Below are 143386 nucleotides of genomic sequence, written 5' to 3' on the forward strand. Positions count from 1 at the left end.
AATCGCTTCATCTTTCTGTGCCTCAGTTTCCCCTCCTGTACATTTGAGAGATCTCTGGAGGAAAAGGATTATTATTTCCCATGTCCAGTAGATCCTCCTCTAACACTTTCCCTTTGTTTTTATCTGCTCGTTTGCTTTTGGTTGTTACTAGTTCCAGAGATTGTGGCCTAACCTCCCACACAAATTGCAACCTAAATTGATACCTGCTGAGTTAAGAGGGCCCACCTAATGGAGTGGCACCAGTTTAACTAAATCAATTTAGCAACAGATCAATGCAATTCTTGTGCGCAGAGCAGGCCTATGAGTCACAGAGGGAGAGAGACAGCCAGGATCCAGCCATTTGGGGCTTCACAGGTTGAAATCAACACCATAAACTTCTAGGGCGTGATTCTAGGTCGGTTATATTAAGGCCCCTTTGCATCATCCTGGCAGCACAAAGGGGCCTTAAAGTGACTATAAAGTTGGCAGCGTAAAGGCTCCTTAAAGCATGTAACTGAGAATCAGGCTCCTTGAGTTGCCAGAGCTTCAGTTTTTACTCCAGTTTAATCACAGTGCTAAAGCATCTGAGCAACGGTGATCTATTGCGCTTATGTTTTTAAAGAGTTCTATAGCTGTGCATGGTACCTTAGAGGCAAAGAGAAGAACAGGTCCCATGCAGGCTGCCTTTTGGAAGCAATATGCAAGGACATAACCGTGTGACTCTCACTGATGCCAAGTGGAGTAGGGTCCAATTTCAAGCACATTAGGAGGAACAGCAGAATAAGGCAGAAAATCTGGGCTACAGTTTTATCCTCAGTCTCTATATTGCAGGCAGGCATTGCTTGGATTTGCCTCCGTCACACAGAAGCTCCTGGCTTTTGAGAATGGAAGGCTCTGGGTGAAATTCTGGCCCTAGTGAAGTTTTGCCAAGATCTTTCATGGGGCAACCACAGAGTATTTAATAATGTCTCCATGGCTTGATTGGCTGGCTGACGTCGCACTGGGTGGGAGGCCTAAGCTTAGATTTAACCTTGAGTTTCTTAATTCTTAGGCTGGTGGAGATTTGAAGTCTTGTACGAGGGAGGGTGCAGGATTTTCATCTTTGTATAGCATCTTACTGCAAATAGTTCAACTTTTTGCACGGGAGTGAGGGGGGCAGAATCTCCTCCTCTTTCTCTCTCCCAGGGTTTCCTATCGCGCCCCTCACCATAGTGTCTGAGTCTTATGGCAGGCTCCTTTAAAGTGGTGGAAGTAACTTCAAATCACGTTCTATCTAGTGGAGCTCAGTGACCTTTGGATATTTATACATTCCTCCCTGTTAATATGTCTCATACCAAATGCTGCTGGAGCAAACCATTACCTCCCGCAAACACAGCACACATGTGGCCATGTGGGTCACCTCTCAGATTCCTCCGGCCAATTCATCAGTGTCCGTCTCTCACATCCTCCCCCATGCCACCCTTCTAGTCTACAAAAGAGCATGTGTGCACACACATTAACAGATCTCTTCGCTCCCATGCTCAAGCAGATAGGTGCACACACCCAGAGATTGCTTCTACACAAGCAAACAGCTGTAATTCCCCAGTTGTGTAGCGCCATGGGTGCTAACTACAGCGTAAGTGCTGGTGTGGCTAGGACACAGGCTTTTGTAATCACCACGTTGACTCTGCCTCGTTACCGCTCCCACCTCTGAATATGGCCCTGCCTCGGCCAAAAGAGGTTCAATCAGAACTCAGGAAAAAGTCCATGGGTTGGGAATATTTGCAAAGCCAGGCTCATATCCAAGGTCCCAGGCTCGGGAGGGCTACAGCATTTTGATGTTCGAGTACTGAACGACATAGCAGATCCACCCACGGGGAGCACTTTTCCTGCTGTGGCTGGATGTCTCCAGTTACAGTAGTGGGGTCTCACATCATTACTGCCATATTGGCCTGGGGCTAGCTGCTTGTGTGGGGCACTCAAGCTGAGACTGGGGGCTCAGTGACACTGACGAAAACAAACACAAGCTAGCTTATCATGGTCCAGTGGGTCAGACACCAGGAGACTTGGGATCTATTCATGGCTTGGCTGTGGGTTCTTGAGATGATATTTAGCATCTCTGTACCTCACTTTCCCCACCTGTAAAAGACAGATACGAATACCAGCTACTGCCATTATAGTACAAACATATGAAATCTGCACTCAGTGGCACAAAAAATGGTATATAAATGCTATGCATGATCATCACTGAGTTGTGACACGAGCTTGCATGGCGACGTACCGACACCATCACGGTGAGGGAGCTCTCATTCAGATAGGCTGGGTTTAAAAAGCAGAGTCACTAGTAGCCATGGCCATTTAGACCCTTACAACTCTGCAGGGTGTTCTGTCCCACGGTTTCAAACTCATTCCTTATCCTACAGGAAGAGCACACCAGAACCCTGAGAGCTCCATTCTACTCTGAAAAGTGACAATGTACAAACAGCATCTTGAGGTCTATGTTCATTGCGTCTCAATGGCTTCCATGGGAAATGTGCTCGCTTTGCAAGCAGAACAAAGTTTTCTTCTAACTACTAGCCCTGCAAACTCCCCCCAACACATGAAAGTCAAGCTGGGTTGTTGTAGCTTGTGCACCAACACCAGTAATGTTCTCCTTCCAAAGAGAGTGGACTCCTCTGTTGATGATGATGCACAAGCCAAAATAGAATCCAGCTCATTCTCTGCAAGACTAACAGGTGTGAAAACCAGCAGAAACCTATTTTCATAAGGAAGGGCAGCAGCCGGGACTATGAATTAGAAGCAGGTCTAAAGTTTCCCAGAGTTCAGGGTGGTTGGCTCCAAGGGGTTGGATTGGATCATTTCAAAGTACAGCAGCCAGCTGCAAAGTTCAGGTTTGGAACCAATCTTACCCCAAGTGCAAAGGGGGTTTGAACCTGATTCTCCTTGGACTCCACACTGGGCCTGATTCTTCACTGCTTTGTACCTTGCGTGGCCATGTACACTGTTGTAGGTGCCTACTCAAGGTGCACGTCAGTGGAGTAGCAGGGCCACAGGAAGTAGATCCTGCAGGATTGCCAACTCTTGTGGTAGCTGATGTTTTTCTTAAAGGCCCAGCTCCTGGAGAAAAGTAACTACATGAGAATCACAGCTTTCACTTTTTAAAAGTTAAGCTCCTAGCCCTCATGGCTGCAGAGAAAAGCTTGAAAATGTGGTCCCCTAAAGGCTCAAACCCCAGAAGTAAAATCAGAAGAATCACAGATTTATTGTTTAAAAAAAAAGTCATGATTTTTAAGAAAGTCTTGTGATTTTGGGGGGCCTGCTCCTGATGTTTGAACGCTAGAGGTTGTCAGTACTGGATCTGTTTCATAAGGAGGTACCAGGGGCACTTCTCTGACCTGAGCTGCTCTTTCAATCGATTCCCCCTCGCCCAGCTATTGAATGGATACGCAAGGCAAAGTGACTTATTCAGGACGCACATGCACAGCATCAGCTGTGAGGGGTTAAACCCCCTTTCTTGGTACCGAAAGCCCTAACACTGGCTGGCTTTGCAGGGTCATTGGTGGCATTTTCTCCTCTGCAAGGCCTCTTCCCTCCTCCACCTCCCCGCATCCACATCAGGCCTCTTAGCCCGCGCGCAGCTCCCCACCTTCCTGAGTTTGTGGTTTGCAGGAAGAATGCAAACTACCTGGGCCTGGGTCAGGGGGCTGGAGGAGGGGGGTTGGAATTCACAGCAATCTTCTCCTGACATCCTTTACACATTGTCCAAAGCAGAGCTGAAAGGGGCTGGCTGCACCTGTTGGTTCCGGTCAATGCTGGCCTAATTCTCCAAGCTCCTTTCTCTTTTCACGGGCATGCCCCGACCTGCCGGCCCATTGTCTCACATTCCCCGCTGCAGCTGAGAGGAACGTCAGCCTGTAACGGCTGGGTGCCATGGATGTTGTTTATATTTGTTTACCTCTCTGTCCTCTCCAGGGAGGGAGAGGAGGGAAAGGTAATAACAGCCGTGGAGCGGATGGGTTCCCTGGGGCTCCATGCTTGGTAGGATACACACATACGCTGCAGCTAGCAGAGGTGCCATCATGGGACAAAGATGGGGAAGAGCCTCCTCGTCTGCCCATCTCAAACCATCGTTGCAGGCAGCGATGGCTGGAAACACAGCCAGGCTCAGCGAAAAAGCCAGAGCCCCCAAAATGGTCCCTGGAGGGAGACAGTGGGTGATGCTGGAAAATATATTCACAATTAGGGGACTGGAAGACAGGACACGAGCAGATTAGCAGGGAGGGGCTGCAGCTAGAAAAAAGAAGTGCATGGGGGAGAGGGGGGGAATCAGTGGGGGCTGCACCTTAATCTGTCACTACATTTTAAATGTATACATTTCGAGAGCTCTGGGTCCATTCCAGACCTTGGGCAAGTCACTGCCCTTCGTTGTGCCTCGATTTCCCCAGCTTTTTTGTGGGGATGACGACACTCACCTCACCTAGCTCACTGGGGCATTGTGAGGCTTCACTGATGTTTGTACTTGGATCTGAACATCATTAGGGCACAATCTTCTGACGAGGAGTTCCGGACGCCGGGGCCCACCGGAGAGAACGCTTTGTCCCAAGTTCGAACCTGGGCCTCTCACCCCAGAGGAGTGCAGTTGTCTTGGGTGATTTTGGGGGGTAGAATGGTCCTGCAAAGTAGCTGGGATCCAAGTGAAGTGCCTTTGGGCTTACTTTTCCTTTATGCTATTCTGGTCATGTAAAGGGCTCTAGGCTTCAACTGTCTTCCCTGCTTCTTCCCCCACCTCTGGTCCTACATTGCACGCAGGTTAGGCTTAACGAATAATCCGGCCCCAGGCCTATGAAGCAAACAGAGAGCCACTAGCATTTGCAAAGCCTAGCTGTGAGGTGTTTATAGCACTCTTTGCTGTAAACAAGGGTGGCTGTTACCCGCTGGACCCCTTCAGCCTTTCTCTAGCAGCTGCATCCAACCTCAGATTGAGCAAGTCACAGTAGTCTGACCTGGAGGTGACAGAACCATGGACAACTATGGCATCTGATGCATCCGATGAAGTGAGCTGTAGCTCACGAAAGCTTATGCTCAAATAAATTGGTTAGTCTCTAAGGTGCCACAAGTACTCCTTTTCTTTTTGCAACTATGGCCAAGTCTCCATCTGAGAAAAGGTGGCAAAACCCTCCTGTGGAGACAGAGTAGCTAGGACTGAAGTGTCATCTTGAGATGCCTGATCCAATGCCCTCAATGACCGGGGAGGGTAAACTACTGGCAGCTCCTCAGGGTGCTTCCTCCCTCATACCTAGACTGAAAGACTAAGGCCAGAGGGACGGTGATCTAGTTTAACCTCCAAAGATCAGCATCACTTCTGTCTTTCATGGGTTGAACTTGGGACAACTGCCCTTCGTCCAAGCCTTGGGTGAGTTTCTCTCTTCCAGTATGTGTCCTGTACCCAGATGCTCTCAAACTTCGGAGCAGTTCACATCTCAGCCCTAGACCTGAACTCTTACCTGTGGGACTTGCCACTCAAAGCGGCAATGCCAGAAACTTCACCAGAAATCTTCCCATGAAATTTCTTGGCCAGTTCTGCAGACACAGGGAGGTTTGGATAAAGCATTTGCACTTCTGGATGCTTATTTGGGAACCTGAATTCCTAAACTTTGGAGGTTCGTTCATTGCTATGCAAAGCGTGTTCATTCCCTTCCCTCCCTTTATATCCTGCCCCCCCTCCCCTCCCAGTCTAGTATGTTAAAACTGGCTGAATTTTCATGATGAGAAAAAATAAGGGGATGCCCCCCCCCCCATCAGCTGTGACCTCCTCAGAACACAAGGCATCAAATCCACACAAGGAAAACAAAAGCTGGGTAGATTAGCATTTCCAAACAGACCAGAGACAGCCCCAATCTCTGAGCTGTTTATTCTGGGCGTTGATTTTCAATATTTAGAATGATTAGCAAGTGAAAGCAGGTTGTTGCCAGGTTGGCTCTGTGCCAGCCCCCCCGCTCAATGGAAGCCAAAGAAAGAGAAGGCAAGAAAAGGAGAGAAAAGAAGGGCTTATGTGTATATGTTCCCTCTGTGAACGGGAGATTGGTTTGAGGTGTTGTTGTTTGCCCATTAAGAAAGGATGATAGATGAAGGGACATCTGGAGGAATATGGGAAATAAATAATAAAGGAATGATTGTGATGATCCTAATGACTGGCATTGATGCCTGGATCCTTTCATCCCTAGACACTCCACAAACTTTGCATAAACTCTGAGGCAATCCCTGAAGCTCCTTACCCAGCCAAGGCATCCACTGATTCCTGCAGGGGCCACAGGTGCTTATCACCTGGATTTGGCTCCGTGGTTTCAGAAAAGTTTGGCCAGAATAGAGGTTTACCGGATTTGCCCAGCTTCTCTTCTGCACACTTACAAAGAAGGATCGCTTCCTGCATCCCTGAAATGCAGCCACCTCTAGGATGGAGCGTGGCAGTTCTTTCTGGCCTCAGTCTAGCAAAACTCTTCAGCTCAGGAGTCACTTTAAGCACAATCCCAAATGGCTGTTCGTGGGCTTAAAGTGAGGCACGTGTTTAAGTGTTTTTTCTGGATCAGGGCCTGAAAGTCCAAGCAATGCTACATGATAGGAGGAAATGCACCATCTCCAATTGAAGTGCAGTGGGGATTTAGCTAGGAGCATGACAACCCAGGAATCCAGCTAATCCCCCATCTCTTACAGAGCAGGCAGGAGCTTTCTTTCAAATCTTTTCAGCAAAACCATAGGAACCATGGAGGATGGTTCAGTGGACTGAAATAATTCCACCCAACAACCATGGCTATGTCTGGACTCCACAGTTCTTACATTTTCTGCTGTTGCTATTGCTGATGAGATCCACCAGTGACAGCCAGGGACTCAGGCAGAGATCCTCTGCCCGGGTTCTAACCATGGATCTGTCTAACCCTGCCCTGACGACGAAGTGGCTCAAACGCCAGTGGCCACGGCTGACCTGGCCTATTTATATTAGTGGCTTTCCCTGAGCAGGGAATAATTGGCAGTAATAGGACATGTTACGGAGAGACAGTGCAGTGGAAGCAAAGCCTAAGGGTCTGGTTCTCTTTTGTGGCCAACTTCTCTTGGACAAAGCGAGTGAACACAGGATGTAATTAATACACTTCCCCCATCGGAAGGATTGCATTTCACACCCACTTTGCACTGGTGAAATTTATGATACCCAGTTCAGGGCACAGAATCAGGCCCTGGGGCCCACATCTGTTGATACATGCACTGATCCTATTGACTTCAGCTGAAGCTACACAGCTGCATGTGGGTTCAGTATACTAATCTAGCAAGCCGGTCGATTATATTTGTAGTAATATCATAATACCCAAGATGGAAGGAGACCAGGTCACCCCAACCTGTATATGTACTCCTCAGTCACTGATATTTGTAACCATTGAAGTCCTTATTGTACTAACACACTTCTAATGCTGCCTTCATTAATCCTTAATTACCTCTGCATAAAGAGGTTTTTCTAGTTCCCATAGAGAGGGGGCCCATGTTCCTCCACACAAGACCAACCCATGCAGGAGGATGGGAACTCCCTGACCCTGCAGACTCTCCCCTTAATTCTCCCATTGCACGTGTGGGGTTTTTCCCCATTGAAGAGGCAGGGGGTTTGCCCCCCAAAACCCTTGGATCTCAGGGGGTGTCATGGAAGCACAGAAGTCCTTGTCTCTACCCTGCCACCTGGCGAGAGGGGTAAAAGGAAGGTGAAGAGAAGAGAAGAGAAACACAAGAAAGATAGTCAGGGAGAGACATAAGGAGAGAGGGAGGAGGTGAAAAGGCAGATGACCAGATACTAGGAGGCTGTAACAGTTTAAGAAGAGAGAGATAGAACAGTAGAAGAGTCATTGAGCCAACATGGTGTAACACCATTGATTTCCGCAGGACTCTGGGCAGAGAAGGCTGGGGGGTGGGAGTCCAGGTCTGGCCCTGTTCCGGGCAGCACCTATAGGATATGCTAGATGGTGTTGCTGCCATCAGGACATGTGTTGCAGTTTTCTATGCAAGTGTATTGGCATGGGCAGCAGCTCGTCAAACTGGCAAACAGCCTTTTAGCCCCTACAGAGATGTCCCAAGCTTCACTGGGAGCCTACCTGGCTAAATAAACAAATCACTCCCCCACTTTCCCATTTGGCTAGTTAGTTTTGCAATTCATTGTAGCATGTGTGTGTGAGTGGGGGTGGAAAGGAGTGGGGGGCAAACGCACCACATCCCCGGGGAACAGATTGAAGCAATGGGATCTATGGGAGAGAAAGAGGCCAGGCTGCAAGCTGCAGTGTTTGAAAATCATGCTCTCCCAGGCAAGTCTGGGCAGGCCAGGCTCTGAAGGGGCCTTGACCTTCCTTTCTCTCCCTCTCCCTTTCTCACTGAGTACACACTGCGCTTTGTAAAAAGCAGCCCAGTCTCTTTAGCCTGCATTGGAGGGCAAAGTTTACAACCCAGGGAGAAAGTTTATTGTCTTGCATTCTTTCTCTCAATCTCCTTGGCTGGAAGAAAGCTCCAAGCTTTGATGGAAGAAAAGACCTCCAAGCCCTCCCCTCTCCCTGGTTACTACAGTATTGTCCCTGTCTGCCGAGGCCTCCCCCTACACACACATTAGTCATACATCTTCTGGCTGCTGTTAAAAAAAACAAAACAAAAAAAACCACACCATTGAAAAATTTTTGCTTGGAAGTTTGTTTTGTTGGTTTCACAGCTGAACTAAATGTGGTTGTTTCAGATCTTGCCGGGTGCTCCCCGTATCTCCGCCCCCTCCCCCACACACACTTTAAAGGCCCACATCTCCTATTGGGGCATTATGTTTGTCATCCCTTTAAATTTTCCACGTCCATGCAAAATGCTCATCTGTTTCAAGGGGGTTTGAACAAAAGCAAGCAGCTTGCCTCTTGCAAAGCTAAAAAGGGCTGCTTCACATGGCCCCACTTCTGACAGCATGGCTGCCCCTGAGCAGTCAAAAAATCAGAAGTCAGTCGCCTCCCCCAAACTCATGAGATGTTAAGAAACAGTCAAAGCTGGGATCTTTTTATTTGCCTTCTGGGTTTTAACCCTTTGTGAGTCATGCTTTCAACCTTTTCTCCACAACGAGAAGAACTAGAAACTCACTGTGAAAAATAAAACAACAAAAAAGAAAGCTAAGATTCTTACACAATAACAGGACTCTAGCAGTTTGGGGCTTTAAGAAAACCCCCCACCACCAAATCTCACTTGCGATCAAATCAAGAGAGTTATAAACCAAGCTTCTATCTGCTCTGCATGAGCATTATAATCCTCATTGCTCTTTTCTTAAGAATATGGCCATGGCTTGGCCAAACTCCCCCCTTTTGCCCCTGTGTTCTAGTTAGCAGCTTCCCCCACCTCCCAGAGGTGGCTGCATTTCAGTGGGATTCCCATGTGTGCAGTTACCTATCAGGCCTGGTCTAGGTTTATGTGGTCCTGCCTTAGCACAAAGGGCTGGACTTGATGACTTCTCAAGATCCCTTCCAGCCCTACAGTTCTATGATCCATGGTTCAGGACCATTTGAGATGAACAGAGGGGTGGGCTATGGTGGTTTAAGTCATCTGGTGTGTGAGCCATTGCCTTGCGCTCCCTCCAGGCTGGGTTAAAGACCCTCTGTGCCGTCTCTCCTTGAGTGACCTCTTACCAGTGTCCAACACATGCACAGCCTTTATCTCCCCCACCAGGACACCTACCTTAGATGCTAGTTTTGATCCGGCTGCATGGGGGACCAGCTGCTGCCAATGGTGAGGAGGCTCTGCCCTTCCCACTAGGAGGAGTGCAGGGATTGGTGGTGCTGGGAGAGTAGCTGGTGCAAGTGCATTATGGGTAGCATCAATGTGCTGGCTCTGCAGAGAGAGTTAGTGCCGAAGATCAAGGGAGTGGTAGCGGAAGGAGCTAATCCTCAGCTTTCTGGTCAATGACCTTTACCCTGCATCTATGCACCCAACAGACTTCCCCCTCCCCCCCCCAAGAACTGGGAACCTTTTTAAAGGCAGGTTTAAAGGCTGTTTATTACACAGGCCAGGCTGTGCTTGCCATCCCAGGCTGTTTGGAAAACATTCTGGGATCCTTAGATGTTAAAGTACAAAGAACATGGCATTTGCCCTTGACCTTGGACTTTCCGTGTATTCTGGGAGGTGGGGAAGGTCCCCCATCTCTGTCAGGGCACAGAGGCGCCCTTTCATGTCCCCTCGACCTGCTTTTATATCCCTGTTCTCGAGGCCCCTCTGTAACAAACACCTGCCTTCTGCTCAAGACATACGGCACAGGCTCCCTTTGGAACCCCTCCAGACTGCAGGGCCAGGCTGAGCAACTGGAAGAGCCTCCAGTGCTCCCAGGCCTCACCAGCCCAAGACTAGAGACCGAGGCTTGGGCTACCTGCACGGCAGTGCTGAGCAGCTGGGCCTCATCTTTCCCTCTTCACCTTCTCTGCTGCTTTTTGTTCCTCTCCTCTGGGCTGAGGCAGCTGATCAGCATTGTTTTGAATGAAGGCACTCATTCTCTGCAAGCAGGGCTTGTGTCACCCTCCTCCTGGCTCTAATTCCCACTGCTCTTCAGGGACGCATTAGCCAGGGCGGAGACTAAAAGAGTTGCCCTCAATTGACCCAACCTAGAGGGCAGCTAGTAAAAAAAAAAATAAAATAAAAAAATATCTTACCTTGAGCCAAGCGATCAGACAGCAACCCCTGGGGCCTTCGGGCCTTGGGGATCAGGCAGCAGCCAACGGGGCCAGGTCAAATTGAAATGATACTGAAAACATTCTATGCAAAATCATCCATGTCCCTTTGCTCTCTGTGGCTGGCTGTGCTCCCACCCCCACATTGTCCCATTCCTCTGCCCCCTAGGTAAAGATAGCCTCACCATCCCCACCATGGGCTGGGCTGAGCTCCCCAAACAACCTTCCTCTGCACACCTCCGAGGTCATGAAGAGTTCACCCTCCCCAGCCTTTCAAGTCCCCCCCCCCCCCCCCAACATCCTTGTGGAGCCAATTGCTTCTCAGCGTAATTAACCTCAAGTGGTTTCATCTGTTACTGTCTCTTTTGTGCGGTTCCCCCACCCTCCCCAGCTCACGGCCTCCTTCCCTGGGTTGCTGGGGCTTCTCTTCTGCTCTGAAGAGCTGGCTGGCTTTGAGCGACAGGAAGCGTTTTCCCCCACAACCGCTCTTAAAATGGGCTTCTGTGGATCCAGTTGCTTTTGAGGGGACCAGTGCCTCACCCCTGAATCGCACTTTCATCCAGTTAATTTGTGAGGATGTGGGGCGCTAAATGCTTCTTTCTCTGCTCTGGCAAAACAACCTGGGATCAGGGCAAAACTCAGAGACAGCCCCTAGTATCAAGTTGAATGGCTCCTCCCCGGGGGCAGCTATGGGACCTAGAGGAGACAGTTTGAACTCAATAAGGACATATAATATCTTATGGTCTGAACTATTGTTTGTTAGACGTGTTTTTAGTCATATTACTCCCAAGCGTCTTACAATTCCCCTGCCAATAAACAGCCGCACATCTCTGTGCTGTAAGAAGTCTAGATGGAAAAACATCATTACAGCAACCAAAACTGGGCCATCCCACTGCTCCACATCTTCAACATATTTCTGGTGGTCCAGATCTCCTGGCTACCATCTCTGGTCCTTCCTCTCCATTAGCGTATTAAAAGAAAAAGGTGTATATGGTATTTCCAGCCAGCTCTCAATCAACTGACCATTGAGAGATTAGTTTCCAGTGCTGGGCATCATGGGTATCTCAAAAATATGTGTGCGCAAAATGTGGGCCAAATCAGTCAGGTGAAAGTCTCTTTGAGGTCAGTGGATGTTCCAACAGAGAAAGGACCGAGTTAAAAGACCTCAGGATTTGGCCCAATGGAAGTTTGCTTGTGTAAAGACTTTGGACTCTAGCTGTTTGTGTTTGGAAAGCTGCCTCTTCTGCTCTCCCCTGGAGTGAAAGTTCCCAGACTGGAGTGGGTGAAAATGTTTCCCTTTGGAGCAATGAAACCCAGACATCTCATAGGTGGGTTTGCAGAACCTCTAATTACAGGCAACCCTGATGGCCTTGGACATCAACAGGAGCACGGGTCCTATCAGGAGAAGAGGAATGGGTGGGGTGGAAGGGTGCTCTTGGGGCTAAGACTAGGACTTAGCGACTAGGAGATTTGGGTTCAGATGCTAGCTCTGCCACAGACTCCCTTTATGATCTTGGGCATGTCACTTCACCTCTCTGTTCCTCAGTTCCCCAGCTGTAAATTGGGGAGAGTAATCCTTCTTTTGTCTAGTAGTTAGATGGTAACATCTTCAGCACTGATTCTTACTATGTGTTGATACTGTATAGACAGATTAAGGCAATACGGGGGCCTAGACCCACCAAGACACAAGACCTCTTTTGGCTCCACCCCATGCTGTGGCTCCATCTCTTCACTTTGAATGACATGGGGGCCCCTCTCCCATACCAGAGAGGTTGGAGCAGTGGCATGGGGCCCCACTTTCCCTCCCAGGAGTTTCTGCTCCCTGCAGGGGTCCCCTCTCAGACAGGTGGAGTAACAGGGGCATCTCCCAGGACTTACCCCAGTAACTGAGGCATACCTGGTTGGGTGGGCTGAGCCTGCGGCACTTTTGGTGCCCCTTGCACACACACTGTTCTGCTGGGGTTAGCGTGGGCTAGGCCTCCCGGCCCAATGAGGCTTGGTGTTAACACCTCATTAAGATGAATGAGGCAGTTCACACTCCACAGAGCTACTACTGCAGGGTCTCTGAAGATTCAGGCACACTTAGGTCATTTTTCCAAGCTTTTCTTCTCAACCCATGAGAGCCTTTAGGCGTTAAGAACATAAGAACGGCCATACTGGGTCAGACCAAAGGTCCATCTAGCCCAGTATCCTGTCTTCTGACAGTGGCCAGTGCCAGGTGCCCCAGAGGGAATGAACAGAACAGATCAAGTGATCCAGCCTGTCGCCCATTCCCAGCTTCTGGCAAAGAGAGGCTAGGGACACCATCCCTGCCCATCCTGGCTAATAACCATTGATGGACCTATCCTCCATGAACTTATATAGTTCTTTTTTGACCCCTGTTATGGTTTTGGCCTTCACAACATCCTCTGGCAAGGAGTTCCACAAGTTGACCGTGCGTTGTGTGAAAAATACTACCTTTTGTTTGTTTTAAACTTGCTGCCTGTTAATTTCATTGGGTGACCCCTACTTCCATGACCCCTAGTTACTGTAGTAGAAATAAATAATAATAATATTGCATTTTACATCTTGACCCCTCAGATTGGTGTACTTCTCCCATCCCTAAAAATCTTATGCCTCCATGAAAAGAGAAGAAAAATGATCCAGCGGTTAGGGCACTTTCTGGACTTGGGAAACCAGAGTTGAAGTCCCTACTCCACCACAGACATTCGGTCTTACCTTGGGCAAGTTACTTAGCCTCTCTATGCCACCATTCCCCATCTATACAATGAAGACAACCACTGACCAACCTTACAGGAGTGCTGTGAGGGTAAATGCATTAAAAATATTGTGAGGGGTTCGGCTGCCATGGTAAATGGGGGCCATATAAGTAGTGGACAGAAAGAGACTCAAGGTCAGTGCTTTAGGGAAACAAGGAGGCAAAACCAGTTTTTCATTGGACATGTTTTTTAATTGTAAATAGCTTTCCATGAAAAAGGTTAAATTGCACACTTATCTTTGCAGTTCTTCCAGCATCTGTATGAAACAGGCCCCGAAACAGGAGAAAGAAACAAAAAAAAATGAAGCATTACAAAAAAGAAACAAAACACTGGACTAGGCCCAGTCTGATCACCAGTAGCCTTGGAATGGAGATGGAAGCCATGCAGCTATGTCTCACTGGGTGGAAATGCAGCCAGCTCTCGAAACAGTGCAGGCTGGTGGAGGACACCCCCATTAGTTTTTGCTGAGGTTTTTTGGAGGTTGTTCACTGAGTATGTGAGATGGTTAAAATTCCAACCCTACTTCCTCATTTTATGGAGGACTAGTGGGACCAACCCTCTGGAGCCATTTGGCAGTCATTGCAGCTTGTATCTTTTGATTGTCCGCCAGACCCAGGGGAGCATTGTCTAAACCATGGACCCTAAGGATACATCTACACTGCAAGAAAAATCTCATGCCAATGAGTCTCAGAGCCCAGGTTAATTGACTTGGGCTTGCAGGGCTCTTGCTGTGGGGCTAAAAATTGCAGTGTGGATGTTCAGGCTTGGGCTGGAGCCCAGGCTCTGAGCCCCATCCGCCCCATGGGGTTTCAGAGTCTGGGCTCCTGCTGCAATATTTAGCCCCACAACCTGAGCCCAAGCCAGTGGACCTGGGCCAGCCACGGTTGTGCCACAGGTCTCTTATTGAAGTGTAGACACATCCTAAGAGTTCCACCCCACTCCAGCAGCCACCTGTATGGAGATCAATGGGTGAACATCCTCTGCTGCGGTAAGCGTGAGTCGCTCCATTGACCTCAATGGAGCTAGGCCAATTTGCACCAGCTGAGGATCTAGCCCTATGTACCTGAAAACCCATATGCAATGCATTGCATTTCCGACCTCTGTGACCTTGAATGCAAGTTAATTCATTAGTTAATACAAGGGTTGTCTTTTCCAGCATTAAATCAGGCTGTTTTTTTAAAACGACAACTAGACTCCAGCTAAGTTAGTTTGCTCACATCAAGGTTCCTAAATTCTTACTATAGTTTCTAAACAAACAAACAAAAAAAAGTTTATAGTTTTATGTTTTTCAACAAGTCTAACACACTCCAAAGTAACTTCTTCTTTCTGCGAACTAGCAGCTACGTTACGTTAACTATATTTGCCTGTACCAACAGAGAGGCTTAGAATCTGATTCTCTAGAGCTTGAATTCAAGTTTGAGCAAGATTTTTTATTTTTAACTACCATAATATTTCTTTGCTGCCTATGCATATTTCACAGGCACCTGTCCACACTCCCATTAGCAAACCAATTAGGGGGTAGATCTTCGGCAGGTAAATCAGCGTAGCTCTGTTGAAGTCAGTAGAGCTACGGCAATTTTCACCAGCTGAGGCTCTGTTCCCAAGTTGTTAAGTCTTGAGAAAGGAGTCAGGTACTTTGCTTCTCCTTGCTCTGCCTTTCCAGGCACTGAAAAACACCAGGATATTTTCTACCTGCTTTGGAGAAACCTTTAGCCTGCCGGCATCCCCTTCACACCTTTAAGAGGCAGTATGGTCACAGGACTGGGAGCGAGGCTGTGCTGTTAGGCCTTGGGCAAATCAGTTAATTGATCCCTGCCTTGTCACCCCCATCTGTAAAAGGGGGTAATAATACTTACCTTGCAGGGGTGCTGTGAGAATTAACTGGTTAACCTTTGTGCAGCGGGTTGGAGATGGTAAGTGCTCAGACTGATTATTGCTTTAGGAGACAAGCAGAGTAAAGGGGACACATTCGGTAAGGCAGAGAAGGGATTCTAAACTCTGCTTTTGTTCATAACTAATGTTTGTTGCATACACAGTCTTTGGCCTCTTACTCCCTGACCGAGCCCCGGATCCAGATTTCATTTTTCATTAGTCCCATACAAGAACATTCGTTTAAATAAAATACAAAATCACCAAGAGCTGGGGAGCATCCCCCTGCATGGGAAACCCCAACATAACAATTCCAAAAGAAAGCAATGTTTGATCACAGCTGTCTCACTGAGGGAGAAGGCTTGGTCCTTAATCACCCATCACTTGATTTGTCTCCTGGATCATCACAAAGGCTGTTCAGAGCCTGACATACAGGCTGATGAAGGGGATGCTTTCGGTTCACAGTTTCTGATCAGAAAATAGTACATTGTTTTGTAAATCATTCAGAAATGTAGCAGGTTCACAGTGACACCATTCTAGGCCTTACAGCAAATACAATCGCTCGTGACTCGAGGCAAGGAGTTCAAGATACAAAAATAAGTAAGAGCACAATCTGGAGAAAGTCAAGTCTCTTCTCCTTCTCTCCTGTCTTGATCCTTTTCTTGATCCTTAAAGAAATTCATTGCTTCTGATGTAGGAATTTTCCTTTGCATATTTTGTTACAATAAACATCTGACACGCTTCATTTTTAATTTGCAGAAAAATTAACATTAGTCTTTATACAACACAGAAAAAACCCCGTTTCCACTGCCATCCCATCAAAAAGGTACTCTACTGATTGTGCTAAAAATATAAGTTTCTTTGAATAGATATATATTTATATATAATAGACTATACAAAAACATCTGAAGAGGGCGACTTGCTGATTTGCATCTGATTTTACAGATCTCGTCTTCTTCCCTAGCCCCAATTCTGGAGGAAGGTTGAATTTATAGAACCCAGAAGGAACTTTTATTTACCTGCTACTTAATTATCTCATGCTATATCTGGGAATATCCCTGGACAGAGAAAAAAAAAAGAGAGAGAGAGAGAGAGTCAAATGGAGAAGAAGGAGAAGGAAATTGCACATGGTCTACAATGTCCAAAGTCATCAGGAAATCTCAGCTCTTGCATGTAACTCAGCAACTGTTCTCCTTTGTCCTAGAGGGAACATATGTTCCTTTCATTTCCACAAAACATAGGATAATCTACATTTCTTTAAAAAAACAGAGTCCCAAAATAAGTAATTATTTCTTCTCTTAGGGAAACCCAAGAGGCAGAGACTTCTCCTGATGTGTCGCTAACAGATATATCCAGCCAAATCTTCTGAGTTTCTTTTGGAGTTTCTGTGAATAACCATACTTTGCAGCTGATAAAAGTCAACGTGGATGTCCCTGTTTTTAGAGATCTTGTCCCTTGTAATCTCCAGCAGCAATGGGAGTATCTTGCTAATAGATAAAGTCTACCTGGGTTTAACTTGATCCTTCTAACCGGCAGCGGCCTCTTATAAAAAAGATCCCATACTGCTCCAGTCACTCATGTCTGTTGGCAAAGAAGAATCGTTGAGTTCAAACAACTGGTCCATGTTGACCGAATTTGAGAGATAATCGTTTCTCTCTTCATCCCAGGGATGCTGAAGGAAAGAAGTGGCCATGAAGGTTTCATCAAAGTCTAAGTTGTTCTGGTTGGATTCTGTTAGGACCTGATCCTGCCCAACTGGGCACCATTCCTGTGGACAGTCAATGTGTCTTCCATGCACTGTCAAGTCCACATCTCTGGTTATTGGGCTAATTGGAGGTGTGAGCTCCAGATCCTCGAAAGTGGAGAAGTCACCATTCAAGGTGGTATCAAAGATAGCTTCCCAGTCAAAGTCACCTTTCAATGAGCCAAGCTCTGTCTGTTCTTCCTGGGTGAGCAAGGGGGAGCTAGAGAGGCGAGCTGTCTTGTGCATCCGTTTGGGCAATGGCTGCTTACGTTTGTGGCCCATTTTCCCATCTGCTGGGTTCCAATTCTGATCACTCGTGACTTCCTCAAACTCTTTGAGCAGCTGCTGTGACTCCATGTTGACATTCAAGACACTGTCATTGGACCAAGAGGATGCTGCCTGGTTGGCAGCAGTCCCGGCTTCTTGTTGGACTCTGCTGGTGAAGGCCGGGTGGATCTGCACAGGGGGCATCCTGCGTTTCTTGAAGGCTCCATTCATGAGCCTGTCTGCGTACTGAGGGTCGATCTTCCAGAACCCACCTTTCCCCGGCTCGTCCTTCTCTCGCGGCACCTTGATGAAGCACTTGTTCAAGGATAGGTTGTGGCGGATGGAATTCTAAACCCAAAAGAAAACAGCGAGGTTGGACATGTGCAACTTTGTAAATGATCCATTACAAAACATAAACCCCTCCAGTGGGGTGAAGATACATAGGACCATCAGGGAGCTTCTAACAATCAGAAAACAGAGATGGCTGCAACAGGAAAACACATCCCAGGCCAAATCCTGAGTTGTGTGGCAGAACAGAAACCTCCTTGGCCAGCCATGTAAGTATCAAAGTGGAGGCAGCCACCTCCATTCCAAACCGATCCAAAATAGCCAGAGCCAAGGGGCCTGATCCAGAGCCCACTGAATTCAACAGGAGTCTTTTCGCTTGAATTTGGATCATTCCCATGGAAAGGCGGGATGGGGTGTGTGCTGCGCCAGTGTTAGCAACAGTGAGAAATGATTTGGCAAAATTAGCCAAGTGTAGATACCCTTCTACCTCTGGTGTCATCACGGTACCTAGATCCCACCTAGGCATGTGTGCTCCCTTCTTCAGAAATGCCCTCAATGCACAGGCCCACGTGCTGGTTACTCCTACTCTGACTAGGAACCGATTGCACATGGGGCTGGCCTTGGCCACGGACACCCATTTACATTGGATTTGCACCCCCCATTAATTGCTCCCATTTCGAGCACCATTGCTGAATTTGTCCGTAAGGCTTAGGAAAGCTTGGTATGAAATCACTGTCTGTATCTTCCTAAACACAAACCAAAACAGCTGCAAAAAAGGAAAAAGAAAAGGAACTTTCTGCTTCCCGTCGAGCTGCTCTGAAAAACATGAATGTCGAGAGTGATGTGCATAATCAGAAAGGAAACTCAGTTATTGGGTAAATAACGCTGTGTTACACTATACAAAGCCATGAGGGTGTAAAGAGATTGGATATGGTGAAGGGCTTTTTTTTTTTTAATGTTGCCTGGATATCTTTATGCTTATTCATCCATAATCCGTATTGCCGGATAGCAAAAACAAAGCTTGAATGCCTGGAGCCCTTACAAAAAAAAAAAAAAAAAAAAAGAAAACTACAGAAAACCAACACCCCTCCTCCAGGCTGAAACTCCCTGGGCAAGTTGGCTCCTCTCCAAAGCATGCAGCTCCCACAGGAATCTATCCATCTCCCCCAGCATATGGGTGGCATGACCTTTTGAGTCTGTCTCCACTTACAGAAATTGGGGTAGAGGGATGAGAACACAGCTACAGTGGGAGAATAGGAAAGAAAGGGGGGGAAAAATCCAGCAAACATTCCAGACTCCAGGGATTCAGAATTTACTGTTTAATGAAATTTTACAAAGGTCAGAGAATTCCAAGCCAAATCCTCCACCCCCACCCCCAAATTTCACTCAGCCTGGCTTGCCTGCAGTTGATTATTACCCAGCCAGTTTGCATATTTATCATTCCTCCCTACAACAAGCAATCTAACCACCTGCATCTTTGCAGAGAGGGATTGAGAACTTTTTTTTTTATAAACGCATTTAATTGAAAATATGGTAACTATCCAGAATTCAGAGGAGAAGTCAAAATATTACCTACCACTTGCCTCCTACTTGCCTGCTCTTGTGTATTCCCCAGTGCCCAAGAACATTGACATGCTAATTCTAGGTGATGTAAACCGACAAGAACTCTCATCTGTGGCGGTTCTTTATCTAGGTGAGTTTCCCTCAATCGCTGGCACTCACAGCCTTTGTGCCTGTTCTCTGCCAGCACTCATACCATGAGTTGACCCTGCCGGCTCCAGTGGAACTGCTCCCAATTTACAGAATAAGTAAACCAGTTACTGCTGCCCCCTCCAATTTCGCAGTGCATGTGCCAACCTGGTATGGAGATTGGGGAGCTATCACAAGCATAAGGTGGGGGTTGGAGATGCCCAGGATTCACCTGGGTTTAGAGCGGGTGAGGTTGAAGGGGAGACAGTGGGCACTAGTTGATCTAGTCATGGTCCCATGGCTGCTGCCAGGCTGAGCTAACCTCCACCTGGGTGCAACTCCTTGTTTTGTCAGACTGATTTTGTTTAAACCCAGAACAATTTTGGAGTCATGTCCTGAGCAGGGCAGGTCTGGTCTCCTTGTTCTCAAAGTTCTTAAAAGGACGGTCGACAGCCGGAAGGAGCTGGCACGTTAACGAGGTAAGCAGGCAGCTGAACCGTGGAAACTGGATTTTGCAGCCATTTCATCTGTGGCTGGCCAGTGCCCACTGCCATGGGAACCCGTGTTTGATGGACCTGATTCACCCCTGTGCTGCTGCAGAGCTTGACCCTCTCCTATCCTGGGGTTGCCAGGGCCGGCTCAGTCTCTAGCGTAGGTGAGACTCAATTGGCACCCTGCCTGCCATGGCCAATATGGCCCATGCAGCAGCCTGGGATTAACCAGGGGTGGGAGCACCCTGGCCACGCCTCCTCCTACCCATGACGCATCGTTGGAACACCTCCTGTGCCAGGAGTTCCAGGGAGGGGAGAGCATGGAGCCAGTGTATGTGGGGAAGGTCCTTGTGTTGAATACGTTCCCTAGGGGGCCTAAGGTGGCTTTGTGACCAGAGATGAACCTGGTCCAGGGATTACCCCCACCAGCTTGGGGAACATCTTCAGGTTAACTCCCAGGCTGCAGCCAGTTTAGGGTTCAGTCTTGAAAGGAGCGCAGGGTGTTACTTAGCATTATCTTTGTTATGATGATCTCCAGCAATCTAGGGAAGTTGTTCGTCCTTTGAACAGAAGGCAAAGGAAGCTGGCCCTGGACACGTTTTTCCATTGGCAGAAGAAAGGCAAGACAAAGGAACACTGAGGCTCAGAGCTCTCATCACAATGATGAAATTTTCCCTCTCACTCCACAAGCCCCTGTAGGGTACACGGCTCTGTACTGAAAGGGGGCACAGCTTTCCATTGTACTATACGTTGGAAAGGAACAGTGTTTGCTGATCTAAACACTGCTGATCAGGGATTTTTTACATTAAGGTATTAACCCTTCCCCTAGATCTTTTCCTTTGTGGCTGTAGAAATTGCTGGCTCAGAGATCTGATGAATTCACTAATCCACCAGGGGATTGAAGAAATGAGTCCTCAGTTTTAGGGCTGCCAGCTCCTATGTCTGAAGAGAACAAGGAGGTGGTGCTCAGGGATGGAGATGCCTCCCAACGGGAGCGCCGGCAAGCAGGACTAGATGACCTCCTGAGGTCCCTTCCAACCCTAACCTTCTATGATTTCCATCAGGGAGGAGTTTCAACTCCTTACTGCAGAATTTGTACCTTTCAGTATCATCAAAATGGCAGTGGCCTATCGCAGGATAATGGCCATCTCACTGTAGCCAATAGCTCGCCTGATCAAAGCCACCCTTCAAGGCACTGTTGGGTTTCTAATCTCTGGAATAGGGGAGCCTCCCGTGGGTCTCTGATCCTGATACAGAAGTTAAACACATCAGATACAATCTCCCTTCCCCTCTCCCTTCAGCTCGTTCTCCCTGTTTTTCCATCCTCTCTTTGTCATTGTTCCCCAGACTCATCCCCTCTCCTCCACTGTTTTTTTCTTTCCCCCGTCCCTCTTCTCCTTTCTGTGCTCTCCGAGCCAAATTCTCTTCTCCATTACACTGGTGCAGCACCACTGAATTGTGCTGATGTAACAGAGGAGAATTTGTCCTTTTGTCGCCAATCTCAGCCTCTGTCCAGCACTGGAGGAGTGATAGATAATCGCTAACTTTGACAAGGGTAAATTCCTGTTTATACTGGGCTATGGTCCCGTTTACAGCAGCTTCTGTGTGCTAGAGAATGTTCACTCAAGGCAAAAGACCTGGGCAGGAAACACACCAAAAGTCATTAACTGGATCCTGAAGAAAAGAAAAGAAAAGAAAAGAAAAGAAAAGAAAAGAAAAGAAAAGAACTGCTGCCATGAGTGCCACCATTAGAAGGTCTGCTGCCAATGTTAATATATCAACAGAAAGACTCCCACTTCTGCAGAACCATTTAGAATTGGCAGCACAGCTCCTGATGCTCCTGTAAACACATGCAATGGATGCTAGACGCACAATGTTGGAACACGGTGTCCATTGCTCCTTCTTGTACTGCTCTGGGCCAATTTGGAGCGGGACCACCAGCAGCTCTTGAGGAATACCTGTTTCCCCAAGTTCTTCTACTGGCACCATTACTGCAGTGTCTGATCAGCTAGGGCAAGTCCGCCCCAACCCAACCAGCATACTGCACATGCCTATCTTTAGGGACAGATGCAGAGAGGGAGGAACGGTGGCTCTTTGGGATCCCTACCTGCCAGGTGGGGTCAGCGTGTCTGAAGTAGCAGAAGTTGTCTGTAATCCATTTGTAGATGGCCGAAAGGGTGATTTTGGTTTTCTTGCTGGCTTCCATGGCCATGCAGATGAGCGTCGCATAGGAGTAAGGGGGCTTCACATGGGGGTTGGTCTTGTAATCTATGTCTTCCAAGGGCTGGGCCTGCATGCCCATCCCCAGGTGAGTAGTCCTGGAGGTGGAAGATGATATGGGCTTGCCGGGGGTGTGGGGCATCCCAATACAAGCTGGGTCAGCAGCCAAGGGGGAGCAAGGAGCAGCAGAGCCAGGGATCTTATGGTAGCCGTGAGGGTCCGAGCTGCTGGGAGAAGAGGAAGACTTGCCCACGTTGGCATTGATGATGGAAAACTCTTGCAGCCACTGTAGGCTGGTCAGACTGTCGTCCAGGTTCGCAGAGTCCCCCATGCTGTTTTCCTGCCCTCTTTCTTCCTCTGACTGCAGGTTCAACCAGCTGTCAGCCATGTCTGGGGAGGCCAGAATGGGCAGGTCCAACATTCAGGAGGTGTGGGGTGAACCAAGGTGGGGGAAGGAAGGGGGAAAGGGACGATCCTGCAAGAACAACATGAAGAGATTCAAGATCCCTGACAAACAGGCAACTCACAATAGTCAACAGGTTTCAGAGTAACAGCCGTGTTAGTCTGTATTCGCAAAAAGAAAAGGAGTACTTGTGGGTTTTCAACCTAATGCTCACAAAGACCCTGGCTCCGTTTATGCCTGGTGTGCCTCTGCAGATGACATCGAAGTCACACCAAGGATGGCTGAGTCTCCCTTCTCCATCCAGCCTCCCACACAAGGCAGATGGAGTTCACTTGTGCCATTTACAGCAGCTATCTTCTGAATCACCAGAATCCAAGCAGCTCTGATGCTATTGACACTATATTCGAATTACCATGGGAGCATTACACCAAACCAGAGACTTGTACCTCCTTCTGGGTGCTAACACTTTTCTTGGTGGACTTTAATTCCATGGGCGACAAACCAAAATAATAGCCTCCTGCATTTGTCAAAGTGCCCTGAGTATTTCTTAGATTACTAACTTCCATTTCCTTGTTGCATTTCATTTTTCTCTTTATGCAGGGCCCTGCCATCTTTGAAAAACAACAGGTGTATAAAGATATTTATAGCAACCCAGGGGATTTAGAGGTATAGCATCTATTAATTTTAATGGAAGATGCATCTAAATCCCTTTGACTGCTTTGGCAACCATAACTGTGTATTTCTTCCAAAGAGAAATGCAGTCACGATTAGAATACAAATGTTATTTCAGGCCAAAGAGGTGTGTAGCATCTCCTCTGTACCAAGCTAACAGCCAGACGTAATTGTAAATTCTGCTGGTGTCTTATTTGGATAATGTAGCTGTTAAATAGCTCAGATAAAATGCTGGAGATTCTAAATTAACAAACAAATGTAACAATCCAGGAACTCCCAGCAAGTGAAGGTTTGCAACAGAGGTCACCCTCTCTTTAAACACACAAAAAGGTGCAAAACTAAACAAAAATATGAGGTGTTACTGCACCAAACCATTAAAATTGTAGAATACTGTCGTGCGTTGTGAAAAAAGGAATATTCTGTCTAAATACACCTGCAAGTAAAAAACCCCGCAAAACTATGGCATAGTTACCCATTAACTTTCAAATAAATGCTCTTACTTACGGCCTTGATTAGCGTAGCCGGTATGACACCTTCAGCAGCAGAAAAAATATCTGCACTTTCCAATGTTCTGGGCTGCAGAAATAAAGCTAAATGCATTTGCCACAAAACCGAACTCACTCAATATTTCTGGGGTCCTTACCTGATCCTTATCAAAGTCCCAAGGCTCCCAAAGTTCACAGCTCAGCAGGAATGTTCTGGAAAAAAGGGAATTTCTACTTTTCCCCCCTTGGATAAATTATTACCCAAAGCTCTGCCAGCGCTCCTTTATTGCAGAGCTGCAGTGATTTGTAAGCAGCAGAATGACTGTCATTAAGTAGCTGCTCAAAAAGGCTTCGCTGGATGCTATGGAGACACTCCGCCCCTATAAACAGCTTCCATCCTTGTCATTGGCCCACTGATCTCCATGGAGAGCGCAGTCACTTGCCAGTTTCATCTGCAATTCGGCTGGCCGTTTGGACAAACTTTTTCTTTTCTTCTTCCCCCTCTTTCCTCTCCCCCTTTCCCTAGTAAGTTGTTGTTCGCAGACCTGAATGTTTCACATCTGGAGGCGAGGAAAGAACACCCATCTAAATCCCCAGCTAAGACTGGGCCCGGTTTGTTTTCTAAAGGGATGGAGCTGGTATGTGGGGGGTCGCCGTCCACTGATTTAGGTGTGGTAGCCGCAAAAGAGGGGCCAGGTGGGATTACTGCTCTGAGTTTCCTTAGGACAAATTAAAGTCCAGTTGAAATAGCTCACAGGTGCCTATTATTCATTGGGAGGCTAAAGAAACAGCTGCCAAAACCTCCCCAACTTGACAACCAGAATGATCGATGCCCTGAAAAGAAGGGGATGGTTTAAACCCTCGACTCTCTGTTCGCTTGGGACAAATTTCGGGATCCTCTCTGCCCAGTTAAACTCCATTTACCAGCCTCTTCTTGCTGCCCAGGGAAGAGGGCTCCTTTCCAATTGCCTACCCTCTCTGCTGCTGGGAGAGGATGAAGCGCCAGGGGGAGCATCCCTGTGCAGGGGTCCCTGCCATTCCCGGGGCTCTCTCCTGGCTCTAGGAGGAATTAAGAGCAAGCCTTTCATGCTGCTGCTAAGCATTTGGAGGCCCAGTTCACCCCTGCGGCAGCCCGGTTGCAGTCAGTGGAGTTGGCATCTGGGAGGAAACGGGCCCCTTTTCCACTTACCTGCCTGGGCTCTATGAAGCTGTGACCTCTGTGTGTAACCTGAAGTCATTAGCTCAGGGGGAAAGCTGAATGGGAGCGAGGGGCTGACAGACCCCTCAGTCAAAGGGACTGCTGGGTTCTTCGGTGCTTTAATTAAGACGGTTACAGTCACATTCCTCTATAATGACTCCCTGCCCCCACATGCCAGTTATTCTAAGAGTCCTTAATGAAAAATAACTCCCGCTCAAGAGAGGAAAGCATAGTGCCCTCCACAGCACATTCCCCTGGTACAGCCAACATGGGTCAGTGGGAGACGCCTCCCTGAGGAGGAAAAGTGCCCCAAAGCCCAGCACTGCCCCAGGTTAGCGGGAGCTCTGAGGTGGAGTTTAGCATGCAAGGGTTGTTCGCTCTCAGCTCTGTGTCTGGGCCCAGCCTCCAATGGGATGGCAATATGGCCACACACTCCTGGCAGCCCAAATCCCTGTTAAGCAGTCATCTCAGCGCTGCAACTGGACCGCACCAAGGGGGAAGCGAAAGGGGTAAACAAAACTCCCCTCCAGCCCAGCCCAGTGAAGGACTGGAAGGGGAGGGAAGAGCTGAGACTGTGTAGCCCTGGTTTTCCTTCAGCTCCTGAGCTGTGTCAAGGAAGTTTACTGAATCACTGCAGAGATGCCGGCCGGTCAGTGCTGATATTTGCCGGCCACCCCTTGCCACGTGATAGTGATCAGCAGCTTCTGCTCTCTTCCTGAAACCAGAGAACCACCACCCCAACACTGTACCACTGGGGTTTGCATAGCGACTTCCATGCAACGGCATCGTACAATGCGTCCTCGCCAGCTATGTGCCACGGAGTCACACCAGGGATGGGTTGGGCCCAACACATACAGATGTGACGGCTCCTATCTTGGCTGACGCACAGAGAGCCTGCAGAGCTAAAAGCACGTGCTGCTGCTCTGCTGGGGCTGTAACTGCCTCACACCATCTGCAGGTCTGGCACAGGGGGGTCTTGACCCACCCTGCCCATTACGTTACACAAGCCCACTGGGCAGGTTGCAAAATACCAGGCAGACAGTTGGGGGTTTGCCCCAGGACACCTAGGGTGCTGCCCCAGTGTGAAAAATAAAGCAGGAAAATCAGGGTAACGTAAATTTACTTTCATCCTTTGATTCTCCAAATAAAGTATTCCTGTGGGATAACAGCTCTGGTGCCCCAAGCCTCCAAAGCAGCCCATGAACAACCCGGGAGCAGCAGCCAAGGGTGTGTCTTCACTACTGACTTTTGAAAGAGCACCTTGCGATAGCCTAGGACCATCCCCTCCAGATTCATGCCCAGGACTCTGGACCAGCAACGGGGAGGTGACCCAGCAGAGAATCCAGCTCAGGTTTTCCAGTGAGCACAACACGTGCATTGCTGGGGCGGGGCTTTGGGTGTTATGCCAATGCTGGTAGAATCACAGCATGTGTCCAGTCCCCTGCACTCATGGCAGGACGGAGTATTATCTAGACCATTCCTGACAGGTGTTTGTCGAACCTGCTCTTAAAAACTTCCAATGATGGAGATTCCACCACCTCATGTGGATGCTCTTAGATCTTTTCTGTTTTCTCCATCCCCGCATTCCCTAAAATTTTCCACCTTTGCACCTGTTGATCCAGCTCTACCAATGCTAGCAAAAGGGGGTGCTCCAGTGTGAACAAAGCACTAGCAGCTGTGGGTGTTCTAACCTCTGTGTCACCTTAGAGCTGCTCCGAGTAGGGTTAGACAAGACAGGGGTTAGAACCTGCAGCCCTGTCTACACTAACGCTCCTACTGTGCCGTCACTGGTGGGTGTGTGTGGGAGGAAAGTGAACACAGACACAGGCAGGCAGTGCAGAAGTGATCAATAAAGTGCTTTGTTTATGCACCTCACTACTGAGTCGATTTTGGGAGCTCCCACAAACCCTCAGTCCTTTCTCGTGGCATCTAGGCAGTTACCAAGCACATGGACAGCCAAGACACTCTGCTAAACATTTTCAAGTTTGTACACAATTTGGAACGGAGGTTTGTGTGCTTAAGCAAAATCTCTCTCTGGGGTTTTAATAATAACCAGCTGAAGTGTCCTGTGCCACACAGGGAATGTATCTCTGACAGCAGAGTGGGCATCACATGGACTGGAAGAGAGCCTGCGAGTGGCTGCTTTATACTTAATGCAAATCCTACAGAAAATGATTTTCCTCCCTGGATCCATCAGAGACAACCCAAGAGCTTCACCACAGCAACTGCCTCCTGGTCAGCAAGCAGGGAGTCGGGGCGCGGTAGAGCTTGCAGAACCACCCAGGATAGGGTATGATATGGGGCCTTCCTTAAATAAGATGTCGCTTTTCTCCTTGCTCCTTTGTGCTTCCAGCACAACACCCCTGGGTGCCACTCAGGATGTACCTGATCCCCCATAAAGAACCCTAATTCCTTGTGCTTCTTCACTAGGAATCAGGGAGGCCCTTAAACTTCCAGAGATCAGGTGGGTTTGTTAGGCCTGGTCTACACTACAAACTTACATCAGTATCATTATGTCCCTCAGGGGTGTGAAAAATCCACACACCCCCCCGAGCAATGTAGTTATACCCACCCAATGCCCCCGCAGACAGCGCTAGGTTGACTGGAGAGCTCTCCTCTCGGGGAGGTGGACTATGCCAAGCATAGTAGCATCTCTATTAAAGCGCTGCAGCTGTGCCCCGGCAGCGCCGTATGTGAAGATGAGCCCTGAGTAAGGGGCAGCCTTGCCTCCTGGGGATTCCCAGCCAGTCATTACAGGGGAAATCCTGTCGCCCTTACCCTGCATCAGCTCCATCCGTACGGAGGGGAAACTTCCACTGAAGTTAACGGGAACTCACCTGAGTCAAAGAAAGTTAAATCATGAGCCAGCCTCTCCAGATTCGGCCCTGATGTGATTGTTCCCCAGTCTCCGAGATCTACAGAGAGGAAATCCATTCCTGTGGGGCATGATAATCAGCATTTCCCTTTTAACATAATATGCCCAGCTTTAAAAGGAGACGCAATGTTGATGCCAGACTGATTAGCTCACTCTCTCCCCCCGCCCCGTGATATGGCATTCAAGCAACAGGGCAAGACTGGGAATTGAAGGGATCTAGTCTCTAGTCTTTCATCTACCACAGGCTTTCTGGGTGACCCTTGAGCGAGTCACTTACTCACTCCTAGCCTCAGTTTCCCCAGGCGTGGGATAATAATACAGACCTACTTCACAGGGATATCGTGATGATCAGTATTTGTTTATTTGTATTGCAGTAATCTCTAGACATCCCAGTTATGGACCAGGACCCCTTTGTGCTAGGCACTGTACAAAAACCCCCGCCCCGGGGAGGTCGCTGCCCCGAAGAGCTTACAATCTAAGTAACATCCATCAGTTCCTTTACAGTGCTTTGCAATCCATGGATGGAAGGTGCTATAGACATGCAAAGTATGGTTTATTAATTACTCATCGGCATCAAACTACCCGTCCTACACTCACAGAATCATTCCATTTGTTTTCTTTCATCAGTTGTACTTTACTTAGAGTTGATCACAGCCTTCGTTGTGGGCTCTCCACCTCTTTTTTGCTCTTCCCCCACCATTTATAAAACTCCTTTTTTTGCATCCCCTCTCTCCGCTGGGTCAGTGAGAAATGAATAATGTAGAATAATTTCAACCCCTTGTGCAAGAATGTGGGGCCATTTGTCCTGACTAATCCTCAGCCATGTTTCTGACTAATGCATGCCACCTGCTGATTGTAACCGATCACTACATTCTCTCAGGTTTCAGAGTAACAGCCGTGTTAGTCTGTATTCGCAAAAAGAAAAGGAGTACTTGTGGCACCTTAGAGACTAACCAATTTATTTGAGCATGAGCTTTCGTGAGCTACAGCTCACTTCATCGGATGCATCCGATGAAGTGAGCTGTAGCTCACGAAAGCTCATGCTCAAATAAATTGGTTAGTCTCTAAGGTGCCACAAGTACTCCTTTTCTTTTTACATTCTCTCAGTGACCCAGACCTGTAGGCAGACCCAGCAGCTGAGTCATCACGGATCAGCTGCATTCTGCCTTGCTGAACAGCATTGTACCAGATGCTCCAACCAAAATAGGGTGACCAGATGTCCCGATTTTATAGGAACAGCCCCGATTTTTGGGTCCTTTTCTCACATAGGCACCTATTACCCCCCAACTCCTGTCCTGATTTTTGACACTTGCTGTCTGGTCAGCCTAAACCAAAACCTCTAGATCCATTTCATCGCTAGGAAGAGAAACCATTCAGAGCTTACAGGGGAAGGAGCTTCTTCCTTATCTGAGCTTTCTGATCGTCACAGCTAAGAAAAGGGCGAGCAAAACATCCCTATTCATGCTCCCTGTGTCTTTATAATGCCAAACGTCTTTGCCCACACACAGAAAGGTGCTTGAAAAACTGGCTTGTGCGGGTCCTGGCTGGCTGGCGACCTGGCTGAGATACAAGGGCCCAAGCCTGCTTTCAACTACACCCTGTAAATCTGGAGAACTCAGCTGAAGTCAGTAAAGTTATTCTGAATTTCCTTCAGTGTCACTGAGAGAAGATTTTTGGCCCTTAATAGATGTGCAATACCTTTCATTAAACATACTTTTAAGCACCAAGAACATGCTTGAAGCAAGATTTGGAACTGGTTTCCTTTCTTTGCAAGTTTATGACAGATGAAGATCTAGGTTAATTAGGCTGAGCAGTGAGTGAAGAGGGCCGGCAAGTGCATCTGTGAATGGATGGTAGCACTAGGACCCTGCTCCTGGAGACATAAGCACGATCAAGACAGTGCTGCACATCCTGAGGAGTTGAGCTAAGGGCTAGTGAGGACGTTCTTCAACTTTCCCCATTTAAGTATCCTAACAGTTAGATCCCCCACCCCCAGGGAACCAGGTCTCCTCCAAACCTCTCGGTCACCCATTGTTGGCAGCTCAAAATGTTTTGTTCTTTGACCCCTCAAGAAGGACTTTCCCTATCCCTGGTGGGTCATGGCCCAAAACTGGAGAACCACTCCATTAGAAATGGCTAGGATGAGCATCTCTTCACTTGTGGTAAGGGGTCATGTAAACTTCCCCTGGAAAGCTCTGCCGGCCTGCCTGGCACTTGCCTGCAAACCACCCTGCTAGTGTAATGCTGGCCACCCAAATGGCTCTTCCAAAGGATCTCACCTGGGCTTCTCCTGAGCACCAAATGCCCATCAGGTGGGCAGAGTTCCCCAGTAGGAATTACTATAATGCTGCCAAAGTGAATGTGAACCCACGTCTCTCCTGGGGGAAGGTTGCTACAATACATTAGCCCATCTGGCCACCCAGATTCATTCACATATTCAGTTTATAGCAATAAGCTAAAGGTAAAGTCAGGAATCACCCTATACTACCAGCTTAAGCAGTCACTTCATGTGAGTACCTTAGGCGGTGCTCCATTTCCCTGTTTCTTTGCTGCTGTTCTGCAGCTCCCTGGGTGGCTCAGACAGGCTCAGCTGGTTTAAAGGTCTCTGTTAAACTTAATGGACACTCTCTTCCAGAACTGGGTTGTCAGAAAAGGCAAAGAGCAAAGACACCTTCATTCCTTCCTAGTCCAGGAGAACTTCCCCTGCAATGCACCAGGACTCCCACTCTCCATGCTCCTGGTAAAACAGGCCCCAAGAGTTCTTTATCTCCCCTTTTTAGCCAGGAGAGAGAAAGCCTTGGTAAGCGTGTAACGTAGCCATCATAGGTTTGCACATAACGTACATTGTTGTCCTTCCGCTTACCCCGGTGCCAGCGTGTAATGCAGGGATGCTGGGAAGCAGAAACCCTCAGGTTCCCCTGAACGGGCTAGCTTTTCCTTCCAGCAATAAAAAGTTTCATTATCCAGTGGGCCATACAACAGGGCAAATCTGGAGTTACTCCACCAACTGAAGTGGAATTACTCCACTGGTGTAAGCAAGTGTGGAATATGACCCAACCATCTAAGTGGTGCATTTGGGGAACATGTAGCAGAACTAGGGAGAGCCTGCCTTCTCTCTCTTGCTTTCCTTTCTGACTGACCTGAGGACCCAGACCCTCCTGCCCTCCCCTTATTAGCCTGTAATTACTATATGGCACTTCAGTTCTGACCTGCAGAGCAGAATAAACAATGGCTGCAAAATTGGCTCCCTGCACTCCATAGAGAGAATGTTGCAGCCAAGGAATCTGGCCCGGTAACCTCTCCCCAGTCTCTCTGGACATACACTAGCAGCGGAAGGCAGGAGACCTGAGCATCCTAGAGCAGATAAGGTGGAAAACCCCTGACTAGGTCACCTTGTCTATGTTACAACTGAGCCAGGCCTGGCCTTTACCATCTGCTCAATGATAAGACTCTTGATTTCCAGCCAGCACCCAGCCCTGGTATGGCTGCTCAGACTGGGCTCCAGTGAGTCTCCACCAAGGAAAGGTGGAAGTGTTGTCTCACTGGTTAGAACAGGAAATCTGCCCTAGAGCCTGATGGAAAGGGTGGAGAGCATGGGGCAGGGCAAAAATTGACCAGGTGAGAGAGGGCTACCATGGCAACTTGCCAGGAGCCCCAGGACGGCCCTCAACAGACCTAGAGATCCACTTGATTTTAAGATTCAAACTCAAAGCCATAGTTCCCACACTGGGATCCTTCCTGAGAGAGGAACAGAAACTGAGTTTACCACATTACCCTGCAGCTGGTCAGCGTTAGCCTTAACCTGCACCGATGGGACAGGCTGCCCAGCACTACAAGTTACAATTTGTGTGCTTTGGGGTGCCCCCGTCTGGCAGAATCTTTAGCTTTTGGAGAGACTGCAGATCCCCTCCCCAGCCCCCTTAGCTGGTCGCTCAGGACAAGGAGAAATTCTGCCAGAGAAGTGCAACATGGAAGCTGTATCTTAAGGGCCAGATTCCAAACACCTGCAGCTCCCATTGGCTTGGGTGGAACTTGCAGCTGTTCAGCACATTTCCAGAGCCTAAAGGGATAAGAGCTCTTTGCACAGAGGACGCATCAGTAGCACTGGCTGAGCCCTGGCCTGGCACCTTAGAAAAGGTAAAAATGGACCAGAAAACTGTCAAGGAAATGGACCCCTTCCCTGTGCAAACACAACCCACGATTCCTCCCATGTAAACAAGTTTATTCACTGTTAGAATCATGCAGCAATAAGTACATAGTGCACCACGGCCTTTGCCAAGTGCCCCGGTGCGTATATAGGGATGTACATCCCCCCCACCCTGGGGCATGCACCTGCAGGAATAGAATCACTCTGCAGTTGCAGGTGGGGATCGTGCCACCCGGGTTCCGCTCCAAGGATCATTCTGGGCTCTGCACAGTGAGAAGCTCAGACATGCAGCTCATCGGGTCTTTCTCCTTTCTCCTCCTGCGGGAAAGAGCCGAGGCCCCAGAAAGGTGGGGTCCACCACGCTCAGCCCACACCTGACACACAGCTGTTGCACAGAGAAAACAGAGCGAGGGGAAGAAAAGCGGGGAGGGTTCTGTCTGCTATTGGTTCAGCTGTCTGTCGTATTCTACAGCAATGGGCCAAAAGGCTCCAACTCCCCAAAAGCTTCTACGACTACTACTGTCGATTGCTGCAGTGGTTTTTATTGAGGGCTATTTCAGGTAGGGACTATAACAAAGACTCAAATGATTCCTGGCATCCCCTGTCTGCACGTGCCCTCGGGCTTCTCAGTGGGCCCCTTGGGAACTGCGGGAGAAGCCCAGGCCTTCCCTCTGTCCCAAGGGCAAGCTGAATGGTTGCCGGCTGATCAGTCCACGGCCCGCTGGGGGTCTGCTACGCGTTGCCCCGCCTTGTCCTGCATTCTTAAAGGGCCCACCTCTCTGAGCTCAATCCGTGCCCTTCGCCATGCTGATCCAAGACTAGCAGGTCAGGCCAGTACCCCCACCTCCCCCAGAAATTGAAAGGAGTGAAAAGTGGGGGTGGAGTGGGAGGAACGGTACCAGCAGTGGGAGATCAGAGGGCACGCGTCGTTGTTTGCCGATGCTCTCGGCAAGGTACTTTCGAGCAGGGGCGGGCAAAGTTTTTGGCCTGAGGGCTGCATCGGGTTTCTGAAATTGTACAGAGGGCCGGTTAGGGGAGGCTGAACCTCCACAAACAGCCAGGCGTGGCCTGGCCCCCTGCCCCCTATCCGACCCCCCCAGGACTCCTGCCCCATCCAACCACCCCTTCTCCCTGTCCCTGACTGCCCAGGAACCCCTGCCCCTGACTGCCCCCCACCGCCCCATCCAACCCCCCTGTTCCCCGCCCCCTTACCGCGCTGCCTGGAGCACCGGTGGCAGTTTGGAAGACTATGTGGAAAAGGCTGGCTGCAGGTCCCTTGCTGTGGCTTTCATTGTAGGGAACTAGGCTACCATTTCCCTGCCCCAGATCCTCTAGTTAGATACCAGGCAGAAGCAAGGGCTGAAGATGAAGAAGTGAGCCCCCACCTCCAGGCCGATAATTGCCCTTCCTCTGATCTCTTGCTGAGTCACGGCTCAGAGCGGTGGGAGCTAGGTCATTGCTTGGGGTTGGTTTTGTGGCAGGAAGAAAGGCCTGGAGCCGCAGGCTGGTTGGAGGGAGGAGGGTAAGGGGGACCGAGGGGATATTTTGAAGGTGAGAAAGCAGTCGCATTTAAAGCACGAATTTGCAGGCGTGACCCTCATGAGTCGGTCTCAGGGTAAAGACATCGTCACCTGGCAGGGCAAGGGAGGGCTGAGCGAATGTGAATATGCACTCACAACCACGTGCACATTCGTGCATCAGGGCACAGCCACTCTGGCGTGTCCATAAGCCTACGTATGCACGGTCTTTTGCACACTTCAGTGCGCCTACTCAGGTGTGCCAGCCCTCATTTGCAAGCTCACCTGCTTGCATGCACCAGCACAGGTGTCCCCATGGATGTGTGTGAGCCCGCCTCTTGGAGGCTCATCGTGAGCACGAGCAGCCAAATCCTGTTCCCACTGAAGGCAATGGCTACGTTCCCATTGACTTTAATGAGATCAGGCTTTAGTCTTACGTGGCTCAGGCCTTGGGGAAACTTATACCTGCCGTGTGCGTGCAGCTGAGCGAGTGAGGTGGATACTGTATGCTTGCGAGGTAGATGGATGTGAACTAATTGTGAGTGCCTCTAAATGCAGATGGACACAGGAGGGAGAGCCTGCCCATGGGCAGCTAGGCTTGCTCCCACTCATGCTTCTCTCTTAACCAACCGCCAAGTGCAGATGGCACCCACCTCTCCAACCCAGAGGCGAACCCTCATTTCCCTCCCCCACTTCCCTGGAGGGAGGCCATCGGTGTCATGCAGACCTCCCACACTGGGACATCTCCTGCGGGGTCATGCACGCAGACCTTTCAGGGCTGCCCAGGGGCCCAGCTAGGAAGCTAGAGGCTCAAACTATCAGCGAAGGCTGGAGAGAAGAGGCAGGAGTGGCGGATGCAAAAAAAATCGGCTCTTTCCTCCCCTATTCCCTGGTCACCACACTGAAGGGGACAGGAGTGGGTGGCGAGAGAACCAACTAGCCTTGGCTACAGCACGTGGACAGATGTCAGGAGGAGACTGGAAAGCCTCAGACCTGGGTAGCCACTCTTCCTTAATTCAAGCAAAACCCCTTCTGCTGTTATTATAGTGAGCCCAGTTTGTCTTAGCATAAATATCGGGAAGGGGTCCACAGCGAGGAGCAATGAGATGTCCAGGTTCAATTGTGTAAAAATCAGTCCCGCTACATCTGCTGGATTTGAGGTGTTAATGCCCACAGAGCTGCTGCTCTGCATTTCTTTAGTGCTGGGGAAGTGTGGGGGGTGGGGGACTTTGCCCTCCCTCCAGTGTGGTGCTGGAATGAACATGCAGGCCCCGAGAGGGTGGAGTCTCTTCAGACAGCCAGCAGGCCCATCATGCACTGCATATCTTCCTCATCTTCCAGGTTGATGCTCCTGGAAGACAGATGGTGCCTCTGGGCTGGCCTGCATGTCAGGGCGTTGTCATCTGACCCCTTGATGCCTGGAGAAGAGAAGACGGTGATTACACGCTGCACAGTGGTGCCCACTGTCAGCAGAGAACAGGGGACCTCAGAGATACCACTTGATATTTTAAATCTGGGCACAGAGTGGAATTGCCCTATAGTTGGAGAAGGATGGGACAGCAGCAGGGAGCTGGGGAAGCAGTTCTGCCAACAGCTGGGTTTTGGACTCTTTTTTGCAAAATTACAGTGGGCTGGTCTCCTCCCTGGGCCCCATTTCATCCAAATGTCTAGAAGTTCATGGCCAGGGGCAGATTTTCAGCTAAATGTGTGAGTTCACAAACACTGGCGCTCCAATGAGTCCCACGTTGCTTCGGCGCTTTGCAAACTACCAGGGGTGATTCCAGCTAGAGGAGAACCTCATCTTACAGCAAACCATGCTGGGAAAAATGACTTCACTTTAACTGGCTTCCACCGTACGCTGCAGATGAAAACTGCTCCCTCAAAGCAGCGCTGGTTGCAGCGGGACAAAGATCGCCCTGTAACGGCTCAAAGGCTCCTTGCTGTGGAAATGACTGGGATACCCTAGTGCTCGCTTCAATCAAAATGTACAATGGCAACAACAATCCATTGTATGTCTTAATTACCTGGCTTCTGAACAGAGCCTGCAGCTGTAGATAAACTAAAAACATAAACCCTGTGCTGAGCTGGGATTTTTGCTCAGTGCAGGAAGCGTGTGTCTGTATTAATTTAGGCCAAAGGCATTACACTTTTGCCCAGGGAATTTATGGCGCTTAGCCTGCCTACGGCACAATGCTAAACGAGGCGGCTAACTCCCGTGAGTTTACAGCAAGGCTCACAAGCCTTGGAGTGTTTTGCTCCAGAATCAAAATGGCACCACCCCCATTGTTTGTTTATTTGCTGAGAGAATGAAGAAACATCCCAGAAGAGGGGGATTCTCCCACCTCTCCGTCCCTGAGACCTAGAAATCCATGTTAGCAGCAGCAGGCTTTGCGGAGACACAAAACTAATCCTGGCATGACATCCTGAAAGGGCAATATGTACGCCCCATTGTTGGGCTGCCACAGGATCCCCGGCCTGATGCCACTGCTGAAAGCTACCATGGAGAAGCAGCATCAGGATGGCACCTGGGATTGTTTTCTGGCTGTTGGCAAGGTCCCTGCAAATACTGGGCCATGCAAATCCAGGGTGCAGCTCCACTCACTGCCATGGAATTACATTAGGGATGAATTTGGTCCACCAGCTGCTTGCCCCTTCCTTCCTGGCTGCTGGGAAGATGGAGAGGGATCCTAGGGTTTAGCATTTTCCCCACCACTTTGTGTGCATTATGGAGGGGACTTGGGCCCCTGCCCAAGACTAGGTAGGGCATAAGATGCTCCTCTTAGATCTGTTGGCCTCTCACTGCCACATGTGGGGCCAGAGCCAAAGGCTGCATATCACTGCTCTAGCTACACATGGGATTTTTTCAGGGTGAAAGGTCACTGACTTGACATGTACTTTCTCACGGCATAAAGTCCACAGAAATCAGTCAAATCCAGCAGGTTAAGGGAGGCTGAAGACCTGAACTGCTAATGCACACAAAGAGGTCAGCAGGATTCTCAGGCTATAAAATGGGGATGTTGGATGAGGGGTAGGAGGGCTCTGTTCAGATTGTTAAAGGTATTTAAGTCCCTATCCTCAATTGATTTCAAAGGGAGGTAGGCACCTAACTACCTATAAAACTCTGGCCCTTATAGTCAACAAGAGATAGATGGTTTAAAACCCCACAGAAACTGCTTAGAAAAGGGAAGCAGGGTGATTTGGGGGTTAAAGCACTGGACTGGGATTCAGGAGACCTAGATTCAGTTCCTGACTCTGCCATTGACTCCCTGTGTGACCTTGGGCAAGTCACTGCTCGCACTGAACCCTTGACTTCAATAGCGCCAGATCAGGCCTAATCCTCTGGGCCCCAGCTCTCAGGTCCTCATCTGTGAATGGCGGAAAATAACAATGCTCCCTTCGTGTGTCTTGTCTATTTAGATGGTCAGGTCATTGAGGGCAGGGACTGTCTCTCACTGTGTTTACATACAACACCCAGCACACTAGGGGCCTTCAGGCCTCACTGCAATGTAAATAATAAAATAAGAGGTTAACATTAACAAACGTCCCCCATTGGGCTAGATAGCCCCAATGAGGCCAAACAGAGCAGGAATCGGAAGATCTCTCCAGGGAGAAACCATTTTGCCTGATTAACTCCAACACAAACCAGAACCTGCACTCCCCGTCCAAAGCAACATTCCATTACCCCATGGAGGGGTAATTTATTCCCCTACAAACCACCCCAGGGTATTATTTTGGGTTGGTTGTTTTTTTGCCAGGGGCACATGAACTGCACTGGGACTGGCTTTTTCCCTTTGCACGGGATGGGTAGCACACGCTGGCAGAACTCATCAAAGCCTTCACTGTTTGTTTTTAAACCACACCCAGTGGCAGAGGCAGGAGGAGAGCAGCCCAGCTTCAGAATAAGCCCCCCAACATAAAACCGGTCTTTCACGCTGAATCCAAGCAGCAGGCCCCATTCTCCATTGCCCTGCACTTTGCGGCATCCGTTATGCCAGTGCCCAGCGGGTGAAACGTTCTGCTCCAGGAGTGTTCGACACCCACTGTGCACTGGTGTCAATGACGACCCCAGATGCAGAGCAATGGCGATCCAGGCTCATCGGGTTTGGAAATCCCCGCTGACATTCTCAAGGGGACACGCTCACCAACAAGGTGTACAGGGGCGAGGCCAGATTTTTTTCCCCATTAATCGTGGCTTGGGGGCAATTTGGCTCATCAAGAGAAGTCTAAAAAAAGAAAAAAATCAAACAGTAAAAGGAGAGTGAGGGTTGTTCGGACTTTGCATATCTCATACCTATTCGTCAATGTTTATAGGGCAGGACTCCGGAACCACGGCTGTTCAGCAGAAAAGACCAAAAGCAAATGGTGAACAAAAGACACACGCACAAAACAGAAACAGCAATACACAGGAGGTTGGTTACCCTGTGATCCTTGTATTACTGCAGGAGGTTCTCCATGCAAACCCCGCCACGCCCCGGCTGGGTTAACACAAGGCTCTGGCACCGTGCCCCAGCTCGGACGATGTTCCTTAGAGACCATCTGAGTTGGCTGTGATGGGAGAAATGGAAGGAACCCACCCTGGCTCCCTTCTGGGCGGAAGGGATAGACGTTGCACCCAAGGGACACTGTATTCCACACGTCATGCCATTAAAACTGCTGGGTTGGGAGACAAAGCCCTACAAAGCCACACGCTCCAGCAAATGGCGATTATCACTCGACTCTCTACAAGCTGAATGGCATGTTCACAGCATCTGAACGCCAAGGTTTACGGTGGAGTTCTCCACCCGTTACCACAGTCAGGAGTGCACGGTTAAATCTAATGGAAGAGAGAACAGCAAAAGACAAATCTGGAGGACAGGGCCTGGACAGCTCACTTTTATGAGCCACGCTTCTTTTATGAAGAGAGACACAGATTTCCCCACTTTCCTGGGGGCTCTTCCTCCCAAACTCCTGTCCATCCCCTCGGAATCTGCATGGCTCCCTCACATCTGTCCCCGACTGCCAAAGAAAAAGAAACAAATGTGTCCTTGTGAAAAAAGATTATACAGCTTGGGCTCAGTTCTGGTTTGGGAATGTTTGGATGGAGCTACACTCCGAACATTCCTGCCACCAAACCCAGTGGGCCTGATTCTGATCGCACCTGCCCTGGTTTTGCACCAATTTATCTCCATTGATGTCAATAGAGATATTCCTGATTTAACCCAGCGTGAGAACAGGGTTAGCCCCATAGAGTTCACACTCCACAGACTTTCTGTGTGGGATGCCTGCAAGGTGTAGGGATCAAGTGGTCCAAGGGGGTTTAGGCTGGTGTTTTCAAAGGACCTAACGTAGGTAGAAGCTCAAATCCTGCAGAATTTGAGTGGGAGTTCAGCACCCAATTCTTATGGAACTCTGACAATACATACCAATGAACCCTCTCATGCATCCTCTGCCACTGGAATTACCCTGGGAAAATCCACTGTTGGGAAAACTTTTGTTTGTGAAGTGCCTCAGAGCCATTTTCTCCCGGTCCCTGGGCACTAAGTAGTCAAACACTTGCTTGTACGATGTATTATAGGATATGTATTACACCACAGACCCCGAAGTGATTGTGAAACTATGGGCCTGACTCTATTTCTACTGACTTAAATAAAAGTAAGACCACATGCTAGAAGCACTCCCACAAGGATCCCTTTTCCTGACCAGTGAATTGCAGCCCCTCTAATGATATGCTTACTTAGAATATATTATTCAGGCACTAGATGTCTCTGTGCTGTAAAGTGTTCCAAACAGGGAGCAGCCCTGGTGAACAAGGAAGACAAAGCTAGAACTCAAGTTGGATAAAAGCCTGTTTGTCTGGAACGGAGTTTGTAATCATTTTTTGGGGGTTTTTTTTTTTGTTTTTTTTTTAAACAAATGGCTCTTGCTTAAGACAGTGATTCCATATATTATGACAGCTATGACTGGGATAAAACAGATCAGCTTTTAAAACAGTGAGCTGAAATATTACATATTTCCAGAGAGGAAGAGAATACCTCAGCCTTGTTTACCCAAGAGATAGTTGTCCATGTGAGCTCTGCTGGATGCTCATTTTATATTGCAATGTCCAAAGATAATACCGGGCAATTTACTAAGCACACCCTCTTGGCCTTTAATGTAGCTATGCTTTGCTGAAAGAAGTGTTATGGCAGAAAGTAAATTTACAGAAGCATCATGTAAACAGAATGTGCTACCACCAGGCAGCTTTCTATGGAGGGCTGTGCTGTGTACCTAGTGGAGTGAATTACTCTAAAAAGTAAACAACAATCAAAATGAAACAGTACAACCTGGACTCTGAATTCATGTCAGTGCAGTTTGACATGGGTGTATTCCCACTGATTTCAGAGGAGTAACATCTGATCTATACTGATAGGAGTTCAGAACTGGGCCCAATGGCCAAAATTTACAAGGCTTCTGAGCTAAATAAAGGATGCATTACTCAAAGGTGTTGATGCATTCACAGTTTCTTTCCAGTGCAGTAAATGAAGGCTGCCCTTGATCAGCAACTTGGAAAATGTAAGCCCTTAATAAAAGTTGCTATCTCTGGACACCCACACAGCAAAATAAGGTTCCAAGTTAACTGAGATGTTTACAGTATATTGCAAAGTGTGTCCATTTAAACTGCCTGCTTGCTTTCATCAGTAACACAGTACCTTCAAATCATTCCCCAGGAGCAGAGTTATCTTTAGCTAATGGACATTAGGGGCCTAATTCTGATTTACACTAATGCTCCTTTACATCACACTGTTTACACTCACTTTACAATGCTCTGGCATTTTTGCATCAAAGATTATTTGTGGAATTCTATGTTTCTAATGTTAACTGATTTTCATTTCGAGGTTGAGCTAAAGAGCTACACAAGTAAATCTCCAGGTCCCAGAGCTGACGGGAAATTAACAAGATGAGAAAATCCATTAGGACCTAGACATTGCATCACTAAGAAGGTTCTTTATATAGAACTGGATTAGCAAGGAGAGTCCTTCAAAGATCAGAAGGCAGCATTCCACAGGGAGACTTGATGCAGAGAAATATGGTATTGATTACATACACTCCCCCCACCCCACCCCGACGTCAGAGAATCATAGAAATGTAATGCCGGCTTGGACCTCGGCCGAATGGTTCCGAGATTGCTCCAGCTACTACCTTAAGAACCCGATGATGAATTTCATCAGGCCCCGCTGTCTTGAATACATCTAACTTATCTACATTTTCTTTAGCCTGCTCTTTCCCTGCTTTGGCTTGCATTCCTACCCCCCTGTTGTTAATATTAATTACACTGGATATCTGGTCACCATTAACCTTTTTAGTGAAGACTGAAGCAAAATAGGCATTAAATACCTTATTAGCTCTCCTTCCCTGCTCAGTTGAAAACCTACGATTTCCTCCGTCTTTCTCTTGCTTCAATGGTCTTTTCATCAGATCCATAATGACTAACTCTTGGAAGAGCATCCGTAATAGAAGTTAAGCCATTTGAAATAAGCCTGCTGCAAAAATGCTTATGCTTCTAGTAATTTACATAATTACAACAAGGGCCCTTGCCTGACTTTAAATCTGCTGAAGATTCAGAATAGCCTGTCATGTTTATTTAAACCTTGTCCCCGCTGTGAGGTCGGCAGCGTAACCGAGACCGTCCTGTGCTGTATCAAATCTCCCTGAGGGATGCTGCCTTGTGATCTTTCCAAGGATGCTCCTACCTAATTCTCCTCCAAAAAGACATCCACAGCAGTGAAAGGAGTGATCAAGTGTCTCCGCTTTCATGTATCATTTCCAAGGCTGGCCATTTATCATTGAAAAAGTCATTGGTTTAACATGGCAGCCTCCCTCAACCCCCCGCCCCCCGCCCCAAATTACAGAAAACACAGGGAGGGGAGCCCTGGGGCAACACCATTTTGAGCAACATTCTTTGTCTTTCAATAAAAAATAAATTCCACCATTTAAAAATCCAGGTCATTCTTGGATGCTGCACAACACTGGATGTTTACAGATTCACATTGATGAGAACTGACCGAATGCTGCTCGGCCACACGCTGCCTGGAGGTGGAAAGACCACAATTCCTTGTGAAAACACCACAAGGGGCAAGTTTTTTGTCACAAACCCCATGATGGTGACAAAAAAAGCCTTACACAGTTCAACGGTAGCGTGGTCACAGCTTTCAATCGCCTCCAGGATCCTGGATGCAATCAGAGCTGCTCATGCAATTTTCCTGAAATTGTCGCATGAGCGTGCACATTCTGACAGCGGCTGGGTGCATTGAATCTGCAGGAAAGAAGCTCAGGTTTGCCCTGTTCTGAATAGCCGGCTGCTTCTTGCTGTGCGTGCTGCTTTCTGCATCCATTATCTCAATTTGTAGGTGGACGTGTGGCATGCAAACTTTGGAAAACGCATCTCTGTCCAGAAAACGTAGCTGTTTCAAAGCGAAGTAAGTTGAAACAGGTAATTCACGGAGATTAAATGCATACTAGGCTCTTGCTGCTGCTGGTGCATAAGGCAGAGAGAAGACAGTCCGGGTTGGGATGCGTGCGGCAGAGCGAACCCCACAGCAGAAGGGGCATTATAAAATAGATACTGAAAGTGACAAAGAAACAGGACATTTTTCTCATGGTCTCCACCTCTTTGTGCATCAAGATTGACACATGAATATATGTGGGGCAGACCCTCAGCTGGTGGGAAACTGACTTCAGTGGAGCTTATACACCAGCTGAGGATCTGGCCTGTGCGTGCCTGTACTGTACTGCACAGAGTTGCTCCTTTTCTCTGATGATTCAATAACCTCTTCAATAAGGGCCAGAGCTGATGTCCACTGAAGTCAACAGGAGTCATTGGATCAGGCCTTAGATCTACTATGAATCATCTGTTTCATCAGGAATCATCCACCTCATGATTCATCACATAACTTCCTCTCATAGAATCATAAAGGATTAGGGTTGGAAGAGACCTCAGGAGGCCATCTAGTCCAACCCCCTGCTCAAAGCAGGACCAACCTCTACTAAATCCTCCCAGCCAGCGCTTTGTCAAACCAGGCCTTAAAAACCTTTAAGGATGGAGATTCCACCACCTCCCTAGGTAACCCATTCCAGTGCTTCGCCACCCTCCCAGTGAAATAGTTTTTCCTAATATCCAACCTAGACTTCCCCCACTGCAACTTGAGACCATTGCTCCTTGTTCTGTCATCTGCCACCACTGAGAACAGCCGAGCTCCATCCTCTTTGGAACACCCCTTCAGGTAGTTGAAGGCTGCTATCAAATCCCCCCTCACTCTTCTTTTCTACAGACTGAATAAACCCAGTTCTCTCTGGACTGACTTCCATTTCATCTACACCTCCTCTATCTATCTCTAGAGATCTGTGTTTCTATCCACGCTACCGACCCTCAGCATCTATTATCTGAGTCAACTTTTCACCAAAGAAACACTGTAGGAAGGAAACCCATAGAATAAACTCAGAACTAAGGAGGTAGGGGGAGAATAAAGGACTGGATCCTGGAGTAAAATGAAAACCCAGCCGCTATTAAACCAGCTAGCTTTCATGAAGTGCTATGTGTATCTGTGGACAGGCAACCTTAAGGTACTGTGCTCCATTGCAGTTCACGTTTGCATTCCCCACCCAGCCCCCATCTCCCCCAGGTGAGTAGTGCTGTCTGCTTTGAAGCAGGAGATGGATTCAAGCAGAGATGCAGCGTGCCCCAAGCAGGGCTAGGAGACCCGTGCTGCGCCCCACGCACAAGGCAGGAGAGAGCTCTGCAACGGGACTCACAAGCAGCAAAGCCGCCAAACAGCCATGCAGCCTGGAGGATGGACACCACTTCTCACGGCCATGTACTCAGTGCCCAATTTATTCCACAAGGGCTCCACAGATTTGGCCTTCTCCATGTACCATTAAACACAGCAGGAGCTAAGCTCAGTAGAGCCAGGTTCTGCTCTCGGTTACGTGGATGCAAACCATGTCAGTAACACTACTGAACCCAATGCGTTTGCTCTGGATTCACAGCAGTGAAATATGGCAGAATTTGACCCCGAGTATTTATTCAACCTTCCTTATCTGCCACAACATGGCTGATTCATTAACAAAACCCCAGATTAGAAAAAGTAATAACCACAGGAGCGTGGTCTAAAACACCACCTTAACAACACCTTCGGGTAGGATGCTCCTGGCTCTGGGCTACTATGAGGAGTCACTTCTTACCGGATCCGGAGCATACAGGGAAGGAACCGAGTGTCTGATGTGGCCCAATCATTCCCACCACCCCTGCATGTGGAAGCTTTAAACCAGCTGCCAGCCCAGGAGAAAGGCATTTGAATGCATAATTTGCTGCCTTTACTCCAGGCTCTGTTCCATGGCCAGACCCTGTATGGTCTCGACCTCTTGGCTGCATTTCCCCAAGTGGAATAAACTGCAACAGAACTAGGATGGCTGCCATGGGAGGGGAGGCGGCCGAGGAGGAAGCACCAGTGTTTTTCGGGTGGGGTTAGAAAGGATTCCCCCGCCCACAACACCTAATAAAACTAGGTCCTCTGGAGGTTTCTCCAAATATGTCAGGTCTACAGTGGTCAGGGAGCCACCTGATTTACAGCTCTGGGGAAGGGGTGTATGGGAGGGATCGGCAGGGTTGCATTCAGCTTGTCCACAAATTTACTGATATGGGGCCAAAAAATCAGTCTAGTGGTGTCAAGGGGTGAATTTGAACCAGTGCTGGGGTCAAACGCTCTTCCTCTTTTCCCTTTTGCTGACACTGGCCTGACAACTCCCATCTTGCTCCCATGACACTTAAGAAAGCAACCCTGATAAGTAGGAAAGATCCCACAGCAGCTCTGAATTGTGATCCTTTATCCCCATGCCTACTCCCATCCAGACACATTCAGGGACTCTCAATAAATTTGTGACGTTGAGCAACCCTGGGTGTGGGAAGGACAAAAGCATGGATTGAGAAAACTGTGTTGAGACAGAGTGAACATGAACTTTCACACAGATGGAGTCCAGTGAAAACAAACTCAAGAGAAAAATACAGGAGAGACGGACCCGTACTTAGTAAAAAAATGTGGCAGGAAAAAATGGAGAGAGAGGGAAAGAGTTAAGAAGCTGGGAGGAGAGATGGGTCTTTTGGGAGCCCCAGTGGAGGAATAGTAAAACCAGCAATAACTAGACTGTGTTTACACCCATTCATTGGTTACCCCCCTATTCACTTGCTTTGTGGATGGCACTTTCTGAAGCACTAGATCAGAACAGGTCTACAGGATGCCTGGAAGCAACTGACCCGTGGCCATGGCTGGTTCTTTATTTGGAAGGAGGAGGAGGGCCTGGTGGAATTTCGTGCTGTTCTTTTGCCAAGTCTGAAAGCTACTGGATGTCACAGACTATGAGCCAGGTCGGCTGCTGGTACAAATCAGTGCGGCTCCGCTGAAGCTGACAGAACTTCTCCAATTTACCCCAGCAGCCAATCAAGGCCTGCGTTACTAAAACAATCTATTTTCTGCTCACAAGCAGCATACATTCCGACGTCTAACCAGCAGACCCGCCCTTGCTGTGACTAAGATGCGGCCTACGCTACGAAAAGCCACTGTGTTGGAAGAACCACCAGTAACAACACACTAGCCCCTGTCCCAGTTGAGACCCAGTCTGGCCGTGCAGCATACACAGGAGTGAACCACATTTCCCCCTTGTGGGACTGCAGCATGATTCAGAACCGTGGATAAAGCCTGGCTCCTGTCCGCATGACCAGACCAAAGCTGGTTTTCACTGCACTGCAGGCTAAGGCGCATAACTTCACTGGGAAGGTGGGACCCAAAGGCAGACACTGGCCAGTAAATAAACAAACTATGATCATCCAATGACCATCCTCCATAAACTAGCAAAGCTGCCTAGGCAGGTAGAAACCCCCACCAAGCCAGCATTATTCCTCACTCATGCTCAGCAAGCGCTGACCAAATGGGGAGAAGAGCAAAGCTTCTTGCAGGACCACCCCCCCCCCGGCCTCCTAAGAGGTCTGTCCTACGGTGTATTTCTAGGTTCCCTTTTGGATCCTTTTCCTTAGAGACCCAGAACAGCAGGTTTGGGAGCAGTCAGGAAACGGGAGATCACTGATCTTCTCCTTTGGCCCAGAGCTGCCTGGCTACAAAATACGGTATTGTGCTACAGGCCCCAACTCCCTGTCCCACCCTCTCACCTGGGTGAGTGCTGCATGGCTTGAAAAGGAGACAGGGATGGTTTTGCTTCAGGGCTCACCCAATAAGCCACAGAAGGCCGAGACCTACTGGACACTCTGGCCAACAGAGGCAAAGGATTCATTTCACGGCCTTCCGTTAACAACTCAAGTGGGAGTAGGAGACCTGCAGTCCTTCCCTGCCCCAGCGGCCCTGATCCAGGACTATGCTCGTAAGAAGGTGGGCACTGCAATGGAACATCTTCAGCCTGTTTCCAGATGATCTGCTGCTCCCAGCTGCCTAGCTACACACACACGCCTGTTGCAGCAGGACAGAAGTGGGGAGTGAGAGATAGGGAGAGTGGAAATTCCATCCCCTCCTCCCCCAAACCAAAGTTCATGTTCAGCAGACTGCCACTCACCAGGGAAGCAGGCCTCAGAGCACAGCTTATTGTCCAGCGCTTTCACGCTCGCGATGTCAATGTCATTGTTATTGTCACACTCCATACCTAGGAAAGCACCTGTCCTCTGGCCTGTAACGGAGTTAATGCAGTTAGAGAGGCAATTGGGTCCCCCCCTTGTAAAATATAGGAAGAGAGACGGAAATCAAATGTAATTACATAGCTCTAAAAACGACAACGAGAACTACATGGGTAGAGAGTGGACAATAAGGAGTCAAATCAGTGTGCATGCGTTTGTTTCAAGCCATCCTGCTCTGTTTCCCCAGCCGCCTCCTTTCTTGTGCCACGACAACTGACTTCACCAAGGAGGGCTGTGGAATCCAGGAGGATTACTTAACAGAAACATCTGTAAGAGCAGTAATTATGCAGGTGAAAAGGCAGAGAAGAGAGTAGCTAGGAAAAGCTAAAGAAAGCAGCTAGTAAGATTACTCCCTGTCCATGCTTTTGTTTGCCTCTGGTCTCTATTGGATGCATTTCTGAATATGGGGCTGTGGGGCTTAAAAATAAAAATGAACACAGTCGAATCTCATGGTGCTGATCGACGGAGATAACCACTGCCACCTCCCCCAAAATACAAACCGCTGGCAAGCTCTCCCCACTTTCAGCACGGAGGTAACTGTCAATCAGACATAATTTACAAAATACACAACTGTCAGGTTCTGCAAAATCCTAATCCATCTTTCTCTGATGGTGCTATTATCATCCAGATAAAGGGGAAATGAGTAGATCTGTGTCTGTTTCTCCTCGCTCATGCCCATTTTACACATGGGTAAGTCAACTGACTGCCAAAAAGAAATACTCCCAATTTACACTAGTAAATCCACCTCCCTTTGCCCAGAGACTTCTGCCTTGGAATACTGTGTGATCCAATGCTCAGGGAAATCAATGGGAAGATCTCCACTGATTGGGGCATGAGATCAGTTCCTCAGCAAGAATGGCATCAGATCGTTTGTGTCGGAGCTGCAAAATTTTCACAGCTGATTTATCGACTGGTGCATAATGAAGCCGGATGAGTATTAAAGTGAACTGCAAGGGTTAACATGAATGAACAAAAGACATTTCACACCGCTGCAGTCTTGAGGATGATTATTTTAAGTGTGTTTTTGTTGGATTTGCTAGTTGTCAAATTTCAGTCGCTGTGGAATGAGCCCCCTAGTCATCAGGGCTAATTAGCGAGATTCTACCACAAAGACACAAAACAGCAGAGTCTGTGCTCTGTTATTTTTGCATGGGAAAATGCAACACTTGGCAGAAGGAGATAAATGGTTTTTCAGGGTGGTTTGGCGACCTCTTTTTTGGCTTCACGTCTAACCAGAGACACACAAATATGGAAAGGGGAACTGCTCAGGGTTGACCAGAATGGGCCTTTATTTCTCTGTGCTAATCTAAGGACTTCCACTGCGATGGTCCAGGGGACTAATAAACCCCACGCTGTTTTGAAAATGATGCTTGCGTGTCGCGGCAAGTACCGGGGAGGTGCAAGTCTCCGCGAGGAGTCTGTCTCAGTTGGCCTCACTAAGCACAGCTCAGGGTGCGAAGCAGCAGTGCTGAAGCCCCAGAGGTTCAGTTTCAGGAGGTAGGGCAGCTGCATGGCCTACCTTAAGGAAGAGTGAGACCCCTTGAGGACCTAGCCCATCAAAGGGGTTCCTCCCAGAGCCTGTTCCAGGGCTGGGGGCATAGCAATGATTCTGTGGATCCGTGACACCTGGCTTCTTTGATCCCTCCAGCACGTATCCGCTACGAATGCTTCAGCTATCAACGTTCCTTGCAGCAGCGGCTGCTTAAAGAGGACACAGGTGTTGCAAGAAGATATTGGGGTTAATTCCCCACTGGCCTAAGTGGGTGGAATTCCAACGAAGTGAGCCACTAGTGAGTTTCACCCTGTTAGCTTTTCACTGGCAGAGCTAAATTCACCTCCGGGCAGAGAGTCAGCAAGATGCCTGGGTCCCCCTCATTTTGAGGGCCCAGCTGGTGCCTATGCCTCCTGCTGGTGCTCTGTATGGGGGTGGATTCTGTGCAGGGATCTAGATGCAGCTGGGCCAGGGGCAGAAAGGAAAAGGGCCCCGTTGCAGCAGTCCCGAAAGTACAGCTTCCTTCTGAGCCACCCAAGCACACCCCACTGTTTTCTCACGCTGTGTCACTGATTCCTGAGCACCAGCTGAGCTGGGCTACAATTAATATGGCAGCGTCTGTGAAACCCCAGCTTGTCCGCTAGATTTCTCCTTTCTGATAGGCCGCTGTCCTTGTCATAAGAGCTGGTGCTGCCTGGCAAACAGGCAAAATTGGGAAGAGGAGGAGGGGGAGGATAGACCTGCAGGGTTTCTCCTCTCTGCTCTGCCTGTGCTTTTCTCTCCTGCGTTAACAGCTCACCCTAAACACGACTATTTCTCAGCTGCTCAGTGGAGAAGATAATCTGTCACTGAGGACACTTTGGCTTCTGCTCCAGAGGGACCTGAACCAACCCCCCAGAGCAGAAACCCCTTCATCTTTGGGATGTTCACAATCCTCTCTTCAGCTCGGGCCCATCTCTAGTTTCTGCTGCCCTCTAAAGGCCTGAGCTGCAGCTCAGATAACCAGCCGGGGACAGGAGAAAGGGGGAAGAAGGGGGATCCCAGGACACTGCAAACTGTACGGTTTACGCACCATTTACTGTGCAGACAGAACCACGTCTGTGCCTCTCTTAGGGACCTGATACAGGTGTAGAGAATCCTCAGAGCCTGAGTCTTGACATCAAGGGACTCAATCACTTCCCCGAACATACTGCAAAGCCACAGAGAGTCTCCTTCTCACACCTGCCCTCTGCCAAAACTCCCACCCTCCCATTTTCCCCATTACCCCTCCCAGCCTGAGCCCCAGTTCATTGTTGTGGAAGAGAAGATGCCCCCCTCCTATTCCCCACTCAATAATTGGGCAGGATAGCGTTCCTGGGAAGGCTGGCTCCCCTTCTCTGACTAGGCACGATGCCCTGAGCATACGCTCTGCCGCCTGCCAGTGAAACAGAACGAAAACTAGCAGAGGGGAGTAACGATCCACGTCTGTTACCATCTTCCTGGGTGGGAGATCCGTCCTCTTCCTCCATGACATCGTTCCCCTGCAACACAGAAGACAGGCAGTGAACGTGAACAGCAAAGGACTCTCTGTCCAAGAACCTGGAGCTGAGTCCTTCCAACTCCGCCAGCCTCCTCTCCACAGGCACGCTGGCCATGAACCCATGCTGCCCTCCATCCCTTTGCATTTACCTAGCTCCCCCGGGCACCCGTAGCCAGACTCACACACCTTTTGCTCTGACTTGGCGCTCAGGACACCTGCTTGGCGCTGTGCCAAGGGACTTGGCGGAGCTCGGCCCACTCATGCCAGAGTGAATTTGGCCCAGACTCCGCAGAACCCAGGCAAAGTCCTGTGCACCTTAAACATTCACCCTCTGAGCTTGTCCCAGGGATAATCTGCATCACTGCTGGAGGATCTGCCCCTCCCACAGCTACTGCCAGTCCTGTGGTGGTGGCGGGTGCATCTCCTCACCTCAGGATGCTACGACAAAACTCTCCTGGTGGCAGTTCTCACTCATCTCAGGGCCACCCAGCCCCCAAGAGATTGACACTCTAGTTTCTCCAGCCAAGGAAGACAAGCTAGGACATTGAGTGTAATTATACTCGGGCCACCTACATGGAGCCACCGCGAGTCATCAGCCGAGGCAGAACCCAGGGTTAGAGCTGGGCGCAATATTTTTGACTGAAACTTTGTGTGTGTGTGGGGGGGGGGGGGCAGTGAAAAAGGCCGATTCTGCAGCACTGAAACATTCTGTAAACTGGTGCTGATTTTGACAATTTGCTTCCATTGAAAAAGAGTGGAGAAGAAATTCTGAAAAACATCAAAATATTTGCTTTAAATTTTTCAATCTGAAGCGCTTGTTTTAAAATTTCCTTTCCTTCTATTTTAAAATTTTTTTTAAAGCCTAAAAATGCTCAAAACTGAAACAAAAGCCTTTCACGTCGGGCTGAATGGAACATTTTGTTGGACCAGAAACAGATTTTTTAAAACCTCTTTGATGTGCCAAAAATTTCATTTTGGGGTTTGACCCGAAATGATTTTTTTGTTTTCAAATTCTGAGTTGCCAGCAAACCAACCAAATAATTCATTATTCACACAGCTCTCCCCAGGACTTTCAGCACAAAAGCACATGCCTCTAAAACTTGAGCTAAGGAATAGCTTCGTCAGGTAAGTAGCAAGGTCTTATACTCGCTGGGGCAGGGCTTAATTTGTAACGAAAGAGGTGCACATTTTTTACTTTCACAACTGACCTGGCAAGCCCAGAGGTGCCAGGGTTCAGCCCTGCACAAATTAAGCACTGCACTGGGACCAGCTGCTAGCAACCAGTGTGATCACACACATGAATCCAGTGTATTACGTAGCTCATAGATCATTAGGAAAAGCTGGTGACAAGTTCCTTCCTTTTTGACTGTAGGCTTTTACCTCCGCGTCTCGCTCCTCCGCAGGGATACTGACAAAATTCGTATCTGGAGATTCCACAGGGGTTGACTGCAAAAGGAGGACAAGAGAAATCAGACAATTCTACTTGCACGGTTTGTCCATGAATCAATGCAATATGCAGCTAACGTTCTCCATCACCAGGGGCTGCCCTTAGGCAGCTGGGATAATAGACCCCAGCAAGATTGGACTGTCTTTCAGAAAGGCAAAGGCTCACCCAGAGAGAGGAAGACTCATTAACAGACTTACTCTCTCTATTTGGTGCGCCACAACTGAGCTAAAAAATGTTTTTCAAGGAAGATTCCAACCCATGTTCCTTGAGCCAAAAACATATTTCTGAGATTTATATATAGGGCTTCAAATTTCTAATTCTGACAGTAATTTTGTCAAGCTGCTGTTTAGGATAACCCCCCTGGCAACAAAAAAGCTGAAGTTATTTGTATGACAGTAGCCCCTAGAGGCCTTACCTGAGATCAGGGCCCCATTGTGGTAGGCACTGTGCAGACATACACTGAGACAGTCCCAGTGCTGAAGAGCTGACAGTCTCAGCAGATATATAGGAGAGACTCAGAGGTGCACTGACTTGCCCAAGGCTGTACAGCAGGTCTGTAGCAGAGTCAGGAATAGATGCTCCATCTCTTGACTTCCCGCCCAGTGCCCTACCCCACGGGACCACGCTGGTTCCAAAAGCCAGTTCTTTTCTACAGTGTTTTCTCTCATGCACACTTTTGAAATTGATCTAACAGTTACAAAGGAAAGTGGGAGGAGCGAGGAGGAAGGGAAAAGAAGGGAGAAAGGCCTCAGGGCTCCTCTGCCAGAAAGTTTTCTTTCTATTGTTTGAGAGCAAAAGGTCTTAGAAAAAGACTAAAACTTAGCACTCCAAATTGAAATGACAAACGGGTGCATCATTCACCGCACATGCTTTCGAAAGACATTAACCCTCTAGTGACCGGAGTGCTGGTACAGCCCCGTCTAGAAGGGCAGTCAGACCAGAGTTGGGTTAATAGCCTAGAAGAGCTGAGGTCAAATTGTCCAATGTGCTTAAGTGACTTAGGAGCCTAACTCCCATTTCAAAAGGACTTAGGCACTTAGCAGTCTAAGAGCCTATTGACTAGTCATTAGTCACTAAGGCACTTGAGCATTTTGAAAACTGGAAAGTGAAAGAGTCTCTGGTGTTGTTCCATATGAACAAAGGGATCACTAGGCTCCCACAGAGCTGGCCCACCTAATGCGGTAGCCTGTCAAGGCTGGATGCTTCACATGAAGATGTAAACTACCCCCCTGAATATAAACTCCCCTCCCCCCCTGCAATCACTGCTCCCCGGCATATGTACAGCCCTACCCGCAAATAATCGATCACATTGTGTAATATTAGTCCACAAAGAGGTACATTTCTTGCTGACCCCAGATGGTGATCAGCTTACCCCCAAAGCATGAAATGCTTGTAGGTCCACTATACCTACCTCTCCTTCTGAAGGAATCCCACTGGCAGCAGCAGGGGATGGGAGCATGTCCCCCTCTTCCTCTGTGCCCGGAGCGACATAGGAGCCAGACATGGAAGACATGGTGTCAGTGCTGATCTGGGAGTGCTGACTTTGGGAGGAGGCCATGGACATGATGGACTGGGCCAGGCTGCTGCTGCCAGGATCTAGAGAGAAAGGGAAGTGTGGAGAACACAGGGCAGCATTAGAGAGGGCAGAGCAGCTGTGACTGTGCAGGTTTGACTGCAAGTTTGCAATACGAAAGAAACTGAAACAGTTTGCAATACGAAAAGGAGTACTTGTGGCACCTTAGAAACTAACCAATTTATTTGAGCTCACGAAAGCTTCTGCTCAAATAAATTGGTTAGTCTCTAAGGTGCCACAAGTACTCCTGTTCTTTTTGCAAATACAGACTAACACGGCTGTTACTCTGAAACCTGTCAGTTTGCAATACGGATTCTACAATGACGGGTGTCGATTTTGCACGCTCTCCTTCTCCGAACCCAGGTACTGGTGCCTTCAAGCTGGGTCCAGGAGACTGCAGTCAGTAACTGCCCTTTGAACACTTGACAAAGAAACCACTTGTCTTTCTGGGGGGCTTCTTAACTGCTCCAGTGGGAATAAGCTACTGCTGTATGCATTGCCTGCATGAAGCCTACAACTTCGGGGCTGGATGCAGGAATCACTATGTGAGGATCTCCGGCCGATGTTATGCCGGAGGTCAGACTAGATGATCACAATGGCCCCTTTCTGGTCTTAACATCTCTGAAATCTACAGATAATGGGGCTTGACCATTAAGATATTAACATGCCAGCTCAAATCCTATTCACCTAATTCATGCATTACTCCCAGTAAAGTGCAGACATGACTAAGGCAAGCAGGATCAGACCCTTGGAAGCATCTTGGGACAAGATCTTTGTCCTCTCTTTCTCAAATGCAAAGTGCCACGTGCTCCTATTCCATCAGGAAGCCACGTGACCACTGAAATACTGCTTGTCTCTCTTCTCCTACTGTACCTTCTGGGGAGGAGATGGTGGAGGAGAGAGGGGTTCCTGTGCACGAAGACTGATCTATTGCTCCCGAGGAGGACAAGGTGAGGTTTTCACTGTCTGGTGTCACACCACATTCCTGGAAGGAGAGCAAACACACCAGTGTAAGAGGACGACAGGTCCCTGCAGGTGAACCAACTGATTCTAATTTGGTATTTTCAAGGCATTTAGGGCTCATGGCAGTTTCTGAATTGGCAGCCCTGGAGATTAAAGTCTTTGAAGCTTCAGGACAATAAACAGAGCAGATATGTTCACAACAAGAAAAGGAGTACTTGTGGCACCTTAGAGACTAACCAATTTATTTGAGCATGAGCTTTCGTGAGCTACAGCTCACTTCATCAGATGCATACCGTGGAAACTGCAGCAGACTTTATATATACACAGAGAATATGAAACAATACCTCCTCCCACCCCACTGTCCTGCTGGTAATAGCTTATCTAAAGTAATCTAATGTTCACAACGTCCCACTAAAATGCCTGTTCTCCAAGGGCCACCTCTAGAGGGGAGAAGGGTTTTTCACTCTTGGTGCTCATTCCACCTTTCGCCTTGCTGATGAGCCTGCCAACGAGTGAGCCAATTATCAGGGTGCTCTTTTGCAGCATGGGTCCCCTGTACATTAGGACTAAAACTCACCAACTCCTTTCACATTAGCCATCAAACTGCTACGAGATTCTGATAATGGACTGATGTGGACATCTTTTCGAATGCACCGGATAGAGGGAACCCACCAAAGAGTGAGCTGGAGGCTTTCGGGCCACGCATGACAGACGGATTGATCACCAACAGACTCCACTACTGATCTTTGTGGAGAAAGCATCCTCTAACCCTATTGGTTAGAGAGCCGGGCTAGGAGAGAGGAGTGATATTCCCAGCCCTATCGCTGACTTGCACTCTATGACCTTACTTCACCTGTTACCCATCTATACAAGGGGGCTAATATGGACCCACATCACATGGGTATCATGGGCGTCCGACTCAACGTGCAAAGTATTAGATAGCAGGGGCTGTGAATGGAAGGCTAATTAATGACTCTACCCAGAAAACGACTGTATAAAAACAGCACCTACTTATTTAACAGATCTGCCCTGCGTGGGCATTCGGAGCCCAATCTACTTAGTCTCTGCTATATTTTACTGCCATCAGCCCAGCAGAACCAAACACAGCTCTGGGACAACCAGCAGGATCCTTTCCTGCCTCTGGTCGTATCAGAAATATTAACTACACACCGACTCCAAGGTCACCTGCACATCCCCAGCCTCTTCAAATTATGCCCCCAGTTAAATCTGTGCAAGCCCAGAGGGCAACAGGGCTGCACAGGGGTAATTCAGAGAAGACAGCACTTGGCTGAAGAATCTTCATTGCTGGTGACAATGCACAAGAAAGAAAGAGCCCAGCTTGACTCTCAGATCCCAGGCTGAGTTTGCAGGGTTGCCAGTTAGAAAAAAAAACAACACAGCTTTGCTTGCAAACTGGACTCATTTTATATGGAACGACTACGGAACCCCAGAGTGCCAGTTCTATGGGGTCTCTTTGCTGAGCAGATGGCTGGACCAGAACCCTGTTCAACAATCACCTCCTCATGCTGATGAGGAGACTTCCTCCTGGAAATCCTGATTTCTGATTCGCTGCAGGACTTCTCATCATCTTCTTCGTGCAGGACCGAGGAAGTCTGAGAAACTGACCTAGCAAGGATCGGGGAAAGGAGCGTCCTGTTAATTTACGATTGCACCGGTGATTTCACTAGCACAACCCACGCTGTAAATGCAACTGGCTGCAGCCCTCCACAGGAAGGGCCAGTGGAGGGTGTAACAGTCGTAGCCGCAGTCATGTGGCAGGGGTGTTAACCCTTTGTAGCCCAGACCCATGTCAGGTCTCTGGGGCACCTTTATGACAGACAGAATGGCAAGGTAAAAAGTGATATTTACATGGATCAGTGAAACAAGGGTCTTTGCCTTTGCCCTGTTCTCTGTACGGGGTTCTCCTCCCATCTGTTCAGCTTTCTGGATCAAAAATCTGTCCCCAGTTATCCTGGGATAAATCCAGAGCTGTTCCACTGATGTCACTGGGGTGCTGCCCCTACTCCAGCTGAACCTAAATAGGAGCTGAGGGCGTTCGACACCCGACAGGACCGAGCCCTTAGCCAACACCCGGGGTTCCTTGGCATTGACACATTCTCCACCACAGCATTTCTGCCAAGTGCCAACGGTCCCCTGGAGAATCAGGATGCAACAGGCACCTGAGGCAGCACTGAGGGGGTGGGGAAGAGGATGTTTCTCCTCCAGCATGCTAGGCAGGACCACACCATTAGGGAAGAAGCACAGGGCAGACAGGACCCACCAGGGTGAGGTCACGGGGCCTGATGCAGGGCCCGCTAAAGTCCATGCAAGGATTCCCATTGGCATCAATGGGAGCTGGGTCACAAGCACATGGCTTTACTGGCTGTGGGCCTGATCCTGCCATCCCCACTCTGTCCTCCAGCATTTTGGAAGCTAGGGGCTGGACCCTACGAGGAAGCTTAGGCCAGAGTCCCTCTCCCCAGGCGGTAACGTGCAGAAGGGAAAGGCGGCGAGTGACTTACTTTGACAGGCTCTTCTTGAGTTTGAGCCCTTGGCTGCCACAGTCCGACAAGCGGTCGAGGGGAGAGAGCGTCCTGATGGGAGGCAGGTGGCCGTCACTGCCATACGATGGCAGCATCCCTGCCCCGTGGCTGTCCCCAAGCCCATGCAGTGGAAGGGCAGCCGGGGACGGAGTGAGGGGCCCATTGAGAGCTTCCAGCAGAGACACTACCTCATAGCCAGGAGGGATGTTCTCAGAAGACTACAGGGAGCAGAGACAGGCCTGGGAATGAGCATTCAACAGCCCATGTTTCACAACACAACTTCCCCCTCTGCTCCGGGCAGGGCAATTCATTCCAAAGTGGCAGCCTATAGATATGAAACTTGATGGCCAGGAACGCAAGGGCCTGAGACCACGGCTTGGAGGGAAGCATAGAGCAGGCAAGGGCTGTGCAAGTTCTACCACACCCCTCAGCACCCCGCTACGCTAGCCCTGCGCCCCACCTCAGCTTTGCCAATGCACCTTGATCCTGAGCTACAATGTCCCCGACTAGTCCAGCCCCGGATTCCCTACCCCGTACAGCTCTGCCAATGCACCTTGTTCCTGGATTTGTGGGAGTTTGTCACTCCCACAAGATCAGGCTTGAAAGCGGAAGGAATTCCCCTTCCTGGGTTATCCTTTGTTTAGAAGCCTGGGAACTGTTTTGCAGCCCAGTGACTATATACCGTCGGGAATAACAGCAGGGTCAGGACTACGCACGCGAGGGCTGATGGGTTGGCTTCTCTGGTCAATACTCACCGAGTGCTCCTCAGAATCGGACGTTTGGGAGGCGATGATTGGGCTGAAGCTGGTTGGAGAGAGAGGGCCAAGTTTTTTCCTCATTGCTCGGATCTGGAGCAAGGCTCGGAATGCTGAACAGTGTGGGGAAGGGAGGGAAGGATACAAAAAGTTCATTTCTAATATAACAAGCGGGAGACGCAAACTCCCCGGAGAATGCCGCTTGTTTTCAGAGGAGCGGTTTTATTTCTTCTATTCCACGCTAGTCAAGGCCATACAAAACTATCTGGATGGAATTGGAGGTTTTTGCATTTGGTCAGGATTGGAGGTTTTGCATTTTGTTGAAATTTCACACACTTTGTGTAAAAGCTGCAAAATTTCAGGTTTTTCTACCTTAAAAATACAGCTCTTTTCGGTGGGGAAAAAAACAACTTGTTCATTACTCAGGACGGGTCTATTTTCAAGCAGGAGCCACTAACATTTTCAAAATTCTGAACTTGGAAGTTTCAGTCAGACAAAGATTTTTGCCTCAGAATTTGCACCCACAAAAATGTTGAATTTGGGTATTTTTTTTTTATCAATGCCAAAACCTCATTTCACAAAATTTTGAAAAAAAAAAAAAATAAACGCACAAACAAAGCAGGTGCAAAATTTCTTGAAATGAAATTAGGAACCGTGCTGTAAAAATGATAGAAAAGGGTTTCCCATGGAGCTACCTCTAACACCAGGCAGATGACGATGTCTGTCAATGCACTAGTGATTCTAATAGACTCTCAATCCTTCCTAGATTCATGCCCTTATTCCAGGCCAGCCAGCTCTTATTCACTAGTTAGGAGCAACTGCTCTCATTCCCTAGGAAAAGGCCAGTGCCAGCCAATCTTAACTCCATGCACAGAGTCATCATATGAGCAGTTTGGGTGAAGCTAAGAGTTTTGTCTTGCTTGAACTCAATGTGTAGAATGTGCAAGATAGATCTTCCCAAGCTAAAGAGTAAAACAACTCGGGACAGTGCTCCCTCCGTCAATTCTCCCCCATAGGAATCAGTCCTCTTCCACCATGGGATACGAAAAGAGCCTTACGCAGCCTGCAGATGGGGCAGTTGTTGGCTTGATAACGCAGGGTGTCCGCACAAGTGTTACAGAGGCAAAGATGGCGGCAGGGTAGAATCAGAGTGTCCCGCACATCCGAGAGGCAGACCACGCACTCTGCGCTGTTATCGCTCACCTCGTCCTCAGCCACCTGGGCAGGAAGAGAGAGAATGAGCCTCTCCAGCTGGGCTTGGCACAGTGGGGCTCTGCAGTGGGAGAAAGCCTGGCCCTTGGAGTGGCTGCTATTGCAATGGGAGCCTGCCGCAGCCCTGGCTGCACCTGTTCTGCAGGGGTGAATGGCTCACAGAGCTGCAGAGTGGTGGATCAACTGGCCCACCCCAGTCCCTTAACCCACAGCTGCCCAAACATGCAGGGAGCCCCGAGGAGCTATGCCTGGGGCTTCCCTGTGCAGCTCCCACCAATCCAGCATTGCACCAGCTCCATAGCAGCTTGGGCCCTTGACAGGCAGGGATTCACCGCATAGGGTTCCTGCAGCCCTATGTGGAGAGACAATTGAACAGGAAGGCCCATGGAAAAGAGGGTCAGTACTTGGGCTTTTTACCTCCAAGGGCCTTGGTTCAAATCCTTATTGAACACATTGATCTCTTATTGGAGATCTCACCCTAGTGCTTATGGGGTGGAAAAAGCATTAAGGTGGGTCCAGGATTGGACCAGAGCAAGAGGAGGGTGACGGAGTCTGGAGCGCTGCGAAGATGGGATAAGCCTGAGATTGCCGCGGGCACTGGCCATGCTGCGTGGGGAACCGAAGACTGGAGCAGCAGGGCTAGCTGGAGTGTACCATCGTGGAGCAATAGCAGTGCTGGGCCAAGGCCAACGCACTGTTTTATAAACCCCCAACTCCTGAGCGCGCTGAACAGTCACTGGGTTAAGTTAAAGGGGAAGAGCAGAGAAACGGGGGTTTTCAAAGAGAATCAGCACAAGAGAGGTGTGCTCCACAGAGAACGGTGACTAAGGAGGGCACCCCCGCTTTCCCAGGACCTGCACCCCCACGCCCCCTGGGGGACACACCCTTACCTTGGAGTCCTGCGTGTTGTATTTGTTCTCGATCCCGTAGATCTCCTGAAGGAGGTAGCTAACTCCATCCACCTGCAAACCACCGAGACGGGGAAGGCACACGAGCAACGCGGAGTTAGGCTGGTGCCGCCATGCCAGCTCATTTCAGATACTCTCCTTGGGACGGCCTCTTTCTAAGCCTTCCCATTCCCCACCACATGAGGGGGGACCCCTTCCCCACCCCCAGAGCCCTATGCTGGCTGCAGGCTGTCTCTGGGCATGCCACCCCCCCACTGCGAAGGGGGCGTCTCATCGCACTAGTGATCCTAACAGGCCCGCAATCCGTCCTGGAGTCAAGCTCCCGTCCAGGCCAGCCCACCAGCAAGGAACAACTACCCCTCAGCGCCCAGGAGCAGGCCAGTGCTAGCCAGCCCCAACCCCACATACACTCACCACTTGTTTCTGCTTGAGGGGCTTCACACAAAAGCTACCATCTGCATGCTGGAAACAAGGAAATTGTACTCCAAGTTAATCCAAAGCAACCATAGACGCTAGAGGGAGGGAAGGGAGCTGTGGTGTATTTATCACATGCTGTATATCGTGACACCTGTAACTAGGCTTGGCGGGGTTAGATTGTTGTCAGTAATTTCACCGCACATGCAAACTGATGAAAAAATGTTGCCATTGATAATACTGGAAATGTAAAGAGAAGCAAAGTAAGAAAAATGCTGCTTAAGAACTTCTTAGAGGTTGATTGAAGGCTACTTGGAGGTGTGATGCTGACCATTTGTGTTTTAATGGTTGTAAAGCTTTAACTCTTTGAATCTCAACGTCCACTGTAATTAAATAACTATTGTCTGAGCCACCCCATTGTCTGCCCCACCCCCGCCCCGATAACTTCCCACAGTCGTGAAAATTTGGATAAATAGATAAAAATGTTTAAACCCCCTAATTTTGCACAACGGTGTGAATTTACATTGATAAAACCTGAAATAAATGCTTAAAAATAAACATCAATATTATCTGTCAAAATGATTAAAAAAAATAAAACCTGAATTCGGCCAAGGCTAACCATGTATCGGTCCAACAGATTCTCCATTAACCAGCTGGTCTTATCTCAAGGTTGCTCTTTCTCCATGTAGGCAAACACCAGTTTATTAAACTATAGTAAAGTTAGAAAGGTACCACAGGAATATGCAACACAAAGGCCCCTCCAGTGCAGTTTCAATCAATCAGGCATTGTGACCGAAACTTTCCAACTTGAGTGTCTAAAGTTAAGGTCTCAAATCAATATTCAGGCAAATAATAAATAAGCAGCCTGGATATTGGGCTCGACACCTCAAAAGTTAGATCGTTTTTTGCCCTGGGGCTTAAACCCAGAGTTAGGTGTCTGCCTTTTGAGTTCCACGTATGGCAGTTTGTCCTGTGTGTGCTGCTGTCCCATCCACGCTGGGAGGAAAGGGGTTAAACAGGCCCACTCCACCGGACAGGAAAGCCAGACTGTACGGTACATGGACCTGATGGAGACTCAACACTCACCTTCTCAAACGTTGCCAGCAGTACGTGGCAGTGGCCGAGGTGCTCTGCAAGACACAAAAGGGGCAGGGCCGAGAGGTCAAAGGGATGCCCTGCAGCTGGGAATCCGGGTCACTGCCCCAGCGCCCATTGCAGGAGTGGGATACAGAACACCACTTCCAGCCGATCTGGGGTAGGGGCAATGCCTGCTGGGCACTGCAATGGGAAAAGCAGAGGGGGGAAGGGTGCCATGTTTGGATACAGGGAAGATGACACGTTCCCCCAACGTAACCCAAGGTCAGGCAGGAGGAACCGGTCAGTCTCTGCTCTCTAACTCTTACAGACAGGAGCATTGCTATGGGTTAGCATGTGTGTGAGCTAGGCTCCTAGCCCCTCTCCCCAGCCACTCGTTGGCGGCACAGCTGTTATGTGGAGGGTTTTCACTCTGTCAGGAGGGAAATGGCTCTGTGGATGCGAAGCATCAGCTGCAATGTGCTACCTCTGCCCGGCAGATCAGGGCTAGCGCGTAACACCCAAGGCCCAGATGGGATTGAGACGACTGCCGCATAGCCTGCCTCGTCCCCATGAAACCGTGACGCTGTTGCAAAGCTGCAATGCCAAGGCACAAGGATGTAAGGGGAATGAACTGGGAATGCCAGGGGCCAAACTCCTCTTTGGGGTAACTTCACTGACTGCAATTAATTTGCTCTGTGACCTTACTAGAACCAGCCTATTTCCCACGTCCCTGACATAGGATCATCCAGAAACCTGGTGGCAAAACAGGAACAACTGGTCTGTAACATTTTAAAGCACTGTACAGACTTCAACTGGCTAATCCTCAGAGCTCCCCTGGGGGATGGTATCCCGACTGTGTGATGGGGAAACGGAGGCATGAAGAAGTTGAGTGACTGACTCATAGCGGGTCAGCGGCAGAGAAAGAATTAGACTTCAGGAGTCCCTGGCTCCCAGTCCCCTAATCCATACTGACTCTCCCTAGACCATACTGGCCCCGGGGCAAGAACGGTCTCTGAAAGAGGCCAAATCTTTTCATGCTGCAAACTGGAAGGTTCACAAGGAACAGGAATGTGTGGGTTACGAAAGGACCCATCTTCCATTGCACCTAGGGTACTCCCCCGGGCTTCTAACAAGGCAGCTCTGGAAGCCTGGGTTCGTCAGGCAATTCCTGAGAGTCTGGAGAGACTCCAGTGGGCTAAGGGGAAAGGCTCATGTCGGATACTTGGCACCCAAGACAAATCTTCCACAGGAGCGGGGTTCCTACCAAGAGCCCCCAGGCAGAGTTCCTGGCCTGTTTGAGCTGGTGGTGGCCTGGCCTGTGCTCCCAATGAGAGCTGCTGCTGTTACACCAGGAACCATCCACTTCCCCAGGGGAAAGCTGAGCCCTGCCCGGGGTCCTTATCTGGGCTAGAGAAAGTGTAACGGCCTTCTCGAGTGACCTTTATCAAAACAGAGGACAAATATTTATAGGGCAAGATAAGGGGGTCCCAGCTGGAGCGCAGGGGAAATGCATTTCCTTGGATTCAGAACGAATTCCCTGACAGCCCCAAGTGCCACATAAATGCTGCAAGACGGGGTCAGGGGAGGGCCTACAACACCCCCAGCTGTCTCCATACACGGCCTGATCCTGCAGAGTGTTGCGCGCCCTGGATTTCAATGAGGGCAGAGGACACTCAGGGCCACCTAGGGTCAGGCCCGCAATGGAGTTCTCAGGACTCGCTTTCCTTCCCCAAGGGCCTGATCCAAAGCCCACTGGTGCCAAAAGGAAGCTTTCCATGGACTTCAGTGAGCTGTGCATTGTTCCCTCGAACAGAGAGTCAGCGGGGTCCTGAGCCCTGAACTGAATATTGACCTCAAAGACTCGAGGGCTCCTGGCCAGGGAAGATCAGTCATTTACGTTCATTAAAAACCCCTCCCTTTTTCCGTTTCAATGAAGTGGCTGCAGGATGTGCCGTGCTGCAGCACCCAGACCACCGGGTGTATGTCCAGCTTGATGTGGCCTTTTGTTGTTATTTAATGTTTACATTTCAGTGATATTTAAAAGAGCCTGGCCAGGTCAGGCCCATTGTGCTAGGTGCTGTACAAACATATAACATGCCCCAAAGAGCTGATCATCTCAAAAGCCTCGAGGATAAGGCTGAAAAACTGCTGCCTAGGGAGCAATAATGAGCCTTTATTTTCTCTCTCCAGCAAGAGCAAAGTAAATCCATTTATCAGGCCATCTGGGCTGTCTTGTACCAGCACCGGGGACTGGAGCAACACACACGTGCAAGAGCAGACGCTGAAACTTCACTGTGCAAATGGAGGTTGCATTGTAAGAACACAGATACCATCTGCAGGGCAAATCGCGTGGGGCACCAGAGCCTTAAGGCTCATCCACCTCACCGCTGACTTAGGGAAATGAAGCCCTGCAAGCCCGAGGGTCTGTTCCTACCATCTCCCTCGTCCACGACTGCCTGCACCACCATGGGATACACCTCTCGGTCCAGGTCAAAGCCCAGCTGTAAAGAGAAGGAGAGAGAGAAGGAAACGTGTTAATATTGCAGGAAGAGTCATTGAGCCAGATTCTCAGTTGGTATAAATCAATGCAACTCCATTGACTTCACTGGAGGTACACCAATTGACACCAGTTGCGGGAGCCACCCCAGTGATGCCAATGGTACTATGTCGATTTACACCTGCTAGGGATCTGATCCATGACAGCGAACACATCCTTAAGAAGTACCCAGGGAAGTTTCTCTGCAGTGAAGGTGTAAGCAAAGGATGCACGGAAATAAGCACCTCACTGCTCTCAGTTCCTCCCAGCTCTCAGGCTGCTATGGTGCAATTACATCTTGGTACTTCCCAGGCCCCGGGATGTGAATGACCCTCAGTTTCCTGTAAAGCACCAAAGTTTACTCAGTAGCTCTATGCAACTACAAATCTGTCACTGCTTAACCATGCAAACCAGTTCAGTCAACCCCATAACAAAACTCCCCCCTCTCCACCATATTCTAACAAGGACCGTGAACAGACTGTACCAGACCATGCCACTTTTCTGGTGCATAAAAGCGAAGGAGTTAAAAAGCCTCTCTTAGTCATATAGGACCAATCACTGTAGCATCTAGGCACCGACCCCCTCTCTTGGGTGAGAAAGACAGGGTTCCACCAGCACAGCTAATTCTGCTCTCTCCTTTATGGGGTACGTACAGTTGCTGATGCTTGGAATATTTTCAGTGTCTTTTTCAGTTCCATGTATTGTTAAAGGTCCCCTGTTTTTTTTACTCTGTGTTACTCTTCTTACAATGAAGAGTGGGTTGTTTCCCACCCCTCCATGGCACAGGTTCCTTGAAACCTTGTTGGCTGACCCTTGCCCATTACCTCTGCATTTTGGCCCAAGCCTCTTCCCCATTAGATCTGACTACAACTATCTGCCAATAATGGATGAAGAAATCACGGCAGCAATAAAGAGACTTCCACGTGGAAAAGCACGAGGCTGTGATGGAATACTGGCTGACTTGTTAAAAAGCATCGGGGACACAGGCTTAAAAGCCCTGTCAGAGGTAAGGAGGAATGTGTCAGGCGGGAGAATTGCCAGACGTCGTCACAACATCACTGTGTATCCAAATCCCCCCAAAGGCCGCCGCTATGGATTGTAAAGCCTACAGAACAGTCAGCCTACTGTCTCATGCCTCTAAGATACTTTTGTGAATTGTTCAAGGCCAAATACAAGGAAAGACTGATGAGGAAATAAGCGAAAGAAATAACGGCTTCAAATGTGGAAAAAGCATGAAAATGCTACTAGGGACCTGAAGCGGACATTAGAAAGACTGGCTGAAATTGGGAAACCAGTACACTTATTTCATTGACTTCCAAAACGCATGTGACAGCACCTACCACTACAAATTGCTCAACATATGAAGATTTGCAGGGATTGACGGATATGAACTCCAAGTAATAAAACAATAATATGGGAATCAGAAAGCCATTATAATGGGAGATGAAGATGAAAAATCTAATAAAGATCAAGAGAGGAGTGAGACAAGGTTGTAGAATATCAACTTTACTCAACATTTATCGTGAGTGTTTGATTAAATTAATCTAAGAAAGAGAAGAAGTAAAATAGGTAAATAGTATTTGCTATGCAGATGACACATTGCTGTTGGTTGATTCAGAAGAAAGTTTGATGAAGTTAGTGGCAATTATATACGAATATGACAAAGGTTATGATCTAGAGTTGAACGTGGACACGACAAAAAACTAGGGTCGTATGCAAGGATCCTGAGAAAACATGCATGAGGCCAGTGAACAACACAGTTGTACAGCAAGTGAGAAATTATTGCTACTCAAGAAGCATCATTACAGCAGATAGAAGATTGGATCCTGAAGTCAGCACCAGAATAGCAAGAGCGGAAGAGGCATTCTGGAAGAATAAACGTAAGATGAGAAGGGACATAAACCTGAAGACTGAATTCTGACTCTTAACTTACATTTGGTCTGCATTAAATTATGGCTGTGAAACATGGACATCCAAACAATTGATAAGAAAGAAACTACAATCCTTCCAATCCTGGTATTACAGAATTTTGAAAATATGACAGATAGACCGCGGAACCAACAGAAGGTACTGGAGATGCTTGGGACTCAGCAAACGCTAGCCAGAGATCTTATGAAAAGAAACATTTGATTTGCAGGGCACATTTTAAGAGATTCAGCAGGCAATGCGTGTTTGCGGGCACTGGCAGGGAAAGTCGATGGCAGAAGAATTTGAGGCAGTAAAAAGAAGACCTAGGATGGACGATGTCGTGTCCGGAGTGGATGAAAAGGACTATCCATCTGCAAAGAGATTAGCAGAGGATTGTTCGGAATGGGCTACCATGATTGCAAACCTCTGGTAACGGAGGTGCCATATGAGCAGCAGGAGGAGGACTATATGGCTGCAAGGCGCTTTGATACCTCTGCAGCTCAAGAGGCGATGCATCTCTCTCTACAAAACCAGATTATATCCATGCTGAAAACTAAGGACACATGATCCCAGTTTCAGACTCTAATGGAGCGGAGCCAGGCAGCTCTACAGCTTTGGAGAACGCTCTCCTTACCTCTCCAGGGTTCAGCAGCTTTGAAGGGCTCCACATGACCCTGCTTTAGCTTGTGTATTTTAAACTAATGCAATTGATCAGTGAATTCCAGCCCCTGGTTCATCACCAGCACTGGTCCCTCAGGCTTTTGTGACTTGCTTTCCAGCCTCCTCCTCTCCTTTACTGTAGTGATGAACCTTTTGCTGGTTCCCAACATGCCACTGCTGCCCACGTCCCACTCAGCTGTGGGCACGCTGCTGCCACGGCCCAGGAGCTGTTCCAAACCACAGAGCATGTGCCAACGGCTGGGAGTTACCCACAGGGGCAGCCCAGATCTCAGCGAGTGTGGCTGACCGAGAACAGCTTACAAACCGCCGTCTTGTGGCTTCTTGCCGGGCTGGCTTACCTCCTCTTCTGCCCATTCGGAAGGATCGACGGTGTGGGAGGGGACGCAGAACTGCTGGCACACCCCTCGTTTGTAATGGACCGTCTCAGACTGCAAGCTGGTGTCTTTGGGGAGGTAGCTGCCAATCAGAGGGCAACAGAGTTAGTGCCCGGGCTGGGCATTCTCGCTATCCCTTCCGCAGTGCGTCAGCTCACCCCAGTGAGGAGCGCTCCTGAAGAGCAGAGACAGGAGCCGCCTCCCCCCAGGTCTTGTGTGAGAGACCTGGGTTTGGGCCCATCACTCCCCATCCAGGGTGGCTGAAGGCTGGCAGCCCTGTGAGGGTCAAAGGTATTTCAGGCACATTTTAATGTCCCGCCAGCCATCCAGGATGGGGAGAGATCAACCTGTGGCCACTCCCCTTGGTAAGGTGGGGACACTCCGTCAAGGCCTAACGTCCTACTAGGGGCCACTTGCTTAGCACACCTCAGCCTTGTGTGTCAGGGGAAGCCCGGCAAAGGAACATCTCTGAGCCCAGGCTCCTTTCTCTCGCGTGCCCTCCGCACAGAGGTGGAGGTGACAAGAGCTGGGGGAGTGGGACAGGAATGAGACACAGGCAGTCTAGGACTCAACTCACTGGAGGGAAATAAAGCCTCAGAGGGCCCCGGGCTGGCCAGGACTCCTGGGGGAGGCCATGGTCTGGGACAGGCCTTGACACCGGGGCTGAGGAGTGTGGGGAGCCCACCTCTAGTCTTCAACGGCAGCAAAACCAAACAAGCTGTACTGGGAACTGCCTCGGGCAGAGCTGTCCCAGTGCACTGGGCTTCTCACTCCCTGTGGAGCAACCACCATCCTGGGCAGTAACAGAGGGAGAGCTGTGCTCAGGCCTGGCTCGACGGGAAGCTGAACTAGTCAAGAGCCGGGGGAAAGCCCCACTGCTCAGCCCCTCCAGTTTATGGAGGAAATGCCTCCCCCTGGACCTCCTGCACTCTTCTCACCTGGCTGCTCCGTTCTGGAATTCTTCGGTAGCCTGGTAATAAATGGTGATGGCCACTCGCGCGTCAGTGTCAAAAGTGAACTCCACATTGTAGCGGACCTTGGCTTTGCTGACTTCCTCGCCAGGGGCCTTCACTTCCTCTGTGCACCTGGCAAATCACAGAAGGAGACAGAACTTACCCTGGATCCAGAATCCCCTTAAATGCCCCCATGAAAGGCTCTGGAGCACAGCGTAACCACTCAAGGGAAAAACTAGAGATTCCATCCCCTTCCCCTGGGAAAGCCACTACGTGACAGAGCCACAGTGAGCTGCATCCAAGGACTGGCACTGGCCGGACAACAAGCCCCAGCCATGTCCAAGAAGAGCAGACACCAGCAACTAAAAGGCTGCCAGGGGAATGAAGTGGTCCCCAGTGCTGTGTAACAACGGGGGACTTACTGCCAGAGATTGTATAAATCCAACCACCCGCCAACAAGAATCCGCTTCCATCCCATCCCCGCCCATGCCTCAGCCAGTGCGAGGCCGGATGCTGCCCAGCAAGCGAGGGCAAGAAGCTTTGGTGGGAGGGGGAGAGTCAGCTTCAAATCCGAGGCTTTTCTGAGCTTCGGGCTGGATCCAAAGGCACAAGGGCCCTGTATGGAAGCCCCATGGACAGCAAACAGCTGGAGTCTTCCAAGTCATAGGGGGCAATTTGTAGGTGACCCAGGCCAGCGGATCAGCAGCTTTAGCAAAGAGTGACCCGACAGAGGTAAGGGCTTGGCTCCCCGTAGAAAGGAGGCTCAGGCCCTAGGGGTACGGAAGGGCGACTCCTCATTAGTGAAAGCTGTAGTCTGGTCTGGCCTTTCTGTTCTGGTAAGTACAGAGGACAATAGAGGAAGATGGATGGATAGCAAAGTGGTCCAGAATTCTGAATTCAACCCCCTGCTCCCCCACAGACTTTGTGTGTGTCCTGGGGCAATTCTTGTAGCCTCTCCATGCCTCAGATCCCCATGTTACAACAAGGGTAACAGCCCTGCCCTAGCTCCCAATGGTGTTGTGAGGCTACATCCATTAAAGATCGAGAGGTGCTCAGAGGCTATGCTGACTGGGGCCAGGGACGTTTCTAAGACAGACAGATAAAAGGTGTCACGGCCAATGCTCCGATTGGAGGGTGACTCAAATGTAAATCTGAAGTAACACCATTAACATCAGAGTCACTCCAGATGTACATCAGTGTAAATCAGATCCCAATGTCCTCAGGAGAAAGCTCGTGTTGCACTGTTTGGGATGAAAGGGCAAAGTACTGACTCACTGGATTTGTCTGGTCTGTTTCCCCTCCTCAGGTATTGTGTGTGCTCTCTGGAGTCTGTACTATAAACCCTGGCATTGTTCACTGCAATGAAACCCCCTTTTGCATTCAAAGAGCAAGCTCAGCCTCTGTTCATTCTGAATGGCTCTGCCTCCATGCCTGGGCGTATGTGCTGCTGGGAGGAAAGTTATCCCAGGGGCTGGGCCAGCCAGAGATGAAAAAAGGCAGCAGCGCAGGGGGCATCAACGGATGAATAGGCAAATGCACCCGGCAGGAGAGAAGCAGTACACTCAAGATGTTGGACGGCATTTAGAGCCCAGTTTTGTGCCAAACTCCGCACTGTGCAAAGAGCTTCTGACTTTCTTGAGTTGCAATTTGCAGTTTAGCCTCTGGGGGGAGCAACTGAGGCCAAGTTGGAGGTGCCCACCTTTTCCCCAACGCAACGGCTCTCGATCAGTTATGCTCTATAAAACCCGAGATGTATGAATATTAACTCTGCCATCGCTCTGAGACTCAATCGACAAACTGCAGCCACCCTTCTGAGCCTTTTCTAGCACCTGCCAAGTGCTGATGGGCTAAAGCCTCTCCATGCCCCGGGGTGGTAGATAAATATCACCCCCAATGAACAGAGTAAAGCTGAGGTACAAAAAAGGAGAAATGACTTGCCCAAAGTCACGCAAATGAGTCAGTAGCAGAACTGAGCCCAGAACCCAAGTCTCACTCCTCCTCCTCTGCTTTAATCACTAGACCACATTCCTGCCCTTCCTTCTAATAAAGCCATTGGAAAAATAACCGCAAAGGCAGCAGTAAATTCCACGTAATCTAGCTGATGTCAGGAACAAGATGGACAGGATACAGAACATTACAGAACTCCCTTTGTTTGCCCAGCAGGTTAGCGATCTGCATGAGTGACTTGTGCGCTCTGGGAATTTGGAGGATGCAAGAGAAAAATAAAAGTTTGGAAGAGACAAAAAGCTGGCACCATCAAGTGTCAGTTCCACCTTTAACCCATCTCCACTCTGCTTTTAAGAAGTCACAGGTTCGTACCTCCTGACAGTCACAGGTTTTGCAGGACTGTCCTGCTTAGACGCCCCCACATTCCCAGCCTGGTGGGAGCAGAACATTTCCCATGCTAACCTGGCCACGTTCAACTTTAAGCCGAGCCTCCAGTGATGCTCAGGGCAGCAGCTTTGCCAGGGCTTTAGTTTCTTCCTGGGCACATGCAGCCCCTCCACACACGCCCCCTTTGGCTACAATGGGAGGTGGAGCTGCAATCCCCAGTGCAGCCGTAGCAAGGGCACACGCAGCATTGGCCGCCCCACTGCCCACTCAGGTTTAGCCCCCGCATGCCGGTCACGGCCAGCGGCTCCACCTCACCACTGACATGGGCAATCACCTCTTCTGCCCGCACTTGCAAACCCCCCGCCTCACCTTTTCTTTCTCACACCCCGCCCCGCCCTGCCAGGGAGATGTTTATCTTCTGGCCCAGACACACCCTCCCCTAAGGAGCACCACGGGCAGCAGAGAAGAATCCATGAGCTCACACCAATGGTGTCCACGGATTACTCCCATTTCCCTCCTTCTCCCCACTTCTCTTTTCCTTCCCTCCCACCTTCAGGCTTCGCTCCCCCATTTTCTCTCCTTTGGGTTTTTTTAAGAATAGGTATTCAGCCGTAGCCCCCCTTCGTCAGATGGTCCAAGCCGGACACCCCCTTCTGCACGACGCAGCCCCGAGAATCCCTTGGTACGTGACTGTGTGAATTCAAACCCACCTCACCCCTTGTGGTCGCTTGTCACCCTGGGAGGTCACCTGCAAGCCTGTCTCAAACGTGGCTGCTGCTTGGCCATGGAGCTACAGGGGAGATCCCAGTGGAGCAGCCAGTGCTCAGTGCAGAGCAGCAGCTTGGAGACAGTTTCTACGACATGGAACAAAAATCACACTTGCCCCCCTGTCCAATTCCCACTCCCCCTCATCAGCCATCTGAGGATCTCTGAGCACTTCACGAACACTCACCAGGCTACCAGCCTCCGTCCAAGGTGGGTACTGAATGCGCACATCACGTGCAATGGTGTAATGGGGCTCGGGCTCCTAGCTATTCATTTGCACAGGGCAATGGCGTAGGCACATATTTGCACAATTCCCTCCTCCTCCTCAGGACTCTCGGCCCGAGGGAAAGCAGGAAGGGGATCAGCATTGAGAGACACAGGGAGAGAAGGGCAAAGAGAAAGAATGGTTGCAGTGTGTCCCAGCAAGGGAGGCAGGTTAGAGAGTGGCTGGTCTTCGGCCTCGCCTCTGCACTGCTGGTACTGGCTTTACTAGGTCACTTCTCCCAGCCAGGCCTGAACTCTGCAAGGCTGCATTTCATTTGGCTCCGATGGCTTGTTCCGAACCCGGCCGTGGGAGAGGGATTAGCTCGGTCTGGCTCCTGCTGTCACCTCTAATGACCCCGCAGATCAGCTCGGAAGGTGAAAATCCAAGAGACGAGCCATCTGTCCAATAACAGGAGTGGGGGTGGGACTTCTCTGCGGGACGCCGCCTCGTGGCAGCACCATTCATCGTCAGTGGCTTCACTAAGATTGTGCTTAGTCCTCTTGATATGCCGGGTGGCTCTCAGCACACCATGCCAGAGGGGAGCTGACTCCTCCACTCCAGCATCTACTCATGAGCTTCCCCTCACCAATCAGGTGTAGACGGGATTCTGGTCACCCCTTATTCCTTCCATTCAGGGCCCAGTCCCGCTAGATCCCTTCCTCGCAATCCCAAATCCCCTCCCAGCCAGCCCAGCGCCGTGCACCTTGCTTTAACCCAGACACATGCATAGGTGCAGAGCTTCCTCTGGAGGTGGTTCGGGACATTGCCTCACGGGTGGATTTGTCACTGCTCAGCTGATGCTGGCACCTAACTGGCTAAGCCGTTGGGATGCTGCAAGCTGGAGCAGGGTTCCTGGCCAGACCATGCAAACTCCCACCTCTGCAAACAGGGACTTACTTGACTAGGCGCAGAGTGTCCTTGCGGATGTTGATTAAACTCCTGAGTGTCTTCACCGGCTCCTGGGGGGGTGGGGCGGCGTAAGGAAACTAGGGTGAAAAGAGAGAAGATTGAACCGGCTGATTTTCGTAGCACCAGGGTCCCAGGTATCACCTAAGTCGAAATCGGTCGGCCTGCAGCAGAATACCATCCCCTGGCCAGGAGCAAGCGCTCGTGCCACGTCAGAGGCCACAGACCTCATCTCTGCCACAGGACACAGCCCCTTTCCCAGTATGGCCAACCCCAGCTTCAACAATCAGCCTCGACCCCGTCCCCCCGCAAGTCATGGGGTCGGTTTAGACGCCATGAGATTTTTACAACAACAGTAACACGTGCTGGGGCTTTCTGTTTGCTTTTTGGCTGTTGAGGCTTCCAGAGTCACGCGTTCCAGTTTTTGCCCGAGCCACAAGGCCCAGGCACCTGCTTCGTCACTTTTAGCCGGAAGCCGAGATTCGCAGCAATCCGCTGGCTCCCGGGGACGGGGCTGTAAGAACAGCAGCACAGAGCACAAGGCCGCTGACGACATCGCCAGCCCCGGCGGCACTCCTCCACGCAGGCCAGATCGTACCACAGAGAGCTATGTAGCCGCGGATGAATGGGACCCAGGACAACCCCCGCCCTGACCCCAAGCAAAGCAGTGACCCGGTACTACCCCGAAACGTCCCCCCATCGTGTTAAGTGGGAATACAACCCCCAGACTCCTCCCACCCTGTGCCAAGCAGGGATCCAATACTAGCCCCATGCCACGCAGCCTGTGCAAAGTGGGGACCCAATCAATTGCCATGGCTCCACTGATGTGAAGGGAACTAGACTGAGTTGCCCCAGCTGAGGATCTGGCCCAGTGAGTCTGATCCTGCCTGGTGCGGAGCACCCTCAATTCCTCCTGACTTCCACGAGGACGGCAGGGGATAAGCGCCTTGCAGGATCGGGGCCCTGGCTCAGTCACTCTCCCCCAGGGCTGCTTTTCAGAGACACGCAGGTTTCAAGGTAAGCACGATGCCCAGTCCAGGGACTGAGGTTCCCTGCCGGGAAGAGCAGAGCAGGCTAGAAGCCGAAGCCTGCGCCGGTACCGTGATGGGCTGTTGCTCAGGAAGAGACGGTGCACGGGGTTATCCCCCGCTGCATAGCAATGCCAACAGAGGAGCCTAGCAATGTCTCGTTTGGGCCTAGGTCACAGCCGGGTTTCCAGTCTAGCGCACAGAAAAGATCCCATTTGTGCCCGCAGTGAAGCACAGGGCATGCCCTGGACTCACGCCACTGCATGGGGAGGGCATCCTTACGCTGGTGGTTTCAGCAGCTGCTTCTCTGCTGCCCTAGTCTCTTATGAAAGAGACTGGAGCTTCCCGGCCTGATCCTGACCACTGCCCTGAGTTCCCACTGAGCAGTGCAGTTTCCCACCACCCTGACACAGGGCTGGCCCAGGACTTTCACCCAAAACATCCTCAGAGTTGGCCCGATACCAAGGGTGCAAACAACTGAGCTCCTGAGGCCCTTTTAGGAAGCACCCACGGAGATGGAAAATTTGGGTGCACGAGTCCCCAGCATCCACACCTAGGGCCTCCCCTGGAGAGGCGCTGAGCATCTGGAACTCTTGCGGAAGCCCTGGGGCCAGCTGCTCTGAGGACAAAGTCCTGGGCACGGATCCCAGCAGGATCCAGCCTGCATCAGGTCATCCTCCGAGCGTCTGCCGCAGAGTGGACAAGGCTGCTCGTTTCCTGTGGCTGGACGGGGGGTGGTCAGGTCCCCGCGGGGCCAGACCTCTCCAAAATGCCTGCAGCAGCAGCAGCCCGTCGTGCGCTCGCCTGGTGCGGCACCTGGATCTGCACGGCGTCGGCACCAAGTTGGCTTTGGGGTGGCTCTGGTAAAGGATTTTGATTGAAGCTACCAAATTCCTTGCAATGCACGTGCACGTTCCTCTTTCACACCAGCCCAGCCAGACCGGTAGGAGGGATGGCCTTTCCTCCAGGCAGCCTGCCTGGCCTGGGAGAACAGAACCCTGACCATCTGCAAGGCCCAGGAGAGTAGAGGGGGAGCGAGACCTCCATCACCACTCAACCTGCCCTTACATGTTCTCACCAACTGGGGGCTTCAAGGCTGCATTGCAACATCATCTGGCGGCTAGGAGTCAGTGGGTTACTCCACATTGACATGGCTGTAGCAGATGAGAATCTAGCCAGAGTTCTCTCTCCTGACAGTGATATTAAGGGCTGACAATCCCATGCTACTGCACCTGTGGGCATCCAATAATGGCCTGTTTGTCTTTGGACCGATTGGGAAATTTCTCCCGGCCAGCAGGGTGACTGGAGCTCTCTGCTTAGAGTTATTGCTGAGGGGACGCTGCGGCTCTATTTGGACACTTACAGCATTCCAGAAAAATCCCCCTTTGGCTTGAAATTTCTCAGGCTTGTTCTCTGCCCAATGTTGTGAAGGCCAAGACTATAACAGGGTTTAAAAAAAAAAAAAAAAAAAAAGAATTAGATAAGTTCATGGAGGATAGGCCCATCAATGGCTATTAGCCAGGATGGGCAGGGATGGTGTCCCTAGTCTCTGTTTGTCAGGAGCTGGGAATGTGCAACAGGGGATGGATCACTTGATGATTACCTGCTCTGTCCATTCCCTCTGGGGCGCCTGGCATTGGCCACTGTTGGAAGACAGGATACTGGGCTAGATGGACCTTTGGCCTGGCCCAGTATGGCCGTTTGTATGGGAATAGAGTGCCTGGTAGGATTCCAGTCAGGAACCTGAACTATCTGGTGGGAAGGATTCAAGTGCTGTCCAGGCTTTGACAAACATTTCCAATGTGGTCGGAGGACTCTAAAAGGGGCCCGTGGGTGTCGCTGGCCTCGGGGAGGGATACTTGCTTTGCTGTGTTTGGGCTGAGGAGTAAAAAAGTCAGACAGGCTTTACTCCAGTGTGCTGGGCATGCACGGTGGGGAGCTGTCTGGGTGGACTTAGTGCTGTCATTATTCCTTGCTATTAACATAGATTAGAATTTCAAGGAATCCAAGGGAGTGAGGCACCCAAATCCCATTGGCTACAGCCTTTGAAAATCCCAGCCACAGGGTCTGGTCCAAAGCAGTTCAAGGAACCCACCACTCCCAGTGAAATTAATCTGCTCCCCAGAGAGAGCACAATCAGTGGGAACAAGGGGTGCTCAGCACCCTGCCGGGCTGGGACACAAGCCAGAGGTACCAGTGGGGCCAGATTCAAAGGCCACAGAAGTCAAGGGGAGGCTGGGCTTTGGATCAGGCCCGCAGTGCTTTACAGCTTGGAACTACACCCAGAGAATGAAATGACGTCTCCATCCCAAGGCGGCTGTCACCCAAAGTTACCCAGAAATATGCACACTGCGCCAGACTCTGATCTCAGTTACCCTAGTGTAAATCCAGAGTAAGGGCTAAATCTTGGCCCCCGTGAGTACACCAGCAGTTCTGCCTCTGATTCCACCTGGATCAGGACTTGGCCCTAACGCCACTGACTTCAGAACTGCAGCTCCGAACTGACATCCCGGGAACCAGCCATTGCCACACGGCATACACCTACAAGGGCTGGGATGGAACAGTCAGAACGACCCAACAATCCATCCTGCCCCTAACATCTCCCACTCCTCGGCAACGTGTTAATGGAGGACCGCAATCCCTCCAAACAGCAGCCCTGGAGTGCTTCCCATGCACGGCGCAGCTGGTTATGGCTGCCGTGGAAACCGTGACATTGAGATTTTACATGCAAACCAGTCGGGTGGTTGGGTTGTAAGGTTCCAGGAAGGTGGGCTGGTTTCTGCCTTTGATTTCCTGCTCCTTTGGATGGGAAGATAAAGCACCTTGGAGATCCTGGTTCCCCTCCGCTCTCTTCCCCGCCAGCCCTGTGCCAGAGTCTAATGTGTCCCGCATGCTAATGGTGCGTATTTTTAGACTGCTGATGCTGCAGAACACCCTCTCCGATGAGGATCCGGGGGACAGAGCTCAGTCTCTGCCTGGCTGCTATGGAATGAATATAAATTTGCCCATTTAACCAGCTGCACCCCCGGGATAGATGGGGAGAAATGGTATCTTGGGAGCCACACTGAAAGGTGGTAACGAAGTACTCTCCCTTCTTGGGAGGGCACCTGACTCAGGACGGGCAGGGGCTGCAGCATCCTGGAGTCACCCAGAACCAATGCCTGGGGGATGGTGACCTTGAGCGCACAAGCTGAGCACTCAGGCTGGCTGCCGTTTAGAGAGACGACAGTGGGGCAGGGCAGCGCCTTTAGGTCTGAGATCACCAGGGAGCTGCCACTGGGATGAAATGATGCCAGATGCTGACGGGCTCAGAGATGCTAGAGTCTCGACAGCCAATTGCATTGCTCCTGGGACAGCTCTGCCGTTCACTCCCCTGCAAGGTCTGCTCCTCCTCACCCCACTTGGGGCACATGCAAGCCATGAAAGGTGCAAGGATTACACTAGGCCATTGTCTGGCCCCTCTGCAGGACTTGCTGGATGCAGAGTGGGGCACATGCTTCACCATCCTCAGGGTGGCCACCCACCCCTGCGCAGACCAGCTGCTCTGGAGAAGACTCTCTTACAGCACAATCCTCCCACAGCTTCTCCTACCCAGGCCAGCAAAGAAGTGTAATCGGAAAACAGATCAAGGGGGCAAAGCAATGTAAGCTGCACTAACCTGGCACGCAGTGAGGGCACACTAGGGGTGTAATTTACACTCATTTAGTATCCTGTGGGGGAGCAAAGCCAGGCTTTGCCCATAGCAAGGGCAGCTGCCCGTTAGCAGACCCTCCATGCATGGGCGAGCCATGCAGCTGTGACATTCCAATCTCATTTCCTGGGTGCTAACACAGCTGGCATTCGCTCTTTTTGGGTTTCCAAATTATTCTTTTCTCTCCAGCGAAGACAGATCTATGGCTGCAGACTCAGATATGCATCAAAACGCTGTAGACAAAGGCTGGCAGGAGCCACAAACAGAACAGTTTGACTCAGGGATGCTCTTGGTGGTTTTGAACGCACCACGGACAGTTGTTCTGGGTTTATGTAAATTCATGGGTAAAAAAAAAGAAATCTTTGAAAAAAATGGGGCCCATTCTGATCACACCTGCTGATGTAAATCAGGAGTAACTCCATTGTGAAACTGGGGTAAGGGAGAGCCGAATCAGCCCCCAGACAGTTCAGAGATTTGCACTATTAGTTGATCTCTCTCTCTGTCTCTCTCACACACACTTTCTCCTTTGTTCTAGAAGACAGACAATGCCGGCTCACATACTGCAAGTGGCTTTTACAATGCTTTGGTTGTTCTGACTGTGAGTCTGTTCAAAAGGAAACGGGAGACTGCACACCACATTCACCTTGCAGCTTCCATCAGCGACTGCACCACTAAGCAGGAGACAGGTACCTGCCGCAGACACGCACGGCTGGGCCTGATGCTCCCTGCGCCACAATAGAAGTGCTATATCCAGGGTACATGCGTGTTTGGGAAACCACAAGGCGTGAACACACATGGAGACAGTTGCCTTTCTTCTTTTTCGCTACTCTATTGTGGCAGAGCTCAGAGCCCCCACAAGGGAGGCGTGCTCCATAGTGCAGGGTATTGCACACACCAGAGAGAGTCCCCGCCCCAGAGAGCTTACAGTTGGATTAGTTTAATTCTTCTCAAGAATCACTTACTGCCAGTTCCAAACAGCGAGTGCCAGACTGCGAACTCCAGGGAGACTTTTCCGAGCGCAAATTTGGCACCCAACTCTCAATGCAAGTCAGTGGGAATCGGGCAAAACTCCCAGAGAGCTGTGGGATCCCAAGCCCGAGAGCTGGGAAAGATTTTCCTCTGCACAGACTCACTACCACCCCGGGAGCATTTAAAGTTATGAATGGAATCAGCAGGGCATGATCTTCAAACACCAACCCAGAGTAACGCTCCCCGGCACGAGAGAGCACAAGGTGCACAGACACTGTGCAAACAGCCTCCTTATTTGAAATGGTTTGGCGCCACCGAGTGGTGAAATTACATTATTACCTTAAGCCAGCCGCACAACAGCGGCAATCGGGCACGACACCTTTTATAACCGGGACAGGTAACTGGACAGATCCAGCTATGCTGGAAGGAGGCGTAACTCCAGCTGAAGTCAGTGGCGTTCCACCTTCTTCCACTCGGTTTAACTGACTAAAGGGCTCTGACCCTCTACAGCGAGTCCAAGAGGACAGAAGATTTCTGGTGCAGAATTTGACTGACTGAAGCCACGAAGCTCTAACAGGGCGGCCTTAGAAGGGAGATTACACCTGTCTGGCAAACCTTGTTGGTATAGCAGGCTGCTGTTCCACATCAATGAGGAGTCAGGCTTGGCCGAAAACTTGATTCTTGCTTCATTTAACGGGACACTTTCAAGTCTAGGAGATGGCAAATCAGAAACAAAACAAACCCTCTCCCCCAACAAAAATTCTTTTCTGTTCAAAACCATTCCCTTCTAACCAAGGATCCATCATGCCCTGGAATTCTCCAGGGCTGTAATCCAATGAAAGGGGAGTGTCTAAATGGAGGTCTCAGGTCTGGCTATGCTCCTTTCACCTCCTGGGTGGAGAGGTTCCAAATTTGGTCATGAAATCATAGAAATATAGGGCTGGGATGGACCTTCGGAAGTCACCCCCTGTGCTAAACCTAGACCATCCCTGTCAGGGGTTTGTCCAACCTGTTCCTAAAAGCCTCCAATGAGGGGGATTCCACAGCCTCTCTTGGAAGCCTATTCCAGAGCTTAACTTCCCTTAGGGTTAGATTGTTTTTCCTAATATCTAACCTAGACCTCCCTTGCCGCAGATTAAGCCCATGACTCCTTGTCCTATCTTCAGCAGACATGGAGAACAACTGATTCCTGTCCTCTTCATAACAGCCCTTAACATACTTGAAGATTGTTATCAAAGTCCCCACTCGCTCTTCTCAAGATTAACCATGCCCCATTTTTTTAACTTTTCCTCAGAGGTCAGGTTTTCTAACTCTTTTATCATTTCTGTTACTCTCCTCTGGATTCTCACCAATTTGTCCACATCTGTCCTAAAGCGTGGTGCCCAGAACTGGTCACAGTTCTCCAGTTGCGGCCTCACCAGTGCCCAGTACAGCAGAACAATTGCAACGCTCCAGTTAATACACCCTAGGATACTATTAGTCCTTTCGTGCAACTGCATCGCATTGTTCACTCATATTCAGTGTGATCCACTATAACCCCTAGATCCTTCTCAGCAGTACTACCATCTAGCCACTCACTTCCCATTTTGTAGTTGTGCATTTGATTTCTCCTTCCTACACACACACACACACACACACCTTTGCACTTATCTTTATTGAATTTCATCTTGTTGAATTCAGATCACTTCTCCAACTTGGCAAGGTCGTTTTGAATTTTAATCCTTTCCTCCAAAGTGCTTGCACCCCCTTGCAGCTTGGTATCATCTGCAAATGTTATAAGCATACTCTCCACTCCATTATCCAAGTCACTGATGAAGATACTGAATAATAGCAGACAAAGGACTGACCCCTGCGGGACCCCACTAGATACACCCACCCAGTTTGACAGTGAACTATTGATAACTACTCTTTGAAATGTCTTTCAACCAGCTGTTCAGCTATCTTATAGTAATTTCATCTAGACCACACTTCCCTAGTTTGCTTATGAGAATAAGCATGTGGGATTGTGTCAAAAGCCTCACTAAAATTTAGATGTAGCACATCTACTGCTTCCTCCCTATCCATCAGGCCAGTTATTCTGTCAAAGAAGGAGATGTAGGTTGGTCTGGCATGCTGGCTATTCCTTAACCCTATTCTCCTCTAGCTCCTTACAAACTGATTATTTAATAATTTGTTCCAGAATCTTTCCAGGTATCAAAGTTAAGCCGACTGGTCTATAATTGCCCAGGTCTTTTGTTCTCCTTTTTCCCCTTAGAATCATGAAATCTATCATTTTGCGATCGCTTTCACCCACACTGCCTTGCACCTTTAGAGTCACTATCAATTCCTCCCTCTTGGTGAGAATCAAATCTAAAATGGCTTTGCTCCAATTACTTCCTCCACATTCTGAAATAATGGTTTCACTGGAAACCAGACATCATGCATCCCCATTTCATTCATGCTTTTCCCACCGCACGTGAAGAGCAACTTCCTGCTTCGAGTCTGATCCCGACATCAGTTTTATACTTTCCAATTCCACTGACTTCTGCAGAGCTACCCCAGGTAGATTTGTGCGGAGAATCAACCCATCTAGATAGCGCTTAATTTGTGACGAAAGAGGTGCTGGGACTCAAGCAATTAGGTACCAGGGCTGAAGCAATTTTGTTTACTTTCGTAACTGATGTGCCAAGTCCTGGCATAAATTAAGCACTGCATCTAGGCTAAACTAGCTTTCATCTTCGATTAAACCTGCACCGATGAACAATAGCCAGAGAGGCAACATGAGAGAGAGCACAGCGCGTGCATCTCCTCTAACATGCTACAGCGACTCCAGAACAAGATGGCTTACACAGAAAACTGAAGGCGCAGTACACAAGAGTAAATACTACAGTTTCACAGCTTGCATAACTCCACAGTCTCAATGCCATCTGGGACTGCTTCTGGCCACACTTACAAAAGAATGTCACTGATCTCCACGGAGTTTCTCCTGATTGTCACCACTGTAACAAAGCAGAATCCAGTCCTTTATTCTATTGCATTCAATCAGCTCTGTGCTAATGCAGCTATGTCTAGAGGCTGGGGTGATTGTTAGTATTAGAGAACACTTTTCTGTTAGGACGGGAAATGATTTGCCTCTGTAAGCTTGTTCCATTTTGCTGATCATAAGGAAGTGGAGACTTCAGATCTCGTCTGAGGTGATAAAGTGTCAGAACTCAGGCACTCATTAGCGCAGGCAGCCTGTGAGCCAATGGGACTGCACGGCCCCCAGCCAGTGACAATGTCCGTAAATCTTTTTTTTTTTTTTGGAATCTCAGACATCTTCACATTCCACCACCTGCACCCTCCCCACACACACAGCCTTAAGGAGGAAAAAGGTTGCTGAGTCATTAACTTCAAGGTAATAAGCTTTTTAATGAGTCATGAGAACTAAATGGAAACCCTGCAGCATTGCTAATTTCATCTGGAACAAAACGGTAGAGAAGAGAGAAATCTGTGCCGCATGATTGCTGCCCCTGACTTCCCGGCTATTAATATAAACGTCTCTGGGCACCCTGGATGGAAGAGTGCTCTGCGGTTAATTCAATAGCGCTGTTGGACAGCTGTTCAATTCTCTCATGGCTCGGCTTCAAGGAAACCCTGAGAGCTGCGGTGAAGCCAGGCTACACCTGAAGCACCCTATGCGATCTCTCAAAGCAGCAGTGGGTGTCTAACTCAACGGAAACCCCTTTCAACCCATGCTAGAAGCAGCACTGGTTAGAGTGGTTAAAGCACAGGTCCGGGAATCAAGAGATTAGCTGCATCTAGACTAGAGAAGTGAACCACTGGGAAGTGAGCCAGTGGGACAGGACGGGTGCAGGTCAGCCCAGTATGGCTGAACTGGGCATGCTATTTCAAATGCAGTTTGTACTCTGCATCTCAACTAATGCTCTACAGCCACGCAGACCTGTGAGTAGCTATCCCACAATGGCTAGCACGGCTCCCAACATTTTGATTTTGATGACACTTCGTTTTCTGACGGAAAACTGTTCTGCCCCAATTTTGGGGGCCAGCTCTAATAACGATCAAGTGTTTTTAAAAGGCCATGTGCAGTGTAAGTGAACAGCGCACTGACCTAGCTACTGTGACTGTTTAGCATCGGATAGAAGATGAACTAGACCTGGCTGGAAAGTAGTGGGGTTTCCTCCAGAAGATTTTGATAATTTTTCAATGTTTTCCCCAGAAAATCCTGGATTTTTCAGAGAAATCTCAAAACTAGAATATCGACATTTTCCAGAGAGCAGCCACTTGTCACACAGAAAAAGGGGTTCAGTTGAAAACCCAAGTTTCCATAAAAAAAAACAATTTCAAGGAAGATTTTTGACAAGCCCTTATCCGAACCACTTGACTGTGTTTCACAGGCCCTATACTGCTAACATTTAATGAAGGATCTCCTTTTGCTCAAGTGGAAAGGGCCTGTCCTTTGGGAGAGGGACTGCCGTTCTACCCCTTGCATCACTATGAAGTTCCAAGGGGTTATGAGATGCAGCAAAGGGCAACAGATAACACCTGAGTTACCATGGATTTGTTACACAAAGCAATTTCTTTTTTCAAACGAGAGAGCGGACCTTAGACTTGTTTTCCTTTTCGATTAAGAGCATTTCTCCCCGTGCTCACAAATCTATTGGGGCTCATGTCCTAACAGCAGGCAGCTCTGGTTATTTAACCAGTTTGGTTATGTGGTATCATAATTACTCAGCACATCGAAATAACAGAGCTGCGACTTTAGAGACAAACATCAACGTCTATAACACCCAAAAAGCCAACCCAGCACTAGACAAAGCTGTGTGAACTTTCAGAGTCTGGAAGAAGTTGACAGTTTTACTCTGAGGGCCCAGTAGCTAAATACAGCCTTCTCATAACAAGCATGTGGGTGATCAGGACAGGAAACAAGCGTGTGACTGGGGCTGTACACTGGGTTTCAACACCTTCATGAGCAGTCCTTGAGGAAACTCCTCTCTAGCCCAGGTTTAGGGTAGGCGCTTTAGCAAAATCTGCCCTGGTGCAATGTGATCATGGCCCACAGAGCAAATCCTCGAGTAACTCCAATTGCTTTGTGCGGGCTGCATTCCCTGCTTTGCACAATATGCCTTTCGTAACAACCGAGTCACCAACAGCTGAGAGAGCCGGTTACATTTCTAACGCCGTAAAGACAGCTTTCTAACCAAATAAGAGCTGCCACATCAGCCTGATAGAGTTACTCAAATGACACCAGGGCCTATTACCGGTAGAGTCAGGCACCAGCCCCAGAACGCAGCTCTGGGTCCAAACTCCTCCAACATACAGGTGTGTTTGGATCTGAGGAGCAGGTTAGCGGGTCTCTGGAGAGTCACCTTTCCTCCAGGGTGGTTGCTAATGCAGTTTCCCTGGCTGGTCTCAGCAGGGCCTTTGTCACACACAGTTTCTTTGCCGCTCAGACTCGTTAGTAATTAGCTTCATTGGCAGAGAAGCTTTTGACCGGGGTACTGTAGCCCCCGAAATCCACAGGAGCTTCCTGCAGGAGCAGTCGTGACATTTAAAGAACGGTTGAAACATCTTTATAGAAAATGAACCTGTTCTTCCGGGACGCTTGCTCACATGAGCACACCTATTCTGTGCATCTCTCCCAATCTATTTTACTGCTGAGGACGTTTAACATGGAAACCAGGGGGCCAATGTCAGTGTTTATCCACCCCCGTCCCCTTCCTACTGCGACCTTGTTCACTTCAGTGGGATTTGTGCATGCTCAGCGCCTCTCAGGACATGATACATGGAACATCTCCCTCAGCCGGACAGCAGAAAAACTGCCCCATGATGAATGATTCCAGGCCACTGGGCTGGTTTCAGCCCCTCGCCTCATTGATTTGAAACAGGCCCCATGGGCCTGGAGGATGGGGTCACAGTCAAACACAGAAACACACAGACGCTGTGTCGGTAATCATCAGAGATGGGCCCAACCAGGCTACAAAGTCTGGATCAATGTTCAGAGTCTGAAGCTCCCCCCACCAAATTCAGGGGGATTTGGAGCCAGAGATTTGGTTTTGACCCACTGTACAAAGAGGGGACTGAGAAAATTTGGATCAGGGTTTGGATTCCGGAAAAATCCACAGAGCTCGTGGGAGTTTGGAGAATCCCCAATCCCTACCTTTCTGAAAATGTATTAAGGAGGCTGTTGTGTATTCTGTAGCTGGAAGGAGACAGCCTACTGAAATCCAGTCCCCGATACAAGCCCAGTTGCATTTGAACAGTGCAAATCTAAGAAACCCTCCCAGAATCAGATCCAAAACAGGATAAGGTCTATGCTGCATACACAGTACTGACAAACTCACACACTGAAAAATCCTGAGATAGCTAAAATAAATCATGAGACTTTTTTAAAATAAAATTTGGGTCCTTTTTATTGCCATCTGGTTTCTGACCCATTAGAGCATACCCACTTCATTGTCACACCCTTCTCTAACAGCAGGAGGACCAGATACTTTTGTTTTTTTGTTTTTTTTAAATGAAAGCTGAAATTCTCACATAATCACCTGACTCCTGAAGCTGGACCTTTAAGAAAAGCACCAAATAGTTGGCAACACTGCAGACTGGACAAGCTTGGGAGTAACTATCCACCTTCTTCATGCAAGAGATCCAGAGAGAACTTGAAAAGGGCAGATAATGTAGCCATGGAAGTGGTCATCAGAGCTTCCATGTTCATTCTACACTGGGCCTTGGAGAGACACATTTAGGACAAGCAAAGTGACAGGGAAGGAGACAGAGCTTCTCACTTCCCTAACAAACGAGGCTTCCTGAGCTGGTGTCCATGTAACCCAGGAGTCCGGATCCATTCACACAGAGTCCAGGACTCCCCGCCTTGAAACTATGTAGATAAAGAGCCTGGAGAAGCTCTACAGAGCCATAAATTGCCAGTCTTCAGCCATACGGGGCCCTAGTAATGCTCCCAAGTACTGCTCTAAGCCCTGGGTAATCCCAGGGAGTGATTTTAAATCAAAGGTAAGACTGTCCCTGACTGAACCCAAAGAAGTCCTCACTGACACCCCCGATCCCATCCCTACCCCGCAGCTCCAGTCCTGCCACTGTATTATTACTGCCCTGTTCAGAAGACACGTCCCCTTACACCTCGTAATAGTCTTGTCCCATACAAACAGACAGGACAGTCCCTCTTGCAGCCTGGATGGCAGTCAGATCCTACGGAAGGAGGAAGAAAAGTCCACTTGTAGAGATGCACAGGGCCAGAAGCTGCTACAGCTCTGAAGTCAGTGGAGTTACTACTCCGACCTGCGCCCACGTAACAGCAGAGTCTGGCCAGTTGGACTTAAGTTTCAGCCCAGCACCTACTTCTGTGCTGACAGACTGTAACAGCATCTCTCCAGCCCTTTCTGCCCTCCCCCAAACGGCCTGTGTTTATCACACACTACAGTCTGTTGCATGGACAAAGCACTGGAAATCGGTATTGATCTCCCATCCCCGCAAGAAGCATTCGGGGGCCCGTTGCACAAAGTCACCATGGGGATGTGGAAAAGCAGAAGGGAAGGGCTAAATTCACCCCTAGCAGGAAAGGCCAGGTCTTTGATATCGCATACAAGCGGCCACAGCCCTGCAAGGACACAGGTGGGGACACTATGGCTATGGACTTCTAGCATCCATGGATACCAGTGGGAACGGAGGGCACTCAGCATCTTGTGGGGTCAGGCCCTACAACCCTATCTAGGCTAGGCCGTGGCTTGTCAAATGGTTTAGAGGACAGTCTGGCTTGGTCTAAGCTGGCCAAGCATGCCATGGGAGTACGAACAGTGCTTCAAGGACAGTAGGTTTAAAATCCATTCAGCTAGCGTACAGTTTCATGGCCTGCACACACCACTTGAGAGACTTCTCAGCTGATAACTGCCCTCCACCTCACTGGTAGCAAGTCTCCTTAATAACAAGAAACAGCATCTTTTGATCACCTGGCCAGAAACGTACCTAACTTGCCCTGTTAGAGGAAGACAACCACAAGTAGCCCAGCGAGCCACCAAAAGGCAAATTCTGTAGTAGCCCAAGTGTAACAGGCTGGCAGACTGTCTGTCAACACAGCACAGCTGTGCATGGGCTGGCCTCCCCCAGCTAACGCTAGGTAATGACAGCAGAGAAGACCCAGCAGTGCAGGCTGGAGAGAGGAGACATTTCATACCCAGAGCCTGTGCTGGGCTGGTACTGCCCACGCTTTGCTGTCTTCACTGCTAGCCGGATTCAAGCTCGCTCGGTCAGACCAGCGCTTGCCCAGCTTTTGCTATGTAGCCAGACCCTAATGCTCACGAGTCACGCTATTTAGCTTAACAAAGAGCAGGTTAAGGGGTGACTTGAGTACAGTCCATAACACCTACATAGGAAACAAATATTTAATAATGAGCTCTTCAATCCAGCAGAGAAGGGTCTAACGTGAGTTGACACAAAGCAAGTTCAGACAGGAAATGAGGCATAAATGTTTTTGTTTTTAACAGTCAGAGTAATTAACCATTGGAACAATTTCCCAAGGGTGGGGGTGGATTCTCCATCACTGACCATTTTTAAATCAAGACTGGATATTTTGCTAAAAGACACGCTCCAGGAATTTGGGGGAAGTTCTCTGGCCTGTGCTATACAGGTCAGCCTAGATGATCTCCTTGGTCCCTTCTGGCCTATGACTCTGCTTAGGGATTCAGTGCTCCTCTCCAGAGCCTGATGTTGGTGCAGAGGGCCCAGCAAAGAATTACTGCTATCTAGCCGGTGACCTGGAATGCCTGCATAACTGTAGCGTCCCAGAGTCTCCAAGTCATGCATGGGTTTTATTCTCACACCATCCTCTGCAAGAAGGATGTATTAGTCCCATTTTACAGATGAAGAACTGGGGCACCAGGTGGATGAACTGACTTCCTGAAAGTTCTGCAGGGAGTCTGTGGCAGAGCCAGGGATCAAACGCAGTCCAGGCCCTATCCAACCTCTTCCTTGCTGAATCATTCACTGGTGAACCTTGTTAACCGCAGCCAGGCCGTGAGAGGGTTAGACTCTCTCTCTAGGTAGTAGCTAAGGTTTGAGACAGAGAGGCCATGAATGAAAAAGTCCTATGATCAGCTAAGCTTGCAAGGAAAGCTTAGGCTGAGTTTTGTCTGGTGGTGTTAGAGGAGTTACCAAAAAAGTCAAACCCCTAGAAATGGGGGAGAATTGGACCATATGCAGAGTGGGCATATTCTGTTCAGAGGAGAGTGCTTACTCCAAGACGATCTGATCTGCAGGTAGAAGAGTGATCTGCGGGATTTCTTGCACTGGATTCAAAGTGGACAGCCATGAGGGAAGACCCAGCCAATATTAAAAATCCCTGGGAAGAACTGCTCGTATTGCCACGCAGAAGGCCAGGGCAGAGAGACAGGTGACAATTTGCCATGCCACGCACAGCTGTAAGGACAAAGCTTGGATGGTTAGCGCTGCGGATGGGACCCAGGCAAAGCCACTGAGAAGAGAAAGCCGACCATCTGAAACTCTCGGGCAGCGCCGAGGCAAACGCCTGCAACGAGCGAGGCGCTGACAAATGACACCAAGTGGGCTTTTTGGTAGGCGAGTGAGCAATTATCTGGCCCAAATTTCCTGCTGGCAAGAACAGTCTGATTAGCAAGGACATAAACAGAGGGCATGCGTGAACACAAACGGTAAAGCAATGCCTGGCGGACGACAGTCCCCCAGGATTTTCTTTAAGTCTTCAATGCAGAGAGAAAGCGAGAGCTGCATTCTCCAAGCGGGGAAGCACATTTCCAGCCTCTGTTTGCTTCCGTCTCTGGTCAAGGAGTCATCGCGCGCTGTTGGGTCAGTGCAGCCAGTCACAGTCCACGTCATAAAAAAGGAGGAAACGGGAACCAACGTCACGTACGGAACTGGAGCGAGAGAAAGCTGCCGTGATGTTTTCTAGCGCTGGCACGTTTCCACTGCAATTGAAGATGCGACTGCAGCATGTGTAGACACACCCAAGCTGGCACGAATCACAATGCCCGTGAGCTACGGGTACTATGGGATGTACAAGCCTTTGTGCATCGGCTCTACAAGGGACCCTGGGTGTGTATTTGAGTAGCTAGCCCGCGCTGCCACAGCTTCATTGCTGTCATTCAAGCCAACTCGATAGATCAGATGTGTCTACACGTGCCGCAGTCACACCTCTGATTGCAGTGTAGACATATCCTTGCATATCATAGGACCATGCAGAATAGAGAGAGCTATGATAAAGAGTTAAAGTCCCATCTCAAGAGAGCTGGACCTGAGCCGCAAAATTCAGCTCTGGGTGTGAAATCTCTGTGATTTCAGGGGTGTTCAGGTCAATCCATTGTAGGAGACAGGTGCCAGCAAAGTTCAGATCTGGATCGGGCTTCGGTTTGGGCCCCTCTCTGCAAGTCATACTGTTCTGTCCTACATATTGTGAGATGGAGTCGCCATTCTCCCAGCTGAAGGGCTAATGCTAAAGAGAACTGGACAGTGATTTGCCCAGCAATTGTGAATTTCAGAGGCGTTCTTCGGAACAGGAAGGATACTAGCACTTCGGAGTGGATGAAATGGGGAAGTTTTGTAGACAAGTTGCTTTGTGAGAGTGTTCACAGTTTCACACCCATAACAGCTGGACTTTTCATGAAATTTTACACCCTACATTTGCATGTCACACATTTGCATCTTTTCAGAGGGCTTTTTAAATTATTATTTTCAAAACCACTTCTGCTAACGAGAGCACAACTTCACTCAAAACTTTGCCTATTTTTATTTTATTTTTTGGTCCCAGAAATAGCCTCCCAGAACAGGAGACCGTCAAAGAAAAACCACACAAAACCTTCAATAAATGTTTTGCGTGTGCAAAAATAGACCAGTTTCTGATTTTGCAGTGAAACGCAGAGACACACACATTCTGACTGTTCTCAGTTTTACTGCAAAAATGTTGCACATCTCCATTAACAATATATTTCCTATTTTGCACACGTGATCTCTGGCACCTTAGATTCCCAGTTCAGTGCTTTCTTAGACTATGGTTAATCACAGTAAGACCAAGACCTCATCCACTGACCTCAACTTCCTTATCACCCTATTGGCTAATGACAAGACGAGCAAAGCACCATCTACATGGGGTCAGATTGACAAAGACCTTGGGGGTTTTCGCCTTCCTCTGCAGCCTGGGACATGGGTCACTTGCAGGTTTAAACTGAAGTAAATGATGGATTCTCTGTAACTTGAAGTCTTTAAATCAAGATTTAAGGACTTCAGTACCTCAGCCAGAGGTTATGGAGCTATTACAGGAATGAGTGGGTGACGTTCTGTGGCCTGCGATTTCAAGGAAGTCAGATTAGATCAGTGGTTCTCAACCTATTTACAAGTGTGGGCCGCACATACGTGCTCTGTGTGTTATGGGGGCCACATCCACACAATATATATACTGTCTGAGGGTGTCACATGGGCTGCAGCTGTGTGCTGATTGGGCCACAGGTTGAGAACCACTGGACTAGATGATCATGATGGTCCTTTCTGGCCTTAAAGTCTCAGCAGGCTGCCAACAAGGCGCCTCCTTCCCTATCCATCTCTCTCTCTGGCTCGTGGGCCAGGTTGAGCCCTGCTGTAACTCCACTGTATTCCACAGAGGGGCAATAAGGATGGCAGCAGAGAGCCCACTCAGCCTTTCACCTTTCCCCACCCAACCCCCTAGGCCAACATCAACCTTGGCAAGGCTGCTGGCTTCCATGGGTTCATCTGGTCGACAGCGTGGTGGCGGCTGGGTCTGCGTACATATCCATACCTGGCTTCCCACCACCAGTGTCTCCCCCTCCTGTGCCCTCCAGTAAAGTCTATAAGGCCACTGTCAAAGCAGATGCCTCCACGAGGTGCACAAGGTAGGCACTTGTTATGGCCCTGGGTATTTCTCCAAGAGCCCCACGTACATTCACATACCATTTAAAGAGCAACTATTGTCCCTCAGTTTCCTCCCTGACATTGGTTTGTCCCTACTAACATCCCACCTAGAGATTCTTCTGTGCCTTCTGTGCCTCCCTCTGTAGGCCAGAGTGACACTCACCTTTGGTTTACTCCCTCTATAAGGCACACAAGAAAACCCCCCAGCAACACTGCCCACGATGAATGTCTCCCAAGTCCAGCAGGCTCCCAACAGCGTCTGACATTTAACGCTCTGCTGAGTTCACCGGCAATGCGGCAAACTCCAGCTTCTGAGAGCCTTCGGAGAGGATCCCAGACACTTTGTGGCTGTTCTTTAAATAAATAAATCCAGACACACAGAACCAAAGGAAAGAAGGCGGGTGGGTGGGGGGGGAGCCAAAGCTTGTCTGGACTAATCTGCATCAAGTTGTCAGGCTTCTTTGTTAGCCTCCTTTCTGCTTCCATGTTAAGGGTGGACTATTTATCCTGTCAGTATTGGAAAGAGCTCATGAGCGCCCTACAGATACTGCTTAACACCTTGGCTTCTGCTGGCACAAACCTGAATCCTAAATCCAGTTTGCATAGGTCGGGATTTAGGTATCAGCCACACCCGCCACAGCGCTGCCAGGACACAGGTGGGGAGGTGATGTGTACGGATTTCTACTGTAAACCGGTCCAGGAAAGATATTTGTAAAGCCTTAAGGGGAAGACTGCAGGAATGTACCCCGTGCCCGGCTTTCTTGGGTAGCATGGAGCACGGCCAACGGCAAAATGGCAGGTTTGCTTAATGTTGGTCGACAATATCATTGGGCGCACACCATCGCAGTGAACCGAACAAGCACCAGTCCTCATGGTCATTGGACAGACTGCAGATTTCATGGACAAAGGAACTCTGCAATGCCGCCCTCATTCATTTCAGGCTCCAGTTCAATAACACCCTCTCTGTTTTTAAAACCATTCCTGGAACTTGCTCAGACCTAGCTGTCTAAGGAGTATCATTGCCCTAACCTCCACGGGCCTCCCAATCACTGACATCCCTGTGAAGTAGGGAAAAATTATTCACCCCATGGTGCAGATCGGGAACTAGGGCACCAGGCAGCTTAAATGACTTGCCCGAGGTCACACTGTAAGTTTGTGGCTGAGACACAGAATCAAACCCAGGTCTCCAAAACCCATCCAGGAGGCCTGCCTCTCACAAGTCTTGCTTCTCTCCCACCACCTAGTCTCACCATGCTCTGGGTCTGCCTACACCACAAAAGCCGTGCATGGGCTAGTCTACCTGTGCTAGCTTGAATCCAGCTAGCGCGAGTAACACGTGCAACGAAGACAGCTCAGCCCAACATAGACCTAGATATGTACTCGCCTTGCCGGTACTCGGCTTGCCAACCTATTCGGAAGCTCACGCTGCGATGGCCGAGTTGCTACTATTACCCAAGCTAGCTGGATTCAAGCTAGTTCAGACAGGCTAGACCCGGCACAGATTTTGCTGTGTAGACAGACTCTCCGTGCAGAAGCCTTCTTCTCTGAATTGCCTGCTACCAGGAAGTGCCTTCCTGTATCGTTCCATCATTTCAAAATCCCATCTCAAAGCATCTCTTTTTCCTCTGCTCCTGCTCAGAGGCTGTAACTATTCATTCAGGAGATCTTTGCAAAGAGTTTGGGGAGACAATATGCTGTATGCTGAGAAAGTCCTACAAAAGAACTCTCTGACCCTAAGAGTGGAAAGAACCAAATTCGCTGACCCAAACACCCCACACAACTCGCGGAAGTTCACCCCTAACGTCAAACTTTGTGACTAGCTTGTAGCTCCAGAATGGGCCACACCAGAACCCCAGCTCCAATCACGTGAACCTTGGAGAAACGCGGCTCTAAAGCACCGCTCTGCAGCTCAGGCCCATCATTAATTAAGAGCAAACAATGTCATTTCTTTAGTTGGAAATGCGACATTAATTCTTTCCAAGCTGTTTGTTTACCCTCTCAGATGCTGTAAAGGCTATCTGATGTCAGGGTCCCTGCTACGAGGAAGCATGCATGGTGGGCAGTTTATAGGCTTTTACTGGAATTAGGAGGCTTTCTTGCAATCACTGCTGGAGGGAAAAAAATACCCTGGGATTAAGGCTGAATTTTCATTCTTATGTTGGGGGGAGGGGTTTAGCTGTGGGACTCCCACTGATTTTAATAGACAGCTAAATCCTTGTGCAGCCCTTAACTCCCGTGATGCTGCATTGCACTGGTACCCCGACACCACAAAGTGATGTAGGGCAGCATCACGGGCTTTCCCTCCTCCGACTAGGTTCATTCAGCAAAAAGCAAGCAAAGTCTTTCCAATCCATAATTATTTTGTTAAGTGCTTATATGAAAATAGACAGTATTGTAAGCTTTCTGGGGCTAGGGCTGTCTCTTTGTTCCATGTTTGTACAGCACCTAGCACAGTGGGGTCCTGGGCCATGATTAGGGCACCTGGGCACTACGATAATACAAATAACAAATAATAGTAATAATTATTATTATAATAATAATACGGCACCCAATGCAAAGAACCCAAATAGCTGACAAACATTTGTAGCTCTAATTGTGAGAGCCATGTAGTCTTTAAATGCGTGTTTATCTTTATAAATGAAAAGCGTCAGTGCTCTTGAAGCAGAATAAAAACCAAGGAATTACTACCCAGCATTCACAAGCAAGCCAACCACAACAAACCAGTCCTGGCAGCCCACTATTCATGAGTTTCTCTTCCACTTACTGAATGTGCAAGCGATGGAACAAAGAAACAAACATCTCAAGGCTCAGGTGCACATTTCATTTCCGTGCATTCAAAACAGTAAGAAAGAAGAAACTTTGTGGCTTTATAAATTCTGAATATCATTGTAACGGAAAGCGTCTTAGCACAGCTTCTCCATTCACTCGCACAGAGCGTACTGTGCACACGGCACATTGCGGGACTCTTGTGAGCAGCAGGCAAACAGCCCTCCAGCAACTTGGCCATTATGAAGAATAATTTCTGGCATGGATGAATACTGCACACAGCTGTACATGATCCCCACCAAAATATGTGCTCTCCTTTTTACTAAAAAGATATATCTTGCCACCAGAAGCCACTCATCTGCAGAATTAACTAAAATCCACTAACGATTAAAAAATGTAATATTTTAAAGGGGAAGCTGAACTGGGACTCAGGAGATCTAGGTTCAATTCCCAGCCCTGCCACAGAGTCGAAGATCTTGGGAAAGTAACTCGATCTACCCTGTGTCTGAATTCCCTATCTATAAAATGGGGATGATGTTTCTTTCTCCCATGCTTTGTCTGTCTCAGCTGTATGCAGGATCAGACCTTTAGATTGCAAACTCTTCGAGGCAGGGACTATCTTCTCACATGCCCAGCAGCACAATGGGGCCCTGACCTCAGCTGCTATTGTAGTATGAGTAGTGATAATCTTTTACATCACTTTCAATGGCCTTAAATAGAATGAGGACAAATAATCAAATGAGAAGCTAACACTTTGGCAGTCTGATGCTAGGATAAAGGTCAGAATATAGCTGCCATTTCTGAGCATGGGGAGGCAGGGCCTTTCAAAGATGGTGAATGGTAAGTTCTATTTTTTTTCCTTAGTTAAACAATGGATAAACTTAACTGTTAGATCATAAAACTCATCAGGCAACATCATCAGATGGTCTGACTTTACCATGCAGGCAAACAGCAGCTGCATTCTCTCCACCGTGGCCTGCAGTAACAGTGCATTGATCATGCTAATAAGTCACCATTTAGGCCCCAGTTCAGCACACCATTTAAGCACGTGCTGCAGTCCACAAATATTCTGCCAGGCCCCAAAGCACATACTTGACTTTAAGCACTCCTGTGCTTGACATTAGGTATGTGCTTAAGAGTTCTTCTGGATCAGGGACAGAGGACTCAGCCCCTTGCAGAATCAAGCCCTAAGCTACCTGCCCCAGGAAGCCAACAGCAACGCTGGGAGCAGATCCCAAATCTCCTGCATACCAGGCTCCCACCCTCACACACAGCCATCCTCTCTCCCTTGCACACCCAGAGCGCAAGAGAGGGAAACCAGGTGTCCATTTCAGCCTAGCTTGCTTGGACAGGTTCTCCTGCATGCTGGGCCTGGCAGACCGCACAGCCTACCCGCAGGTGCAGAGGGGACCCCAGCAGGGGCAGGCTGAAATGCTGGTGTGACATGTAACGCTCATGCTCCAATGCTGGGGGGTGAGGGAAGGCAACTGCACTTCATGTGGACTAAGAGCTCCACGGGGGAAGATAACATGAGCCTCCAGGGAAATCTGACTGAGACCCATGGTCAGCCTAATGCAAGGTCCCTTCTTCTGTTTACCTCCACCCACAGGTGGCGAGTTACATGGGCCCGTGGTGCCCATGCTCCACCAATATGTAGGAACGTGGGTCCAGCTCCACCAATGTTTGGGCTTTCAAGGCTTTGGGGAGGCCCATGCTTCAGGGGCATGCGGGGTCCAGGGTGGGCTAGGGGGTTAGTGGGGGGAGCCTGGTGCTGGCAGCTAGTGACTGCTAGCCTCTGTCGCCACTCTCTGTACTACGGCGGCTACCCTGCTATTTATACTTGTGCTAACCCAAGGAGTGCTAGTGTGAATACATGTACACAAGCAGGGGAATCACATCCCCAGTGTGGTGTAGATGTAGCCTTAAGTCTACACCGGTTGAGTTAGACCCCCGCAGCGCAGGTGGGTGGGCTCAACATGAGGAACAATGACATATAATGAAAAATCTCAAGTTTAGGGCAGCTAGGAAAAGAACAGCTTCCACCTTCATCCTGAGCCGCCTGTTTCCGTTGCTGTGTTGTGGTATTTTGCCCTTCGAGCAAACATAGGCCAGGTGGCAAGAGTAAACCGCCAATGATTTGCCAGGCTGGGACGAGTCAGATGTGTGTGTATTGGCATGTAAATGAAGAGCAACATCAGGGACCACCATGGTCTAGCCGGGACCACCATGATCATCTAGAAAGTCTGGCTTCCTGTGTAACAGAGGCCTTAGGACTTCCCTGATGTGATTTCTGTTTGAACTACAGCAGATCTAGTTCATGGTGTCGAGGGCTCAGACCTCCTTAATAAAAATCCAGATTTTATCTGCAAGTCTCTGAGGGAAGTCACAAATAGACAGGAACTAACTTAAATGCAGTATTTCTGGAGGACACAAGCACATTTATAAATTTACCATGTAGTTATCTGATGTAAATCAGGAGTAAAGCCACCGAAGCCAAAGGAGTTACAGTGGGATAAGTAAAAATCAGAACCACGGACTTAGAAAAAAAGTCCCCCACCTTTTAGGGTTACAGAGACGGAAGGCTGCACGGATAGAATTTATGTGACATGCAGAAACTCATCACGTGTTAAAGGTGGGCAGGAAGTGAAGGCAATTCACACGCAAGAAAGGAGCTAATGGAATCTCTGACCGCAGAACTTTCCACTCCAATTGTTAAAGCAATAACGGTCATGTCAAAGCAACAGGACACAACAGGGGTAACTCACATTAATATTATAACCTGAAATTAACACACCCCTACAATAAGAGTCAATATGGTAGAATGTGGTTAAATTTCTTCCATTTCAGCCACATAGTTGGAAAATATTTCTCTCTCATTTCCAAGACAATTTCAGAAGTTAAAAAGTTATAAAATTATTTGTTTTTCAGCAATTACAAAGCAATGTTCTCATATAAAATAATCCTTTTGCTTTACCCTTGCCAAGCCTAATTTAAACATGCGGGTTGAAGGTGGTGCTTTCTGTGCCAGCCCACCCATACTTTGGTATATCTCCAGGAGGAAAACAAAGGGAACATAGAAAGGCAACAGTTTGTCAGTCAATCTGCAATCAGATTTTCACAGGCCGAGTTTTCTAAGTGTCCGTGCAAATGATAAAATTTGCACGCAAGGCCAATTACCACGAGCAATTCAAGTGGAAAACAGCAGCTGGGTTGTGGGTGTGGTCTCTAACCTCAGTATTTATATTCAACACCCGTGTGAGTAGTTCTCAACCTTTCCCCATGCTACCACCCCTCTCCCTGTTAACAGTACGGGAAGAGCAGGGTGGTTATGAGCCAAGTTAAGAACAAAAAGAAAAGGTGGACTTGTGGCACTTTAGAGACTAACCAATTTATTTGAGCATAAGCTTTCTTGAGCTACAGCTCACTTCATCGGATGCATTCAGTGGAAAATACAGTGGGGAAATGTATATACACAGAGAACATGAAACAATGGGTGTTACCATACACACTGTAACCAGAGTGATCACTTAAGGTGAGCTATTATCAGCAGGAGAGCTGGGGAAGGGGGGGACCTTTTGTAGTGATAATCAAGGTGGGCCATTTCGAGCAGTTGACAAGAACATCTGAGGAACAGTGGGGGGTGGGGGTGGGGATAAACATGGGGAGTTAAGAACCTTTGACTTAGGTAAATAGGGCTGATTAAGCTGTAAGAATCAGTGTCTTTGCTGCCACTGAAGAATGGTGTTACCAGCAAAAGATGCTGGGTGACAACAGTCAGACTCTTGCCATTGGGAAAGAGTGTCTGCTTTACACACACTTCTGGGGGTGGAGAGAGATTCGGCATGCACCCCTATATCCTTCACCCAACACACTGGGAGCCTGATTTTTGAATACAGGGGCCTGAGAGAACATCACAAATCCAGCATCTGCACATGGGTACTCACAGGACATACCATCACAGAAAATGCACGAATCCAGGTGGCGACCTGTCAAGAGTCCTGAGATATGTAATCTCGCTGGCCTAGTTAGGGCCCAGTGTTTGGAAATGGAGCCTCCCGGGTGCAGAGTGCAGGCCTCAGCAGGGGTGGCCTGTGCCCGTCAGCCCGGCTCTTGGACAAACCAAAGAATGCTGACTGGCTGAGTCTGGCCCTCGTCACTTGCGCCAGGAGGGGAATTAAAGACAAGCCAATGGAAGTTATGGTAGGTGGAGCAGATGCATACACCAGCCTTTCCTGCCTTTGATGCCTGGGCTCAAACACAAGCTCACATCACAAGGGAGCGTGAGCTGGGTAGTCTCTGACCCACCGCCTCATTTGCATGCATCCCAGCTCAGCGCCCTGGCAGTGTGTGTTCTCAAGAGAGCCAGCAATGGTTTTCCACTGAATGCATCCGATGAAGTGAGCTGTAGCTTATGCTTAAATAAATTTGTTAGACTCTAAGGTGCCACAAGTCCTCCTTTTCTTTTAGCAATGATTGGGCAAGGACATTGAATACCAGCTTTAAGCTGCACTGGAATGGCTGCCTTGAGAAGCTCGTCGATGGCCTGCCCGCACCAGTGCTATCGGCATCTCCATTTTGTGAGTACTAGAGTCACCCACCAATTTAGAAGGCAAAATCCTGGGCCTGTTGAAATTAGTGGGATCTCACCCAGAGAGCAGAGCATCCGTTAGACATCTTCTAGTTGTAGGGATGGGCCTGAAACCACCCAACTTGGAAGAAGTTCAGATCTGCATCTAAAATTCATGGCTGTCCCTTGCATGCTGCTCTCTGTAATGGGCTAATCCAAACACCCCCACAAACTTTGGGAAGCTTGTATCCAGGGATCTGAGTTTTGTAGCTCGGACCCAGATACCATGGTGATAGGCGTGGGATAAGAACCCAAACATAACAAATTTCTCTGTCCAATGGCAATTCAAGCCCTATGTCTCACAATGTCAGATTCCTCCCTAACTGCAAACCCAGCTGAATGAATTTCACTTTACCACTACAGGTCGGTTTCCCAGGAAGTTCAGGTCGCTGTTCTCTCCAAAGAGGTAGCCCTCCGGGTGCGTGGAGTCGAACTTCTCACCTCCCATGATGAAATGGCTGGCAAAGTAGCTCCCTAAAAAGGGACAGAAGAAATAGAGGCTGTCAAATGCACTGAATAGAGCTGGAAAGTGAATTCAATAAACTGCTAAGCAATTAAATGGTCCCAGCGATTTCCAGCTCAGTCATGATGCCACTTGGGGCAATGACGCATTCTGTGGGTAGAATGGCAGTGGAGTCACTGCTGAAATTAATCATGTTTAGTAATGCGCTCAGATTTTGCTTTATCTGGGGAAGCGCTTCACTTCAATCCCCTGGGGCTGAAGCCACCAAAACCAGCTGTAACTGACAAGAGACCTGTTCAAAACTGTGACATTGTGGAGGGATGATCCAAGGTCTCAAGAACTAGGAGCCCTATTCTTCATGCTGTCTGAGTAACTAAGACAGTCCTTCTGCTTGGAATTAGCACCACTGTCCACATTAACTGTCTAGTCTGAAAGGGAAACTCCTGGGAGTTGTTCTGTTCCCGTATTTTGGTGATTAGACAGAGTCACAGAAGAGAGGACAACTTAAGGCAGCTTTTAAGAGACACCCGTCCTGATGTCAGCAGCTCCTCTTACCTAGCTCAGAGGAGGGGACCATTTTAATGACACGTCCCCAAAAGGACCTGTCAGTAAGTAGTGCTCCCGTCCTACTTGGAACAAAACTGCACAGAGTCATCCTGGAGTCTGGTTTGTTAACCACGACACTTCCAAAATAACCCTATGAAAACCCCAGCCTCAGTCTTCCCTCCACGCGCGGCTGCTCCTAGGGGTCTTTCCATCATGACCAGTGCACTCCACCCCTCTGCGTGCCCGTGCTCTCTCTGATGGGATGCCTACCCTACCATTGCCACCTCCCTTGCTCCTTTGCCAGGGATATCAGCTAGCTACCCACAGGAGTCAGTGAAACCTACTAAATGGCTTTCCCAGCAGGATCACCAATCAGGTAAGGAGGTGGGTTATTTCCAGCAGACACTGACAGCCTGGACGGGCCTCCTTAAACTGCTCACAGTCAGACTGAAATGATAGCCTTCCTCACTGGAAATCAGACAGTTTCCAAGTTGCTACGAAGCGTGGAAGGGTCATTTCAACAAAGCAACCCCCTTCTCCCCACTCCCTGGTGTTTTTAAGCGATAGAAGTGACTTTGCCATCTCTTGGAAGTGGATCTACAATGCCACTCCCTTCGGCTTTGTTTAATCCAAATTTATTTATTTAAATCGCAGTAAGGGAAACTGGACAAACAGAAGACAGAAAAAAAATCATCAGAATTTGCAAATCTAGAACTGTGTCCATTACGTGCCCGTGAAATAAAGCATCAGTAGGGGTTGAATCAGATACTCTGCAAATAAATTAACCCTGTCCCACAGGCCAGCACAAGGCATAGGTGTCACTTAGCCCCGTGGACTTGCTTAGACCTTGGGTTTTCCCCCTGAAAAGGGGACCCAGTTCAGCCCCGGGAGTTCCACTCTGGTAGCAGTCATTATTACATCATATGAAAGAGAGAACTCCACATTTAAGGCCCTCTCATGGCAAACCTGTTCCCTTTGGTCCCATTTACTTCCTCAGAGCAGCATTATGGCAGCTTCCGGTCCAATTGTTAGCCTGATTATAAAGTGCATCTCTGGTCTAGTTGGTTGGGTCTCTTTGCAACTGGTTAGAGTGATTGTATTACACAGTAGCTCTCTTTTATCAAGAAAAACCTCTCTGCAGGTCAGACTTTGAGATCGTCATGCAGATTTTACTGAGGGTAACATTTTCAAGTGCACAGAAGTGATAGAAGAGCCCAAGTTTGTTTCTCAGGCAAATTCCCAATGGAGACAATGAGAATCTGCTTGCAAAAGGATTTAGGCATGTTGGCCAAATCTTGAGGTCAGTTTTCATCAGTACAGGGACCTTAGTGAAAAGTACAATTAAGGTTTACCTCTAATTATGACCTATGTCTAGCACATTCTTCCTTCAGCACCTGCACACGGCCTGTTAATGGACACTATCTACTTGCCCCTGGGGAGAGCAGATCCCCAACATGAGTTAATGCACCACATACATTTCCCAGACCTCTGACACCTGCCCCTTCGCCCTCTAAACAATTCACAGATTTCACAGTAAAAGGTCAAACCAACTTTTAACAAGCTAGCCTTAATCCCAGCCATGCCAGCAGAATGGATAGCCTCTGACTTGCAAGAGATAAAAGAGGGAGGATTGTTCTCCAATGATTCTTCAGTTTCACAAATGCAGGGAGAGCAGATAAACCTTGAGGATTAGAAACAGAGGTATTAATCCTTGTAATAGACTGGATTTAATTTCTAGGGTTGCTGGAGAATACGGCTGCGGCAGCCCCTCTTCCTCCACCCCTCGCCCCCATCACCCAGTCACTGTCATGCCAGAATGCAGGGATGTCTCCAAAAGCCCCAGGAATGGAGGAAATGGGAGTAGCTAGAGGTCAGAAGCTGAGTCAGTCTAGCTCTGTGGCTGAGCCAGTAAATACTGCTGGAGTAGGGAAATACTGACACACACTACAAAACACTGGGCCCATTTCTGCTCTCACTGACTCCGTGTAAATCAGGAACGATTCTGGTGTAGCCAATGGAGTTAAAAACTGGTGTGGGACCAGACTCAGACCCTGTGTGTCTCAATATATCTGTTCAGTTCAAACAGTGACTGCCTACAACTCCCAGCTTTACACTGGCATGTCTCTGCAGCTCCTAGGGGGAGGGGTGGCCAGGGGGGCTGTGTGCGCTGCTTGCGCCCACAGGCACCGCCCCCGCAGCTCCCATTGGCTGTGGTTCCCGGCCAATGGGAACTGCGCCTATGGAGCTGGGTTAGGGTTAGGGGACATGCCAGTCGGAGCCGGGTAGGGATCCTGCCAGCCCCACCAATCCCCTCTCACCCAGCACCAGCAGGGGTCCTGGGCCGCACACCACCACCCACCTCCCCTCCCCTACAGGGATACTGGGCCACCCCCCCAGCACCCCTGGACCGCCCCTCCGCCCCCATAGCACCCATGGCCCCCCAGCCCAAATTTCAGTTAGGGGTATATAGTAAAAGTCATGGACAGGTCACTGGCCCGTGAATTTTTGTTTACTGCCCATGATCTGTCCGTGACTTTTACTAAAAATCCCCGTGACTAAAATGTAGCCTTACTTATAAACACTTTGGTGCAAGGACTGGTTCTCACTGTTGATGCAATGGGGCCACACCTGAAACTGGCCCCTTTAGGCACTACCATATTACAAATAATAATACAGTTGTTTAATTAACCTTAACTTATACAGCTGTTTAATTAACCTTAATTTTCATGTTCTGTCATTTGAGCGCTTTGCACCCTTTGGCACCCGTGGACCCCATGCAGATACAGGGGTCTACCGATGCTGGATCAGGGCTTTCCGGGGGGTAGGAGGGTAGGAGGTGACATTTGATCTGATTCCAAGCAGCAGCTAAAAGTTACATTGTGAAATACAAAAGAAGAAAACCACCAGACACCTAAGCAGGTACAATGACGTAGCTCACAGCTGAGGAAGGCTCGACGATCAATTATTGATGCCTGCTGCTTTCTGGCCCCATTTTCCACGTGCATAATTTATAGGTAAGATAGTTTCACAGAGAGAAAGCAGCCATCTGAAAGAACCCAACAGTGAGCTGCCCTCAACCTTTGCTAAAACCGATATGGGCACATGTGTGAGGAGGAGGAGAGGCGAGGACATACATCACATGGTTTCACTTGGACAGATGAAGTGACTTGGGCAGAAGAGTAAATCACAGAAGTGCACATTAAACCTTATAAGGGGAGTTTCCGAGGCCCCTAAAAAAGTTTAAAAGGGGGCAGCTTGCAGTAAGCAGCAGTGCCATTTATTGCCTCTGCTCGACAATCCTGGAGCCCTGGGTTCAAATCCTGATCTAGCACCAAGATCCATTTCCCACTACGCTCAGGGGAAAGGCCCCCGCTGGACTGGGCACTTAGACCACAAGGAGAACGATGGTCTCCAGTTAGTTCTCAGTGAGCATGCTCCCCAGACAGGCGATAGCGGGCTCTCTGCAGGGCAGTGGCTGCAGATCAGAAGGGAGGGGTCTCTTACCGGTGTCTGGCACTCGATAGAGAGCACATGCAGAGCCGCCTGAGGAAGCTGGCACGGCATCTGCCTCGACAATGCCTGGTTCTAGGTCGGGCCCGGCAGCCTCTCGCTTTCCTGAGTGACTGAAGTTCAGGGTAAAGGTCAAAAGAAGTGGAAGGCCAGGGCCCAATGCCCCCGATGCAGGCAAGGGAGAGCAAAAGCTAGCATAGATGGGGCAAACTCACATGGAAACCCCTCTGCAGGACTGGGGCTCTGAGGCAGGGGAATCAGGGGGAAGCCACTTTACGTGGCTTGCTCTCATCAGAACCCAGGGGAGCTCAACACCACAGTCAGTGCAACAAGCGCCGGCTCCTACTCCCCCTGTGCACAGGGGTGGGCAGGGGAGTCAACGGCTGCATTTCTCCCAAGGGAGCAATGATGCTGGAAAAGCTCCCTGTGCAGGCTTGGACCTTCTTTTGCCTGGGATCAGAGGGACTTGGAGACTGTCCCGCCTGCCTCCTCTGTGGCTGGCCCAACCCCTCCACCTTTCGCATTAGTCCGAACCCCATCAGTTGAGATAAAGGGTTGTCTTGTGGCCGCTGGGACTCAGCAGCTCTGGGCTGTTTCCAGATCCACCAGATGCCCTGCGTGACCTGGTGCAAACCAAATGATCTCCCTGGGCCTCAGTTCCTCATCTGTGAAATGGGGATATGGTATGTGGTATCACTCACCCCCTGGTGAGCCATTGGGGCTGCATCTTCCCACATTCACGCTGCATTCCCTCTTCCCTTCATAAACACCGCCTTCCTTTTAGACGCAGACTCAGTGCTTGCGAGAGGGGAAATGTTGCCTATTAAGGGTGCCCAAGGAAGGTGTTTAGTTTTCTCAGGTTTCTGGGTGCAGGCTTGAGCGGCTTTTGTTTTGTAATCTGAAGAGGAACCCCTAAATAGTGAACCAGGCCCTTGTTGCTGCTGACACCACCTGGCGGAGCGGTTACACACCTTTTGTCTCTCTTATCTAGTTAGACTGTAAGCGCTACTGGGCAAGGACTGTCCCTTACTGTGCACTTGTACAGCACCTAACACAGCAAGGCCCTGGTCTCAGCTGTGGCGTCTAGGTGCTACTGCAATACCAATAAATAGCAACACCACTCAGTCAGCTGAACCTTGGGGTTTGCTAGCCTCCTGCCCCCAGCTCATAGGTTTAAGGGGTATGTAAGAGAAGGGGTTGAGGGGAAGAGTTGCCTAGTGATTTTGGTGCTAGCCTGGGACTCAGGAGACCCGGGTTCAAGTCCCATCTCTGCCACAGACTTCCTGTGTGACCTTGTGCATTTAGTCTCTCCGTGCCTTGATTTCCCAACTATAAAATGCAGATAACAGCATTGACCTACCCCACATGGGTGTGGTAAGGATAACTACACCATATGCTGTGGTAGTGGGGGGTATATGACAGATTTCATTATGCTCAAAATTGAGTGAAAATATCCCACCTTTTACCATCACTAATACAGGATCACTTTGGCACACAAGAAGTCAGGATATGGAAAGTAAGTTGGCAAATGGAATAAGAAAAAGCATTAAAGGGAAAAATAAATAAATAAAAGCATTTCCAAGACTTGTTTGTTTTTCTGTTATCAGGGAAAAAGATCTAGAAACAACTCCTTACTGGAGGAAAAATGTCTATCTTCCACGCCAGCTACCATGAAATCACGTGGACACAAGCAACTAAAGCTCTGGATCAATGCGTGCCTTTGGATTTTTCTCCAAGTTACCTTGATAACAGCAAGATGTCTTGGCCCCTAGCTATGCTTGAGCCCTCTTTTCAATATCAAAACTCCGCTTATAAAGCCTTATAAATTTTCCATATGCCCAGCAGAACGGCCATCAGTCATGGCAGAGGAGATTAAAGACAGAAGTGGTAAGTTGATGGTTTTGTCTCATCCACATGAAAGAGGAGAAGGAGTAATCAAATGGGCTGTGCTGGTCCAATGCTCTCCTCCCAGTTAGGTGCAAAAGGGGGAAGAGTGAGCTGTAGCTCACGAAAGCTTATGCTCAAATAAACTGGTTAGTCTCTAAGGTGCCACAAGCACTCCTTTTCTTTTAACAGATCCATTGTTGCATGGAGTTTGCTGTCTCTGTGTAGAAGGGCTCCCGATCAGCCTGCAGTGAGCGCAAAGTGAATGGCTCCAGCAGGATCAGAGGTTAGTTTGTTATATGCTGCAGTTCCATGTCAACTATGACATCGGACTCCCGAAACACTGACTGTTTCCATCATGCTGCTGCCTCCATCGCCAGTTTATGGTTTGCAGTCTTAATACTTTGCTTCCTTTCCTCCCTGAAGTCACTCACACAGGCATGCACCTAGGCCATGAGCAACAAGACTAGAGATTATTCTACGCTGACCCCAGGTGCAGGAAAACTTGCAAACCAGGCTACCCTGCCCCACCTCCGGTGAAGAGCTTGCTTTGAACATTCTCCCAGAGATCAGCCCTTGAGCGAAACACTTTAACTGCCTAGGCACTGCTGGGAAGGGAGGGGAGGAGGGGTTTGAATTCCCCTCTGTCAAGCAACAAGCTTCCTATTATTGGTTAATTATAATTCTTTAACTGACACCTGCCTCAAGAGGATTAAAAGCCTGTCAAGGACGGTTAAATGGTTGAGGGAGAGCCAGGCTCTAATGAGATTTAAAACTTCTGAGACCTCAAGGAACAAATTAAGAATACAGTATAAGCGAACCGCACTATTTTAAAAAAGCGACAGAAGTTTGAACAAGGCATCATGATGTCACCTGTACATTCAGACAAGCCTCGTGTATCAGCATCCCCCCGCCAACATATTCATGTAAAAGAAGTCACAGATGTACACAAAAAGGAAAGGAGGACTTGTGGCACCTTAAAGACGAACAAATTTATTTGAGCATAAGCTTTTGTGAGCTACAGCTCACTTCATCGGATGCTCACAAAAGCTTATGCTCAAATAAATTTGTTCGTCTCTAAGGTGCCACAAGTACTCCTTTTCTTTTTGCGAATACAGCCTAACACGGCTGCTACTCTGAAACCTGTCAAGATGTACACAATGCATATTTGATCCTAAGGATGCTACTGGGCTCCTTTTTTTGTGTGTGTGCCGAACACCCAGCAGGTGAATTGCTCTAGAGAAGGAATCTTGGGTTTGTCCTGTTCCAGGAAGAGATCTAATTAGGGTTCCCCCTACAATACTGTATACTCAGAGACAAAGAACTCCGCCATGGAGTACTGACAAGCACAAGGCTAGGAAGCTGGCAAGCAGCAGACAGCTTTTCCCAGTTACCGCACATCACAGTGTGATGCAAGGCAAATGCGCTAATGGCAGCTGGGCTAATCAACTTAGGTGCATAAATAAAGCTCTCTTGCAAGTGTCCAATCGCTGTGGGTCTGTTTCCATTTTGCTGATCATGAAGAATTTGCTCAGGAGGAGGGGGTGGGTGGAGAAAGATAATGCCCCGTCCGGCTCTATAGAAAACATTGCAGTTTAAACAGGAGTCAATTGACACCCTACACAGACAGCTCCCTCATCAAGTGGGCTGATGGGCATTGTACATCTTGAGAACCCCTATGCACATAAAGCAATTGAAGCCAGTTTTGCAGGTTTTCTAGAATCTATAGCTGACAATCATCTGAGACTGCAGCTTTACATTTAATTTCAGCTCCAAATCTGCTATACCACATTTCTTGCAATACACACCATTCATTACACTTCATACTCAGGATTACACATTAGTTACATTCCATCCCTTAGGAACAAAGGGCTGAAACCACTTTACAGTTAAAAGGTGCACCACAGGGCAGTGTTACAGGGCGGATGAGAGGGTGACAATTTTTACAAAGGGGTTTGAAATTAAAAGAACAATGAAAATGGGTGGATGTGTTGGGGGGGGCAGATTCATACTTTGTCTTGAAGCACTTAGCACACTGTTGGTGACGCAGAAATAATCATATTGGGACTCCAAACACAACTGGGTTGGGCTAGTGCATTACAGCCCTAAAGGGAAACTGATTAAAAAAAAAGAGAGAGAGAGATGAAACTGACCAGGTTACTGCCACTGTCCAACCTGATCTAAGTGGAGCAAACAGCATAAATGGGGATATGTCAATTACTTTTTTTCATGCCGATTGGATCATCTAAGATGTTACTAATAACACACATAAGGGATTCTTCTCTAAATGTACAGTAAAGCCTCTGCTTCTAGCCACCTGCTCTCCACACCTGTGTTAACGGTTCGGTTTGCAAAATCTCAGTCCCTGTGAGATTTCCCAGCAAGAGTAAATGTAGCAGGAAACCCCCAGCAGCCACCTGCAAACCCCTCCCTCCCCCGCACACACACACCTGCATAAATTGTTTGTAATCAACCTGTGCCAATGACTGCTGTTTTTCCAGTAGAGAAGAAGGTCAGCAGTGTTTTAACTGCAAACTTAGGGCAAGATCATGCCCAACCCTGTGCAGGCATGCAAGGAAAAGGGGGAGGGGGAGGAGTTCAGACACTAGGATCCACCCCACCTTTTGTCTGGGCAGAAACCAGAAGCGCACCTGATGCACTCCACTGTAAGGTGCAGTGGATGCAGAGGATTTTGGAGGCATCATCTCTTTCTCAAGAGCTGCTCGGGCCTGATGCACATCTGCATTTCCTACTGTGGGAAGTGGTTCCAAGCCACCCCTATACCCCATTGTGTTCTGGCTCATTTAGATCAGTGCAATAAGCCAGAGAGAAGACCTCAAGAGAAAGCACAGGGAGGACAAAGCCGGAACAGGAGACCGCTGTCTGGACTGTCTTTTTTTAAACAAACGAAAAATAGGCAGCCACAAGCCAAAAACCGTGGAGTCCTTGAGTCCCTGCGGCGGCCTCTGATACAAACAGCGGAGCTTGTTCGTATTATTTGTATTCCAGTAGCACCTACGGACTTCGACCAAGTATAGGGCCCCATGGTGTTGTGCCAATGCAGGGGAGACAGTTACTGCCCCAAAATCTCCCCTCTAGCCAGTGGGTGGGAGGCAAAGCAAAGGCACAGCAGGGGTACATGACTTGGCCAAGGCCACACAGAAGGGCACTGGCAAAGGAAGATGTCGAGCACAGGCATCCCAGCTCCTAACCTAATCCCCTGGATCATCCCACGACCCTTCCTCTTCTTTTGACTGTCACCTGGATGGACTGCTCAATTCCATCAGCGCGCCAGCATGACTCAGCACCTTAACCGTGGGATCAAACCCCAGTATTTTGTTTGCACGTCACCGGTTGATTAGATCCCTCACTGCTCGTCATGGCAGAGCCACCCGTACGCTCAGAGCACCTAAGATTCAGTCTGTGCATTTCAATAAAACCACCTCTGTATACCATAGTAGGCTGGACACTGGGTGGGGGAAATCAGCTTGTAAAGATAAACAAGCCTCCTTGACAAATAGTTTCTGAGGCAGATTCCGTTATGGAGAAGGCCCAGTGTGACAGTGAGCACCCAATTATCAGACCCAATGGGGACTCGGATCGCTGCACTGCTGCGATTTCACAGCTTTCACAGATTTTAAGGCCAGAAGGGTTCATTAGGATCATCTAGTCTGAGCTCCTACATAACACAGACCAGAGAGTCTCACCCAGCGATTCCTGCCTCAGGAGTACATCGACACCGCATCAGCTGACTTGAGCCAGCCAAGGGTCTTTCAGTGCAGTGTAGACATACCCTAATAGTCCAACAACCTGAGGCTGAACTACACAGCCATTAGAAAGACATCCAGACTTGATTTAAAGACTCCAGGTGATGGGGAATTTGCCACAACCCTTGGTGATCTGTTCCAACAGTTAGTTACTCTCATTGTTAAACATCTGCCTCTTGTTTCCAGTTGGGTAAACTGGGGGTCTGGATACACTTATCCCAGCACATACAGTCTTCAAATTGGCTTCCACATCACTACATCCCCTGAGGAGCTGCTACACAGGAGATTTATGAACGGATGCTTTGGAGGTGCTCCCCCCGTTTGTCTAGGTGGCAGAGGCGAATGAGAAGAAACAGGCGCAGTGTCCACAGTTACACCTACCCAGCGACTCTGAACATCTCACGGGAGTGATGCAAGAGTAGCCACAGCCACCTCTTCCAGCCCACAGAGCACGGGGAAGGAGCTACAGAACCGCAATCTAGCGCTGGTGCATCGCCCCGCCCCGAGCCTCCTGCACGCTTCACCCACCGTAGAGCTCGAGTAGTGAGTTGAAGTAAATTTCACCCTTAAACCTGGGGCGCAAGCTGAGTTACTTGCACCTTCCAGCCAGTAGAAAGGAAACTAGATGTAACTAGGGAGCAGAGAAAGGGAGTCACCTTTTTCCCACACAATGAATAATAGTGCATTTCAATTCTTCACATAACCACCCCGACCCAGCTTAATGAGAAGCAAGAGGACATGGCCAGATTTCATTAATATGGCTGCATGTGTCTGACGACTTGCACGCATGAGTAAAGTGCCCGAGTCAGCAGAACCATGACTTTGGCCAAAGCAGCGTCTCAGACTTTCAACAGAGAAACAGCTCTGGCTGGGTAGAATAAGACACTTACGCAGTGAGGGAAAGGGCACCTGACAAGCCCCATGCTACAGGCTGATCAGTTAGGCCCGGAACCCCCAAATCTATGAGAAAACAATGGGAGCTGCAAAACCGCCGCACCTCTGAAGCAGGGAACCAAGGACCATGCGTACGTTCTGAGCCCCACCACTCCCACTTTGCTACAGCTATCATGTTCCCCCACCGCCGGAGAAGGTTACTTGTAATAATACACCCAGCTCTCGATTTACATTCCCAACGTTTGCATTTCAGAGACTGTTTACACTTCACAGATGCGATGCATGACACTTGTAGAAATCAGCACCACAAGCATCTCGCCCAGAACTGTTCTAACTCAGCTGTCCGGCAAAATTGAAAGAAAATCCCACTTAAGACCACAAGCAAAACAACTGTAATCTCTCTTGGTCACTAGTCCCCGGTCATCTTAGGTTTGGATGGTTGTATTTGCTCCCAACACAACTTCCGATAAACAACCAACTTAGTGAATTACTACTTCAGTTCCTGGTGCAGCCTCACAACTCTGGACCCGAAACACACTAAAAAGAAAAAAAAAAAAAAATCACATGGGGGAACCCAGACAGTGCTGGGATCTGCCCTAATGCACCACGCTGCACTTGGCCTCGTAACAGAGTGCTCCAGTACCAGATTTGACACAGCCAAGAAAACTCTGTCCCCAAGCAACCGAGCTGAAGATGAGAAAGTCCTTCTCATTCATGCAGAGGTCACTTTATACAGGAGCAGGATAAAGACATATACCCCAACACCGCAGCCTCCAGTCTATTCAGTCCTTGACATTTTGAGTACATCAAATCATAGTAATACTAAACTAACCCATTGCCCTTCCTCAGCATCTTCCATCTGAGGACTGCAAAGCAGCTTACAGACATTGATGAATTATGCCTCTCAAATCCCGGTGAAGTAAGTGGGGGAAGTATTATCACCCTCATTTCACAGGTAGGGAAACTGAGGCTCAGAAAGGTTAAGTGACTTGCCTGGGATGACAGAGCCAGGAATAGATTCCCCGAGGCGGGGCCTCGGAGGAAGGAGCGATATGGGGGGCAGAGTCATGGTTTGGGCACCGGTGCCCCCTCCCCACTTTTAGGAAGCTTCCACCATTCCTGATGGGGATCTGAGGCAGAGAGATTAAATGACTTTCCCAAGGTCACACATGGAGTCTGTGGCAGCACCAGGAGTTAAATCCACATCTCTCAAGTACTCATCCAATACCTTAACTACAAAGCTATCATTCCTCCTCTTCACAGGTTTCCTTCCGAACTTGAGATACCTACTATAAATGTCACTCGTTTCCCGCCCCCCCAAAGATTGTCCATCAGTTCACGATGCAAAGCTTAGTTACAGTTAAGTAAGGCAAAATAAAAGGATGCAACAAAAATGACAGCATTTAAAACGACTCATGGGAAAGTGGAAAGAGAATCATCTCCAGCAGTCCCAGCACACGCCAACCTCACAGTATCTACTGCAGTACTCAGGGACTCCGCATAACTTCCCTTGCTGTAAAAACGTGCAACTCCTGTGTGTGCATCAAGAGGAGATTAAAAGCAGCAGGAATCACCGGTTTAAAATTATGACCCCACCAGAATACACCTTGTAGCATGACTGGTGGAAAAGAGGTTGTTAAAGGTCAAAAAGAGGTTGTTAAAGGTCAATAACCAGACAGATGTTTCAGCAGACCAATTCCAGCTGTGCTCGCTATTACAAAGGCAAGCACATATTTTCAGTACGGAAACACAGTTTATGTTAGCGGTAATTCTTTCTAAAAAGGTCCTTGATAGTAATTAGCTAGTAGTTTCTTATAGCACTGAAGACCCTTAGCTTTTACCTTAACCTATTAATAATATTCAGTGCCTCAAGGCTCGTTTTGCAAACCAAGTACAAATGCATAGTGGATCAAGACATCTTCAAAATATGCACCCCCTAATGTAACACTTTGCACATCCATATCACCTTCCATCCAAGGATTTATTACTGAATTAACCCTCTCATAAGATAGACATTGGCATTCCCATTATACAGGGGGGAAAGGAGGTCAGTCTTTCCTCAAGGTCACTCGCTCTTCCATGAGGAAGAGCCAAGAGCAGATTCCCAAACTGCTGACTCTCAGTACTGTGTGGTTTCATCTAGAGCAGTGCTACTCAAAGGGGTGGTCCGCGGATCGGTGCCAGTCCGCAAGCCATCGGCTGCCAGTCTGCTCGCATCTTGGAAAAAAAAATTGCCAGTCCCCCACATCAGATAGCTTGAGAAGCACTGCGCTAGACCAGGCATCCTGCCTGCATGATCATGTCAGAAGCACAGGTTCAGCAGCTAGGAGAATTGCAAACCACACTCATGAAATCCTCAGGGGAAGGGTTGGTCTCAGATTGATCAACAGGGAACCAGACAGGAGTTTAAACAATGGTTTTAAAAATAACATGCAGCCCTGGTGAGTATCTGTAAAAGCACAAGCCCCCAGCGCTTTGAGTTATATTGTCACCCTGGGAATTATTCTTCAAAACACAAAAGAAAAATGAAGTGGAACATGATACAGCTAAGTTTTTAAAGCCAGACAATTGTTTGCACCTTGTAATGGCAATGTATCAATGCAATCTGCTATTTAAAAGAGAATCATTAAGCTGGCAGACTGGAATTGAACCTGTACTTATTGAAGTTCTTGTCAGAACCCAAAGTTCTTTCCTCGCCATTGAATATTTGTAACCCGTTCTTTTCTGTGCCACACAAATAATGCATAACGCTAGCAAGAACGGCTGATGACACAGCTTTGTGTAACAGGCCAGAATTTTATAACCCCCCACCCAGCGTTTATCCATTTCATTTTTCTAAATGCAAGTAACACACGAGCCAAACATTCCAACCTGTGTGAACAGACATAAGACACCACACTTACGGTTAATGTGTATTCCATCCATGCACACACAAAGATGGGTATGTAGCAATTCATTGTGGGATGCTGTGGTCCCAATTCAGTTTTTACTAGGGACTTCAAAGGGAATTTTGTCAGACCAAGGACTGAGCAAAACTCAGTTAAGTCTCTGGATTTAGCCCTATAGCTGTAGCCACATTAGATACAATTAATAAAACAAATAGAATAGAAAGCCATTTCTTTACCACTGAGCACAGTGCCATGAATGTCACCAATATAATTCAGGCCCCGTGTAAAAATATTGCAGCCTTACAGAGTATCAGCAGGCAAGCAAGGGAAAAGAGGATTTAGGGCAGTCCAGACCTTTGAGAACCTTTGCCTGGAAGCTCATTCTTCCTGAAACAAACTCCACGAAAACCGATCAACTTCAGAAACTACTGCATCGCCTCCCACCCCGCAAAAGGACCGGACCAGCCCTTTTCCCTCGCCACACAGGGTGAAATGATTGCGACACTAGTTGAGGTTGGAGTTACCTCCTGAACGTGCACAGGTCAGTCACACTGCTTCCCATACCTCCCCGCTCTTTAAGCCTTACCGGATTTCGGAGGATATCTGTAGACTGAATTAGAAGGGATGTCCACCTCTTCCACCCCGGCGTTCTGCCTGCTGGTCAGCGCCCCCATGGCTGCGCCTTGCGGAGGGGATCCAGGGGCTGGGAGGTGCTGCTGGGCTGGGGGGGGAATGCAAGAGCCGGCAATGCAAGCGGGGGAGGAGGAGGGCAGCCTCACAGTGCCCTCAGTCAACCGCACTGGCTGTGCCCCCTGCTCCTTCAGTGGGGCGGCTGCCGCCTTGACTCTCCTGCTGCTGCTGCTGAGCAGGGGACAGGAGCAGCTGCCCTCACTCCCATCCCTTCCTCGCCGGAGCGGAACGCACGGGCTGGGCTGGGGCTAGCGGGGGCCCCTCCTGGAGCACTGCGGCTCACCAGGGGCGGGGGGTGGTGCCTGCATCGCCAGGGCTGAGGATGCCGCCGCCGCCGCCGCTGGAGGGCCGGGAGGCAGCCCCTGCCCGCAGCAGCATCCTCTCCCCCTGCGCCGGCAGCCGCGCCGAGCCGCTGCACGGGGGCTGGGCGCCGCCTTGACGTTAGGGCGGCTCGCCAGCCAATGGAGGCGGGGAGCCGGCAGCTGTCACCGGCCGGGCCGGGCCGGAGCGGCCTGCAGGCAGCTGCACGAGCTCACCCGGCTGCGGCGGCAGCGGCGCCCCAGCTGGGGCAGGGTCTGGGCTCGCGGGGCAGCGCGGCAGCCAAGCCTGCGGCACGGGTGACCCGGGGCCAGCGGCAGCCCCAGCCCGGGGAGGGAGGAGCAGCCCCTGCTGCTCAGAGACAGGCCCTGCAGGCTCGAGCTGGACCCAGAAGCCACCTGCCGGAGGTACCGTCTGTGCATGGAGAAGCGGCGGGGTGGGGGGGCCTCCCGCTCCGGAATTCCCCAGGCTGGGGCTGCGGCCCCTGCTCGCTCCCCTCCCTCTGCTGGGTGACCAGATGTCCCAAATGTATAGGGACAGTCCCGATATTTGGGGCTTTGTCTTATATAGGCGCCTATTGCCCCCCACCCCCGTCCCGATTTTTCACACTTGCTGTCGGGTCACCCTACCCTCTGCGCAAGGGGCTGGAAGGATTCGCTCGACAAGTCTGTTAACCCGGTCTGACCTCCTGCCCCTTCAACAACTCCTCCCCCACTCCCCGGAGGGAGTCCATTAGTGGCACCAAAGGGGCACCCCAGTTGCTTACAGCAACTTCCCTAGCCTGGCTGGGAGCTCACTAGACAGGGGGCTCTTTCCACTGAGGCTAGACTGGTCTTGGAACTCCCTTTAAAGGGGCCAAATGTGTCTTTTTTTCGCAGGCAAAACCAGAAGTTGGGCCCCAGCCCAGCCAGTTGTTCCCCGCCCATGGACTGCACTGGGGATTCACCCGCAGAGCTCAGTGCAGGATCAGGGTCCCAGTACCTTGCTGATTATACTTGAAAACCCAGGCCCAGAGCCACAAAGGTACGTCAGCCCTTAAGTCTGGGCTTTAGGGGCCTACACCCCAGCTTTGGCCACTGAACTCCCACCAAACCCTGTAGGCGGCTGCACGCGCTCAGCTCTTCAGCACCCTGCATTTCTGCCTGGGGGCCAGTGCACTGCCTCTCTCTAGCATCCAGACACCTGTCTCCACCTAACCCCAGAGCAATTCAAAACCCGGGGGAAGACAAACGCCTAAATCGCACACTGGGTCCAATCCGGTTGGCGTGCTCAGGGGTCGCCTATGGGATTGGAGCCCATTCAAAATCCTGCCAGAAGAGAAGCTGCTGCCACCCACGGTATAACTTCCAGTCCAGTGGTTAAAGCATTCATCCATGGCAGAGGGGGAGAAAGGATTTGAACAGGGGTCTCCCACCTAAGCTGTCTGACTCCAGGCGGCCAAGCAGGGATAGGCATCTCCCTGCAGCCTGGATTTAGGTGCCTGTTTCCAAGAGTGGGGCAAGGCTTAAAACATACCGCTCTCGTGGGCATCTCCCATGGGGCACTTAGGTGGCTCTTCGCCTAGCGTCCTGGCTTTTGTGGGTCCCATTCTAAGGCGCCTCTCTCCCCATTCATTGTATAAGGAGCCTGGACACCTAACTCAGCTTTGGGGACCGCGCCTAAAAGTTAGGCATCATGACGCTTAGTGTTGCAATGCCAAAGTCCCTTCATAGATCCCACCCAGAGGCACCGTCTGTTCTGTACAGACATGGTAAACCAGTGGCTCTTTTTTTAAGTGTAGATGTTTTACCTCATTTCCCCACCTACCTCCTTGTTTGCGTTGTACTGTGAAGTGGTTGTCAGGCTCCACCCCAGAAGTGGCTGCATATCATTGGTACTCCCCATATAGCAGCTGAGAGGAAAGATATTATATAAATGTGAAATTATTATTATTTATCCTCAGACACCCTCTTAATGCTTCCTGGAGTTCCCATACATACAAACACACTTTTCTCCAAACTACTTGAGTATCTGCTCCAGAACAAGGTTCCATGGGAATATGATGCCATTTTTAAAATATCATTGTTCTGACCTATTTTCATATATAAATGTTGGAGAACAGAAACTTCTTTAAAAATGCTAGAAATTAATCAATCCTGCAATGCAAGTTAATGGAGGATCACATGAATTTACTTTAAGTTGATATCACAATTGCTACAAATACTAAATCAGAGAGGCATGTATGAAATCAGATAAATGACCACTTTGCCCTAAGATGTGTATTCGGTAATGAATGAAACTTCTAATGGCTTTTCTCTGCTCCATAGGTTCCACATTTCTTTCATTTAGAACTTCCTGTTTCTCTGAAGGATCAGGAAATTAGTGCAAACACCCAAAGCTCTAAACATATTAAATGCTGGATGTGTTTCATGTCAAACAATTGCTTTTGATTCTCTTATAAAGAATACATGCAGCATTGCCAACCGGAAAATCATGACTCAGGCCCTCAAAAATAATGAGATTTTACAAAGACAATAACTTTGGGTTCCTTTTACTTGCCTTCTGGTTTTTGAACCTTTGGGGTACACTCAGGTCTCATTTTCAAGCTTTTTTTCTGAAGCGCTGGAGGTTAGAAACATACCTTTTTCTTTTCTTTTTTTTTTTAATGGAAGCTGAGAGTCTCACATATTCACATGACTCCAGGAGCCGGAGCTTTAAGAAAAGCACCCCCAAAAAATGAGACTAGCAATCACATCCAAGAGCTGACAACACTGATTCAATGCCTGGCACTGCAGTTCATGCAGATCAGACACTGCCACAAGAATTTTGCTCCCATGCAGATTGCAGGACTGGCCTTTTGAGCACTCTGAATGCATCCGATGAAGAGAGCTGTAGCTCACGAAAGCTCATGCTCAAATAAATTTGTTAGTCTCTAAGGTGCCACAAGTACTCCTGTTCTTTTTGCGAATACAAACTAACATGGCTGCTACTCTGAAACCTATATTATTTTAGTTCACTTTATTTATCCCTGCAGCTTGCATGTTCATTTTACAAGCAACAATTTCTCCATTCCACTCCTTTTCCCCCATGTTGACACACTTTCTTACATCTGTGTGCCAAACAGAGCCTTAGGCCCTAATCCTGCAGAAGGTCTGGAGGAGCAGACCCCCTGCACTTGCATGGAGTCCCAATTATGTCAGTGGGGAAATCTGCCCACCCAGACCTTACAGCAGGACTGAAGGCTTGTATTTCACTTTCCAGCAAACCTATGCCTCCTTCTTTTCATATCTGTTGAGCTCCAATATTATTATTTCATGGGCTAGCTATCCTCTCTTTTGATCCCTTTACAAAAACGATAAGAGATGGAGGATGGTATGAAGGTTGCTGAGGATACATTCAGTTACATGGTGTTCGGTGTTTTTGGTGGCTGAACACTATAATTGGTCTTTGTATCACATTTCTTCTCTTGACACGCCAAGTAATTGCATTTATATAGAAAATGTTTGGCAAGTATTTCTGGAACAAATACCCATATCTGCACACAAAAAAGCTCATCCTTAAATATTAGTGCAAACAGAAGACTGTCCTGTGAAAGTCTGCAGAAAAGGAGACAGCATGGATGGATCAAATCACAAGTCAGATTTCACATGCATGTTTGAATTCTTTTGCAGCCATTCATCCAGCTCTAGTCCTGATGCTGAGCCCTCACCAAGCAACTATAACCTGGCAGCCAAGGGTAGGTTTGAGCAAATTACAGGTTAAAGGCAAATGTTAAACTTAAGACACATTTTGCATCTGTTTTTTCCAGAATAAAACTTCATAGATTTTAGGGAATAAAAGCAAAACTAAGATTGACAGACAATGTAACATTGGCAATTGACATCATCACCAAAAGAAATGGAAGCGTACGAATTGATAACTTACGGTTTTCTTTTCTGTGTACCACACCTTTAAGGTTAACCAATTTATTTGAGCATAAGCTTTCGTGAGCTACAGCTCATGTCATCAGATGCATACTGTGGAAAGTGTAGAAGATCTTTTGATATACACACAAAGCATGAAAAAACACCTCCCCCCATCCCACTCTCCTGCTATATAATTATCATACACATTGTAAGGAGAGTGATCACTTTAGATAAGCTATTACCAGCAGGAGAGTGGGGTGGGGGGAGGTGTTTTTTCATGCTTTGTGTGTATATAAAAAGATCTTCTACACTTTCCACAGTATGCGTCCGATGAAGTGAGCTGTAGCTCACGAAAGCTTATGCTCAAATAAATTGGTTAGTCTCTAAGGTGCCACAAGTACTCCTTTTCTTTTTGCGAATACAGACTAACACGGCTGTTACTCTGAAACTTTTAAGGTTGCTAGTAGTCTGCTGTCTGCAAAGGCCCCTGACATTTTGTGAGGCTGAACTGACAGTGTGTTATGGAGCCAGAGACGCACAACAAACTCCACTGTCTAACCGGGACTTTGCTTTTATTCCTCAGTCTTTGTAAACATCATTTAGTCTAGAAATACAGTCTGTGGCTGGGGATGGAAAACACAGCAGAAGTTATATACTCTATATAGGGCCCAATTCTGCAAACCACTAGTGAACTCAATGGGAGTTCGACACAGTTTGTTCTGCATAGTCAGATCCCTGCCTTTCAAGCCCCACTGAAGTCAATGAAGTCCAGCTGTGCAGAGCAAGGTGCAGGAGCAAGGCTAAGAGAGGCTTGTGGGATCAGGCCCATGCAGCTAGAGATGGTCTGATCCAAAACTCCGTATCCAAACCTACCTGAATTTTGGGGAAGAGGGTCAGAATTCAAACCTGGATCCAAATTTCACAGCTGGGGTGAACTAAGCACGCTGGATCTGCACAGCTTTCAGCTTTGGCAGGTGCAAATGCCAGAGGTGGGTCTGAATTTCAGTGCTCAGGATCCATCTCCATATTCACTTCTGCACAGAGAAAACCCCAGGGAAGTATAAACATGGGCACGGGAGAAACATGGGGGAGAAAGAGCCAGCACATTTCATTAGAATGAATCCCATTAAACAGACTGCAGGATTTTACAGCAGACAATAATTCAAAGTTACACCCACAAAGAGCCATAAAACACCAGTCATTATGCCCAGTGTTGAAGTTTTACGGTGTCGTACTGCAGTGTAGTATTTTATGGTGCAGTGCCGTAGTGGAGGAATGTTGTTCAAGAATATTGCTACGGGAGGATCTGAGTCTAGGTCTTTTTTTTTTTCCTTTCGAAGCATTGCTTGCAGAATTTAAATACTGTATCTCGTCAGGCAAAACACTGACAGCCAAAACAAAGTCAAGGCAGATATAGCTGGGCCAACATACAAGGCTCAATGTCTCCAGCTTGGGGAGGCGGGGGGAATGGAAGAGAGACAGGCAGTGTTTAGACTGACTCTGCATCTGTTGTGCAAGACCCGAGGGCTGAAGCACTAAGCCTATTCATCTAGTAGCTTAGGAAGCCAGAGTATTCATTAAAGGGGGCGATTGCCAAGAACTGTAATCCTGCTAGCATATCTGTACTCTCTACTGCATCCTTCTTGCCTGGAGTTCCTGCTTTAAAATCTGATCTGACCCTCACTCAGCTGCACTCACTGCAGGGAAGCAGCAGTAAGTGCAAAGTATTAGTTGCTGACATCACCCAGCTTAATAATCATACAGCTGCCGCTCCAGCCTCATGAAGTGGACACACAGGAGGGCAAAACAGCACAGCATCTGGCCTGCCAGGAGTCACAGATGAAGGCTGTAGGGAAACGCTGGCCTGGATCGTGCCATCAGTATCAAGTGGAACCCCTCACTGGAGTGAGCAGCGAGTTCTATTAATGGCATGACAGGACCCTCGGCTGCACAATAAAATACTCTTTTGAATGACTGTTTGGCTGGTATCATTTAGCGATCTCTAAGGAAGGAGTTTCAAGGGGCAATGCAGAATGTTCTGCTAGGACCCACCCAATCCTGCACTCCTCACCCACACAAAATTCCCCCATTGCATCAATGACTAGCCAGCAGAGAATCAGGCCCTTAAATGTAAACAATACTAAAATTAAATGTAAGGGATTCTGATGCTTGAGAGAAGTGCTGGACAATGAAGCGATTCTTCCACATGGATTAATACTTTGTGATTTTTGCATGAAAATAACTAATCACGTTACACAGGCAGGTAAATATCATTACCGTCATTTTACTGATGGGGAAACCCAGGCACAGAGAGACAAAGTCACTTGCCTAAGCTGGGGAAAAGTTCAGATCTCCCAAGTCTAGTAGACCCTGCTGCCTCCACTGAGGTCAATAGGCCTACTCCAGGGAGTAAGATGATGAGAATTTGGCCTTGTGTCCATACATCTAATGCACTGTCAGTTCCCTCTCTAACGCTTCAGTGGTGACTGGCATACGCTACCTTCGCGGACAGTTTATCCCAGAGCACCCTTCCCTTCATTGTCTCTGACCCAAGCTCTCTCCTGTAGGAGATAAAGCTTTCCAGATGGCCTTTTGGCTAAGATCTTGCACTCTATCAGTGGCACATTTGACATGTCCTCTGTCAGGAGCCTGTGTGCTGCTCTCACAAGGGGGACGGGCTTAGCTATCTAGGTCAGTAGCTCTTTTTCATCCCTATCTACTGTTTGTTCCATGACCTTCCTTTTTATCTTGCGCTGATTGAAATTGCCATTGGGTTTCTTTGACTCTGTCCTTTCCTGGGCCTCCTCCTACCACCTTGACTGCTCTTTCAGCAAGTCCTCTTGCTCCTCTGCCCATCCCCTTCTGTGCTGATGTTTCCCCACAGATCTGTCCTTAGACCTCTCCTTCTCCACCTCTCTCCTCATGACCTCCCATGGTCTCTCTCATCACCTCTGTGTCCGTGACTGTTGGATCTCTCTCCCCACCCCAGCTCTTCCAGTCTCTTCAACGTACCTACTTGTGAATGTCACACCACAGCCTTAAACGAGCCCTGGATTAAGTGGATTGTCTCATTTTTCCTATTCTACACTCTCCCCTTTCACCAGGGACAACTCCAGTCCCTTTCTCATGACTCAGACTCAGGCTTATCTTTGACTCCTCCCTTTCTTTCTTTCTCTGGATCCAGGATCTTGCCAAATTCTGCCTGATAACACTTCTAAAACCTGCCCCATCCTCTCCAGTCCCTCTGCGAGAACTGTGGTTCTCTTTAACCTGCACCAACAGAACCGCCCTCTTTCTAAACATTCCCCCCACCCCCAGCTTCCCACCTCTCCCCCTTCAATCAACTGAATAGCGAGCAGCTCACTTCATCGGCTTCCCGGACTGCCTACCTAAGTCCCTTCACCGGCTCCCTCTCTCTTCTCACAGAATGGAAGCCGTTCACGCTCATTTCTAAGGCTTTACACATAACTACATCTCACCTCCCACTGGAAGAAGGGAAACCGAGACTCTCACTCCAGATTCAGGCATTGGAGGGAGCCACATATCACACAACTACCGCCCAACGAGTGAAGACACAGGGGGGAGGGGAGGTTTGAGGAACAGTAAGAGGCCACTCTAGTCTCCTCTAGGTTTTTCACCAAGCAGCCAACAGTCAAATAAACATAGAGGCCTTGTGCTAAACAGCGAACAGCCAGAGATCCCTGAATGGTCCCTTCCTTACCCACCGTAGCAACCTGCATGGACCGTGGGGCACCAATTGCAGGAGGCACACCAAGTCTGTCTCCCTTCACGTGGCTAGAACATTCACTGTAGTTGTTACAGCACGGCTGTAAATAGTTCTCGTAATAAAGAGCCAGTTTAGTTTGATAAGCGTGGAGCCCTTTCAAGTTATTACCCAGCCCGTGATACGTGGAACACCCACTATGCCTACAAAGAGTTCATAGACTGGGATTAGTCTACCCGCATCCTTCCCACCGAGTGGAGTTCCAGTTTTCTCTCTGCCTGAAACTGCCCATAGTTACACTTGCCTCTGTCTTTTAATTACCAGCCCTTCCACTGCTTATTGATTACCACTGGAAGGTCCTCTGTCCACCACTGTGGCAGGTGTTGCATGGTTGTCTTAATAAATGTCCTGGATTCAGGACAATTTGTTAATCAATCCCTTCCTGCTCAGGCCAAGGTTAGAGTCTATGCACTCCATCAAAATTGCCCATGGAAACTTTATTCACTTTTCACCTCGGTAATATTGCTCATGCCACTGAAGATTTGAGATTTTAAGGGATCAATAATCGGATCAATAATCTGACTGAGAAGCTCAGATTCTTTTGGACAGTGGAGCTACAAAACACTTAATGTCTGATGATTTTGCTGGCCTCTCTCATCTAACAATGGAGAGGGTGAATGCAAGTAAACAAGCAAAATTGATTAATGAGCCTATTGTGGCATGCAAAAGCATCCCCCATACAGACTAAGCAGTGTAGTGGAGCTGGGGAATCTTTTTCTAGCGAACCCTAGGATGTATGGAGTCTGATGTTGAATCCAGTGAAACCACTGGGTCTTCTACCACTGCTTTAACGGGAGAAAGATTGGGCCCATGCTGGAGCGCTTCGTCAGTCCTGGCTAACACAATGTCAAGGCAAAACAGGCTAGCTGTATAACGCTGTCCAGGTGCGCACCCAAGACTAGTTACACCAACAACTTGTGCCCTCATCCAACAACCCAGACATCGTTTTGCCTATGCAAGGAAAAAAACCTAGGAACAGCTCCCCAGTCCTATTGCAGGGTCTGCTGCATGTCACAAGGAACTCAATGTGGGCTCAAAACAGAGGTGAAAGTGTGCCGGTACAGGCCGATACGGCGTACTGGTAAGAAGCCGGGACCGGCCTGTACGCAGCCATCGCTGCCCCTTTTGCCGCCCCCGGCAGCGGCCCTGCCGGTAGGGACCCTCCTTACAGCGCTGCTGCAGCAAAGGACCCTCCTTAAAGCATTGCCGCAGCAGTGCTTTAACATCGTTGCCCCTTTTGCCCCCCTCAGGCTGCCAACGGCAGCTGCCCCGGGGCCGGCGATTTAAAATGGCCCAGGGCTCCCGGCCACCGCTGCTACCACGACAGCGGCCAGAGCTCCGGGCCCTTTTAAATCGCCACCGGAGTCCCCAGGCGGTGCAGGACAGGCAGTGCAGATGGGCTGGCTGGGGGAGGCTGACCCTGAGCCCCGCCCTTTCCACCCAAGGCCCCGCCCCTTCCGAGGGCCCAGAGCCGGACCCCCGTACCAGTAAGTGTTTCGTATTACTTTCACCCCTGGCTCAAAACATCAGTTCGGTGAGATTCTGTTTGAACACAGATGTGTTTTGCAGACCGATAGGCATTGCTGCTGAACTGGAACCAGCATCAAAACTCACCCTATTGGTCAGTTTAGTCTAGCAGGTAGCATACTGGTTTAGGAGTCAAGAGGGCGAGTCCTAATTCAACTAGTGCACTGTGATCTTGGGCAAATCACATCTGCGCTGTTTCTTCTCCTCTCGTTCTTCTCCTCCTATAAGCTCTTTAGGGCAGGGGTTGTCTCTTACTCCATGTTTGTACAGCGCCTGGCACAATGAGATCCCAATCTCAGCTGAGGCCTCTAGGCACTACCAAAACACTATTAACAAAAATGTTGCTGAATAAGATGAGTTACAAAGCCAGTTAAGTGGCCTCATTAGAAAAAGGTCACCCTTTTGCTACACTAGTCTTGTCTGCTATTAATGAAGAGATTGGGCCATTCTGAACGTGTGTGAACTACAGAGCTGTTAAAGACAAGTATCCCCTGCTCCAGTAACTGATAGGTGAATTGTTTGGCTGCATGGGGCTAAAATATTTTCAAAAGCTGTTGCATGCTGCACTCGCAGTCAAAAGCGGGAATGGGTTGAAAACGGCTTTTCGATATAAATCTGGATTAAATCCGTGGGTTTCAAACTTTTTTTCTGGCGACCCAGTTGAAGAAAATTGTTGATGCCCGTGACACAGCGGAGTTGCTCCCAGCTAATGGGAGTGCAGAGCCGGTTTGAAAACCACTGGGTTATATGAATGTGTTTCATTTTGGACAGACTACTACACTGGCTGCTTTTATTAATGTAGGGAATGAGGTATTTCAAGAGGCCCTCAGATATTTATTCTCTACCTAGATGACCTGTTGGTTTGCAAGTAAAACACAGGCAGATCATAAACAGCATTTAAAGTCAGTTTACAGGTAAGAAATTGGCAGCTCATAAACAACAGTTAAAGGCAGCCTTGTATATCCTTCTACAAACCCGTCGGTACAGCAAATTGGATTTTCAGCAAGCAGGAGATCCAGTACTGTTCTAAGGTTTATTGTGTCCAGTAGCGGTGTATCTATCTAGGAGCCAATGGAAAGTCACATCCGCCTTGAACTGGCCACATTTAACTTGTGTTGTAGGTGTCAGAACTTTTCTTCCACTTCCAAGTTACTACAGGAAATATGTTGCAAGATTTTGCCTAAATTGCCTTTGTCTTACTCAAAGTGTTTAAAAGCAGCAATGCACCTGAACCAGAACCCCAGACGCAAACTGTAATGTTCATGGCATACACACAGAGAAGGTAGATGAAAACAAAATACTCTTGCTGGAAGGTTGCAATGTAACTGCATTATTTCTTAGAATTCAGAACAATAACACACGAGAACCAAAACCAAAGAGACAGACAAAGCAAGCTGCTCCCTAAAACAGGGAGGCACAATTCACCCCACCTTCCTCTAGGCTGGCTATCTGCAGTGCAGACTAACCGCTGCACCTTCTAGGTCACATGCTTCCCTACAGAGCCATCTAGCCTGCAAACAGGACCAGGAACTCTTCCCTCCTCCCTCCCCTCACTCTTAAAGTGATAGTTTGCATTTTCAACGCAGTCCTCAGTACACCACACAATCTCTTCAAACTTTGAGAAAATTCAGATCCAGACTGCATGGATTAATCTGATCTCCATAAAGGACCTTGAACTGGAACCTCCAAGGTCTGAACACCACTGAACTTGAGGAAAGTTTTGGTCCAGATCTGGAACTTCATGTCTTGGGTCCATCTCTAATGAAAGATAAATGCACATTTTTGACGGTGAGTAAAAAGCAAAGACTTGCTGTAGACCAAAATAAGCCTTTCTTTGTGATTCCCCACATTTGCCTTATATAGTTATGACAGATGATTCTGCTAAGGCAGAGAGAGCTGGCTTGAGTCAAGTCCAACCATTGGTTTCAGAGTTTGGACAGTTTACACTGGCTGAACAAATTTATGCTACTTCTGAAAAGGAATGATTGACGATCATAATGTATGTAAAGAAGCCAAAATGCCTTTAAGAAAGGCATTCTATAGTTTGAATGGATCACACCTCCTTACATTATTTAGAAACTCAAATAAATCTGCCCCAGAGACAGGCCAGCTGGATGGAACTGCTACAGATATGTATGGCTTTGAGAGAGAGTTTTTTTCCCAGGAAGGCTAAGACAGCAACCAAAACCTTAGCTAGGCAGATAGAAATCAATATACTTATTGATGTACAACCTGACCAGAAATGCCTCCCGTTGCCTTGAGATACTTATTTTAAACATCCTTGTTTTAATAACATTTTTAGACAATATACAAGCTAGTGTTAACAATATAAAGGCAAGAGAACTAGTTCTTCTCCCACTTACACCAGTTTGGCACCAGTATAAAGTCATTGACTGCAGTACAGTTACTCCTGATTTACACTGGTGTGAGTGAGTGGAGAATCTGGCCAATGATAATTACTAGGAGAAAAGAATAACTTATTCTATATATATCCCAGCGTGGCAGAGTCATATGCCTCAAACCTTCTAGATCACCACAATGCTTTCGGCACAACATTTTGGGTTACTTGGGGGAATTGATATAACCAGTAATAACTTCTTGTCTTTGTTTTACTAGCCCAATAAGGTATGTGGAAGGAAGGTTGTGAAATGTGTCTGTGACGTACTGAGATGTAGGCCGTGCGATGGGAGCAGAGTGCAGAAGCGAAGGCATGGTTGGGCGGCAAGCCAATGGTCGGAGTCAGGAGTTCAGAGGGAGACAAGGCCTAGGGCTGGAGTAGGCATGGGTTGGAGCAGGCTGGACGGGGAGCAGGTCTGGCACAGCTGCAGGCATGGAACACATTGAGCAGCCACTGGGCTGCTGTTGCTACAGGGCTTAACTGATGGCTCTTCTGGCTAATAAGGGAGTCACTTAAGCTCTGTCTACACTTAAGCTGCTACAGGGGCACAGCTGCAGCTGCTTCAGAGTAGACACTCACTACAGCAACGGGAGGGTTCTCCCATCACTGTAATTAATCCACCTCCCAGAGAGGCAGTAGCTAGGTTGATGGCAGAATTCTTCCCTGGACTGAGCACTGTCTTTGCTGGAGATCAGTTCAGCATGACATAATGCTCAGGGGTGTGGATTTTTCACACCCCTGCACGACGTAGCTGGAACGACCTAACTTTTTAGTGTAGACCTGGCCATACTGAGGGTTTGTTGCACCCCAGTGAGCTCATGGGATTGCTAGGCAACCGAGCCCAGAGGCAGCTGGGTTCCTGATGGTGTCAGCGTAATAAACTTACTTCTTAATCGCCCATTGGGCTATTGCAAGTGATTCTTTTACCTCCATGGAAACAGATGACGATGGAGTTTGTTACAGACTAGTCCAGGACTAAACATTGTTATGACCCCACTTGTTTGTGGGCTACCATACCAAGGCCCTAATCCTGCAAGCAGCTCCACATAGGCATGCAAACACGTCTGTGGGATTTTTGCATAGGAGCAGGGGACTATCCATGACGATCACCTTGCAGCATGGGGGAGCCTAGACATCAAGGGCCAGATTCTAATCTCAGTCACATTGGGGGAAATCTAGAACCCTCTGACTGCAGTGTGGTTATTCTGGATTCCCATTGGTGTGACTGAGGTCAGAATCTGGCCCGATAATTCTCAGCACCCTTCCTTGCCTTGCTTTCTAACTGTCATCAGGGGAAAGCAGGCTGCAATCCACAATTTGCCAGAAGGTTTTGGAAAACAAAGTGTGGTTTTTGGGAGAGGAATAAAATCTAGTTTTGTCTACAGCTTGTCGCCCTCGGGGGGAGGGACTGACTGATCACAGAGGGTAATGCTGGCCCTCTTGCTAAGGCACCAGAGAGTAACTCAGGAGGTCTAGGTTCAATTCCTGGCTCTGCTACAAACTTCCTGTGTGACTTTGAGCAAATCATGTAGTCTCTCTGTGCTTCAGACCCCCGTCTCTAAAATGGGGTTATACTTCCTTTCTCCCACACTTAGTATGTCTTCCATATTTAGGGTGTGAGCTCTTCAGGACGGGGACTATATCTTATTATGTTTACATACAGCACCTGGCACAATAAAGCTCTGATCTCTAGGTGCTACTGTAATACAAATAGTAAGCTGCTAATCAAACGTTTATTACCATGTCACACGGCTTTGTTAATCAAAGGCAGCCTGACTGGATGAATGGCTGCTGAATCCGTGTACAATCTCTTCCAACAGTCAGCTAGTTATGCCCCATCTCATTTAGCTACCTGGACACTGAAGCAACCATTGTTTGACCATTACCTCTCCCCACCCTGCCTTTTTTTGGTGAGTTTGAACACATTAGACAAGTCTCTGATTGGTTCATTATTTTGAATTATTCCGCACGTCTTCAACAAATAATTCTTCACTAACAATTCAGTGTGAACACCCATAAATTGTGTTGTGTTACATCAGCCACATGGTCTGGTTTCTTTTCCCGGATTGGATGACTAATGTAACCAATCCATTGCATTACAATCATCCCTCTTCAGAGAAAAAAGAAAAGGAGTACTTGTGGCATCTTAGAGACTAACAAATTTATTTGAGCAGAAGCTTTCGTGAGCTACAGCTCACTTCATCAGATGCATTCAGTGGAAAATACGGGCCAGCTCCAAGTCCTACACCTCACCAATGCCTGTTATCTCAGTGGGACCTGAGTGGTATATAGGCTTGGTGCTGGCCTTTACTGATTTGGAATGTGAGCTTTTTCTCTTCACCTTCAACATGAATGGGAGTTATGTGTTGGACAGGAGGATAGAGCCTCAGGGACTGAAAGTATGAGGGATGTTTCTGATCTGAATAGGAGAAGGCATTATATTTTGGAGAGGAGGCGCGGGAGGGGATGAATCACTGTACAAAGAGAATAATCATGCCTATTTGTTCACGAGAATCTGACCTTTACAATGTAGAAGAAATGGTCACATTTTGAACCACAGCAAACATTAGCAAAGCAGGAAACTCCAGATCGTATAGAAACAATTTTTTGAATGTCAGTCGAGTTCCTTTGGTTTGGGTTTTCGTACTTCTGGGGTTACCGAATTACAGAAAGCAAAAGTAGGGCAAGGCCAGTTCTGGATAATTTGGATCAAAATGTTGCTCCAAAGAATACAGTCTCCCACAGCCTGAACAAGAGCTGATATTCCAATTGAATTTACCCACTAGATGACATCATGGTAAAATCCATACATAGCTGTCTGTGTATTTATATTGTCCGCCTCATGATTAGTACAATTGCCATCAACCATAGTATCTCAGTCTCTGTAGGCTCTTTTCATCTTAAATCAATTGTTTTCACTGTGTCTGTTTGCACAGTCCAGGCAGTTCTTTGGACAACACTTGTTTCTCTGTTTAGTTATGTGCTTCAAAGCAGTTTAAAAAAATAGCAGCAGGCAGGCTACTCTGTGATGAACAACCCTACAACAACCAATCAATGTGTGTGAGGTGAAGGCAAGAATGACTGGATCACGAAAGAGATTTCTGTCTCAAATTTCTCACTGGTTAGTACACTGAGTCAAATGTATTATAACATTGACGGGGGTGGGGGGAAGCAAAACACGTAAGCCCAGTCGGTGTCTTTTAAACTCCCCTGTCCTCTCTGCATATTTCCCTTGCCTGTCCTTGCTGATGGGGAAGATAGTTGTAAATTTCAGCTTTCTGCTCAATGGCTTCACCATTCCTGAGACGTGATTTCATGATAGGGAACTATAATATCACAAATTGGATTGTGACATCCCTGAAAGTATTGGGCCTGGAAGCAGGCAGATTTGACACTTGTATTAATAACAGCAAGCAGGTACCTGGCTATTTTCAGAAACACAAAGGCCCAGATCCTCAAAGGCATTTACGTGCTCAACAACCGTTGAACTCAATGGCACTCAGGCACCTAAGAACCTTTCAGAATCTGGGCCAAAGTTCTTGGCAAAATCAGCCAGGGGGAGGATGGAAATTCAGGGAAAGGAATTTTGTAGGTAAACAGCAATTTATTAAAATGTTAGTGTTTTAAATGTCAACTCCAGCTGGAGTTACCTGTTAGATTAATGGTGTATTTGACATTCAGTTCCTCCTTATACTTAACTTTCCTATGTTAGCGCCACAGGTGTGCTTGATGCTCCGCAGAGAAGCTGGGAGGAATGGTCCCTGCCTTCACAAGTTTATGGCTCCAATCCTGCAATGAGAATCCCTTGGGCAATCCCCTGCTTCTGAATGGAGCATCATTGACTTCAGTGGGTCTGCATACACGTCCAGGGATCTGCCCTTGCAGAGTAGCTGGCAGGTGCCGAGCCCATGTTTTGCTGCCACTGAAGTCAGTAGGACTCCCACTGGTACTGGATCAGACTGTAAGGCCCACACTCTTACTACCAAGTGTAGTGCTTACTCCTGTGGCTGATTTAATTGCTTACAGCAGTAACACAGACTCTGGGTCAGATTCTCAGCAGATGTAATTGATTTACACCAATGTATACCACCTGAAAAGCTGGACCAGCATCTGCAAAGTTAGGCTTTAATATCAAATGACAAACCTGGGACCCTTGAATGGAGAAGGGTGAGAGTACATAAAATAAGATTGGATGGGTGCTAAGGTGGCTTACATTGTGGTGGTTACATTTTTTAGCTGTTCCCTCTGGGGGGTGGTGGTGTTTGAAGGAATGTAATAAAAGGTGGGGTTAAAGGCAGGATCTGAAGGGGAGGACAATAACATGGCAGGGAGGATGTTGCCTGTGTAGAGTGAAAGTACAGAAGTGCTTGCCTGAAAGGAAACAGAGGGGCCCTTGAGGGAAATAGAATTGGTGGAGTGCAGGGGCCTAAAAGTATGAGAAGAGAGAAGCTGGTGATGAGTCTGTTTCTTCTTCAAAAGTCGATCACCTCACTAACACCTAATGCTACATAGGAGGAAGCAAAGCCTATCACAGAATCTGGGTAATTGGGCTACATGCTGGGGATTTCTGCTGGAGTAGGAGGAATTCTCACCCCTGGGTCCATGGAGCTGGCCACAGATTACGTTGCCAATATGGGAAGCATGATGGAGCTGCACAGTCATGGAACTACTAGCTCTGCCCTGAGACCTCCCTTGTCTTACCCTTTCCCCAAATCCCACCTTTCAGGCAGTGCACAATGAGCCACACGCTCCTAGCAACCTGGATCCCACTCCTGCCCCAGCAGAAATGCCTGGATGGATCCACTCCTGCAGAATGCTCTATGCAGCTGGAAGCAGCGTTTGCCCCTGTGAGCAGCTCTCATACACTGTTGAAAGTGCCTGACACTGTCTGCTCTTGGAAAAACACCAATTAGAGCTCTAAATTCAGATCTTGGCAAGTACAAAGCCTCTGCAGGTCATCTTCACCTGACTGTGGCAAGCAGGACCAACCCTAGGCATTCTGCTACCCAGGGCAGAAAATGTTTCTGTCGCTTCCTGAGCAGCTGAACAAAAAAAAAAAAAAGTGTGTGTGAGGAGAACACCCGAGTGCACCCTCAGGTGTTGCTGTGCAGGGTGATTACCCTGATTGCTTGCCCCTAAGGATGGTCCCGGTGGGAAACTCATTCAGGAAAAATGAATGGCTCCTCACACAAATTCAGCAAGAGAGCCAATAGAGGCTAGTGGACTGAGCAAGGTGCTGGAAGTCAGGAATGCCTAAGCCCTAATATTAGTGCTCCAAATACATTGTGTGTGATCTCACATTACTTGACCTCTCTCTACCTCAGTTCCACATCTGTAAAACAAGTATGACACTTACCTGTCCCACGTGGACTGTGTGCATCTTCATTCATTTATGCCTCATTAAGACCCTCTGTCAGAATTTGGTTTGTCATCACTTCTGTAAAAGCGGCAAAGAGTCTGGTGGCACCTTATAGACTAACAGACATTTCTATGGCACTCAACAGTTTATTGTCTGCGTGCTTCAAAAACTTGAAGTCTGTGAGAAACTATAATTAAAGGCATTTTGCAGATAGGTAAACTGAGGCACAGAGCAGCAATGTCACTTGCTCAAGGTCACACCGTGAGCCTGTAGCAGAGCCAGTAACACAGCCCAGCTTTGACACCATAGAGACCTGGGGCCTGATTGTCTTGGCAGTTATAGGCAGAAGCCAGTGGGAATTCCACATATGCAACTGGTGGGATAACAGGGCCCTGCAGAATTAACTTTTCACTGGAAGTGGGATTCTCACACACATCTATCCAAGGGGCTGATTCTAAATCCTTCCCATGCCCTCAAAGGGCACGAAGGTTTGAGGTGTTACAGAAATGCAGAGTTGTGACATTGCAGCTTTTTACCAGGGCGGAAATTGGCTGCCGTTGTTTGGCCATGTCTCAAAACTAATCAAAAATAAATAAATAACAAGAAATAACAACCCTCAACCCCCAGGATTAAATAAACTGCAAGAATCGGAAGTTGCAAATGTGCTTTCTATTGTGATAAATTTGGTTCTCAGGATCACTCGTTCTTTCAAAGGAAATGAGTCAGAGCTGTTTCTGCTCTTGCTCAGTCGAGTCCTGCTTTTCCAGCTGAGCATGTTGGTTTCAATGAAGCTCCTGAATGAACTTGGCTTTACAAACATTTTTTTTTTCAACCAGAGAAAAACAGAAAGGAGTGACAGCCAATCAACAAGCCGGCCGTGCTTTCCAGCTCAGTTCGCACAAGACCACAGCCTCACCCCGCCCCTGGAAAGACAGAGGCCAATGATGGACCTCTCCCGATCCAAAACACAGCAGCCATCCAATGGGGAAAGAGCCCGATGGCTCATTCTCCCCCAATGAAGCATGAGCTGGGGGGGAAGGGAGCGAGAGAAACAGCCACAGCCTGGGGAGCTGGAAGATTCGAATCGAACGTTCATACATGTGAAGAACACCGCGGTGGCCAATCAGCGGGCTCGGAACGCCGGGAACTGAACGTTGAGACACCTCCGGTCTCCCCCCCCCCCATCTTTCCCCACATGCTCCTCCCCTGCTGCTGTTGTTTGTGGTGCTCAAGCAGCCGAGGAGCTGAGGAACTGGGGCAGGGGGGAGCACAACATAACCGGCTCGGTGCCGACTGAAGCAGGGGTGGCTTGGCCGATCCGAGGGGCCAGGGGGAGCCGAGTGTGGGGCGGAGGAGAAGGAGGGAAGGGCCTTTGTGGATTTCTCCTCCCCACGCACGCCGCAGCGGCACCGTGTGTGTGTTCTGCCCCGCTTCCCCCGTTGTTGTGGTTTCGTTTCTCTCGCCATGTCGGTGAATATGGAGGAGCTGAGGCACCAGGTCATGATCAACCAGTTCGTGCTGGCCGCGGGCTGCGCGGCCGACCAGGCGAAGCAATTGCTGCAGGCGGCTCACTGGCAGTTCGAGGTGCGTGGCGTGGCGTGGCTTGACCGGGCTGGGGGGGAACGACACCCCACGGGGGTGCAGGGTCCGTGGGAGCCTCGCGTGCTGCTCCTCCTGCCTTTCCTTCCACCCTCGGATTCACCCGTTTCCTCCGCCTCATCGCTTCTCCTTTCTCGCTAAAACAGTTGGCCTTGGAAACAGTTGTGGGGGTGGAATGTGTGTGTGTGTGTGTGTGTGTACGCGGCTTTAAATAACAACAGAGCTGGGACACCCGGCCGGCCGTGCCACACGGGGCCCTGGCGCCGCCGCTGAATGGCAAGCTGCACATAAACCATCCTTTTACTAGGACTTCATTACGATTACCTATTGCAGCAAGTGCCTTCAGGGGCCAGCAACTCACGAGGCCTCGCACGTAATGTCTGTTGCTGCTGTTGTGGGAAGAGGGGAGAGTACATTTTATTCATGTAATTTCCTGGCGGGGGGAACTGGCTTGCAGATCTCCTGGTACCAATTTATGTATTGCGCTGTAACTAAATCTGTGGCTCTCCTGGGCCGTGGAATGAAGCATAGAAACGTGGTCTGGTCTCTCTTCGCCCCGATTTCTGTGGTGGGGGAGAGAATTCATAGGGGAAGCTTGCTCCAGAGCTGGGGAGAGGATTCACTACGGAGCGAACCCCTTCCCAGCCCCACACGGAGCTGAGGAATACGGAGAAAGCCTGTGTAGTAAAATGTGGTGTACCCGTTTTTCGGTTGTTTTTTTTTTTTTTAAACGGGGGGATGTTATGTAAGGTGAGAACGGCTTTAACTCCCTACACGTGGATAAAGACGGGGGGAGGAAGCGGATGACAAGTGTAGTTTAAAAAAAACAAAACTGTTCACATCAAAGGAAATAATTACACGTGGGGCTTTGTCAATTTCTTGCTGGCCTGTGGGCGAAGGCTTACATTCCTGGGGAGACTTCATTACCCTGCCCCTTTTCCTTCCCTGATTTAATGTCACTCGTGTTAACGAAACCGACATGGGGTCTCTTGGCCAGATTTTACTGAAGCGCTTTGCTGGTACTTCGGCCGGATTCTTCCTTGCCTGGCAGTGTTTTGTGTTTCTGGGTTAGGGAGGCATGGGATCAATCCAGTTGGGGAAGGGCTCGGGGCTGTGTTCTTGTTTTGGATTCCTTTGTAGCTTCATTCCTCCTTTTGCGAGGGAGAAAATTAGCATTTCAAAGCCAGTCCATGCCTGTGTTGTGAAATGCAAACGGCTAGATCAGTCGTGTTTGTTTGTTGTCTCAAATGATTTGTTTACAGTTGAAACGTACTTTAAGGGAGGAAAAACAAGATCCAATCACTTGTTTTATAAAACAAAACATTTCCAGGGTCTTTACTAACACTAGCCCCTATCCTGTGTGTTTGCATTTCCCCCTTTGCTCTGTCTGGCTGCTGGAATTAACTAATTGTTGTTTTTTGCAGACTGCTTTGAGTGCATTTTTTCAAGAAACTAACATTCCCAACAATCATCACCACCATCAAATGGTAAGTGACCCAAACTTCACAGACACGTGCTGTTCCCTATGGTATCTTCACTTCCTGTGGGCTAGAATGAAATTTACAGTGGTGTCTTTACTCTCTTCCCTCCCCCCCCCCCCTCCCGCCCCATTCCTTAATCTCATGAATAAATGAAATCCGAAGAGGTTATTTCTTATCTCTGACAGCCTCATAAAAGCAGCTACAAATGCTTCATCAGATGCCACTCTCACCCATCCCCTTACCTGTTAAAGTTTTCTTGTGAAAAGCCATATAAAAATATGGAACCAAGGGGAGGGATTCCCTCCTTTTGCACAGGCAGGGTCTGCATTTTTAGAGGCCACTTTTGATACTGGGGAGGGGAACATGAGGCTGCAAGCAGAAGTGGTTGTGCATTCAAAACTGTCAGTCCTCGTGACAGCCATATTGGTCTGCAACAAGAGAAATACACAGACTGAAAATGTAAACAGGAGCCAAAATGTCTGCCAGGAAATAGTTTGTCTTCACATAGATCTAGATAGTTATAACAAGTAAAAGATCTAAGTGAATTGGGATGGGAAAGGGGGGCAGGCCCTTTCCCTTGAATGTTTCCTTAGAACTTTCAGCAAAACTTTACTTGACCTTGGCTGAGGGCAAGTCTCTTTAGCGAAACAGAGGAAGTTTTTTTAGGAAACTAAACCAGTGCTGTGTATGAGGATAATAGTAGATGGAGGCTAAGTCATAGATTTTTCTTTTCCTGTACTTGCCATTGTTAAAACCTGCGGCCAGTTCTAAAAGATTTGGAATAAAACAGAAAAATGGCTCTTGGGAACTTTTTGTATTAATGCTCTTATTTCCTCACTTATTTTTTCCCTTCCTGGCACAAAATTTCTCCCCAGCATTAGAGTATTATGGTAGCACCTAGAAGCCTCAGCAGAAACAGTTCCCTATTGTGCTAGGTGCTGTGCAAACAGCCCTACCCTGAAGAGCTTGCCATCTAAATAGACAAGACTGATTGTGGGAGGGGAAACTGAGGCACAGATTAAATTACTTGCCCAAGGTCATGCAGCAAGCTAGTGGCTGAGCTGGACATAGACGTCAGATAGGCACTGGACTGAGTCTCAGGATTTCTTGCTAGCACACTAGGAAAGCCTTCAGGAAAGGAACTAGATTTATCTTGTTCCTTTACTCCTAGGCCTAACACTAGATTTATCCTATCTTGTATTTGTAAATGAGCTTGGAAATTCATAGGCACCGTCCTTGGGTGGCTTGATTTGAGGGCAAGCTTTCACTAAAGCTAGAGGTTGCAGTTACTAGTTTACAAACCCGGATCAAACTCTGAAGATGCAGAGGTGATTCAAGGTGTTTGAAATGCTTAACTCACAGCAGGAGTGATTCCTTACCAATCTGAATCATTTACTGCCTGGTTGCTACAGGAAGCTTAACGAGTTTTAATCAGGCTGGTTTACACCAGAGTATTAGAAACCCAAAACTGGAATATGAACAGAAGTGAAATCTCCCTCCAAGCTCTCTCTCTCTTTTTTTTTTTTTTTTTTTTTTTAAATAAGGGAGCCCAACATTTTAGCCAATAGCTTAAAAAAATCACTGACATTCAACGCTGAACGCTCATTTCTGGTGTTCTAAAAATCTTTGAACCCTGATACTTAGTCAGATGCAGGAGCAGTGACACTGGCATGCTTGTCCCATTACTCATAAAATGATTCGACACTCAGATCTAAGCAGATCTTCAGTTATGACGTTGTCTCATCAAAATAAAAAGGCAGAGGAGCCTGTCCCTGAATGCTTTAGAACCTCTCAGTGCTGTCCAGCTTTCACCCTCTTCATTATAAGCTTACAAATGCTGGATTCCCTAAAAGCGGCTTAATAGTATTTCCAAGCAAAGGAAATCTTGGCTGCTTGGTAGGCTAGCTTCACCCCTCCCTCTTTTTATAACCAGTTACACATTAATCAGGAAACTGGCATACATGTCATGATCCGCAATGTGACCCTTCTGTTTGCCAAATGTTATTCATCTCTTGTTCCCAGATACTAGTCTGACTTTTGTGCCACATTTTTGTTGTTGGGTGGTGTTCCCTGCCCTAACGTCTTGAGATTTCTGCTCAAACTTAAATGCCATGAACAATTCTGATCACTGAGAGAATGGAGAGTAAGAGGAGAGCTTTTACGGTATCTTGATTTGTTCTGAAACACAATTGTACAAGTAAAGCTATGAGCAAACCCCAACAAAATCACACAAAGTGAGCAGCTATGCACCATCTCACAGATATACCTGTTTCTCTTTAGATAAGGGATACTCCCCAGATCACAAATTCTTACATGCCATTAACCTTATAAATAAGTCGCTCATATTATCCTATTTCCAGCCTGTCGATACACCCATCTGAAATGCGATCTGAACCTTCTAAGTGAAGAAGTTCTTGGGACACCCAAGGGTAACTTCATCAGTTTAAAAAAAAAAAAAAGTATTCTTTGTGGACAGGAGAAAAGTCATGTAGCAAATGGGGTGCTTTTTAGTCCCCAGTCCTGCAGATTGCTCAGCCTGGCAACACCCCCAGGGAGCTCAACTGGAGTCTGGCTGCCTGAAATTCATTGCCAGATTGGGGCCTTTTACCTGGTAACTGAAAGTTCCATATAATTTCCAGAACAGAAATGTCTAATAGCCAGATTTCACTTGTTGAAGGATAGACTCAAACTGTGAGTGTCCAGATTCTAAAGCGGCTCTAAGTTGTTGAATTGTTTGGTTTTGGGGTGGTTTTTGTTTTTAATTGGATGGATAAACTGACAGTGGAATCTGCTCTAGCTTTTTACTGGATCTGATTAGTTGCAGTAAAATGTAGGGGATGTTGATATTGACATAGCTGGGTGGGAAGTTAATCAGCCCTCCTGATAAAATTGCAGGTCCTTGCCTGCAACAAGGAGGGTCTCTGTCCCTGCATACAGACGCCCCGATCACCCCCCTTTGGCCCCTGTCTTCTGCTGCTGTCTGTGTTCTGTTCCTCTCCCCACGCCATGGTGCGTTGGGAAAAATCACAGGAGCAAAAAGGTGCCTGCAGAATGCAAGCAAAATATCCCCCCTTGTGTTCCGGTGTTCCAGCTGTTTTCTCAAGCACGGGCTGGTGTAGTAAGGATCCAAGTGAGGCAGGTTTGAGACCCACCTTTCCCTGCCCTTGGATGTACATAAGTCAGTCCTTAAAGCAGCAAATGCCTCTGTGGCAAGGAGCTGATATCCTGAAAGGTTTGGGTCCTGTAAAGCAAACCAGCCAGAAAAGAGGAGCCCATTTGTCCTTGTTGCTTTTTGTTTGTTCTAATCACTTTGTTTAAAAAAAAATAATAATTCTCCTCCTGCCCCTGGGGTGAAGGTTCAGCTCCCGACGGAGTGCGTTTCTCTGGCCAGTGTTTTCGTTAAACCTGCAATATCCAGCCAATGCACAAAAGTCCAGCAGCTCAGAAGCCCCATCCCTCCAGTTTTTTCATGCTGTCACGTGGGGTCGTGTCTTCTGAGCACAAACGAGATTAACTTATTTATTCAACCTGTCAAATGGGCTTGTCCTGAAGGCAGCTGAGCACCAAAGAATAAAAAGCAATTCAAGTTATTGATGGTGTCTGAATGAAAAGGACCCAGGGGAATTTGGGGATCAAACCCACCTCTTTTCCTCCATTTTTCAGGCAGAAGTCTGAGGGGCAGCATCCTGTTACTCTGGGGTACACCTGGAGTAACTCCACTGAAATCAGCTGGGACTGATCCTGCTACCCCAAGTGTAGATGAGATCAGAATCTAGCCCCTTAGGGAATAAATGGCCCTTACACCATCTCTTGAAGTTCACAAACAAACTCAGGCTCTGCTGGTCCAACAGAAGAAGTGGAATAGGACTTGCGTAGCCAGAGCCTGCAAGTTGTGATATTTCTCTCCTATTGCTCCCCGCAACCAACAGAGCATCTGGGGACCTGTAGCTATGTATTGCAAATCACTTTCTGCTGGCTGTCACTTCTCCCGAAACTATGATCATTTCTTCTGCCTTTCTCTTTGACGGAAGATTTAGGCACTTAGGCCACTTTGCACATGACCTGGTTTGCGTTCAGTAATTTGTACCGCCCTAACCCCGGGTCATGAGAACTACTCTGTGTGGGTAACATGGCAGAATTGGGCCTGCTGTCTTTAAACTAAGGTGAGATGAGGACAACCCACCTGGATTCCTTTTGGCTGCACCATTTAGGGATGCTTTCAAACTACATTATTGGAGCGCTTTGCATAATCCCAGCTGTCACCAAGAATCACCAAGAGAAGATACAAAAGTTATGTGGGAAGAAGAAGGTAAATCCTGAAACTCTCTGTTAGTGTATTCACTACATAGGAATAGCCAGACTGGATCAGACCCAAGATCCATCTAGTTCAGTATTCCAGCTGTGACAGAGGCCAGTGTAAGAATCCCACAGGAGATAGATGCTCCCTAATCCTCTCACCAAAGATTTCTGTCTAGTACTTAATAATTAAAGATTGTCTTAAACCTTGAAGCATGAGGTTTTGTCTCGTCCAAAATTAATTAGCGCTACCTATAGCAACTCTGGATATTATTATCAAGAGTAAAAGATTGGGCACTTATATGAATACGTTTTTAGCACTACTGACCTCCTGTGGCAATGAATTCCACAGTCTAATTAGATAAGAAATCACTAGGCTGGGAAAATCAGTTAGATTGCCTGTTAGGTTGTGTGGCAAACACTTAAAAAAACAAAACAAAAAACCTTAGACATGAGTCTTAAGATCTTGAACGCACTCACCCTTCTCCTCCCCAAACCGATATGGGCAACTGTATATGGTGGGGGAGTGAATCAGGTTTACTGCAACTTCACTCCCATAGAATTGGCACCGGTTACAAAATTCTGCCTCTTCACTCCCTCCCAGCACACAAGGCAGCTGTATGAAAGAGCCTGTTTGCAGGCACAAATTTTGAAGGTACAAAGAAAGAGGCTTCTTAGAAACTTGACACATAATATTTCATATAAGATGGGTTTAATTAGGATAGGTTTTTAAAGGACTTAGCTATACCCAAGTCTCAATGACCTGCAGGAGGATTGTGGCAGCTCTGCCTTTCTGGATGAGTAGAACATACATGAAGAACAAGTACAATGTTTAGAAGTTAACTTAGGCCTGGTTTACTCACAAAGTTGAACACAATAAGTGTTTGATCTGATTTCTTAAACCAATGCGGATCCCTTTGTGGACACTTAGTTCAATTTAAACCTGACTTTTACGAGTGGAGCTTCAAGCTGCAATAAAACGAGTTCAGAGAGTCCACACACTCAGGTTTGCACTAGAGCAACTGAATCAGTTTTTAAACTGGTGCAACGTCTGTGTGTGGACAAGGTTTTGGTGCAGTGCTTCTCTTTAAGGGGAAGACACATACAGATCTTGTCCTTTGTAAAAACCCAACAAACCCCTTGTCCTTTTTAAAACATGCTTTCCGAACCGCTTGGAGGCAGACTCTGGGAATTGTTCTTACAAGACTGTTTATAAAGAGGGAGTTTTCCGGAAAGTCGGTTATGGAGTCTCACGCCGGGTAGCGATTTTGGAGATTATGCCCAAGACTAAAACTAGCAACTCTGCTTCCGGTTGCTGAGCTACAGGATTCATTCTGCAGCTTTTGTTTGTTGTTGTTGAAGGGGGCGGTTAGGAAGGGTGAGTCACTATGTGTGTGTGTTGCAATGCCTTCCCTTCCCTCATGCCTGCACCCTCCCCCATTCATTATTTTGGCCAGTGTTGGTATTTCTTAAGTTCTGGGCTTGCCGTTCTGCCCTGGGCCGCTAGAGGGGAGCAGCTGGGACAATCTCCCTCTCTGGGTTTGTCCCTCTTGTAGCAGGAGGGACGGATTCCACTAGTGACTTCCTGAACCTTTCCTTTGAATCACAAGGGTGTGACCTTTGTGGGCTGTGTTCCTAACTTCTCTTTATCCAGGCGCAACCATGTGATTTTCTGTGAAGCATCCCCCTTTTGTTACTGTGCTGATCGAGGCCCTGATTCAGCAAAGCACTCACCCACGTGCTTAAAGTTAAGCACGTGCCAAAGTCTTTGCTGAATCAGGACCTAGTTACTCCCCAAACTGTCTCGAGCAGGGGACTGCATCTTATCAGCTTTTTTGCCTCCAGCCAAGTGCATCGAAGTTGATTGACCCCCACAGACGTCAGAGCCTGATGATGATACAGGCTGCTGCCTGCTCCCCGTACATCCCAGGCTATCCGGTTTTCTGCCTCTGCTAGTTATGGTTTTTTTCACATCCATTCTGCTGCTCCATAGGCTGGGTGGCGTGTGCTCTGTGCACTAGCTTTAGCTAGCTTGCTCCGTCTCTCGTGGGCTGGTCTCGGAGTTGGAGATTTCTCTCTCACCGCCGTTGCACAGAGAGGGTGTGACACTGATTACAAAAATATAAAGACCTATCATAAGACTAAGCTGGAGCCCTGGGGACGGCCTAGAAAGGAGTGGGGGGGGGGCGCGGCGGGAGGGGGAGGGCACTTGAGACTAAAATTAGAACGAATGCACAGAACTATCCTGGTTTACCAGGAAATGGAAAAAAGCTGATACGTTGCTTTTCACAGTGGCTGTTGTGTTTGTCCTCTCTGAAGTTTTTGGGGGCGTGTATAAATCCACTTCTTTCTCACTCCCTTAGAGCTGGGTAAATTGTGACTGGGGGATAGTTAGAAGGTGAGATCATCTAAATAGCCAAGAACAGTCTTGCAAAGGACCACTAGCCACAGCACAAAATTTACTCATCCACCCTTCACCTGGATTATAATGGAGGGAAGTTTATTTGCATTACAGTAGCAGCTAGGGGCCTCAAGGGAGAACTTCCTCATCTGTCCAGCATTGCTTGCTGGGGGCTGGTAGAGTTCTGCAAGGGAGACCTGAAAAAAGTTAGATCGTGTAAAATCTTTGGTGCAAAGACCTCTCCTGTCGGTCTATCTGGCACCACCCACACCAGTGGTCTGAGTGTACAAAGATTGCTTCACTTCTGCAAACGGTTGCATAGCCAGTCCCCCCCCCCGCCCCCGAGGTTTTGTCCCCTGAGATGGCTGTAACGATCTGATGACTTCTCCTTCCTCTTCGCTTTATCTGAGTTGTGCACGGGGCCTGCCAGTCCTAGAGGGTGCTTCTGCGGCCTCTGATGCACTTCCCTGCTCCCCAGTCAGGTTCCTCCCCTTCACTCTCCCAAACCTATGGCATATTCTGTCCTTCTGAACACATTGTTTCTCCCGGTCTATTTATAGTGGGTGGAAATGTCAGATGGGGGTTTGGGGGGCCTCTCTGATTTTGCCTTTAAAAAATCCCAAACAAACCTCTCTGTTTCACCTCTTAAACACGCCTTTGAAAGATTCACAGATTATGAAGGTGGGACAAGCTGAGCCAATCAGACTGCGCTGAGGGCATTTGCCGTCCCCCAGTGTCCTCGGTGCTGGGGGGGGGTAGAGCCTGGGGATTGAGGAGCAGAGTGGCAGTAACCCAATCAGAGCAAAGTCCTCAGTGAGACCACAGAGGCAGCCGCTCATCCTGCAAGTTCTGTTTGTTGTGGTAACGCTCCTGTCTCGGTTGCTACCCTGGGTCGCTGGGATATTGTTAACATGAGGCCCTGGTGAGTCCAGAGAGGGGACCCACAATCTGGACACTTGTTCAGCAGCAGGAGTAGCACTGCATGTACACACGTCTCCTCCCCCCCCTCCCCCCAACGAGACCGCTGATCAGGCAGACACTCACTGCCATGTGTTCAGGGGCTGCTTTATAGCCTCTGAATCACATTTTTTCCATTGGAACCTTTAACTCCTAGTGAATGGGAAAAACTGAACCCGAGTCCAGCCACGGGTTAGGCGGGAGATCAGATCTCTTGCACTAGATCCATGGTTTTCATGGAAACTGTTTGGAGAGATGCGTGGGGAAGGCTGTGGTTTGCAAGACCCTTTACTCCTGTAAGAGCTGAAATTTCCTTTCACCCTCTTCATTCCCCTCCACTGGCTATAGGCAGACATGGCACCGCTCTGATATCTGCAACATACGCTCTTGGACTTAACTCAAAGGGAGCCTGTGATTTTTAGAGCAGAGGCTGGAAACTCAGGTAGATCCAGCTTCTCTCACACTAGTGATGCCTTGCAAAAAAGAAGTGGTAATAGATCAGAGGAAGAAATAATACAGGCCTGATTGCCTTGGAAAGGCATGAGGAGGAACCATAGAGCTACTTTGGTTATGTTCACGTCCTAAATTATGCTGACTACAATGCTGGATTTGTTGTCAGACCCTGGATGTGGAGATCCATTCATGTGCTTTAGGAAATTGAGTTTCTAGATTTTTGTCATGTCAGTTATAACTTTTGAAAATACCTGCAACTTGCAGAACAGATCACAAGGGCAGAATAGGAGGCACTTTATCAGAATATTGGGACAGTCTTTCAGAGAGGTACCTGGAACTGGTTTGTCACCTTTTTCGCGACCTTCTGGTTGACTCTTTTTAGGGTTGTTTCTTGTAGTAAATTAAAGGGACTCTCCATTGATTTGACCCAAAAGTTAGGCTTTAAAAAATAAAAACAAAAAACCCTAGAAATGTTTCTGGGACCTTTAAAAACTCTGTTGCTTGGAGTTGGGCTTTTAAAGTAAAATTTCCCCTGCAGGGGGTTGCGATTAAAGCAGGGAGTGAAATGGCTAGTTTATTTTTACTATCACAACACGTTTGAAAGAATAAATGCCAACTAGACTTTCAAAATCTCTCAATTTCAAGTACCGTTAGTATTCGACTAATCGGACCCCAACCTCCAAGTCAGATTTGTCTGGGGTTTGTTTTTTGTTTGTTTACACCTATTGTTACAGTAACTCCTAGGATACTGGAACTGAACAGTTATTTGAAACATTCCCTTTTTGGCTGGTTTGTTCATTTGGCAGCACTTTGCATATAGCCGGTTTCATCCTTTTCCCCTGTGAAATCAGTTAGTCAGTTTCCCCTCTTTGCCTGGGTGTCTCTGTCCTTTGCTGTTGTGTGAAAGGTTTCAAATAGGAAAATGTGACTATGACCACAGAGATTGACTGGTGGTGGGGGGGAGAATTGTTCAGGGACAGCTGGAGCACCCAAAACTACTCCTAACTCTGAGTACCAAGTGCAGCAGGCCCTGACCTTGGGGTTCCTAAGTACTACCATATTGCTACTAAATAATCTCCTTTATAACTGACTAGATTTCATTTCAGTTGCATCCCTTTAAAATAGCTTTGCATATTTTAACCTGCTAGCGCCCCTTTAAGATCTTGATGCACAGCAGCAAGAGAATCCGGCAATGAAGTTCTGTGTACAGAGCCACCACCAGCCTCAAAACAAAGCCAGGCAAAACACAAGAGAACAGGCTGAGCCCAGGGCAGAGCCTCGGTGAATTTCACCTGAAGGCCGGTGAAGGGGGAGAGCCTTGCACAGCCGCACCTTAAGCCCTGGAGCTTTTTAAAGCCAATGTTGGGAAGAGGCTGTGCCAGGAGGGGCTGCAGCTTGCTGAGAGAATCCTGGGTGCTGCAAAGGGAGGAGCTGACTGCAGAGATTCAGATCCCGGTGCCTTTGGGAGGTGGGTGGAGGAGGGGTAGATTGGTTTCAGCCTGTTCTGAGGCTGGATGGCAGGTAAATGCCAAGTTCTTCCAACGTGATCCGCGACTTTGGGATGTCCAAACTGAGAGGCCTTAGATTTCTGTGGCATGGACACGGGTCCCCCTCCTGCTGAGGAGGCCGTGCAGTTGCAGAAAAGTTGGGTTTTACTGGTAGCATCCGTCAGAAGACGGCACCCTCCTTCCGAGGCAGAGCAGTGGGGACGTTCTGCTGTTTCATTGGCGTGCTTTGCAGCAGTTAGAAAGTGGTATTGTAGGGAGCCGGTGTCTGGCAGGCTAGCAAAGGTGTAGTGTGAGGTTCATCAGGTGCCCAAGGCCAGCAGGGGATGGGGACAAGCAGCAGGGCAAGACGTGGTAGAGGAATCTAAGGGCGGGGTTCCTTTGATACTGGAATAGGACAGAGACCACGATCCTGAATGGACCCCAGTGGGGTGGTCTGAACGCCATTACAGCAATGGCTCTCCTCCATCTCTGATGTCAGTGGCTTTACATCCCCTCGGTAGAGGTGCAGAGAGGCTGAGTAACTTTTCCAAGGCCAAACCAAGTTGGTGTCACCAGTGGAATTAGAGCCCAGGATACCCTGGGCCCGAGGCTTACAATCGGAGGACTCCAGCCCAGTGGACAGGGAAATGGAGCGGGAGTCACGCTTGAGGCATTTGTTGTGACCTTGGGCAAGGAACCAGTCTCTGTTGCCCTGTCTGTACAGTCAGTTGCGAACATCAGTTCAGCTCCACCATCACTGGGAGCCCTAGTGTACACCAGCCACCGTTGTGGCCGCCGCATCTGAGAGCTGCTCTGATCAGGGCTAGACGTTGTGGTGGCTGCAGCAGCATCAGTTCTGAGCAGCCCTACTGTAGGTGGCCATCGCTGGTGGCCTTCCAAACGTCACGGCAGGAGAAAAGTCGCAGCGAGAGGGCTGGTGTTGTCCTTCCTTGAGACTGAAATGGCTTAATCCGGGTAGTTCCCAGCTGACCATGATGGGCTCTGCCTTTCTCGCATGGTGTGGTGGTGGTCGCTGGTGTACAGTCTGTCTGACGCTCTCTCCTTTCTCTCCCTGCAGATGTGCACACCTAGCAATACTCCAGCCACTCCTCCCAACTTCCCGGACGCGCTCGCTATGTTTTCTAAGCTGCGGACCTCAGAGAACCTACAGAGCAGCAACAGCCCCATCACATCGATGGCCTGCTCTCCACCGGGGAACTTCAGTCCCTTTTGGGCCTCCTCACCTCCCAACCACCAACCCGCCTGGATGCCACCGTCCTCTCCAACCAGCCACAACCTCCACCATCATCTCCACCATCAGCAGCCCATGTGGCCACCCGTGTCTCAGCAAGGAGGCTCCCAGCAGAAAGCTATGGCTGCAATGGATGGGCAGAGATAAGACTGGTTAACATTGAAGTGGCGGGGGAGGGAGGCTGGGGGTGGACGGGGGGGAGAACAGAGAAGAGGTGCAGGAGATCAGGGCGGTAGGGGAGGGGGTTCCCGAAGATCGCACTGGAATATTTTATAATTCTTTTTGTAACTCTTTTGGGATGGTTGTCAGCCCGTGTGGTTTTTCCCTTCCGGAGAGTCAATAACTGGTCTTCTTTTTTAATATATAACTATATAATATATAAATATCTAATGTATATAAATCCAGAGAGAATGAGAGCAATGGAAAGAGACTGGCAGCCCGGTGGGCAATCGCAGGATGGTGACGACACCGCTTGGCTGAAGAGGACATTGCTGGACACTGAGCGCTTCCCTTGGGCAGAGGAGGGGGTGGCTCAGAAGCTGTTGTCATTGGCTTCGCTTCCCCCCTCCCCTGTTCTTTGGCAGCTGCTGCTGGGGTGCCCCTAGATGAGACGGGGTTGGCCGTCAGAAGGCTGTATGACTCGGACCTGTGGCTTGCCTGAAATCTGCTCTTACCAAGTGAGGGAGGAGGGGGAGATGCACCCACTGAAACGTGGCCACTGTTGGAAAGCGTCCCACGCAGGGATGTAATGTGCTCCTTGAACCCGGAGCTCCCGTGCTGCAGGATCGTGATTGGGGAAGGAAATGTATGGCTGCGCATTCAGCTTCCCTGCCGGAACAACTTGGGCCAGGAGGAGCATGGCACATTGCCAACACCTCTGCCCTCTCGGTAACACCTGGCTGCGTTTTGGCAGGCCCAGGGAACGGGCATCAGAAGCTCCCAAAGGACAGTGTGACTCCAAGATACTAGGTAGACCAGTCCACTGTAGGTCAGCGAGAGGATTCGGGGGTGGAGCTGGGGGGTCTGGATTTCCTGGACATCCTTGCTGGGCGTGGTAAAGCCCTCCTCCTTTGGCCTCTGTTGAAAATCATCCATGTCTGCGGCACATCCCCCCGAAAACAAGCGAGCCTGGGATTCATGCTAATTAAATCTCACTGTGCCCAGGCCCTGGGATGCACCCTTTTGCCCCCTTCACCCTGGGGAACAGTTGGTCTCCTTCACCATCCTGCACTGGCCCTGTTCCTACACCAGACAATGCTCCGCATGGGGAGGCCGAGCTGGAAGGGCAGTTGTGTAAAGGACCATCCTCCCCCACCCAGCTCAGCGGCAGGGGCCAGGGGCTCCATCCAGCCAGGGCAACAGGGAGGGGCTGCAGCTTTTGGGCTTTAGTTTCCAAATCAGAATCTTGCTTAAACAGGTTGAAGGTTTTTTATTAATTTAAAAATTAAAAAAAAAAAAATCACTTTTTTAACCTAACGGCTCCCTGCCTTTTCTCTGCGCTGTTGCTGGGTAGCTTAAAAACAAGCCAGTGCCCTGATAATGGTGAGCGCCACACCAGGGCCAGTGAGGGAGGCCAAGGGGCACATCCCCCCACAACCCCCCCTTCTGTGCACTCTGGTCTGGATTCTCACTCTCACCAGTCTGGCAGGGTAAAGGGGCCTTGGGGTGGCTGAAAGTGTACGAACGCCTCTTTGTACTGCATCCCTCTGGCCAAGGGGTGTTAGGGTGGGTCTAGGCTCAGAATTTTGTACTGACTTAACTGTCTGATTTAAGAACATAGGACAGCCATACTGGATCAGACCAGTGGTGTATCTAGCCCACTATCCTGTCTTCCAGCACCAGGTGCTTCAGAGGGAATGGGCAGAACCGGCAATCAACGAGTGATTCGTCCCCAGTTGCCCATTCCCAGCTTCTGGCAAACAGAGGCTAGGGACACTTCAGAGCATGGTTTTGCATTTTCTACTAAATTGGTGC

At 48.7% G+C, this 143386-nt stretch overlaps 3 protein-coding genes across 3 annotated transcripts; 1 reads left to right on the top strand and 2 right to left on the bottom strand.

Annotated features, from left to right (window-relative positions):
• Positions 1–16838: 16838 nt before the first annotated feature.
• Positions 16839–22415, bottom strand: FOXJ1 (forkhead box J1). Its single transcript, XM_077834098.1, has 2 exons — positions 21882–22415; positions 16839–17654 (listed from the first exon to the last, which is right to left on the bottom strand). Exons 1-2 carry the CDS (start codon positions 22413–22415, stop codon positions 16839–16841), a joined length of 1350 nt encoding a protein of 449 aa, XP_077690224.1.
• A 12166-nt stretch (positions 22416–34581) lies between these two features.
• On the bottom strand, positions 34582–110200 carry RNF157 (ring finger protein 157). The gene is made up of 19 exons (XM_077833727.1): positions 110113–110200; positions 95930–96048; positions 70599–70687; positions 66323–66469; positions 65349–65466; positions 62320–62386; positions 59895–59938; positions 58809–58856; positions 58377–58448; positions 57333–57492; positions 56275–56387; positions 55499–55737; positions 54494–54602; positions 52887–52998; positions 51852–52036; positions 50374–50439; positions 48946–48994; positions 45865–45975; positions 34582–34709 (listed from the first exon to the last, which is right to left on the bottom strand). Exons 1-19 carry the CDS (start codon positions 110198–110200, stop codon positions 34582–34584), a joined length of 2064 nt encoding a protein of 687 aa, XP_077689853.1.
• An 18347-nt stretch (positions 110201–128547) lies between these two features.
• On the top strand, positions 128548–141605 carry UBALD2 (UBA like domain containing 2). Its single transcript, XM_077834103.1, has 3 exons — positions 128548–129070; positions 130510–130572; positions 141239–141605. The coding sequence occupies exons 1-3, from the start codon at positions 128951–128953 to the stop codon at positions 141557–141559; spliced, it is 504 nt and encodes a 167-aa protein (XP_077690229.1). The 5' UTR covers positions 128548–128950; the 3' UTR covers positions 141560–141605.
• Positions 141606–143386: the final 1781 nt, after the last annotated feature.

This window comes from Eretmochelys imbricata, chromosome 14, assembly GCF_965152235.1.
Source record: "Eretmochelys imbricata isolate rEreImb1 chromosome 14, rEreImb1.hap1, whole genome shotgun sequence".
In the NCBI taxonomy this organism is placed as follows: Eukaryota; Metazoa; Chordata; order Testudines; family Cheloniidae; genus Eretmochelys; species Eretmochelys imbricata.

Excerpts from the sequence above, each read along its gene's own strand:
- FOXJ1 (XM_077834098.1), bottom strand. The coding sequence starts at position 22,415 with ATGTTGGACCTGCCCATTCTGGCCTCCCCAGACATGGCTGACAGCTGG. Across the intron at positions 17,655-21,881 it reads ACGCTGACCCCACCTGGCAG|AATTCCATCCGCCACAACCT; the intron begins GTAGGGATCCCA and ends TTTTGGGTTTAG.
- RNF157 (XM_077833727.1), bottom strand. The coding sequence starts at position 110,200 with ATGGGGGCGCTGACCAGCAGGCAGAACGCCGGGGTGGAAGAGGTGGAC. Across the intron at positions 96,049-110,112 it reads CAGATATCCTCCGAAATCCG|GGAGCTACTTTGCCAGCCAT; the intron begins GTAAGGCTTAAA and ends GTCCCTTTTTAG. Across the intron at positions 50,440-51,851 it reads GGATTCCTTCAGAAGGAGAG|TCAACCCCTGTGGAATCTCC; the intron begins GTAGGTATAGTG and ends CTCCTTTTGCAG.
- UBALD2 (XM_077834103.1), top strand. The coding sequence starts at position 128,951 with ATGTCGGTGAATATGGAGGAGCTGAGGCACCAGGTCATGATCAACCAG. Across the intron at positions 129,071-130,509 it reads CGGCTCACTGGCAGTTCGAG|ACTGCTTTGAGTGCATTTTT; the intron begins GTGCGTGGCGTG and ends TGTTTTTTGCAG. Across the intron at positions 130,573-141,238 it reads ATCATCACCACCATCAAATG|ATGTGCACACCTAGCAATAC; the intron begins GTAAGTGACCCA and ends CTCTCCCTGCAG.